The 113,655-nt window shown below is 38.1% G+C and overlaps 3 protein-coding genes and 2 long non-coding RNA genes across 11 annotated transcripts; 3 read left to right on the top strand and 2 right to left on the bottom strand.

Annotated features, from left to right (window-relative positions):
• Window positions 1–730: 730 nt before the first annotated feature.
• LOC125140147 lies at window positions 731–5,489 on the bottom strand. The gene is made up of 2 exons (XR_007139391.1): window positions 5,162–5,489; window positions 731–952 (listed from the first exon to the last, which is right to left on the bottom strand). It is a non-coding gene; the product is annotated as an uncharacterized LOC125140147 (long non-coding RNA).
• A 2,257-nt stretch (window positions 5,490–7,746) lies between these two features.
• Window positions 7,747–20,982, top strand: c24h18orf21 (chromosome 24 C18orf21 homolog). 2 transcript variants are annotated; one of them, XM_027175663.2, is made up of 5 exons: window positions 7,747–7,979; window positions 10,720–10,739; window positions 11,576–11,775; window positions 19,134–19,312; window positions 20,094–20,982. In XM_027175663.2, exons 1-5 carry the CDS (start codon window positions 7,885–7,887, stop codon window positions 20,236–20,238), a joined length of 639 nt encoding a protein of 212 aa, XP_027031464.2. In that variant the 5' UTR covers window positions 7,747–7,884; the 3' UTR covers window positions 20,239–20,982. The 2 variants fall into 2 exon arrangements, with proteins under 2 accessions (XP_027031464.2, XP_027031465.1); XM_027175664.2 differs by having other exon boundaries at window positions 7,855–7,979; window positions 10,724–10,739.
• A 442-nt stretch (window positions 20,983–21,424) lies between these two features.
• On the top strand, window positions 21,425–28,669 carry rp9 (RP9 pre-mRNA splicing factor). The gene is made up of 6 exons (XM_027175655.2): window positions 21,425–21,735; window positions 22,613–22,643; window positions 22,822–22,951; window positions 23,770–23,861; window positions 24,175–24,236; window positions 27,845–28,669. Exons 1-6 carry the CDS (start codon window positions 21,509–21,511, stop codon window positions 28,035–28,037), a joined length of 735 nt encoding a protein of 244 aa, XP_027031456.1. The 5' UTR covers window positions 21,425–21,508; the 3' UTR covers window positions 28,038–28,669.
• A 3,329-nt stretch (window positions 28,670–31,998) lies between these two features.
• elmo1 (engulfment and cell motility 1 (ced-12 homolog, C. elegans)) lies at window positions 31,999–106,694 on the top strand. Of its 6 annotated transcripts, none has more exons than XM_027175618.2 (23): window positions 31,999–32,164; window positions 61,848–61,980; window positions 62,312–62,352; window positions 62,476–62,548; window positions 62,631–62,681; window positions 63,852–64,021; window positions 67,266–67,301; window positions 69,298–69,397; window positions 70,883–71,034; window positions 71,184–71,262; window positions 73,675–73,716; window positions 73,817–73,867; window positions 74,220–74,342; window positions 74,656–74,781; window positions 77,147–77,251; window positions 77,394–77,502; window positions 86,334–86,470; window positions 97,901–98,064; window positions 99,095–99,207; window positions 102,988–103,095; window positions 103,168–103,250; window positions 104,793–104,870; window positions 105,538–106,694. In XM_027175618.2, the coding sequence occupies exons 2-23, from the start codon at window positions 61,903–61,905 to the stop codon at window positions 105,736–105,738; spliced, it is 2,220 nt and encodes a 739-aa protein (XP_027031419.1). In that variant the 5' UTR covers window positions 31,999–32,164; window positions 61,848–61,902; the 3' UTR covers window positions 105,739–106,694. The 6 variants fall into 6 exon arrangements, with proteins under 6 accessions (XP_027031419.1, XP_027031422.1, XP_027031420.1 ...); XM_027175619.2 differs by lacking the exon at window positions 31,999–32,164 and adding an exon at window positions 52,559–52,787; XM_027175621.2 differs by lacking the exons at window positions 31,999–32,164; window positions 67,266–67,301 and adding an exon at window positions 52,558–52,787.
• LOC113661454 lies at window positions 70,322–71,003 on the bottom strand. The gene is made up of 2 exons (XR_003445043.2): window positions 70,862–71,003; window positions 70,322–70,581 (listed from the first exon to the last, which is right to left on the bottom strand). It is a non-coding gene; the product is annotated as an uncharacterized LOC113661454 (long non-coding RNA).
• Window positions 106,695–113,655: the final 6,961 nt, after the last annotated feature.

Below are 113,655 nucleotides of genomic sequence, written 5' to 3'. Positions count from 1 at the left end.
CCGTTGCCAATTTATCCACTCAAAGAAAAGTAATGGAGGGCAACATTCATTTTGACAAATGAAAAGAACATACTGTCATCACCATTGTACTATGGTTGGATATCATTAGGTCATCAGCATCTGTGTTCTTATACTGCTTCTAAAATATCAATTCTTAACTGACATTACTTTCAAAATAGCAGTCATTCATATTATGCTGTATTCAGAAACCAACAAAAGAGCTTAAATACAATTTAAACAACTTTTGGATTTATTGTTGGGTCTAAAGTCCAGTCGAGTGAAACTCTGACAGAAGAGTTGAGCTTTGTTTTGTGAGTTTAAATGATAACCTTTATGCCATAAATCCACTTCTACAGCTTGGTAACTATGAATAGGAAGAGCAGCAACATGCAGACAATGCAATCTTGTGTTTTTCCATCTGTGTTATTCAACCCTAACCTTGAGGAGGATTATGCACCATTATTACAGGAGCAGACAAGCAGTGTGTGTTTGCTCATGCACGCTCACACACACACACAAACACACACACACACACACACACACACACACACACACACACACACACACACACACACACACACACACACACACACACACACACACAAACACAAACACAAATGCAGGTGCAATATTGTTGACCTTGTCTGTTGCTTTGCAGTAATATTTGTCTTGGCTTACACGAGCAAAAAAGTCCAATTTCACTTCTAATGTATTTACTGTCACCCTGCAAAATGTTTATGAATTTTTATTTAGGACTGCACACATTTTTGTACACACTAAACAAACAAAAGTCCTTTGGAGACTGGTGCTGAGGAGGACGTCCTTCTGATGTGCACAGCGCAGCAGTTCCACTGGCTGCAACACAAGACACGAGCGGGAGTGAGAGGCAGCTCCCATGTCCTGTGTTGCAGCCCCTGGCCCAGCCACAGGTCACCTTCAGCGTCCATGCTACCTGAGAGTGTGTGAGAGAGAGAGAGAGAGAGAGAGAGAGAGAGAGAGAGAGAGAGAGAGAGAGAGAGAGAGAGAGAGAGAGAGAGAAACAGAGATGCTATGGACTCCACATTCATCACGCGAACTTAAAATAGCCCTTGTGTTTCACTTTACATCTGAGACAGGCAGCCCCTCTCCCAAAGCCACTCCAGAAGAAAAAAAACATCATGGCCCAAATTGCCTGAAAGTGAGGTTAATGACATTTTAAGTCACCTTCTAGCAAAAAGACAAAAAATCTCTTGAGAGCTTAATGCCTGAGAAATCGGTCAATGTCGGTGCAGAATATTTTCTATTTTTATCTCAGGTATTTAAATCCCAAAAGATTGTGGCAGACGAATGGCTATCTTTTAGAAAATCCGAATGACATCAGAGATGTCCTTGTTTAGTGTTTTCTGATACTCTACAACTGAGCACTTTATCCCTCTGTACAACAATGTGAAGTCTTCCCTACTGTATAATGCATAAGCTGTCTCTTGCACAGTAAGCTGAAAGACATCATCAGTGAGAACTCAAAGCTCCTTGAGTGTAAATGGGTTCAAACTCCTTCCAAGGCTCCAGGACCAAGCACGATGCGACACCAGGCAGCCCAAGGACATCGAGGTGAACAGAAAGAGGAGTCGATGTTGATAACTTGCACGATGACAAAACGGCGAAATCCGGCCTGGGCTCAATCAGATAGCAGGGAAATTAGAGAGCAGTGGATATGGATGTGCTGTTCTGTACAGCTTTGACATTGTCGGACAGAAAGAAGGGGGTACGTTTTCCATCTGATTTTTGCATTTCTTGCCGATTTTTGCAAGTGACAATAAATTGCAAAAGTCAATAACACTATTCCAAACCTTAAACCTCTGACCTCCGTTAAGAGGTTTAAACAATATGGGACCAAGTAGAATTAAAACGAGAAGGAAGAGGAACTTGTATAATAGAAGTCGTATTTCAGCACATTCACATTAGTTTTGTTTAAAAGAAAATTATGAAACCCTTTAATGCACTTATCCTGTTCCTTATCTGAAAAGCTTTTAATTATCAGTTTGACAGCAAAATAGATAAATGAGCTCTCATTGTGCCTTGCTGCTTGGGCTGCAGGCAATTAATGAGACTTGTAATTACAGTATTGATGCAAGGTAATAAGTAGCCGTTAGACAATCAGGATTACGGGAGGTACTGTACGTGACTGGGATTCTGCTTTCAGTAAAAACCTCACTCCTTGACTGACTGATTATAACAAATGCCCATTGTACATACTACAAAGACACAAGAGGAAACAAGGCCAACAGAAGTAGCCACAATGAACACTTCCGTAAGCCTTTCCCACCTTAAAGCTGGAGCAGAACATGTGGGCTGTGATGTGGAGGTCGGTATGAGGCTGCATTGTACTGTGTCCTCTTTGTTCTCCAGACCCACCACAAATAGAGCCATAGCTCTGCCTGCCACCAGAACAATGCTGCACACTGTTCCATTAGCCTACTGGTACCCCACTGTCCACAATCCTCAGCCCAGACAACATCCTTCCTCTATACCAGCAGCGGCCAATCCGCATATTTAGTGCCAGGAGTGGAATCAGACTGTAAGCGTAGGAGCTCTATGCACTTTATGTGCTTTATGCAGAAGGAAAATCTGAGTGCTCAGCATCTGCCATATTTGAGTAACTTTCCTGATTCCTGTTTGATCAGCACTAATCGTATGTAATTTCATAAGAGAAGCTCACTAAGCTGACACAAGCGGATGCACGATAAAATGGAAAATGTCAAGATTGTAAAAAAGAGAGAAAGAAGTGGAAAAAAAAGCTTAAATAAGTTTAAATGAATGATTTAATGATTTAAACTTGGAATTCCTTATGACTTCCAGTCCATATGAAAAGCCTAGCTCTGACTGGGCCTGAGGAATTCAGCTGCATTTTCTTTCCTAAATCTTGAATCAAAAGCATATATTAATCATGAGATATAAAACAAAAAATGGGGAGGTCATATGCCGTAGTGTCTGTAGAGGGTTGTAGTTACACCAACTTCAGTTAAGCGGCATAAATTTTCTTCAGCTATAATTCAAGAAATGACAAATTAATCTGCTCTTTAGAAATACTTCAGTGTACTTTTTTCCTCTCCAAAATCAGGTTTATTCACAACCCTTTATTTCATAATTTCTCTATTTCTCATCCAAGGCTTGCCTATGCGTAACTACCAAAGACACTTGAATGTCATTGTAAGGTGATCTGAGAGGACAAGGATCTGAGTCTGAGAGCACTATTTACACTGAATAAAAAAACAGCTGAATTTCAGTTTGTGTCTTCAGTTCTCTTTGTCAAGAATAAGTTGTAAGATGAACTATATATATACTTCAAGGATTTTTCAAGGGCTATTTGCATAGGATTTTAGCTTTACTATATTAAACCATTAAGGGTTTTACTTATCACAGGGGTTCTCAAATTCACTTCCTGAAAAACCTATAGTGTAGAATTTAAAGCCTTTTCAGATTGCTTACATCATCAGCTAATTATTAGGTACTTAAAGTAGGTTACATGTGTTGAGGGAAGGGAACTCTGACCTATTTCGTCATACACTGAGGAAAATCAAGAGGACTAGATAAAGTCTGCGCTGTTCGTTTCATTCTGTTTCATGAAGTGGCGCACTCCTTGACATTTACATGGATCACAGTGACATGACAGGAGTGATTGGCTCATTTTTTTCAAATTGGTTTAGAATTTCTGTTATATGTTTCTTATCAAGGACAGAAACACTGATTTTGGCTAATGCAAGGTAGGGACTCTAAAGGACTGTCAACACACTGACACTTCAAATCAGAAAAAAATGAATGGAGCTGTGCAGAAAGCATTTTGAACTGAAACCCTGTGGGGAAAAGACACGACAGGGAATCAAAGAAAAGCTCAGTCTGCAAGCCATTAGATAGCAAAGCCCTATTTCACAGCATGCCATTAGAAAAAAAGGAGGTTCCTTAGGGGTTATTTGGATTGTTTCTGGTTCTAGCTGTTTAGAGAGGTTCTATCTGGAACACTTCATGCTGATTTATCTTTTTTAATATACGACTATAGGTGGGTAAAGGATTAAGGAGACTAATATGAGAGAGATTATATATAGGGATTAGTTTTTAAAAATAAAAGTAAGAGAAATAGCCTGTAAATGAGTACTTATCTTGCAACATGCTTCTATTAACACCAAGTTAACAAACAGATAAGTAAAATGTACTAATTAAACTGAATATACACAAAACAAGATATTAAGATATTAAATTTTAATTAATTTTGTAGATGGGGTGAGGTGTGTTCACGGGTATAACTTTTCTATGTATACATCTTTTGACTATATATATATAATTAAATTAATCAGGGGTTTTAAATCAGGGTCATAGACCTCCCAAAGGACTGAGAAGCATATCCAAGGGATCTGCAATTATTATTATTATTATTATTATTATTTTTTTTTTTTTTTATTTATTTTTTTTCCACTGATTAAAGATATACTATGAACAAATGTATTACAGTATGTTAGCTCGGCTTATTCAATAGAATAATTTATAATGTATAGGTTTAATCCAAACCTTTGAAACCTTGAATACAACACCTTTATAAATAAAGTTAACATAAACCTATTGTGTTCTGTGTGTGGAACGTTCAGTAATTGAAAGGTGTATAACTCCAATGACTAGTCAAAATATTACTGTACACATCTAAATAATATAAATGAAAAAAATCTGCACAGAGCACAGTGGAATTTATTTCACACATAATGGGCTAGCTGAATAGTACAGAATGTTTGAGAGTTACTGTCTTAAATCATTTTAAAGGTAGACAATACTTAGTATAAGTATACTATAAGCATAGAGTATAAATACATATACAGTATACAGCATATTTTACATTTCCAGGTGAAAGATACATATTGAAGGTTATATCATCATTGCAGCAAGGAAATGTAGAGTTTAGTACTATATATTAATAATAATAATAATAATAATAATAATAATAATAATAATAATAATAATAATAATAATAATAATAATAATAATAATAATAATAATAATAATAATAATAATAATAATAATAAATCAACATCAGTCGTCACCATCATTATTATCACTATAAGTATTAGAAAACATGACTAGGGTCCAGAATTATTAGCAGTAATCCAGATGTTGGTTTTTAGTGCACTGCATTTACCTGAAGTGAAGTTGGAGTTGCTCCTCTTGAAGCGCGCTCTGTGTTTTCATATCTGTGTGAACCGCAGGATGGTTTTACTAGATCTGATCTGATCTGATCTGAGATGCTGATGCTCTTTCAGCTTCAAGCCTTCCTTAAACAGCACTGATGCTGACCACATACCGTCTCTGCTTCATGATCTGCTCAGGCACGGAAACAACCGCAAATTGCTGCACGCGCCTTTTTCCTCCTTCGTAGAGAGAGAGTGTGCGTGCGTGTGTGTGTGGGCACTGCCGGTCCAAGCCTTTAAATATCCAGTTTCTCTCTCTCTCTCTCTCTCTCTCTCTCTCTCTCTCTCTCTCTCTCTCTCTCTCTCTCTCTCTCTCTCTCTCTCTCTCTCACACACACACACACACACACACACACACACACACACACACACACACACACACACACACACAGAGGAAAAGTCCGTGCGTTTACTCTCTTGCCCGTATGTGAGACATGACATACAGTAGAGAGATATAGGCTGTGTTCTCTGACGATGTTAACCGAAAAGGAAGTTATTTCCAGCCTCACAACCCATGTAATTGCGTACAAAACACAATTCTCCAAGCAATCAATCTTCATTGTCCCTGGGCGCATAAAACTTTAACCTTCACTCCATTTTATTGCGTGGAGTAAAATTCCCCACTCACCTCCCCAGTCCTCATGCTGCATCTGCTACCTGCAATTTCTCATCCAAACAATATAGCTCTAGTCCTCTTGACCTTGGTGTGCCCTGACATCACCAGTGTAGTGGGATACAGCCTACTGCAGCATTACATCACAAGGTCCAACTAGTAACTAGGACTAAGAGGCAATCATGAAGGTCAACGTTTGATAAAATGGATGGGTGATGTAGTCGTTTATCGCTGCAGCTACACAGCTTTACAAAAAAATCATTGCTTAATAATAGCATGGAGCTTTGAGCATGGAACACGGTGTGAGGTGGCAGTCAACTCTACATGGGATACAAATCCATCGATGGCCATGAGAGTAACCGAAGACAGCCAGTCCACATACAGGCATGTTTCTGATGAAAACCCATGTAGAAAGGGGAAGAGAATGCAGAATTAACCTGAGCTCAAAATTGAACCAGGGATCCTGGATGTTTAATAATAATAATAATAATAATAATAATAATAATAATAATAAGAAGAAGAAGAAGAAGAAGAAGAAGAAGAAGAAGAAGAAGAAGAAGAAGAAGAAAAAGAAGAAGAAGAAGAAGAGGAAGAAGAAAAATAAGATGAGGAGGAGGAAGAAGAAGAAGAAGAAGAAGAAGATGATGATGAAGAAGAAGAAGAAGAAGAAGATGAGGAAGAAAAAGATGAGGAAGAAGAAGAAGAAGAAGAAGAAGATGAAGAAGATGATGAAGAAGAAGATGAGGAAGAAAAAGATGAGGAGGAGGAAGAAGAAGATGATGATGATGATGATGATGATGATGAAGAAGAAGAAGAAAAATAAGATGAGGAAGATGAAGAAGATAATGAAGAAGAAGATGAGGAAGAAAAAGATGAGGAGGAAGAAGAAGATGATGAAGAAGAAGAAGAAGAAGAAGAAGAAGAAGAAGAAGAAGAAGAAGAAAAATAAGATGAGGAAGACGAAGAAGATGATGAAGAAGAAGAAGGAGAGGAAGAAAAAGATGAGGAAGAAGAAGATGATGATGATGATGATGATGATGATGATGATGAAGATGATGAAGAAGAAGAAGAAGAAGAAGAAGAAGAAGAAGAACTAACATCCACATATCCATTTTCTGAACTGCTTATCCTACACAGGACCACAGGGAATCTGGAGTCTATCAGGCCTCAAGGTGTCAGTCCATCACAGGGAACAATCACACAATATCCAAACACTGGTCCAGTTAAGGAAAGGCCAATCAGTCTATTTTGGACTTCAGGATGTCCATGTTACTCTGTGCTAATAAACAGGTTTGAGGGAGAAATTCAACCCACAACTTCAAAGGTGAAAAGCAAACGTGATAAACACAGTCTATACATGACGTGAACAAGGCCTTTTGTTTGTTTGTTTTTAAATATAAATATACTGCTATGCCCAAAGAAACACTGGGGAAAAAAAACCCCCAAAATTTTCAAAATTGAATCAAACTAGCAGCCTAATTTGAACCAACACAACTCTGACCATGCAGTTACTAAGCATAAGTGAAGAAGAACGTAAGCTTATATTAATGAACATGCTCTATTCATACCGTGAACTTCATATATATGACTGCTCATTCACAACATGTGGAAAGTAAAAACCTAAACCTTGCACAACTTTTCTATTGGCCAAAAACGACTTAAATAATATGCTTCTTATTCAAATCTGATTATCTGGTCAATCTAAAAATATTCAATTACTTTCTATATACTCCTATCCTTAAAACCTGTGTTTTCGATAGTCACATATAATAAAGCATTGGTCTGGTACACATTTAAAGGGGTTGTGAAAATAACCTTTATTTTATATCTATTTAACAATCTGTCATGTTTGTGTATCCTATATTGTAGCGTACAAAGTGTATGAATGAGCATCGATTTAAATTTAGGATAGACACTTTTATTTTGAAAAATCTTCCGGAAATTGACCCGGAAGTAAAATTTGCTCTCTGTCGGTAGAAAGCTACGATCCTGGTTTTATGCTTTTGTTTCTTGTTTTTTTATTTTGTGATAAAGTGTTTTTTCGCTGTTAGTTTTAAGACGATGGAAAAAGTGGTCCTCAGTAAAACCGAGGTGTTTTTATCCAAAGCGTCGCTTTTTTATAAGGACATTTGTCAAGAACAGGCGCGTTTCCTCATGTGAGTAGCTTTTTATTTGTGTGTCGACATTCAGACCTTTTATGTGTTATTGCAGCGTTTACATTGTTTTTATTGTTGTAATGAGATTATATTTCGTTAGATGTCAGAGTCAGGCTTCATTAGTGTCCATGTGTATATTCACCTGTACGCGTCCCAAATCGACTACTTACACAACACACTGACCGTTTATACTCTTTTTGTGAATATAAAATACGTACTTTTGGAGTGTGTAGCGTTAGTATGCGAGTACATGGACATACTATTACGTTTCGATTTTTCTATTTAATTAATTTGCTTTTATTTGTTTGAAAGTTAGGCATTTTGAACTCCTCGTGCAAGGAAAATAGAAGAACATCCGGGTACCTTTGGGATGCCGAATTTAACTACTATAAAGCGGGTAGAAGTCGAATTGGGACGCAATGAGTGTCATTAGGTAAATTTACCGTTAGGGGGCGACAGAGATCAATCGTCAACTTTAATGTTCTCCATAAATATTTGCGAAAGCACAACGTCATAAACAAGAGAAATATAGTCACGAACAATAAAATGTTACGTGTAAATAGCATTATAAAATTTGTTAACACAAAATTACTGAGCAGTTTTTAGTTGATTAAAAAAAATCCATTCACAACCAGTGAAAATCTGAAACTTAGCATTTTAATGAAGTCTTTAAAAGTGAATTAGGTAAAAAATAAATAAATAAAATAAAATTCTGTCTGTAATGGTTAAGGGAGTGGGTGTTAATGTTTTTAATGACAGGATTTGTGTGATCCATTCAGACTCATAGCAGCCATCCTTTCTCTGATAGACAACTACTGTGCCCTGGTGTGCAGGGTTGCCAGATTTCATTAAAAGCGCCATCACAACTACAATTTAAACCCTCACAATAAGACTTACTGTATCTCAGACGAAACTATTTAATAAAACCCAGGACCATAAAAAAGGGTAACATTTTAAAATTCGGTTTGCCTTGAAATGGTTCACACACATCTCTGATTGATTGATTCAGAGCTAGTTCAACCCTGGCAACCCTACTGGCTAGATTTAAGGAGGTGCTGATTCACACCTCTCATTGAATTAGTCTACTTTATTATGCAGTCTATTAAATATATCGTTCAATACCCAGATGCAATAAATTGAGAGTTGTATCGAATATCTTACACTGTATCATTGCATCCCTAACAACTGACTAATAATTCAGAAATGAAATCAGCTTACTTGGCCATCCCCAGTTACAATACAGTTACAATACCTCTTGGCAGTATAAATCAAGGATTATAAAGGATACCTGATTTTTTTTTACTGTGCTGCACTTGCACCTCACTGTGCAGAGGAAAAGCAGGCAAAGTTTCTCTCTCTGTCAGATGTCCTGAATACAAACTGTTGTCATTTTCATAGTAGACAGGAATTCAACAATAGTTTTTCTAATTGAAAATTTTTAATAGTTTCTAATTATTGTTGCTGCATAATAAGCTTATGGAGCAATCAACACTTTAAACTTTTTTTTTAGATTATTTTAGTGCACCATTCAAAGGATTTCCTGTAATAAACAGTCACTTGGTGAGAGAGAGAGTAGACTTGTTTTTGTTTAGCTTAGTTCATGTGCTTCTTGTCTCATGTGAAATGTCACTGTGTGTCCTGTGACAACGCCATGCATGCTTCGAGTGTTTGTCTCGCTGTGCATATTACATGCGCTATGCGTGTATTCATTTTACTGAGCTGAGTGGCATTGGCTTGACTTGGCTGTACGTGTCTCACTGGACGCACCATTTCACAGGCGTGTGAGACGACAGCTTTGATGAAAGGCTTTACCACAGGTTTTTTTTTTACTCCGTGCCTTTCTAATTTTAACCATTTAGCCAGTTTGTTTCTGTTTATTCATGGCAGCAGTGTCACTGCAACGTGTGCGGAAAACTTGTACGCACAGTTTGTGACCATCGCTGAGCTCGATTCATCTTTTTCCCCTTTTGCTTTTCCTTCATCTCATGTACGTGAAAGTTAGCTGTGAGGCTCGAGCGATCCGGACAAACTTTCTCATCCATAGATTGTATCTGTCGAGAGAGTGCTCATCATTCCAAGTGCTTTGTTGATAACATCTCTTACAGGCTGGACAGTGCACTTATAAGGAGATGTAGGAGAGGAATTTTAATTAGGCTTTTAGTACAGTGTCCTGTGCCTAAAATTCATCTTGAAATAGAGACATACTAAACAGCTTGACAATGTTTTAAGACATCTGCTTTTAAAAGCATCTGTACTGATCTTTAAAAATCAAATAGTGTTTGTGTGTGTGTGTGTGTGTGTGTGTGTGTGTGTGTGTGTGTGTGTATGTGTGTGTATGTGTGTGTATGTGTGTGTATGTGTGTGTATGTGTGTGTATGTGTGTGTATGTGTATGTATGTGTATGTATGTGTATGTATGTGTATGTGTGTGTATGTATGTGTATGTGTGTGTGTGTGTGTGTGTGTGTGTGTGTGTGTTGCTAAACCTGTCTAAAAATCCCAAAACAAATGAATGCTATTGAATGTTTGAGAAGTTTTACACTAAACATCTCCACATTAAAACACACACACATGAATTCATTGGCTACAATTGAGGTCATCTATGTAAAGAAGTGCATGTAAATGTTATTTATGTTGGAGTTATTTATTATCGTCATTCAGTTATTCACCTAAATATAAAGTGCCACAGCCGGACTGCTCAGAAATAACCCCCATCTTTTCCCGTCTTTTCTCTGTTTCAGGCAGAAACAGCAGATGAATGGTGAGTTGTAAACGCAGTGTATTGTAATTCACACCCACATCCGAAATCCATGCTGAATAGTGGCCTCAAAGCGGCTATAAAATATGTAAAGGGTCACGGAGGGTCAATAAAAAATGGCAACCTGTCTAAAATGAATTCTGACAGCGCTCCATACACACTGAGAGAAATCATCATGTTTACAGCATGAACTGTATGTATAAAAGCCATGTCAATTTATCAATAAAAACCAGGGTGAAACTAGAGTAAAAAATCTGCCTTTTTATATGTTAATCATAAAGCATTTTTAATTTAATGTTTCAATTTTTAAATTAATATAATAATATGAACTATATTAACAAAATTTATAACAATTTTTGATGTGTTCACATTGTGTACAAATGTCTGAGTAAATCTAAAACAATGGGCTAATTACAGGAAAATGTACTTATTTTTAATTCAAATTTAGATCTATTTTTGAATTGAGAATATATAAAGACCTGAATGCCGACAGGTTTAACAATCTAACAGTGAACATCTGCCATTCAAAAGAGTTATATTAGTAAAACGGCCAAACCCCTTCATCCAGTATGTGGAAGAAATGTCTGTCTTACAGCACAACATCATCCGTGTATATCAGCCTCGGAGGACATTTTTATGAGCAAGCTCTCAGAAATGAAAGCAGACAAGAGAGAGAATAAAAGCTAATTGAAGATTATTACATTCGATTTAAGCCTAAGTTGTGTTTAACGGTGTTACTTTATTACACCTGAGTGTAATGAGAGGTTCCGTTTGAAAGATTTCTCAGTTCTTAGTTAACATATTGAAACACATGATGACCATTTGCACGTCGTTTTCAGGTCCTGCACTGCCAGACACGACGCTGTGCCCGTTCTGTTTTCAGTGGCGTCGGCCTGGAGAGTACCGCGTGCGATTACAGCCCAAGTGCAGACCTTCGGTGCGGATCAGAAAGCTGCTCAGGAGGGAAAAGGCCCACAAGAGGCTCAGTTCACAGGAAATCAAACTGCTTCAGAGGTTCAGAAGGGCTTCTTCCATTCTGGTAAGTTTTCATGCACAATATATATTAAATATTCAACTTGAATTCCTCCTGTATATGCAGTGGTCTAGATTTTTAGGAATTGTAGGATCAGGAAACTTTTTACTAGTCCTTTTGGGAATTGTGTGGATGTTGTGTTTACTGTCAGTGGATAGCAGAAAGCGGCTGCTCTTCTACCTTGTGGTAATAGAAAAACCGTAGCATATTACAGCGCTTCTTTTTTTAGAGCAGGGAAAGGAAAATTGGCTCTGCACTCGTTACTATGCCACAACGATGTAAGTATGGAAGATCTGCTAGAGTATTTTGGTTTAATCCTCAGTTCCATGCTGCACTTTCAGATATTTATATCTGAATACTTGAACTCTTAAGACTTGGTACAGTTTGCATTTAAATCTATTCTGCAAAAAATCAACAAAAAACCTTTTAGATATTGCTTTATCTGATTAGAGTAAAAGCTCCGATCTCCGTTGCATCCCAAGGTTATTAAGAGAAGTTATATTTCAAAGGGATCCTTCTCTTTCACTAGCACTCATTTGTGTGTTTGCTTACCCATAATCCCTTCTTGTTATTATTTTGCATGGACAGTCTGACTTCCTGATTTACTGAATTACTTGCTAACTGACCTTTTAGTTTAATTCCTGATTAATTTACTGACTTCATGACTGATTTTCTGGTCAACTAGTTAAATTATCAACCGACTTACTGACACGTTCGCTAAACTATTGACTGACTTCTTTACTGACTGACTGTCTGACCTACCGACTGACTGTCTGACCTACCGACTGACTGTCTGACCTACCGACTGACTGTCTGACCTACCGACTGACTGTCTGACCTACCGACTGACTGTCTGACCTACCGACTGACTGTCTGACCTACCGACTGACTGTCTGACCTACCGACTGACTGTCTGACCTACCGACTGACTGTCTGACCTACCGACTGACTGACTGACCTACCGACTGACCTACTGACTGACCTACCGACTGACCTACTGACTGACTGTCTGACCTACCGACTGACTGACTGACCGACTGTCTGACCTACTGACCGACTGTCTGACCTACTGACCGACTGTCTGACCTACTGACCGACTGTCTGACCTACTGACCTACTGTCTGACCTACTGACTGACTGACCTACTGACTGACTGTCTGATCTACTGACTGACTGTCTGATCTACTGACTGTCTGATCTACTGACTGACTCTGACCTACTGACTGACTGACTGTCTGATCTACTGACTGACTGTCTGATCTACTGACTGACTGTCTGATCTACTGACTGACTCTGACCTACTGACTGACTGACTGTCTGATCTACTGACTGACTATCTGATCTACTGACGGACTGTCTGATCTACTGACTGACTCTGACTGACTCTGACCTACTGACTGACTCTGACCTACTGACTGACTCTGACCTACTGACTGACTCTGACCTACTGACTGACTCTGACCTACTGACTGACTGACAAACTTGTTGCCAGCTGAAACATATTAATCACTGCAAAATGATTCAGTCACAAACTCTTGCATTCGTTTATTTAAATCCGAACAGCAGCCTTTTTTTTGGCCAGGCAGTGTATTGTAGTGACTAAGACATGATAGATTTTGTAATCAGAAGAATTAATAATAACTCTTAGTGATGTAGAAGAGCTGCTGCAGAGCTGTGTGATTATACTGAGACACTGGGGTATCTGGGGAAAGTTTAGCTGGAATATTTAGATGCTGCACATAGTCGTGTGTGTGTGTGTGTGTGTGTGTGTGTGTGTGTGTGTGTGTGTGTGTGTGTGTGTGTGTGTGTGTGTGTGTGTGTGTGTGTGTGTGTGTGTGTGTGTGTGTGTGTGTGTGTGTGTGTGTGTGTGTGTGTTAATAGCATGGAAGGAATAGCATGTATGAGGTGCATGTCCTGTACTGGATTACTGTGTGACTTGAATATTGAAGTATGGTATTTTTTAATTTATACCATATAGCTGTTAATTGATTCATTCTGATTGGTCAGGAGGTGTTGATTCATTTTCCATGACAGCGGCTCTGACAGATGTGCCGTGCAGCTGCATGACGAATCACGGGTTTATTGTAACGCACATATATGCTTCCATATTGTTTTTGTAATAGTGTAATTTTTTACACAGAGACCTGAAGGGTGGATAGTCCACATAAACCGGTTCAACAATGTGTTAATTGTGTTGTATACGGTGAAGTTTTCTGTAAGCAGACATTTACTTATTTAGTACTTTCTACCCAAGGGTTAAAACATATAGGTATAGTAATAATATTGATCACTTTATAAACTAGTGAATTATTTTTGCTTCACAACTTAAATTCTGTACATAATCTAAAGGTCACACATGTAATGCTCGATATTAATAGTGTACTCGTGTGACCATATCACATAATATACAGAAAATAATTTGTCATTATTCCCACAAGGCTGACACTGCATATAAATGTGCTTGTGTGCCATTAATCATTAAAGTATATGTCTAAACCTCATTTAGAACACAGGCATGTTGATATGTATTTACAGAGATTGTTTTGCATGAAACGTTTATTATTTGCCTTGTAGATCAATAGGCAATCAAATACTAAAGATATCTTGAATTATTGACTATATTTGGGGCAAAAAACTTTTCACATACCTCTTATAATATCTTGCAAAAGTCACCCCCACCCCCCATGGCTTTTGAAAGATATTATAAGAGGTACGTGAAAAGTTTTTTGCCCCAAATATAGAGTTTTTCACCGTTACCCCATTTGTTTAGTGCTTAAGTCTACTCAAAATAGTTGAAACTGGATAATTGGATGATTATGGTCATGATTTGCCCTTGAAAGGTTGAAGCTGATTTATAGGATGTCTGGGACTGTATTTACTTTCCAGTCTGATTCCAGATCCTGATGTGGGTGACCTGCTGTTTGTTTCTGCCAAAAGGCCGAGGACGACTGGAATGTTTTGCACATGCTCGGACAAAAGGAATCGATCCACAGAGCCATAGAGAGCAGTCAGGTTTCAGTAATGGCTTGGGCACTTGTGTGAGTTTGCCTTTCTGCAGCTGAAACCATAGCACCAAGGTCGAGCGAGGGTATTTTAGGTCCAGGCCTATAATAGATTGATCTACCGGATTGATTTTTAGTGTGGGTTGGTTTGTTTGTGTGGAGTGTGGGGTAGAGCTGGGGGTGTTCAGGAAGTGTGCCAGTGGCTCGGGCTGGAGAGAAACTGGCACCTCGTTTTGAAAAGCTCCTTCATGAAACCATTGCTATTCGATCCAATTCGCAGTTTTCATGCAAACGTTTCCTCACAATTCGCCGTGCTGCTGAGACTTGTCATTGTGCTGGAAGCGGTCCGAAATCCCGCCTGAAGAAATCTGTAACGCTCTGTTCAGGCCAGACTTTGTAATCTGCCCAACGCTAAGCTAAATACAGCTGGTCTCGCTTCACTTCCCTCTCTTCATGTTCACAGCCGCTCACTGAGCTCAAGCAGCTGCTGTTGATTGATTGCATGAGTCTCATTAGAGCTGTCAGGTTTTAACTGGTATATGCGTGCATCCTTTAGAGCGTCTACAAATTCCTCCTGACATATTAACAGCAGTGGCATGAATTTCATCCGTGCAGGTTTAATAGCATTGAGAAAATGTGATCATTCTGGTAATGATGAAAACAAGCTTATGGTATCATGACTGCTTGTCTGATTCGGTCTGTTTGCATTCTGAGTGAAATGTGCAGCAAAATTGTCCTTGAGAGCTGTTTTTATTAGATCATGCCTTCTCTCACTAACCCACTGCAGAGGTTTCTGTTACTATTCTCGCTCGTGCACCTGAGATGCCTCGTCCCCGGTGCTTCTCTGTCACCTGACCTCAAACCAGGTTTTTTTTTTGCTGTTTATTCATTCCGCAAAAGCTTTTATCCAAAGTGACGTAGGATTAATCGGAACTGATTACTCAAGGACTCGACAGTGGTGGCTTGGCCGTGACGGACTCTTGAATAGGAAGTAGGAATGTGCAGATAAGTGTTTACACAATGACCTCAAAAATCAGCATTTATATTCAGAACTGTATTCTCATAACATTAACACTTTATAGCCATAAGTCATCATATAACATCTGTCATCTAACGGGCAAATCTCCAATCTCATTTTTTTTTTATAACAGCAGCTCTTAAAGTAGTTACAGTTGCCACAAGTTTATATCAATGTGCCGTTTCAAATGCTTTTAGGTTTCTATAGCAACATCTTATTAACATGTAAAACAGAAACATAAGACTAATAATTAATTGATTCAAAAATTTTATTTATGAAGGAAAATGCTTATAATATTTCTGACAGTCTTTTTTCCTCTGTAACATGACTGCTATTCATTCATTTCTTTTTTTTTTATTTTCACCATTATGAAATCTTGCCTCATCGTGGATGAATGGAGGGATGGGTGGATGGATGGATAGATAGAGGCATGGATGGATGGATAGATGGATGGATAGATTGAGGGATGGATGGCTGGATATCAATAGATTGAGGGATGGATGGATGGATAGATGGATAAATAGATAGATGCATAAATTGGTTAAAAAAGTATACACATACATATAAACGAATATAAACATTAACATGTGATGCAATAAAATACTGTTTAGTTTAGGTAAACAGCTGAGATATTGCACATGTGCTCCTATGTGATATCTCATCTCCAACACTCATTTTTAAGTTAAGACAAATAAAGGTGTAAATATATTTAAGTACTATATTGTTAGACAGTTAAGTGGTTGTGGACATGTGGTTTTTATTATTTTACCCTTTTCCTGTGACTTGCTGCTGGCTGGAGGTGTTTGTTATGAGCTGGGACATGGTGTATTTGGAGTTGTTTTATTACTTGATTGTTATCGTGATGGTTAAAGTACTCTGAGAGCATTTCTGTCTCTGATATTTATTATAGTTAGAAGCTGAGGTTTGAGGAGCCGTTTATAGCCACATATGGATTCGTGCTCATCTTTTTAGGACTAGTTTCCACTGGTAATGTGCTATTGTTGGCTAATGGGTGCTGACAGGATTGTCTTTGATAGCTCTTAGTTATTTATCCTTGCCTACAAACCATGAATAGTACTATTATTTTAAAAAAAACATTTACTATTCAATGGTATATTCATTATTAAACAGTTCATACTCAATTTAATCCAGTCTAATCTTAAAAACTGGAAACTATAACTTTTTTTTAAACAGTAGCTTTTTGTGTATGTGTGTTACTTCATCCAGTTTCACCAAGGGACAGCAGATTTCTTGGGTTATTTATTTCATATATAAAGTAAATCAGTCAAACAAGGTTATATTATATAGAACGAGTCCCGATGGTAATGTTTAAGTATTCATTAAACATCAGAAGACAAACTGGACACACACACACACACACACACACACACACACACACACACACACACACACACACACACACACAGAGTGTGTTATGGCGATATTAACAGTGAAAATAATGAAATGATGTCAGCTCAGACTTATGATCACTTATAGGCCCACTATGTTCACTTATTGAAGAGCTCGATTATTTTTTCTTTAAAGAATATAATTCTCTGTGTAGCTTTTGGGTTTTTTCCACCAGAACTTTTTTTCCTCTTTATTTTGCTTTAATATGATTCTTTATAATTACAGCCAAATTGTTAAATAAATACATTTTCTTGCATTCAGACTCGATGAGCTTTTCAAACCTTTACACTCAACTAGCCAAAATCATAGCTCAATTTTTTTTGTACTTAGAGCACGCCTCATGCCTGATAAGTGTTTTACATTGTGGAACATTTATATTTATAAGAAATGAGGTTGCAGTATTAACTATTAGACCCTGTATTAGTCAAACTGTCTCCGCCTCGCTCAGGGTGATTGGCTGGAGGTGTGTGTTTGTGTGTGTGTGTGTGTGTGTGTGTGTGTGTGTGTGTGTGTGCGTGCACACAATGTTTAATAGTAATGTGCAGCGGTGTAAACTCTCAGACAATCCTGTATCACTCTTCAGCTCCACCACCTGTTCTCATCAGCAAACATGGCTAACTTTGTGTCGGTGAGTTTAAACTCTTGTAAAACAAAGCTTTGCTCTGCCAGGGATGAAAACTACTGTTGGACACGTAAATGGATATTTGTTCACGCTGCACAGAACAGCTTTCTTTGTCTCTGTAGATGTGAGTGGGTGAGAAAGTGGCAGCCTGTTAAGTCCGGGCTTTGGTGTGTGTTTGGTTTATGAGTTATGTGTGTTAGTAGGACAACCGAACACATCGATTGTTATTGACGTTATATATGAATAATGCTGTCAAGGAAGTAAGCGCTTTGACAAAACACACTTTAGGTGTTTTCTGTAGGTGTTGGAAATATATTGTTGCATCAGTAATGTAACAAATCATGTCACTATAGAAGTTCCCCTGTTCACGTTACTGTATTTCAAACTGTCTCGAGAGAGATTTTTTTTAAATCTACAGGAGTCTGAGCAGAGAGCTATTACAGGAGCTGATGGTGATTTAAACTTTATTTCCCAAATTGTTCAGGAATAAGTGGGATCATTTTTTTTCTTGCCTACTGGTGGGATTTTCAGGGTTTTTTGAGAATAGAATGAACTGAGAGGATTTTATTTTTTGTTATCCGACATGACCGTATATATATCTCTTATATACAAAGCATCCTGTTGTACCTGGAAATGTGGGACTTTTTATATAAAACACAATCACTGTAAACTATTCAGACATATTGTAGCTAGAGTGTTGTCTTTATCTAATTACAGACTGTCAGGAGCCGATGTGATGCTATATTTGTTACCGAACCTTTAAAATTGTAGAAATGTAGTACACAGACTACATCTTTGATTCCACCTGCTAAGTTTTTTTTTTTTTTATAAATATTAGATGTACCCTATGGAATATTTGACGTTGCATGTATTTTATGTAACAAAATGGCATAAGCATCGCATTTAACAACAAATCTAGCTTTGTCCCCCAGCAGGTCATCACACACAGTTTACGGTTGTTTACGCAGGAGGATTTTTTTATGACGCACATGTTGAACCCGACTGTAATGACTCACACAATAATAATCAGCGATTTCAGTGTCGCCGTCACTCCACACATATGATTCATTAGTGCTGATCATCACAACCAGGACTGCACACACACTCCTACGCTTTCCCCCCTTCTCTTCCTCAGCTTCAAACATACAACCACCGAAAAATTTCCTTTCAGCAAAGAATTCATGTTGTTGCAGTTAATCCTGCTGTGTATATATTAATACATGCGCAAGTGTACGTTCTGCTGCACTCCAGTTTTTCACTGTTATCTGATTAAATGATTTGTCTAAGTTATTTTTGTTTTTCTTTCTCCAAGATGGCAACCTGTCACATTTGTAATAAGACGTCCAGGCAAGTTGGGATGAACAGGGAATTTCTGGGGACTTTACCAAAGAACACCCCAGTGAGCATGTCAAAATGTAGGACTCCTCAGTCTGCTAACAAGTCTACACCCAAGCCCAACTTCCATGACAAAACGCCAAGCAGAACGCCGGTGTAAGTTACTTCACATACTGGTTTCTTCTTCTTCTACCGTCTGCTCCGTGTTCAGGGTCGCCACAGATTTGGCATATTAGATTTGGCACAGGGTTTACGCCCGATGCCGTTCCTGACAGAACCATCCCTTTTTATCCAGGCTTAGGACCGAGATCGATTCCTGCCCGGGAATCAAACCACTTCACATGCTAGTTTATTTGAATAAAATAAAAATCGCATCTCCTCTGAACATCCCCTTATTGCCAAGGGAGCAGAAGTGACTATGCTTTCTGAATGGGAGGGGCATACGCTCTATCCCTGTCAATCACAGCGACACCAGCCAATCACGGGCATCTGTGAGCTCATGCAGGCAAAAGAGGACAGATACACACTTTGTTTTAAGTGTGTTACAGCATAAGCAATAGGCTTCACATGCCTCAGAGGAAGCAAGTGGTAACCTTTATTTTTATATATATATATATATATATATATATATATATATATATATATATATATATATATATATATATAATGCTTAATTTATGGTTAGGGTTTTGTTATTATTAACATGGTAACATACACTATTTCACCGTTTTGTTGACAATTGAGATTGAAGGAACGTTCAGGAAACACAAAATATCTGCATAATATAAATCATCCTGTAGGATGTAGAAACTTATGCACTGAACTGTAGGTGCATTCTCTATACTGCCAGCTTCAGTCAAATATGTAAAACACAAAATGCATAATAAGTGCCTTAGGAAGCAGATTTCTAATTTGATTTCTAATTTCTAATCTGCAGGGCTCGTTCATTTGAGGCTTCCAGCTCCTCAAAGTCAGGCAGTGGGAAAAAATCTGCTTTCTCACGTCTTAAGAAACTTCTGATGCTCGAGGACAGCCAGAAGAGTAAGAAAGGCGGCCTGAAAGACTTCCTCACGTCTCTTTAAGAACCCTGTGGGCCACAGAATCCAGAAACCCCACACCACCACTGCAAAGCCTGATTTCATTTAGAACAACAGGCTTAAGAGGAGCTGATGTTTGGCTGTGCTCACTTTAGTTCACACTATAGCGACACCTTCTGGATGACTCAGTGATGCCTGGTTTACAAATGTGAAGTTCTTGTATCTTCCCTGTCTTCCATCACAGTCCCGGTCCTGATGGACGAGGACTAGAAGAGAACCGGCTGCCTTTTTATCAGTACAGTTTTTTTCCAGGCTGTAAATGCTACATCTACAATAAATAAATGTTATTCATTCCTGTCACTGTTGTGGTGACAGGTGTGTGTTTCACCCATTTTTTTGTTTGGTTATTTCGTCTCAGAGAATCGAAAGATTAATCAGAAAGAGAAAGTGCGGATTGTCATGCTTTTATATATATTATATTATATTATATTATGTTATATTATATTATTATATGAGAGAGCGAGACATTTTGGAGTTTACACAATTCTCTTAAGTAGATCACTTTTTTCATCTTCTTTCTTTTGTAACAACACTGTTTTTGTACACTTGAGGTTCACATACTGGTCAGTTGTAATGTAGTATTTGAGGGCTGTTAGTGGCTTCACACTAAAGGTTTACAATTGTTGGACTGACCAAATACGTGTTGCTGTAGCCACTTTAAGATACAATGACAAATTAATGCAACGTGTATGCAAACCACTTATTTTCAATAAATCACCTGTTAAACAATTCTCTTCTCTTCTTTTCTCTTCTATCGTGATAATGTTCTATTCCATACAATTTGAGATAGATAGATAGATAGATAGATAGATAGATAGATAGATAGATAGATAGATAGATAGATAGATATGTAAAATCTACTGGAATTTTCTGTTGTATTTATTCTATTATATCCTGGTAATGTTATTTTATTCATGGCAAAAATATCCTAATTGTATAAACCTTGGGGTTGTCTTCCAATACAATTCTATTTTATAATAAAACTCATTCTATATTATTTTATCCAAATAAAATTCTATTGTATACTATTGTGCACTAAAAATACAGTCAATTGACTCTCTCTCTCACACACACGCACACAAATACACACACACTATACACTACACTATATAATATATAACCCTAAACAAATCACAGTCTTGTTGTACTCTTATTGTACTTGGACTTTTATTGTGACAAACAGGTCATCCGGAAGTCGATGAACAGCCGTTCAGTTACAGTTGCCCTGCTTCAGCTAACATAATGTGACTCTTTTATGAAGTATTTTGTAAAGGATTATATATTTAAAATAAAAGCTGTAGTACAACACTGTGTGCAGTGCACAAATATAATCATGTCAGATAGAAAGCGACGGAAAGAAGAGAAAGAAGAAAGACGAAGCACAAAGAGGCTAAAAAACTCAGAAGGCGATGAAGAGAAATACAACAAACACTCCGCAAAACTCAGTGAAGACGTGCAGAAACTTAAACATGTGGAGATTTTGTAAGTGTAGTGCACTTACATACTGTATAGAGGTGATAGATAGATAGATAGAGAGACAGGCAGGCAGGCAGGCAGAGGGATAGATAGATAGACATGTAGACAGATAGATAAATAGATAGACAAAAATAAATAGGCAGAGGGACAGATAGACAAAAATAAATAGGCAGAGGGACAGACAGACAAACATAGATAGATAGATAGATAGATAGATAGATAGATAGATAGACAGGCAGGCAGAGGGATAGATAGATAGATAGATAGATAGATAGATAGATAGATAGATAGATAGATAGATAAAGGGACATATAGAAAGATAGATATGTAGACAGATAGATAAATAGATAGACAAATAAATAGGCAGAGAGACAGACAAAGATAGATAGATAGATAGATAGATAGATAGATAGATAGATAGATAGATAGATAGATAGATAGATAGACAGAGGGATAGATAGATAGATAGATAGATAAAGGGAAAGATAGATAGATAGACATGTAGACAGATAGATAAATAGATAGACAAAAATAAATAGGCAGAGGGACAGACAAACATAGATAGATAGATAGATAGATAGATAGATAGATAGATAGATAGATAGACAAACATAGACAGGCAGACAGAGGGATAGATAGATAGATAGATAGATAGATAGATAGATAGATAGATAGATAGATAGATAGATAGAGGAACAGACCAATAGACAGACAGATAGATAGATTACATACCTCTGAAAAACATTTAGTTAATAGAATCTGTTTTAAATTAGTGTGCAGGTTTAAACAGCCATATTATTTATTACCTGAAGAACAGCTAGCTCTGATTATTTAATTGTTTTTAACAAAGTAATGTAAAGGTCTTGTATTTCTTACTTTTCAGCTATGAGAAACCTCCCCCAGGACTTATAAAGGTTTGCAGAAATTAGAATTTAAGAATTTTTTTATTAATACTTTTTTTAAATAATTATTTTTAAAAATGAATTAAATTAATTTTATTAATGACGTTCATCGAACGATGATATGTGTTTAAGGTAACATATGACTTTGTGTATAATTTGGGAAGTGAAGGTTTTTGTATCTTCTATTTAGGAGGAAGAAGTAAAACCAGAGGACTGTATTCCTGATGCCCCTGGGAATGAGAACGCCAGGGACTTTCTGGCTCATGCACCCACTAGAGGCTTGTGGATGCCACTGGGCAGGGAGGTGAAAGTCATGCAGTGTGAGTTATCTCTCCTCCTTTGTTTAATAAAGTTTGCTAATCCATATTCCCTATGAACAGGGAATTTTGGGTAATCTGGGAGCATGTTGTTAAGTAACACCCCAGAACGAGAGAGTTCAATGAGTGCAGACACAAACTAACAAAGTCACTGTTCCAGTGGAAGTAAGAGCTGTGCTGCGGTTTGTGTAGAAATGCAAGGATACATGTGGCAGGTTTTCATTTCTGAAGGATGTAAATGTCAAAGATGTTTCTCACATCCACATTTCATGCTAAATAGTTTAGTGTGTTTAGTAATATATTTCAACAAAAATATTTAGGATTATGTATATCTAAAACTGCATTATTATTTCTGGATTTAACACTAAAATTAATAATAATAATAATAATAATAATAATAATATGCAAAAACTGTAAAAAAAATAATAATAATAATAAAATAATAATAATAACAAAAATTAACAAACATCTATTTGTATTTTTTTTATAATTAAATTATATTTATTTTTTAAGTACTTAAAGGATGTCACAATATCTCACTAAATTATTCTGAAATAATTCAGAATAAATAGCCCTAACTGAGATACTAATTAGAACTCTTTTTTTTTTTTTTTGTCCTTTTCTGACTCCTTCAGGCCAGTTGGTGTCACTTTTGTCTTGTAGCTCTGTCCAGGTTTTTTCATTCCTATAACATTAAGGATGGCGTAGATGTCTGAATTGCTCTTACTTATCATATAACGTACTCATATTGTGAATTAGACAGAAGCGTGCATTAGACATTCACCCAGAATCCAGATAGAGGTGTCCTGTGTGTATTTCAGGCTGGAGATGCAAGCGTTACGGCCACAGGACCGGGGACAAAGAATGTCCCTTCTTCATCAAAGGCAATCAGAAGCTGGAGCAGTTCAGAGTGGTGAGTTTATCAGAGGCATGACTTATCACTAGACGGTCTAATAATTACATATCATACCAATCAGCAGCTCATGCTGAAGGATGTGTTTAGGAGCAGAGGTCTGAGTTAATGTTAATGATGCTATTGCAAGAAAACACGATCTCTGATAGGTCCACATTTGAGCTTGCTAATTCTTTTAACCTGGTTTGACTTGTATATAAAAAAAAAATCTTGGCAGATTATTTCGATAAAATATCGTTGAAACACACGACCCAGTTGTTTTATATAGCACATATTATATAACTGTACAAAACTATCGATCATTTGCTTGCAGGCACACGAAGACCCGATGTATGACATCATAAGGGAAAACAAGCGCAACGAGAAGGAGACGAGGTACATTTTCCTGCACTGGCCACAAATTTGAGTACTTGAGAGCTATTGAGTACTTGAGCTATGGCAATGTGTCTTCATCTAGACCTACAGTTGTAATGTGACTCTCAGATGCATCACATAACAGAGATTTTATTCTCCTGAAGGTATTTCAGCCTGTAATAATGTTTATGAGGAATGCCAGTTAAAGTTAAGATAATATTCAATTATTTATCAGAAAAAGGAATCATTCCTGAGCAATAGATTTTAATGATACTGGCCACAATGCTCATCAGGAAATGTGCACAATGAGGAAAGACCCGAACCCCATTTTTTTCTGAATCGTGGTTAAATGAATCACAGAGAGAGAGAGACGGATAAATGTTGAGGCTAAATTTGATTGAGGTCTGGGCTTTGACTGCCTAGCATTGTTGTCCCTGCCGGAAGCTGGATTTCCGCTCCAGTCTTATATATTTTTCAGACTGCAGCAGATTTTCTTCTGTGATTGACCTACAGTACATTGAGTCCCACCGAGCTTGACATCAGCCCCTGGCTCGTGTCCCAGTCCTTGGTGAGAAAAAGCAACCCGATGCTCCCACCACCATGCTTCACTGTGGGGATGTTGTTCACATGGTGATGAGCAGTTTTGGGTTTCTGCCAAATGTACAGCCGTGTGAAAATTTGTCCGTCGACGGTTTATTTTTTCTTCTTCACACTACTTTTCCATAAAGCTTTGTGGCGTTTATGTCCTATGGTTGTTCTTTGAAGAACTTCTCTAACAAACTCTGTGTCTCTCTGGGAGCAGGTTTATTTATAAATACAATCCCATGGTACTTTAATTTCAGTGGAAACTAGGTTGTCACTGACTGAGAGAAAAAACCCCACAGCTGATTAAAGCAGCACTACATGCAAATGAGTCCTACATGTCCTTATTTCATGTCTTTTCGCTTTCAACACATAAAACAGTGCAAACGGCTCACTGGCTGCTTGTTAGTCTTTTGTGTTTTGTCAGTCTGGAGTGACTAGTGGCATCATTGACATTTAACTTTAGAAGGTCACGCAGCGTAATTACGATTGTGATACGTTTTTTAGCACCGTGTCCAGAGAATAAATCATGCGGTATAACGCCCAGCTTAAGCGTGACAGAAGTATAAAAGGGATTCAGTGAGTTGTGTACACTTAAATGTCCCCAAGTGGGAAATGTCTCTTGGTCTCTGTAACTAGTGATCAGTAAACAATGTAAACATACAAACATTAAATTACACATGAAATCATGTACACAATCCAGACACACAGAGAAAAACAGAGAGAGAGAGAGAGAGAGAGATGAATAATTACAGTTATCTCTTTCCATGTCACTCTATGCTGATTTCCTAACAGTACATCACTCAAATCTCTTACATGTCACACACATCACATGCCACAGATAAATGATTGACAAGTCCTGTTTGTCTCATTACACAGTGCCATAACCTCTTAAATCCAACTCATAAAAAACTCATAAAACCCTCATTTATTTCTTGCAAATCTGGCTGAGGTTGGCCCAAATTAATCTTTTAAACCATTTAGCTGACATTGAGCAAGTCTTATTTTGTAACCGATGGAAAATCCGTATTTTGTGAGAAGGATCAGCTCTTATTTTTTCTGACCGATGAGAAGTTCTGAAATTGTGTGTGAGGATGTGAGAAGGATCACCGTTAAAAAAAAGACAATGCATGAGTTTAATGAGAAGTGCTCTATTAATTGGAAGAGCCATCATTTATTATGGTTCATACTTTAATGTTGTACTGCGCGCAGATTAATCAGGTGTTTTTATTACAGAAACTAGCAATGGGGTAAAAAGAAAATATTTCCAAGTTTCCAAGACATTTTCACAATATATCTAAGCATGGGGGGGGGGGGGAGCGAGAGGGAGAGAGAGGGGGGAGAAAGAGAGAGAGAGAAAGCGAAAGAGGGAGAGAGAGAGAAAGCAGGAGAGAGAATGAGTAGCAATGAAATGGTTGCACTTAAATATCCTGAGAAAAACTTTTTTACATTTTGACTGACTTTTACATTTATATCATCTACTAAGATACATTTTTGACACCAAAATGAAGGAAAAGGAGACAAACCGTCCAGTTCAGAAACGTCTATCTCTCAGTGGCACTGAACAGCAACGGGGTCGGAACTTTAATATAAATGTTGCTAATATATATAAATGTGTTAATATAATGGTTAAGGCCCTGGGTTGTTGATAGGAGGATTAAGGTTAAAGCTCCAGCACTGCCAAGCTGCCTCTGTTGGGCCCTTGAGCAAGGCCCTTAACCCTGACTGCAGTGTTTCGATCAGTGTAAATATCACCATGTACATGATGACGAGTGCTTTGCGATGTCACGATATGTCCTGTTTTTGTGTTTGTTTGTATTTGTTTTATTCTTCCATCAATGGTACAAGAATGCATTTCCCGGTGTGTACAGCCCAAAAATATGACGATTCCATTTTATTTTCTTTTTAATACAAACAAACCTTATTATTCTTATCACTTATGTAATTGTTCAGCTCACTGTAATTATCATTATGTACGCGATGGTTCCTGTTCCCACGGGAGCAATTAAACAGTCCGTAAAAAGAGCGCCGATAAGTTGTGAACAGGAATATCGTGACTGGGTGGAAAGGTTCTTTTGATGCTTTATCATGCGACGTAGGATTGTCATTGTGCGCATATCAAATCGATCAAAAAGGATCCGGGGATAAAACAAACGATCGAGGCCTGTCCTGATGTAAATGTACATGACAGCATGTGTGTGTGTTTTCAAATAATCCTATTCACAGCGATTATGTAACTGCATAGTAATTATCATGAAGTATGTGATGACATTGTTTTTTTTTTTTTTTACAAAGGGAGTAATTACACTCTGCTGGGGGAGAAACCAAGTGTACACCATGGTGTCAGTAAGCGTCTAAATACTGGTACATAGAACTTTCTGAAGAATAAAGAATTATTACTGTGCTGTCTTTCAGGATTGGCAGTTGGTTGTAGTAACTTTTTTTGAAAAGAAAAAAATTATATATATATGAAACATTATTCTCTCCTCTGTCTTGTTGAAATGTTTCAGTTCAGCACAAAAAAGGTTTGGCTCATTTTATTGAGGTTTGCAGCCATGTGTCAGAAAACAAAGCATGGATTATTAAAAGCCAGTGTTGAAAAACAGTTTCAGCTTGGGGACTGATGCAAGAGCCTGAGCAGCAGGAGAAAAAAAATCAATAGAGAAAAGAGACAGGGGGTCGTCGCTGTGCGGTTCCTAGGGATACAGGCGTCTAGGAGATAATGTGGAAATTCTCCGAAAAAGCCTGAGAAGAAGTGAATTGACTTTCAGGACTGGCTGGAAAAGTTATAATGCCATGCAGTGTAGGAGAGCTACTATATACCAGGACAGATTTAGTTAGTTCACAGAAATGTTTGAGCACGACTCGGTATACCGAGCCTCAAAGTGTGATGTATGTAAGTGTTTCTTTTTTTGTTTGTTTGTTTGTTTTTTAACCCAAGCTTGAACATTATCACACATATTCTTAGTAGAAAATCGAAATCCTTATGACTTCCTCATTTCCAATGCACTAGCTGACATTGATTCTGTGCCATTTGCTCACCACAGGATCGAGCAGCTGAGGAAGCTACTACAGGATACAACATCCGATTCTGACTCCGGCTCCTCCTCGGACCCCTCGACCTCTCGCCACGGCCATAAGAATAAGAAGAAAAAAAAGGAAAAGAAGAAGAAGAAGAAGAAGAAACAAAAGAAGAATAAGAAGCACAAGTCAAAGAGTAGTAGTGACAGCTCCGACTGAAAGGAGAGAGTCGTTATTGGTGGCTTTGCTGCGATATGACCGGGGCAGCTGTAGAGACCTTTAAACCACTGAGCTCTGCTTTCTCTATACCCCCCGCCACCATCCCCTTCAAACCACGGACTCTTGCTCTTCCTCCCACCCTGCTGGTTCTGCTTAATAATACATGCAGGTATTTTATTTCCCCCTGTCATCAGAAACGGTTTGCTCACATGAAGTCTCTATCAGTTCTGTCTCTTATTAGACCGCTGTCACGTTTGTGCCTCAGGCCTCGGATGGTCCGTGCATGGAGATGATGTAATGTCAGCTCTGAATGGGTGTGGTGTAGAACATTGCTTGCTGATGTAATATATTTATTGCTTCTTTCTCTCTTAATGTGCTAAGTTGAGTGTTGAGTTTTATTTGGAAATGATGCCTCCTTTTTTTTTTGACAGTGAAGTAAATAATTCAGAACATTTGTGCCCAAAATGTGAGATATTTCTGTAAATACATGGATGAAGAGAAAAAGATCTTGTTCAATCCATTTTCAGTGTTTTATTTGATTTTTTTTTTACTCTGCCTCTAAACTAAAATAATACTATAATCACACTGTAATATATGGAGCAAATCATCACAAAATACAAGATTCAATTCAATTTTATTTGTATAGCGCTTCTTGTCATTGACATTGTCTCAAAGCAGCTTTACAGAGCTTAAGAAGCATAATACAAAAAGTGTAAAAAAATACAAAGATTAATAAATAAAGATGTTCTGTTATAGAGAAATACTCAAATATAGTATTTACCATCATTTTTATACAACTAGAATGACCAATTCATTAAATCCTTTATTTATTTATTTTTGCATACTCCAGTTTATCAGGAAGCTGGGGTTAAAACAGGGTCAGCTCTGATTAAGGGTCATGTTCAAGAGTCTAACAGTGTGAGTTTAGAGGAGTTTGAATTCCCTTCTGAGAAGTAATCAACAATCTTAACCATTGCTCTAGGATAAAGGACTCTCAGATTCTAATGTTGTAGCGTGTCCATGAAACTAATCAGTTCCTGTTATCACTTACTTGTCACTGTCTTTCTTCCTCTTAGGTTCCATCAATTTTTCATTCCCTTTAAACTAAAATTTACCTAAGCATTACTTCTGAATATTACAAAAGTACTGCCACTCGAGACTCCTTCCCAAAATCTCATACGCTAACCATACAGTACGCTAACCGTACATACGAAAGCATACGCTAACCATACAGTATCAGTTTAGTTTTGTGATTATATGGAATGCCCCTGTGAATGAATATTATCAAAGCCTTTATTTATTTTATTACCGAATTATTTCTTTGCATATCCCAACTTTGAAGGTTAGGATCAGAGCACAGATCAGCCATGATACATTGCCCCTGGAGCTCAAGGGCCTAGGGATGCACTTATTTCCAGGGATTTCAGAACAGAGTAGCAGATATTGTGTCATTGGGGGGTCGTGGCCTATTTGATAATCTAACCCTAACCATAACCGTAGTTTTTGGTTGTTTCTTTGTTTTCTAAAATAAGTCTTCCTGTATGACTGTTTTGTCCTTCGTAGTATGCTGCTTTTTTAAAAGAGGGCGTTTTTCCAAGACCTCCGGAAACACACCCACTTTACACTTTTACCAGAGCTGTTATTGTGTCGCATTTTGTGTTATCCATGCAGAAGCAAAGACACTTTAAGCTACATTAACTATACTGTTAACAAAAAAGCCCTCTGAAAAAGCCTCTGAAAGGATGCTTATACAGATTTATTGTTTGTGGTGATAGCACATACAACACCGATCCAGTACATTGATTTCTAGGTTGATAAATGGTACAGTATGTAACTTCTTCAAGGGAGAAGAAAAAGAAAATGTTACGTCCTTAATCACAAGACTAAGAAAACATGAATATTTTTAGGCGAGTTTATAGTGCATTTTATATAATATTTCAAATGAATACGTGACTTCATTAGGAACTGTTTTAATATGCGTGACCTGGACAACAAAAAAAAGCAGCAGTCACTAAATTTGATGAGATTCCTATTAACTGTAGCCTTGGGATAGATTTTATTTGCATCTCGAATAATTTGTGAAATCGCTGACCTCAGGAAAGTAAGTGTGTGTGTGTGTGTGTGTGTGTGTGTGTGTGTGTGTGTGTGTGTGTGTGTGTGTGTGTGTGTGTGTGTGTGTGTGTGTGTGTGTGTGCAAGCTACGGGCCTCCCTTGCCACCCCTCTTTTCCATGGTAACTCTATCTGGCTATGTGGCCTAAGGCATTAGATAAAAAGCAGCATTAGGACTGTGTCAGTGTGTGTGCAGCTTTTATCTCAGTAGAGACATCAGTATCACAGAACAACCTTCATAATGTTCCTTAGCCACAGCACAACCGCATTCTCTTCACTAAATCATCATCTGGATTTGAAACGGATTTTAACTTTTTTCTTTTTAAATCCCAGCAGCACAAATAAAGCTGCGTATATAAAAGAGTCTACTGGTTAAACCATGTGTGTTGCCACCCGTGGAACCAAAAAAGTGTCTGAGCAAGCAGAAAATCTGCAAATATAGGCACTTCTATTTAGAAAGTAACAGCATAGAGCTCATTTCAGAGCAAAATGTGTTTTCCACTGATACAAAACTGGAAGGAAGGAAGAAATTATGATTTATATTTTTATTTTAGGGTAAATGTTTCCAAATGTGTATGGCCAATGCACCATTACTTTTAATTTCAGGATGTTTACCTTATTACATATTCTGTAATAGGATTTAAAAAAAAGACACATTATGACTGGGAAATCAGGCCATTTAGAGTCTGGTTCAAGTGTTCTGCTAGATGTCAAGTATATTAAATTAACAAAAGCAATTCTTTAATGAAATTTAAGGCACTGGGATTGAATTGTGAAATTTGCCCATTCAAATCCAGATTTAAAATAGGGATCTTGTTTCCAGATGTTTGGCTGTTGAAAAATGTTTGCTTTTCCAGAATGCTTGGAAGCATTATAAATTATACAAGATTTAATTTGAGTTATCGGAAGCTCTGCCACCTCACAGCTCCAGTATTCCTGTTTTAAACTTGAGCTTAGTTTACTGTGTATGTGGAGTTGACTACAGTAAGTGTGTATGTAGGTGCTGCTCACTGTACTGGACTGCTACTACTGGTATATTATTACCTTGTGCCCAATGCTCCTGGGATCTACCTTGAAAGTGGCAGGATAAAGCGGCTATAGAGGATGAATGAAAGAATGAATGAAAAATTAAATTGAAATCAACTTTAGATTTACAATTATAAAATGACTTTAAATGCAGATTTACAACTTTCAGATCCAAATCGGCGACACACACACACTTTCCAAATATGAAAACTTCCATGTAAAAGTGAATCATTTTTTTACACCCTACAGATTGTTTTAAATAAAATTAAAAATTAAAATAAAAAAAATTGCAAACCGAGTTTGTAAATCGTACATACAGATGAAAACGAAATTAAGTGCAAATTTACAAACATTTACGATTTATACAAAAAACATACAACTGCAAAATAATAATAATAATAATAATAATAATAATAATAATAATAATAATAATAATCAGCTTTAGAAAATTTACATATGCATTTATATACAAAGGCTATATGTTTTGCTTAACAATATTATTCATGTGTTTTTGTTTTATAATGACAGATATTTTAGTATGGCTACATTTCATAAATTTGTCTTGTATTTAAAAAGAAAATAGCAAAAAAAAAAAAGATGCTGAATTTATGTCTAGATGCGTAACACTGTCACGTTTATCGTTCAGGATGAATGAAAGAAGTGGATTACGTCCAAAGCCGCATACTACCGTACTTCACAGTGTGCTACACCACAGGCAGCTTATTGTTCTTGCATACTTTTCTATATAGTGCTGTAGTAGGGAGCGGCTTGTTGGCCCCGCCCTACTCTTTTATCTGTGCTTTGATTGGTCGATGTGGCACGCGAAGCTGAACCAATCAGCACGCGGAGGAGGAAGGAGGAAGTGAAAGCATCAGCGCTATCTATGTGGAGGAGAGACAGAGAGAAAGACAGGGAGAGCGCGCAGACACTACAGCTACAAAACTCTCCGCAGCAGTACCGCGGCGGAGCTGGGCTCTACTCGCCGCTTCTGGTGAGTCACAATCGCGTTAACACACGAGGTTTGGATATAAACAGCAGGTCCGGAGCTCGTGCGTGTTTTAGTTAAGCGCTTTGAGTCAAGCGCGCGCTCAGTGAATCTCCTTCTCGTGACCCGCGGCTCGCGCTGTCGCTCGTGTCGTTAAGGAGTCGCACCGGAGCAGGAATCAGTTAACGACTCGACACTAAACTTGATCTTAGTTTCTAGTTCATTTAGTAAATATAACCCGCATTTCACATGCTGTTTTTGTGAGAATGTGATTTTTGTTTATGTTATGATCGGAGGCTGAAACATTAAGGAGTTTGGAGTAAGGAATTGTTCATTTAAGTTGTATTTGTGCTGAATCGATTCAATTGAATCAAGTTTTTTACAGTTTAGTGCTAATAAATGATGTGTTCAACATTTTATTTAAATTTGAATCGGCTTGTAGAAATTGATCTTAATCCAGCTTTGACAAAGTTTAGAGCTAATCAAAGATTTGATCCAAATTGTAGTTTAATTTGAGTCGTTCTGCATGAATTAATGTTAATTTCTCTTAAAGTTGAGTTAATCAGTGATTTATTCATCAAAGTTTTATTTCAAGTCGCGTTTTGTTTACTGTGTAACTTTAAACCAGGTTTAAGAGATCAGTAATCCTTAAATCCTTCATCTGGGATTACATCTGATTGTCATGAATAATTTTCATCTTTTGAGCAAAAAACAAATATAAAAACTTTCCAATGAGGAACATTTAACAGATCTTATCATTGGTTGCACACAACATGTAATGGGTCAAACTGGACATGGTCGGTTGCATATACTTTTGTTTATTATATGCAAATTATTAGTATAATTATATAATATAATTATTATATCAATTTATTAAATACATTTATTATAAGGGCATGTACAAATATACTTGTGTTGAATTGGACAACTCAAAATGATTCAATAGACTCAAACTGCTAGTGTGATTATGATAAATGTGTTTGATTTAACGCTTTTCAGAAAACAGGAAATTGTACAAGCTAAAGTTTGCACTGGAATGAGATTTACATTTACAGCATTTGGCAGACACCCTTATCCAGAGCGACATACGGAAGTGCTTAAGTCTCTATCATTGGATACATTAATGCTGGTTCTCTAGGTTACAGACGGAAGCATTGTTCAAGTTATTTATTTATTTATTTTTAGAAGGAAGTGCTAGTTGAACTGTTTCATGAAGAAGTAGGTCTTCAACCGTCGTTTGAAAATAGCCAGTGATTCAGCTGTCCGGACCCCAAGGGGAAGTTCATTCCACCAACTCGGTGCCAGAACAGAAAAGAGTCTTGTTTGTATACTTGCCTTTTACCCTGAGAGATGGTGGCACCAGTCAAGCAATGCTGGTAGCTCTGAGGGTGCGGCGTGCAGTGCGAGGAGTGATGAGGGCTTTGAGTAAAGCGGGAGGTGGTCTGTTTTTGGTTTTGTAAGCAAGCATCAGTGTTTTGAATCTGATGCGTGCAGCTACCAGAAGCCAGTGGAGGGATCTAGATCAGTTCTTGATCTAGATTTAGATCATCCAGCCTCTAGAAAGTTTATGAGGCAAAAATATTATAATAGTTTTCTAATACATAATATACATGTTTGGTTAAAGCTGTCATCACTAGTTCCAAACCATCTAAAACGGTAATCGTAATACTTCAGAAGAGTTTTTTTTTGTTTTTGTTTTGCAATAATGGAATCTTTAACTGTACGGCATTACAGTTGAATTCTTAAATCTGATTGGGCAGAAAGCATTAATGAATTGTCTGTAATAGCAGGTCTGAGAGTATTTTCAGCTGAAAACAAATCACAGTTGTTACATATCATTTCTAAAGTAACTTATGGCTGATAATCCATACAATCTACACATAAGAATAAACAGTATCATCTGCATTATGGTGAATATTTCTGTAAAGAGAAGTTTGAGTAAGGAATCTCATCCAGTGTCAGCACTTCAGCACATTTTTTTGTCATAGGAAAGTCTTTGTACAGAGGCCTTCCAGTGTCAGATGCTTTCTGGTTTCTTAGTTACATGACAAGCTGGACGTTTTGCTTCATAACTTCCAGCAGAGATGAATGTTGAGGGTGGTGAGGGAATGACTGTTTATAGCTGCCCAACATTGTGTGTAACTATAAATGGATGAAAAGTATGGTTTGTTGTGCCATCCAGCCACATTACATCACCCGAATATGAACCCCAAAAACCCAAATGTTTTAGTGGATCATTTGGCATTTATCAGCTATCAAAAATGCTACATTCTTGGCATGCTTTATTTTTAAGGGGTTTGTCAGAAGACTGTCTTTTCACAGTGACAGCGGATTCCAGTCATCCTGAATTAGTTGAGTCACTTGTGTGGCTGACAGTCATTCAGACACCAACGCCTTTACTTTACTAGCTCTTCTGATTTTCTGTTGACTGTCAGAGGGAGAGATCATGCTCTAGTGTGTATCCAGCAACCCAGAAACACACACCGTACACTTTGGCTGCTAATTAAACCAGTGCAAAGTCATGCATAGTCATTAGGTTAATAACAGTTGATGCTGACATTTACATGTGGATAGTATGTAGGGCCTAACTGCTTATTTGAAGATCGTATCTGTTATTATGAAAGCAGTTGGGTGCAGCGCAGAGTGTGCTAAGAGCTAGGTTGGGCTCCATTCACTCTGTTGTTTGTATAGTCGCTCGATGTTTTCAATAAGCTCTGAGAGAGTCTTTGACATCCTGGCTTGGGAAAAGCAGTTGCTGAAGATGAATGAATTAATGAAATATAGTGGTATGAAAGTGTGACAGGATGGGTATTGCAGAGTATCGTGCACTAGATTCTTGGTGCATTCCTGGTTGTGGCTATCTTATGTGGTTTTCACACTGGGCAGGTTTGTTGTAGTTTGAATCTGAGTGATTGTTTCCTGGACTGGATTTTATACTCTGTGCATTGGAAATGAATGATCATGAACTAAAACACATGCACAGTTTACAATAGGAATACAACGCGGCACAGTTCCACTGCAACCGAACTCATCCCACCTTATAGAGAGAGTCTCGGGTTTGGCACCTTGCTGCACGACTTCGGTCCATGTGACCTGCAAACCGTGCTGCTTTTCAGACTGCCAGTATGGCAACCCGTTTATGCCCCTTGATCACTTGCATCCCATTCTGACCTTGATAGATTTGCTCTCTTTAACACTGAGATTTTAACGTTTTAAGATTGCAGATTAAAACCAGAGCCATACAATTGAATTTACCCCACATAGCTAGAAATTCTCTCACACATTTCCTTTTCTCACTCTCTCTCTCTTTTTTTTTCACTTTCATTTTATACAGCAGTGTCTGATCATGTCTTCCTAGCACCCTACCCCCATCTAAATCATACCAACTCACTTCACAGAGTTGTTACTTTGCAAATTGTTCCCCTGCTGATAGATTCCTCGTTGTCATTGTCTGTAGTTAATTCTTTTTGCACAGAACTTGAAGCGGTTTGCCCACCACGCTTTCAGGGACCAGCAGGTATCCTCAGACAGCAGGTACATCACCATTCCTCCTCCTCCTCGTCCTCTGACTATGTCCGTAGTTTCACAGGCACCGATTAATTTGCTGTTTCAGTTGAGATGAGATTTGCCTTGCATGTAATTACCACCTCTAGATTAATTACAGAAGAAGACAGGTGCAAATAGAGGTGTCAGTGTCACGGTGTTGCAAATGATGTACAAAAGAGGAGGAGCTTTACATAAGCACATTTAGTTCTAGCTTTTATTATGCTCATCAGTGAATGACAAATAAACTGAACTTCTTAGTCAGGGGAGTGAAAAACCTGTGCTCTCCAAAAAGCATTTGCATTTCTAGTAAAGCTCCAGGACACCAGGAATAAATCCTTAATTGCTTTCCAAACATATTTATGGTGGTTTTGTAGGTCATTTTGTTTGCCTACAAAAAAACAACAACAAAAAAACGAATTTCCATTTTAAAAACCTGAGACGATACATTAAGCAAAAGCAACAAAAGAAGGTTTGCCATGAGTTTCTCAGAACCTGATTTGAAAACAGTCAAGATTGGCTGAGCTACATGCCAGAGTTGGAGCGGAAGAGTGTTAGTGAGATCTGGATGTGTTTAAATGCCCTTTAGAAAATTGCGGGCGGGTGATACGGCAGAAAAAGATCCCATCAAGATCCTTGAAACCCTCTTCATAATCCACAATGTCTGGCATATGGTTCTATATTATTTTGCTGAGATGGTGCTGACATTAAGTGCCATCAAGAGCCATAATAGATTCAGAGCATGTTGTTCAGTCTTCATTTTCTTTCAGTTTATTCGTTACATTTGAATAACGCAAGTGGTGTAAAATTGCTTTTAACATCCAGTCAGTTACTTCTGATTTAGCGTGAGTAACAGCAAGGTCGTAATGACAACAGTGATGCTAATGATATCGATATTATAGCATCATATTGCCAAACTCTACAGAGGATAACAACGCAGGCAGATATGAAAGTTACATTTGGGTGAAAAAGTTCATCTTCAGTAAGCATGTTAATTTTGTTAAGGTCTTATGGTGAGAATATGTCCTGCATGGAACACTAGTCTGCAGGCACAAACACACACACGTTATTCACACACTCATTCATATCCAGGGACAAGTGAGAATCAGCAGTTCACCCTCTGGCATGTTTTTGGGGAGTGGGAGAACATGAGAGAAGCACCAGGGACCCTGAAGCTGTGCAGCGACAATGCTGTAAATATTTTATCTTGTACTGTTTTTTCTTTCTTAAACAGGTTTGTTTCCTTTTGTGTCCTGGGGAAATGGAAATATTTGCACTTGTCTGTAGGGTTGAACATTCCTGATTCGTCTAGCTTGCGTTATTGTGTTTAGTTTAGCAGCATGTGGGCATCTCAGACAGAGATGTCAATCATACATGCTCTTTATTTTTGTGTTGATGTCTTCTTGTGATCAAATTTACTGATCTATCTGGTGAATTTAGTCATTGCTTGAGTGGAGTTATTCCATTTATGTTTGTTCTTTCATTAAAATGTTTGTTGATGTTTTTAAGATCGTGTCCTTTGACACTAAATTCCTTGGAACGATAAGCTTATATCTTTGATTCTCAGGAATCTCTGGCCTTGCTGCTTCTGGCATCGACTTCTCAGACAGGCAGGAAACGCTGTGCAGATGTTCACTTGCTACATCTGCTTGCTCTGTGTCCTTCCAGCTGTGCTTGCCTGGATTGCCTATGGGGTTCCTGTAAAAGTTTCGGTCTCAGATAGTTGGCATACGCGACGGCTCGTGGCCTAGCGTGCAGGAAATAATCAGGCCGTATCCCTGCGGTGACCTACTCTCTCTTGCCTCGTCTGTGCCACCTCTCCAGCTCTTATCATTACCCGAGTATGCGAGTATCTGTTACGCCACTAATGAACTGGCCTAACACAGAGCTGCATAAATCCTGCTGGGATCCTGATGGCACGCCATGGATCGTGTGGATTTAAAGTGCAGCACTCGTGGCTCAGGTCTCGAACTGTTTTTTTCAAGACTTTCTCTAATGTTGAGATTTACTGGGTAGGTGCCAGGACCTAGCAGGTGCGTTAAATTTATTGTGCTAGGCGGCACTATTTCACCGGGGTTCTGTCTAAAGTGGGAGGAGTGTGACGAACAGCATGGGACCTTGCCTCGAATGAGCCTGTGCTGATATCGAGTGAATGAGCGTGTGCCAGTGAGAGAGAAAAACTCTTTTCCCTCTTGTAATGCAGGGCATGTCAAACCAAAACTTATCAAGGTGAAGAGAACATTCGGATGACTGCGGCACTGAAGTGGAAGCGAAAGGTTTTAGCCACGTTCAAAGCACCGCACATTAATTCCTTTGAAAGTCTTGGCTTGGCCTGCTTTGACTTCGCAGAAAGTTATAGCAGTCACAAATTTCTTTCTTTTTCAGCTGCATACTGATATCACACTGCTGACCTCAGCTTGTTTGCGTTAAAGGTCTGAATTTGTCTGCATTTTTTTTTCTGCAGATGAACCACACGCTATTAGATACCTTCTAAAATGTTTGTTTTGGTGCGTGTCTACTTCTGCATTGCTCTCTTTGAGCGGAAAGGCATGAAAATTGTTAGTTTTTTTGTTTTCACACGAGACACCACCAAGCTTATTTTTGTGCACATCAGCGTAGTATCTGTTACAGTATGAAGCGTGCCGATTGTATTACACTGCCACGGAGTTCTTCATTCACACACTGACCTTGACTTTCCCTGCAGAACACAGATAAAACTGAATGTTAAATGCTGAAATGCGGCTCTCCGACATGTACGCTTCATTGACTCTTGCGGGGAAAATGACCCATTTATGACGAGATAAAAATGCACTAGAGCTGCTGCCGCCAATCTCAGTGTAGACAGCAGATCTTTTTTTTAATCCCCTTGATGCACAATCGTATATCTTAGCAAAGGCAGCACAGTATTAAAGCAGACAAGCTGTCTGAGTGGTTGTGTAATTTTAGTCATTTGTTTGAATGTCACAAATCCTTTAAGAGTCTTTTTTAACCCATTCATACACTTTTATTTACTCCATCTGCCTCATTTGTTATTAAATGATAAGACCATGGCAGCACAGCAGTAATGAAATTGTGTGTCACACACCTAAAGAACAACGTAACACATCGTGATGTGCAGAACGTCTCCCTCGGCAAATACCTACAGGGGATAAGGGCGTCTGCCAAATGCTGTAAATGTAATGTAAATGGGATGGATTTGTAACATCGGAAAGTTGGGATTAGTAGTGAGCTGAGCTGCATTAGAGATGAAACTGTAGAGATCTAATTAGAGACCTCGCTAAAACATTTTCAATTCGGAAATTCACAAGGCTTTTTAGTGACCTCGATCTATGCTTTCTTGCGGACAGAAGGCCGAAATACTGTGGAAATTCCGTGGATGCTTTTCGGAGATAATTAGGGTGTTTTCTATCTGTTTATTTAGGTCTAAGTCTAATATATAATCTCTTCCTGATACTGTGGCCTTCCTAGAACAGTTCTAACCTTATAATTGTCTGCATACTATTTAATGAGTTTTCAGGAGGTTTTTTTTTCTTGCCACTGTCGCCTCTAGCTTGCTGCAAGCAGATTAAGCCCAAATGGTCTTAATGGGGGTTTTCTGAGGTATCCTCCACAGTGTGAATGGAGTGTTCACACCTTCCGAAACAAACAGCACCCAGGTTTCAGTTTAAACGGGCTAATTAAAGCTCATGCCATGCTGTTTTCACACCCAGTTCATTTGCTCAAGTCCTTGTCAGAGATTTTGTGTGACACTTGTGAATCTTTTCCATGTCGTTTCATTTGGCTTCAGACTGAAGTGATTTCCAAGTGAATCTTATGGTTAGTACAGCTGGTGTTCCCTGATTGGTCTGAAATTTTGCACAATGGTGAAAGCATAGTTTTTATTACCACAGATCGCTACTGAAATTCAGTTGTGCCAATTGTACCCGGCTTGTATACTGCATGCACCACAATATCTATGGCTAATAATAAAGCATTTAAAACAGGCTGCCATTACAGTTTCTCAGTAACGTAATCTGTTCCTGATTTAAGGACTTATAGACTTTGGGAGAGAAAGACATGTCTGCTGAGGGAATGTCATCGCTGCTATAAAGTAAGTGATGACAGGTACACATCATTAAATGTAACTAGGAATGGATCAGTCATTTACAATGGATGACTAAAAAGTGTGAATATAAATTCATGGAAAAAACAAATCGTTTGCAAAAGGAAACATCTTGCAATATGCTGCTTTAGTATAATATTCAACATCCTGTTTTGTATTTAAGACTACACCAACTGCATTATTGACCAAATGCATTATTAATCACATTTTTTTTTGAGTGGTCATAAGGATGCGAGCATTTAATCCTGTAATGGATACCACAGTCCATAAAAAGTCCATCTGAAAAGAGAAACATTAGTTTTCCAAGTGGTGACTGATGCTGAGGGATGTTATGATGGAAGTTATTACCCCTGTTTAAAATGAATTACAAATAATAACGATTCATAAGCATTCATCAACAATTCAGCAATAAATCACAATTCATCTGATGGAGAAGGTTGACTTTGTTAATGCGACTCAGTTTGACAGCGTTTGACTCATTAACTCGACTGGTTCAAACTCATAACTGGTTGTTCTGAGAATCTGGCTGTGGCAAGTGGTCCAAGTCCTCTGAGTGACTTGTTTTTCTTCCCATCATAAATAACAAAGGTGAACATGCCAATGCAGCTGTGTTTTAAAAAAAATAATGCTGTGGCATGAATCTTTCCTCATTTTGTCAGAAACTCTCCTGAGCCTCCTAACACTGCCGCTGATGCACTGCTGCTTTCTAACAAGCGCTGTGTGAGCCTCCCTGTGCCTCTGACAGCACTGAAACCTCATGAGCAGTGTGTACATCTGCAGGCAGTCCTTTTCTCTCTGTGAGGCCTGAAATCACAGAGACGAATTGCTGCGCAGTTTAACAGACTGTGAATCTGTTTTTCTTTTGTACATATGCGAGTTGCTCTCATGCCACTCTTCTGTTTAAGACATGCTTGACGTGGCGTACCGCTTTTGTCGGGATACGTGTCAGGTGGCTTTCTGCTCCTCTGCTGTGCTTTAGTTATGCTCTGTTTGATCTGATTATCACTGTCTATGTTTCTCTCGCACCAGACGAGGCATCTGTCTACAGTACGCTCCATCACCAGTTTACCCTCTAACTGCATTAACTGCAAATAAAAAAAAATAAAAAAATGAAGCAGTATTGTTCAATGATTTTAAACAAACCTAAGTAAGAACACGTCTGTGTCATCGTAAATACAAGTGTGAAAGTTTGCTCCCTTTCAGAACAAAGATTTTATACCAATCGGACATTTAATCCCTCATAGATATTTCCTCATTATTTCAACGGACAGTATTTTAAGATGATAATAAAAGTTCACGTTTAGCTTTTCCCTGACTGAATAGGATCTAAATATTGATGACAGTCCAGCCTAATGAAATGGCTGCAAATAAGATGCATCAATTTGAAGTGGGCCTGATTTTGTTTTTACGTAATATCACTCGAATATCAGCACGCATTCCGAACAGATGACAGATGAAACATGTGTTGTGAACTTGATGTGGGGAATAAACACATACTTCTCTGTTCAGTCATCTAAACATTTGGATTTTTCACTAGCTATCCTCACTTCTAAGCAATCCCGAGAAGGTAAATGAAACGCAGCAAACATTTTTTATTAAAAAATTAATTATTTATTAGTATACACAATATGTACAGCATGTGATTGGCCAAAACAAAGGATCTGCTTCAAATGGCTGCTGAACTTTTAAGTCTCAACAGTTTATTCTATTGCATTGATTGGTACTGCTGCAGTATTTATTTATTTATTTATTTATTTATTTATTTATTTATAGTGCTCATTTCGATCCTCTAAAAATACTTAGCTGGGTCTGTATCTGTTGCACTGACTACCAGTTTGTGACCCTTGTTGTAAGCCCAACCTTGGACTTTATTGAAATGGCTTTGGAGACATCTTCATTTAAACCTTTTAGAATTTTGTGCTTTTTAAACTACTTTTATGTTATAGTTTCTTTTCTCTTCATGTCCACGTGGGTTACCTCCAGATTCTCAGCTGCTTTTTGTCAGCTTGGATCAATTCAGTCTAAAATTATCCATAGATATCACATCTTAGATCTATCTAGGAAGAAAAAACATTCTCAAAATATACACATCTCTGGAAGTGATTGTAGTACGATGGCAAACACATTTAAGGGTGTAATCTCATCACTTGGTGAAATGTGGAACGAATTATTTTTAAAACTGACTTTATTTATTTGTTATTTACAGTCAATAGTAATTGACTTGTTTTGGGTTTTCACTTATTTAGTGCTATCCGTGCTGCCTTGTAAATCATTACACACATACACTCCTCCATCCTCTATGTGTAGAGGAAATATCTGAGAACAGACTCGGGCAACTTCCTGTTATAGCATTGTGCTCACATTCATTTCCTGCTTTAACATGCACAATTGAATCAGTTATTGCTCTTAACTTGTGCATTTATTCTGCCTTTCAGAGTAACATTCATATAATATAAATCAGGTGATCAAAGATTGCAAGCTTCCTTTTAAAGCTGGAGTGGTTTTCTTTCTGTCTTGTTTTCCTTCCTTATACTTGCAAAAAAAAAGTGCAAGCCACAATTAAGACATGAAAGGGCAGACAATAATACAGTGGTAGGTCAATATGCCTCTGTTCCTAGCTGAAAATAGACTTACAGCAGTCACATCAAAGCCTATGCTCCAAAAGAAGGGCAGCCTTCAGAGTTGTAAGATTTAACCACCATAAAGAAAAATAAATAGAGGGCCTCAATGAATGGGTAGGGCTGAGGACAAGGAAAAGTGTGTGTGTGTGTGTGTGTGTGTGTGTGTGTGTGTGTGTGTGTGTGTGTGTGGGCACATAATAACAGCAGCCTGGTCTTGTGGGTGGGGTTTAAGGGCGTTCCCGCTGGTAGTTCTTGCTTTGGTGGCGATGACTCGTCTGTCTGTCCGGTCAGAGTGTTAAGCCCTGGACCTCTGGGATTCAAGGCTACGAGTGTGTATTAGAAACAGTGAGAGGGTGAAGGAGGGGTAAAGGACAGCTGGGTGGCTTTGAGTGAGTGGGGGGTGTTAAATCACAGTGTCGTCTTTGTTTCCCTCCCTGTGCCAGTCACACAGTGACTCGTTTTAAGACTGCAGCCAGTGAGAGTGTGTGTGAGAGTGTGTGTGAGAGTGTGTGTGAGAGTGTGTGTGAGAGTGTGTGTGAGAGTGTGTGTGAGAGTGTGTGTGAGAGTGTGTGTGAGAGTGTGTGTGAGAGTGTGTGGGTTCAGTCTCTGTGTGTGGGGGGGTTCAGTCTCTGTGCATGGGGGTCAGCCTATGTGGGGGGGGGAGTGTGTGTGTGGGGGGGGTGTCAGTCTCTATGTGTGTGGGGGGTCAGTGTGTGGGGGGGGGAGGTCAGTGTATGTGGGGGGGGTTAGTGTGGGGGTCAGGTTTTGGGGGTGGTCAGTTCGTGTGTGGGGGTCAGTCTGTGTGTGTGTGTGGGCAGTCTGTCTGTGTATCTGTGTAGACTGTGCATATCTGTAACAGACTGTGCATCGCAGCTGTGTTCACAGTTCATCAGGATGAATGTTAACTTGTTAATGTTGTCTAAGGAATTTAGAACATACCTTTTTTAAGACATTCTGTACCTTGCTGTCCCTGTCTGTGCTGAACCATTTTTCTTGAAGTAGGACATATAAAAATAGCAATAAATCAATCATGGAACTTTCAATCTAGGCTAGCAAAACCCGTCGGGATTTTCTCTGATGTGCTGCTCTGATTAGCAGGAATGCTAACCTTGCCATTTAAAAAGGGTAAAACTGGATTTTTTTATGTTCATGTAGCTTCTTCAGACACAATATTGTATCATTTGACTTAACATTATGCAGTCAGTAGAATTTGCTTTGAATGTTTTTTTTTCTTATAGTTCATTTTTTTAGTAGAATCTAAATCTAGAACCTTTTAGAACCTTGACATGCTCACAATGGTCTAGCAGCACAATGACATTAGAGATCATCATGGTTTTTAAAAGCATGAATATAGGAATGATTATAGATGAAGTATTTAATTTGTAGATGTATCTCAGTTCTTGCAGAAAAACTTTAGATGTTTCCTTAAAAATGTGATATTTTTATTGACACTCACTTTTTATATTTTATGTAAGCATTATTTCATTTTTATTATAATGGCCCACTTGTTTTTCTTTGAGTTTTTATGGCTGTTCATTACACTAACAGAAGGATTGAGATATTCTCATGTATTCTGTTTTGTTTAATGGTTTTACGATGTTAGGCAGATGTCCATATCACTTTTTTGCGTCAGTATTGTGTTGATAAAAGGTAATGGAAATGCATTAGGACTAGTGTTTTTCATGATGGATGAAAATAATATGTTTTGAAAGCACCAAGAGGTCAAGCCAGGAATAAAATCATAATGTAGGCTGTGAAATAAATAAAAAATAATCAATACGAATCATGGTTAGAGAAAGCACAATATTGCTTCCTTTCAGATGGCCATACTGCAACCTTAAGCATCAACCCATTTCGCTACTGATCCTGTAACTTAACAGCTAAGAGAGACCATCAACACATGACTTACAAAAGACTTCTTTCTAATAACTCCTCACCATTTGAATTTGTGCAAAACTAGATCATTGTGAATAAAATGTAATGAACTGCAGTATAATAAGTAAGTAATATAACACTACGATGTGGTGTGTTGCGAGGTCCTGACACTCTATTAAATAAATGTATCTCCATATAGACACTTATTATTTTTATCATTAAATGCTATATAATGGGAAAGAAAACACATAAGAATGATATTTTTTTGCTTAATTAGATGCCTGTTAGTATAGAAACAATAAATTGAACATCCTATGCTAATGGATTTGGTGGGGATCCCACCATCACCATCAGGTCTGTTAGGTTCTTGTTAGTGATTTATAAGCCAGAAACATTGACCATAAAACTTTGACCTTGCTGTGATCTTGACCTGTTCAAAATTGGATCAATTCCATAAATGTAGAACTCTAATAGTAATAAGAATGTGTTGTGTTTAGTGATTATTTCTATATAATTCCTACAAATCTTCTTGAGATGTCGCTCTAAACACAGACAATCAGGCGACATCTTCTGATCAGTCAGATTTGAGAACTCCAGATCCATATACCTTACTAAAAGCTACATGTGGTTACAGGTGTTCGGATGTTCTTATCGTGTGACCTACTCGATCGCGCATCTTTTTACTTCACAGGTAATTCTGTGATCTTTCAAGCAAGATTCGATACTGATTTATATCAAACATTACATATATATATATATTTTTACTTGAAATAAAAATCATAGAGGTGTCATTTATGACCGAATTCATTTTGACTTAATTGCAAAGGTAATGTTGGGATTTAGTCTCAATTTCATTAGCCGACAATTTGAATAACTGCATTTGAGAGCATAAAGGAAGCACATGGCATGTATCAGGCATATGGTCCAGTCTCTATTTTTGTAGTTCACTTTACAGAAAGGTGAGACGTGACCTTAATTTACAAGCTGTCTGAGAATCTTCCCTAGTACACAGAGTGTAGCCACTGGACACGATAACAGATCCTTCAGCATAGAGGCACAGTGTTGTAGTGTGAAAGTGGTCAGGCCTGGGAACCCGCTAGCTAAGTGACAGCCTTCATTAATCTTTAAATTGTGTGATTTATTACGAGCAGTATGTTGGTCCACATAACAGTGGTGTGTTTGTTTTCTAGATTCTCCCTGAATAGCTCGGTCTGTCTATAAGACTGACCGCAGCTGGAACTGTGACGAGGCTGATCAGAGCCGAGCACTCCTCGTGTTGTGGACTAGCCTCACCTCACATAGGAATACGCAGAATGGTAGTTTTGCAAACATTTTGGCATGCTGCATTACACAAATATGAATTTGCCTCTGCTTAACGGAATAGAGGAAAAGAGTTCAGCTGTAGGGGGAATAAGCTTAACGGAACATAACGCCTTGTAGTTATGGCAATGTTTGTGTTTGCTTGTTCCTTTTCTGCAGTGGGGAAGTAATATCCTTGTGGTTTTATCAGTAATGAGGGAGGAAGAGTGTTTAGCTTCGGCACTTTGTTTATGTAATTCTGTTGCTTTCTGCTTGCTACAGTATGCAGGCGTTTCCCCAGAACCCTGTACATGCACCACTAATTTTTATGAATGAAGGTCAAAGTTGAGCTACACTGACTATTAAACTTTAAATTATACATTTATTCAGTTCATTATGGCATTTTGTTTAAAAGGTTTAAAAGTTATTCACATAAAGGTCTTCACTGGGGGATGAATTACAATGACTCAATGATTTTTGATGTGGAGGATGTTTTCTCTATAACATGCAAGTGAATTTAATGTCAAAGTTGGCAAACAAAAAGTGAAGCCAGTTCTCAGCAACACTTTTAATCATCGAAGCCCTGTATTTTCCAAGTTATGTTAACCAGAAAGCTTTGAGTTAATTTCCAGCTTGGGAAGGCTGATCATGAAGTGAAGCAGTAGCTCATCACCAGCTTGCCTTCAGCTTAAGTATAGGGTACAAGGCAGAAAGTGCTTGGTCCCCTTAATTGCTGCTTGCAACTCTATTTTAACATGGTTTATGTTTGTCTCTTATAGCTAATCATCAGCCAGGATAATATGCTGTGACCATGAAGTATCCAGGCTCTGTTTTTAGGTGCTGATAGTAAAGATCAGATCGGTGTGGAGAGCCGCCGAAGAAATAAACATTTATATGTAGATGTTTTTATGCATAGTTGATGAGAGTAATAAAGGGTAAATATACTATAAGACAGGACTGCTGTTGGTCCACTGCAGGGTTATTAAACTAAAATATGTCTTCCATTTATATAAAATGTCTTTTTAAAGATGTCTGGGTAAGTGGCTACCATGACTGAATGTTTTCAACAGTTATCTTTTAATGCATAACCATTAAGCCATTAGTGATCATTTCCATGCTATAAATGAGATGCATCAATTCACAGTAGTTATTTTTGTTTTATGAAAGGCACATCACACTATTCAGTTAGTGCCCTGAACTCTTAACAGATGAGACGACGGACTTCTTTTGTCTTTTAAATATTCCTTTTTCTTCCCTGTATTTTTTTTTTTTTGTCTTTTTTTCTTCTCTGTACAAGCTCTGTCAACACGTTACCAACCAGAAAAGAGAAATGTATATACATTTTTTCTGAGAATTTGCACCAGAAACTGTGCTGGTTTAAAGTTAGCAAATTGAAGTAATTGAGTAACAGTATTCTTCCATTTGGTGTTTCACTCTGCTAGTGTATGTTACAATATAATACCGCAGTCCGGGGGGGCCCTCAGAATACATGAGCACTTATGACCATGTAAGATATTTACATGCATTGAATGTTCTCTAAAGTCTCAATGTCTGTTCTTCTGGACATGACCTTGTAAAACTATAGGTGTAATTTCTGTAATTAATGTTATTCCTTGTTTCAGACTGACCATTTACTTTGCAATTTCTGATGACACACAGTGTTTTTGTGGAATTGAATTTTTGTTGAATTTTCTTTATTACATTTTGACAATCACTGTTTTAAAGTACTGTTTGACTAAAGAGCGTGGGCATGCCCTATTTTTACCTTTAGGGAAATGTGTTGTTCCACTTCCTTTATTCTCTGTGCCTTTTCACAAACAAAGCCAAACCGTAGATCTTTTATGTTCCACTATTGCTTTTCCACTGGATCAACAGAAATGTGTGTATAAAAGTCTTGCATCTTGCAAACTATGCTGCTGTACCATTGCTAGGGAGCCAAGAGCGAAAGAAATGAACAAGGTGGCTTAATGTTGCCTCACTGTGATTCCCCATGTCCAATTCAGTCATCTCTTTGTGCTCCTGATGTTTAGACCGAAGATTCTCCCTTTATTTTGCTTTGCCGATGTCTGGGATTTTAATAAGGAACTGGTGTTCTGCGGTTAAACTGATTTTTCTGATATCCTGGTTACCTAATAAACAGTTTATTTCCAGTGTAAGGTGTGTTTCATAACCCACATATCCAGGCCACTTGGTGCTTTTTATAACCCTGAATATTTTTGAAAAAAAAGCTGTTTAGGATTTTTTTTTTTTTCCTTTTTTTTATTATTATTATTATTATTATTTCACCATACCCAAAACTGCCCACTCCATCCCACTCTGTACAGAGTAGTGCTGAGTGCAGCAGTGCCTTCACATTGTGCATTCATAGCTGTTTCAATATTATAGTGCTTTTGCTTTCAGAGCTGCTGAATAAAGGTTTTCTCTTTCTCTGGAGATCTTTACCTCTCCCTCCTCCACTTCTATCTGGCTTTTTATAGGAGGACAATGGGTATGGAGGGGAGGTTCTTCTTTGTCCACCTATTTTCCAGGGTTGAGGACAAATGGCTCATGCTGGCAGAGGTCAGCTCTGTTTTTGTTCTTATCACACAGCTGTGGTCGGAAAACATTCACATAACGAATTTATCAATCTCCACCATGTTCTTGACCGTGTGCCATGTTGTGTCAAATAAATTGCTGCTGCTTTCGTCTGACTTTATTCTTGGAGAATGATAAACCCTCTGAGACTCAAGACATATGAGAGTTTAGCCTCTGCTGTCCTTGCAGGGCTCTGCTGATGGAGAGTGTTATAAAAAATATCCAGACCATGCTGGTGGGACCATTAGCATCCAAGCTCACATTCCTGACACAGTGCTGTTGTTCAGCTGTGAATGACTCCAGTCCAGGGCGTAAGTCCTCAGCTATGTCAATTGTCCATTTCAGTAAGCCAAGAGTCATGTTGGTCTTATGGGGATGTAGAGGAAATCTCTAGAATTTCTCTTCTCCCAACTCTTCCTCTGTTATAAACACAATTAAGTGGAAAAGACCACTGTTATCTGCCAAAGATTGATTCAAGAGCACAGTGAAGCTTTATTTATTTATAGTGAGAGAGTTCGCTATGGTAATTCAGTCAGGTTCCTCCTATTGTATCTTTTTTTTTTCACCTTAACAACATTGGCATAGTGAAGTGAAAGGTGTTCTCTGTTTAGATCTTGAAATGCACTTCCTAAAACAATAAATTCCTAGAGATCATCTGATCTGTCTGTAGTGAGTGTGTGTTGGGCTCAGTTAGGAGGTACACGATTAGCCTGTTGCCTGCTGAGAACCTGAGCCTGGTAGCAGAAGGTTACACAACGAGAGGTCATATTTACGCAGGATGAAGCTTTAGCCCTGCTGACCCTTTAGGTTGCTTTGCCTTTGATCTTAACGGATCCCTGACACGCCTTGCCATCGTTTGAGAATGAGGACCAGCCATGACCGATTGATGATTGCTGCCCAGCTTGTGGGAGAATTTGCATTAAAATGAAAAGCTAAGGTTGGTGGTAGTCATATTGGTGTAAAAGGAAATAACTCTCCAAGTAAGGAGTTGGTAATAACCTATTTACACATCACCAATTGTTTCAGCACTGTGGCAAACCTGTTATAATAGATGCAAGTATCAGAACTAAGACTTCTACCAGCGGCTAGAGAGTCTGATATGTTTTGTCAGAAATGTAGTAAAGACCTGTGTACTTTCACAGAAAACGTTTATTTGATTGGCAGTTAAAACGGCCAAACACAGACTTTTCCCCCTCTTAGCTCATCAGCACATCTTGTTTACTAACCACTAACAGCTTCCAAAAAAACCCCTCTAAAGACAGTATTCTGGAAATGTTTCAGTTCCGTCCAGTCACTATATGTAACCTTATTGTGACATGGAAGTGTGATTGTATCCTTCATTATTCTGAAGCTTGTGGCCAGGAAACTGTGGCTCAGACGCTCCACGGGCCATGGAGTGCCTGAGGATGAGACTAATTGGCACACTACTTAGTTCCGTATTATGCGGCTTAATTATGGGATGTAGCCGAACAAACGAGGCTATGCACCATTTTCATGTGGCTGTATACATTTAAATGATGTCTTTGGAATTTAAATGGTCTGTTATTTTTTCCAAAAATTGGCTGCATTTACACTTGGCATTAAATGCAACCTGCATCTGGATGTTGTCCACATACGCATTGAAAAGACAAGTGTAAACACGTTTATGATCGGAATGCAACGTGTCCAGATCTAAGAATAACAGAAACTCACTCCAACCGTCGTGTCTGCATTCACCGGTCGGCGTCACACAAAACCCTGCCCACTTCACCCAAGTGTAAACGCCGACATTGAGAGTTTGTTGGGAAATATTGCCTATAGACACTCGGCTTGTTTTGTACTATAAAAACTAAGCCATGTGCCGCCTGGACTTTATTTATTTATTTATTTTTCTGAGTCTGATTTTTCTAAGAAGTCACTTTATTGACTGCGACCGGAATATCATAGGAGCTAAACTGCAGCTTTGTGTTCTGCTGCTATTTCTGCTCTCCTCTCTTCCTCATCTGGGATAATATTACACTAAGGCACTGTGCTACTAAGAACACTACAAGATTTCATTTAAAGGCTGCAGATTGTTTTTTTTTCTTTCTACTTTAAGGCTGATAAAGCATGGCGAGTTAAGAGCATACTGCAGCAACATTACATAAGACTGCTGTTTTAGAGGATTTTATGTAGATTATAGGGGATAAATGGATGACATTGGTCAGATGTTTAGGCTTTCTATCATCCTTTCCTAGAGACTTGCATATTAAGTGGTAAAGCTTAGAGAAAGATAGTAGGCCTGGAGTTCAACCCTTCAGTAAAAAATGCTAATATAGATTATTTGATATCTTAGGGTTAATGTAGAATTTTTTTTGCCACTGCATGTTTTCTTCGGAGTCGAACTTGCAGCAGTAATGGTTCAGAATGCCCCATGCTGTGTGTGAATCATTCACACCTTTACTGCGGTCTTGTTGTTCAATCCAGAGCTGCTGGGGAGTTTTTAGCAAGGCAGTGAGGGGGAAGGTCAGATTTTTAAATTTAGCTGCGCTTTTTTTTCTGGAAAAAACAAAATGCCGTTGTTTACTGCATTGCACACATCTGTCTGACCTCTAATTCCTCACATTGCTCACTCGAGGCATGCCTCTGCCACGTTTCAGAACATTTCTGACAACCAAAAGTCTTCCAAACATATTTGGATTGAGAACATGTTTTTTTAATGATTACTTAATAATTAATGGCATCAGCCAGACACTGAAAACGTAACGGTAAACATCTCGATGAGACAGCATTGAAATTGCCCTGAATACTAAAACACTACAGAAGAAGATTAGGTGTTTTGTGAAGCATAATTTTTGATCAGCCATTGATGTTCAGAACAATAAGCTGTTTCAAACCTCAGATGTTCCACCCACAACCCAACACGCTGATGTTTACTGTGCGCTCAGTAGCTGCATGCTTAAGAATTCTGATCAACTGTTCAAACTTCTACGCAGACAAAAGTTTATACTTTTACGAGTCTTTAGTATTATTTCATGGGGCTAGCTCTACTACTGTAGTTTCTGGTGGTAGGAGCTACACATCATTTTGATTGCTCTACTCAGCTCATGTCCCTGGGTGTGATGTCATACAGCAGATTTGGCATAAATGTAGACAGTGCTGTACTTCAAAGCCACCTATAAATATATATATAACACATGACTTCATTTAAAGAAGACTTTCATAGTAAATTTAAGCCAAGTTCTAACCCCATGAGGCCTACAGTAATCTCAAAGCATTCTGTAAGGATCTTGTGAGTATCACATGTGGCCCTGAGATCTAACAAGATTAGAACTGCCCAGATACTGGAATCAACTGATCATTTGTTATCTTTAACACAACATGTTCAGTCCTAACATGATCTTCAGACTGAAGAGGTTCAGCAATGTCATTTTTAATGCCTCTTCTACTAGGGGGTGAATTAGAATGGTCTGTATGTCTGCCCATGTGTTTTGTTTTTGCCCAAGGATTTTTCACTGTAACCAGGAGATGACATGAAGTTTGGAATGGAGCCAAACAGATCCCAGCAAAGTCAATTATCTAAAGTAATGTTTTCAATAGATTTCTTCCTGTTTCTTCCTGATCCTTGTTCAGTAACTCAAGACCCACCAGAACTAACTTCATTTTGGTAATAAGCATATTTGAGGCACAGAATTCAGTAACAAGATGGACTAACAGATGAGGCATTAAGATGTTTACTTCTATTTATTACTACTTGTTACACATTGTTGTCACTGATCTTTATAGATACAGGGGAAAAAAAGTCTTCACTATGAAACCAGTGTCTGTTTTCAGCTAAGCTCTGGTGGTTTGAATCAGTGATGGCTGTAGCTAATGCTCTTGACTCCTACCTCTTTCCCATCGTTCTTGAGCGAGGCAGAGAGCAGCTAATACTGTTGCCTCAGTAATAACAAGAGCATTCAGTCAGGATTCAGAAGATGTCAGAAATTAAAGAAGCTAGCATGCTGTAATCAGCAGCTCTTGTTCAAGGTCTTCTCTTTGCCCTCGTTCTAATTAGCACACTGTACCCGATGTTTGTGATATTCTGGGACGCGACACTTTTAGTTCTGATATTCAGCTGAGCCATTCTGAGCTATTCCCCTGTCATAAGGCCTTGTAGTTACCACCAGTTAGGAAGCGATTATGTTCTGATAAACTAGTCACAGAGCTAATTTTCTTGTAATGAACCTGCAAGAAAAACCAAGCTGTTTCAAATTTTTGTTTGTTTATTTCCTCCCTCTTGATACTGACAGTTATTTTTCAGTTACATTTGCATCGAGTGGCTTGTGCCCGAGTCAGTTTCCTCTCAGTCGCATCAGTTACGTCTTAACTTGAATTTTGGCGCTTTGTTGTTCAAGGTTGCCGTCGGGCCGCTTCCTCTTCCTCTGAAGAACGCCTACTTCCTCCTTCTGTTCATTTCTTTCTTTTTTACTTTTCTTGCTCGCCTTAGCCACATAGAAAGAAAGTTTTATGCTTGGAAGCTGTTTGCTGTCTGGCTGCAGTAGCTTGTGCTGCCTTGGTGTTGATGTATATCTGAGCAGAATCTGCAATTCTGTGTTTCCTGGCACTAATCGGCTTAAAGAAGAAGGAGCGAGCAGCCTGGCGCGAAGGTTTCCGGGTGAGTTTTTCTTTATCTCACAGCAGAGGTTTCAGGGCTTTAGGGTGTTGCCTCCGGCAGATTAGGCACTTCTTATGTCCTTCATATCCTGCTGTACTTCGCCTGACCTGACCCTACCTCCACTGCATCACACTGGACTTTCTTTTCTTTTTTCTTTTTACGTTTTTTTTTTTTTTTCAAACCCAGTCTAGCACGTCCACATTTATTCTTCTATTCAGCAGTTTATTTCCGTAACAAGCATCTGTTCTTTTCTTAGTATTATATTTTTTGCTTTGAAGCCCCCACCTTTCTTTTTAAATACCAAGCATCCGCTCTTTATTTATAGTATTTGAGCGACTTCATAAAAATTACATTTAAATAAATCACATTTTGTACACTTGAGCGCATCTAACAATTCTGCACACACATCTGTGCATCTGAATCAGTCCAGCATGGATTATTTTTAAATTTATGCTAACATAAGCATGAATAGTTCTGCACGATAGATTGATTAAAGATTAAAGCTGCAGTAGCTGTGTGGAGATTTGAATTGTAGTAGTCTGAAATCTAAAATGCTGAGATGCAGAGCCTTGGTGGAGTCATCTGACAGGATATCCTGGTTACTACATCGAGCTAGAGCATGTTGTTGAAACAACGATGCCTTTCGAGGCCCAACTGCAAGAGCCTTCTGTTCTTCTCCCTTAACTGTTTATTTATCTTTTGATGAATAGATTTAGTTGATTAGTTTTAACAGTTAATGAATACTTAACATGTTTTTTTTCTTTTTATGCATCCGCACAGCCACTACAGGCTATTTAAATCCTTCTTTTCCTCTTGTTTCTCTTCTATGTTGTGCAAATAAGTTGTAGAGTGGCTAAGACTATCATACGGCTATGACTGGCTTCTCAATGTCCTATGATCTGGCTTCTCAATCTAGTTCTCAATCTGTAGTTAATTGTTTTTTTTTAATAATCTCATTTGTAAAAAGGGATGAATTCCTAAAAAAAAAGTCTCTATAAATATAAATAAACTATATTTACAATTAAATTGATTAATATACCTTTTTTCCCCCACGGTGTAACACTACATGTGTTTGATCAAAGTTTATTGAGGTCACATTGAGGATGGTAGTCAAAAAAAGTTTTGACAAGACAGCATCTTTCTGTTCGTATGAATCATCGGCGTACCTCAGCGGTTTGAAGTTACGTCGAGCAGTCTCAATAAATTCTTTTGCTTAATCGGGTTTTAATTTTAATATCTTTTTCAGTCATATTATTAAGGAATATTAGAAAACATTTGTGAACACATCACCTTAGTATTTTTGTAATAAGACAATTATATATGCTTATCAAATCTTGTCTTTTTTTCATAGTCTCCAGAGCTTAACATGTTATAGTTCTTCTTTTTCCACCTTGACCATGTGTTCTGCTGCTTTGGATCATTTGGCCTGTCATGCACAGCTTTTGTTTTGGTTTGGTTTGGTTTGTTTGCAGAATGAGCAAAATGCAGGAAGGCTCCTCCTTTAACCTTGAGAACTTGGACTCACAGACTAAACCGACTAATCAAGACAATAGCATATCGAATGTGTTTTCTCGGATGTGTGTTGCAGGTGTGTGAGAGTGAAATGAGAGGAGGATTGAGTAGTAATGAGCCAGTGGCTATATCCTGAGCTTTTGTTTCCCAAGCTGAGATAAAGGTCCCTGGTCTTTTGTAGCAGTGCTCACCATGTTCTCAGTGCACAGCCGGTCTCTTTGTGGTGGTGTCAAATGCATCGCCTAAAGGGGCTTTGAAATCCATATAGGATGTGAGCGATGGCTAACCAACCCCCTTTCCTGTCTTCACACAGAAAGACATAAATGCTACTCATTAAGCCAAGTATGAACATGCTCATATTCTGAAATAACTTTTAATGAACAATGTTTATTTATGTCTGTCGTGTGTCATCTTTATATAATTCTAAGATTCCTTCCATCGGATTTAGAGCGCTGTAAAATTTACCAGCATGCGTCAATTATTTCTTAAAATCTCCTGTGGAAATGCTAGCTCTATGGAAGTGCTTTAGTGTGTCTAAACTGCCAACACGGTGTGTCCTCAATTCTCCCTGGGGAGAAGGATCGCATGTACTGCCTGCCTGAATTACTGAGCTGAAACTTCACCATAAAATCCTTTCAGCTCGCTGAAGAAATTAAATCCCTGTCCCTGACATCAACCAACTTGCTTTCCATCCTTTCCGGTAAAAACAGTTGCTTCCATCCTTTCCGGTAAAGAGTTATTTTAACACTTTGTGAGGTGATAAAGCTGGATGAGGAATTTAATACATTGGTCTCGTTTTCTGAGCCACTGTTGTGCACATTTAGCTTGGCACCAGTGTAACTCAAACTCTCATACAGTTTTAGGTGTGTCAGCACCGGGGAAATCCTAAACTATAAATTGAAATGATAACCAGTAGCCCAGATGTAATTTGATGCATATATTCTTGAGATCAAAAGGGTCAGTAAGTCTTTAGATTAGATTTACATTTACAGCATTTAGCAGACACCCTTATCCAGAGTGACTTACAACTGAGCAACTGAGGGTTAAGGGCCTTGCTTAGGGGCCCAGCAGTGGCAGCTTGATTTAGTTCAGTGATAAGTAGCTGACTGATGTCCAAAAACTAAACTTCAGTTCTAGCAATAGTTTGTGTATTTTATGGCAATAAACAATGCAAACGTAACACCTATTTTGTAGATGGACCCAATAAAATAAGTAAATTTGTACAGAATTATTATGTTTATTTATATAAGCTGAATTTTAAGTGAATGTTTTAAATAGCTACTAAAACTGGTATTGCAATAAAACAACACTCTACTAATTAATTCTGTAACAGTATCACACTCGCAGTCTTTGAATACCTGCGGCCGAATCAGGTCTGTGTCGATATTTACACAATAACCGCCCTTTTGCATATGTAAGATAAGACATTATCTTATTACCTTTATTCGTCCCACAATGGGGAAATTTCCCTGTTACAGCAGCAAAGAGAAAGAAATGCAAATATATATATATTTTTTAAAAAAAAGACAATATAATATACAGTATATACATAACACAATGTATAAATACAAAGAAGAAAAAAAAGAGACCACGAGCAAGTAGTTACGCTAACAGACATATTGCACGGTTTTAAAAATTTGTGTTATTGCACGTGTTGTTTAAAATACTTTGTTATTATTGCAGTTAAACAGTAATCCATTGTGTAATTCTGGTGACTGGTTCACTGGGAGCAGCTTTGATAGTAAAGTCAAATAACAGCAGAGAGATGTGATACTGATATAGAGCACATTCTCATCATGGTTGGAAATAAATATGATTAGATTGTTCACAACATAAAATACTAAACTTCTAAATAAATATAAATACAGATAAGAATAGGGGGTGCACCTTCTCTTCTTTTTTTTATTTTTATTTATTTATTTATTTATTTATTTATTTATTTATTTATTTATTTATTTATTTATTTTTAATAAATAAAGTTTGGCAAGTTTTCCATGTACAAGCAGTCAGAAATAAAGCTCACGGGACACTGAACATGAATTTATGCATTCTACTATGTTTAATCATTCATGTCTAAGCTATTTTCACATTTTAGTATTTTCTTGGCTCTGAGCTGCTTGAGCCTTGAGTTCGTGTCTAGTAATGGGAATGGTAGTGATGCCAGGAAAATGTTTCTTATGGTTATTGATGTACAAAAGCAGACTTTCATAGCTATTGAGCATTGCAGTAAGCAGTCTGCTCACCTTTTGGTGAGAATGCTTGCTCTGAGAGCACAGTGATTAAAGTACAGTACATCTTGTGCCTGCCTGCATATCAGAGTGGCTCTGTCTACAGGTATTTCTGCAATATGACATGCCCTGCATCCAGAACATTCTTTTCTTTGCTGTTTGAGTTATGGTACAACAGGAATAGTAAAACTGAGACTCGAGTATTTAGACCGAAAGTGAAAACACTTTCAGCAACTGATTAGTAAGGGTCATGGTGGTTTAAATTAGAGTACTAGCTTGTTTTTAAATTAAGAAATAGAATCAACTAAATTTGTTAGAATATTCATCTTGCACAAATATTTAATTGAGATATGCAGAGATGGAGAGATGCAGCTGAGGTTGAGGAACTGACAGAGACAGAATTCACTGTCCAGTGGTAATATTTCTGAGTTAGTTTTCCATCATTTCCTGTTTTGGGTAACATGGTTAACATAATTTTAGGGTTGATGTTTAAAAAAAAATCAGAGAGAGAGAGACACACACAGACAGGGAGACACAGACGGGGAGACACAGACGGGGAGACACAGACAGGGAGACACAGACAGGGAGACACAGACAGGGAGACACAGACAGGGAGACACAGACAGGGAGACACAGACAGGGAGACACAGAAAGAGATGGACAGACAGAGACGGACCGAGGGAGAGAGACAGGCAGAGACAGACAGAGAGAGAGAGAGAGAGAGAGAGACAGGGAGGCACAGAGAGAGAGATCTCAACCATTTGGGGTTTAAATTGAAATACAGATACGATTATTTGAAGAGTTTAAGGTTGTGAGTTCAAACCCCAGGTTCTCCAATCTGCCACACCTGGGTCCCTGAGCAATGCCCTTAACACTTAATGGCGCTCTGGATTAGGGCGTCTGACCATACGGTATGGTTTTTTAACAATTTCTGTAATGAACTAGCTGAAAGTCGATGTGTAATAGATTTAATTTAGTAGGATGGCTATTTTTAGCACATTTTTAAGTATAAAAATTGTTAGTTGTTGTTAAGTAAACCAGGTCCATACACACATCAGGTTACTTTTAGGTTAATTAACTAAGAAATGCCTGTCAGCCATTTTCTACCTTATGTAGCTTACAAATAGATGTGCTGATTAACTGAAGAGTTAATCAGGCTGTGAACACTGTACATTGCATATATCTAACTCATGATTATTTTGTGTAAACTCCTTATTTAATAAAAGAATATATATAAAAGGGATTATTGTTGTTTTTGTGTTTGTTTTTATAGAAAAAACATTTTGGAATGTCTGTTAATACTGCAAATATGAGACATTGCTGCATTCACTTACTCTATTTTTTTTTTAAAAAAAGCTTGCTGTAAATCTGTTACCTCAGACAGGGCCGTGTGGTCGCTTACCACATCCTTGTATTTTCCTTAGCCATATTAGCAACCCATGTGGTAAACACAAATTTTCCTAGAATGGAGAAGTGACCTCAGGCTTGTTTAGTTTCTTGGCAAAAAAAAGGACCCAGTGCTATAGCCAGTTCTACCTTAGGAAATACACTGTATGAGAGAGAATGTGTTAAAGACTACAAATAATTGAGATACAGGGTCCAACCTGTCCATGATTCTTGTCGGGATTTAGCTATGAGCATTTAGCTATGAGAAATGTGATAAGCTCTAACATTAGAAGAGTCTCTCACACTTTTTACAGCATCAGTACACACCAGTCAGCTCAGGAAAAACAGAACGGATGTGTTTTTTGAAGCCTTTCTCCCCAAACCCTTTACAACATTACACCATGATCACATGAAGCTTTGTTAGCTTGCAGCTTGCTTAATCTCCTGCTGTCACTACACACACACACACACACACACACACACACACACACACACACCTCTACCCTCTCTATACAACAGCTTAAGAGCTTTGCCCAATGTCTGTTTGGGGAGACTCAGACATTCTAGTTCACTGACTCAGCGTCCAGAGAAGGACAATCAATAAACCACAGGGTTTCGTGAGCTCATTCTCCTGATGGTGGACCACAAACAAACGCATCCCTGCTTCTCTTAATGACAAATCCTAGACCTTCATCATGAACCAGTGTTTCTGTTTTGCTCCCAACACCAAAGAAAACAGCATGCAGTGTTTGGTTTGTCACTTTACTGGCACCTTTAACGATTCTTCATAGAACCCTACTTTTTTCCTTATCAGAGGTTTTTTTTACCTTATTGGGAAGCTTTAAAGCCCTTAACTCCAACTTTAACCTTATTAGGGAGCTTTAGAGCGCTTATCTCTAAACTCTAAAACCATAGAGAAATGCATCTAGCATCCTAATTGATTCTTTGGGTTGTTTCTCTACAGAAACCATATGTAGCATCCTTCAAAAAAGGCTCTGTGAGTAGATCTTCTTTAATAAGCTAAAACGTCTCAAAGGCTTCCTGTAAGAAAGAAACACTTAAAAGGTTCGATGTAGAACCCTTCTGTAGAGGACAAACATTAACACAAAAGCTATTAATGAAGCCAAGAACAGCCAATCATCAAAAGTCTTGATAAAGAACCCATTGTTTACATGATTCTATCTAGGATCCTAAGGGGTTAATTTGTTTGCTCCCCTGTTACCTTTAAATGATCTGGTGTAGAAACCTTGAGTCATACCCACAAAACAGAGCTGAAATCAATATGACTCCTAAACAGAAATAAGTGCTAAAGCTTCCCATAATGCACCTTCGACATTGCAGCTTGTCTACTACTTTAGGCACAAACCAATGGCCTTGGAATACTTTATGCAGAGATGATATTCAGCTGGCTTCCAAAAACAATCTGAATCACATCGCAAACAGGCATCGTGCATAAGCTTGTCATGTGGCAGCTGGACAAATTTTGCAGATGTACATGCTACATGACAAAGCCTGTGATTGGAGCATTCATACCCGATGGCGATACAAAATTGCAGAGAATACCCGAGCTTGTAAAGCTTTCAGAGTTGTTTTTGTCTTCACAGCCTTCACAGATGTCGTTTCTGTATCAAGTATGCTAAGCGCTTATGCTGTGTTTGTGGTACGTTGTAAGCGGTAGTTTGCAAATTGCAATGGTTTCATTTTTGCCACATTTAATCTGTGAAGCAGAAATAAACGGATGCCTCCTCAAAATGAGTTTTACATTCACAGGGCTGAGTGGGTACTATTTTTTTCCTACTGTAGGGAACTTCAAACATTCGTGCAACTGTTATTACAGCAACAACAAGCTAACCAGTGGAAAATAGCATATAGCGTTAGCAACAAGCTAGCTAGCCAACGTTAGTGATGACTTTAATGTTGATGAGGATTTCCTTCTCAAAACATGGTCACTGTTCTAGTTTTAACAAAATAATGTGTTTAATCAAGACAGTGGACACAGTTGACATGGCCGTGTTGAATTGATGTCACTCTGTTAACAAAATAAGGAACTAGACCTTGAGAAGCATTCCAGGGAATTTTTTTGGGGTTTTTACTAGTTGTTCAAGGGGAATTACACGTTGTAACTTTGTCATAAACACAGTATTACCTCTTCCTTCTCTTATAAAGCAGTATTTTTTGGTCCTTATTGAATTGCTACATCTACTTATATTTGTTTAAGATTTTATGATAACTTTTTTTACTAGATCTTTAAATGTGCTTAATCTGTAAATAATATTACAATATACTATTGCAGTTATACTATTTGAAGCGTAGGATTTAGCATCAGATTAGCAAGTCTTGTAAATAAATTATATATAAAACTATTATAGGACCTAATAATTTGTACCAAACTGATTTTTCAAGAATTACAACAGAGTAAATGTTTTAGTGTCTTAATGAAGTAAATAGTGATTCAAGCACAATGCAGTGTAAGTAAAGAATATACAGCATTGTGTTGTTCATCAAGTATAACCCCAGCATTATATCATGGCATGATTCCTTATGGTAACTAATCTTATACCATGACACAAGCACATAACACAAGCATGCCACTGAAATTTACCACCTCATTTATTCCAGACTGTGCCCTAGAGCTTTGTACATGTGTGTGAAGAAGGTCAAGGCCCTCCAAGGAGGCTAATGTTATTCTGATCCTACATTCATATAGATCACACACAGAGGCAAGGCGTGAGGGAGAGAAAGGCTCATCTGATGCTGTCCAGGGGGGGAAACTGGAGGGTTTGGAGTAGAGAAGAGTTGAGGCGAGTGGTGTTGTGCCGATGGCTATGTGCTTTAAATCACAGTAAGCACTAGATCTGTTCTTCTAGCCACTGGGAGCAAAACAGCCAACATGAGCTTTGTTTATCTACACACTTTCACAAAGAAACAGTTACCCAGATTACCCAGAAATCCTCCTTGGAATGATGGATGCAACTAATGATGCAACAGCAACCCTGGCAACTGGCCCTCTGAAATGTCTGTGGAGATTATTATGGGATGAGTCATGGTTGGCATATTTGAATAGACCGCATTGATGCCTACTACACTGACTGTAAGCCGCCTTGTTTTGACAACAAAAATACATTGTTAAAGGGGTGATTTAAAAATGTAAACAGGTTCACACTCATGGAAAAGAGAAGACTGGGTAGAATAATTAACACACTATGTCTGTCAATCAGATTTCTTATTTACTGCATAAGTGCATCTGTTAAATGGCATGACATTATGCAATGATGTGCACTTGTGTGCGGAAATTAGAATAGGCAAAAAATGGATGCCAGGCTGAGTTGGTCTGACCTACTGTAGAGAACTTTAAACAGTACAGCTGCAACAGTAGCCAGTAACATTAGCAACAAGCTAGCCAGCTAACATTAGTGATTACACAAATGTTGATGATTTCCTTTTCCAAAAAGCATTTAGCATGGTCAGCATTCTAGATGTTTATACATTTAAACAACATAATGTGGTTAACTAAGATGGTGACCTCAGTGGGTGTGGCTGTGGTTTTTGTTTTTTGTTTTTTTTTATGTCACTCTGTAAACCGAGAAGAAACTAGCAGTTTTGTGAATTTTTTAAGTTGTAGCATTACTTCTTTCTCCTTTTACTCAGCAGGATTTCTTTTGTCCTGATTGAATGGTTAGATCTGATTGTATTTGTTTTGAATTTAATAATAACTGAGCACTGATTTGCATCATGTAAAGATGTACGCTTGCATATAGAAACTGCTGTAGAGTTTTCACGTGTATGAAAAGTTCACTGAAGACGGGTAGACGCATTAACGTCTGCATATGCTATTTATGTACACGCCAGCTTGGTTTTGCTCTCTGAACAAATATGTACTTCACAAACTTAAGGTCTCTCTCTCTCTCTCTCTTTCTCTCTCTCTCGCTCACAGGTGTGAATGAGCGCTAGGCAGCTGTAAGAGGCATTTAACGCCTGATATTGCAGCCATGCCGCCCCCTGCGGATATCCTGAAAGTGGCCATCGAGTGGCCAGGGGCCTTCCCCAAACTTATGGAAATAGACCAGGTCAGTGTGTGCAAAAAAAAAGTTTGAGTGCTTCACAGTAACTGAACACATCAAGGTCACTGCGTAAGCCATGGGCACATAGTCAGAGCTAAATAAAATGTCTAGTGAAGTACTTGATTAATGATTAATGGCGTCACTCATTAAAAATATGCAGGGTAATAATTTAGTTTTCATTCTTTGTCTGGAAAAAAGGCTGGGTGCATCCCTGGTTCTGATCATCTTCTTTCTATTGTCTTTGTTTTAGTTAAATGAAATGTGTAGCTTTAGTAAGCAGCTCTTTGTTATTCAAATGTAATGTGTTTTTACATTTTCTGCTTCTGTTTTTCCACAGAAAAAGCCTCTCTCTGCAATCATTAAAGAAGTCTGTGATGGGTAAGAGATTATTCTTTATTAACTTCTGCTTTTGGTGGATTGAATTACATTTGTTCTGTGACAGTTCATATCTGCAAATCAGTCAACTGCATTCAGCTGTACTTCACATCTTCCTTGTTCTAGGTGGCAGCTGCCAAACCCCGAAATCTACGCCTTACAAAACGCAGACTCCACTAATTTCTACATCACTGAAAAGGTGTCATGCTAGCTACAATTACTGAACAAATATGTGCAATTGTTTTGAAAATGCTCAAGCTTTCATCTTCTCTGATCCACAGAACCGCAACAACATAAAAAATGGCTCCATCCTACGCCTGACCACGTCACCTGTGAGTAACTGATAAGCAGTTTCTGAGTTTTGGGTTGTTATTGTTATTTTATTAGGTGGGGATTCATGAGGACACAATCAGCCTAGGAGACCTGTCTCTATCCCCAGCATGTGGTGGATGGGTTGGACTGCTCAAGCTTGAAGCATCAGTTCAAGAGATTCTTGCATGACGGTTTGAGCTAGAATCAGGGCCCATCTGCAGCTGTTGTCCCTCAGTTGCTTTACTCGCAGAGTGTTGAAAGCTCTGAGGAGTGTGTACTCGCCACGCATTTACAGGGGTAGCAACTACTTCTTAGAGGTGCCCATGGAAGAGGGGGGGGGGGGGATCAATCAAAAGAAACACCTAATGTTCTCAGCGAGTGTGCGTCTTATGTGTCCTGTGTTGGTTCTGTGTTCCATTTGGATATCAGACAACATAGTGCACATGATGCACTCTAGCCAGCAGTGCAGAATGTCAATATGCAGTATTTGGTTTGGGAAATGACCTTGAATTCTCCTTGAGTGTACTTTAACCATAATATTAGCCCAGGCAGGTTGTTACAGTCAGTTTGTTGGTGTTTGGTTTATTTTTGGTCTAGATACGTTTGGGATATCATGACTGAAAATGTGAAGTAGCATTAATGAGAATGAAACAGCTGTGTTAAACAAGAACTGAGAATTCTTACAATATGTAATTCAAAAGCCTTTGGATGGTTTAACTTCAAAATATTTATAATCACACTATCCAGTGTTGCCCACATGAAGTTGGTTTCCATTTTGTGTCTGGCTCTGGCTCCGCTCTAGGTTTCTTCCTCATATTGTATTCCCTAGTATTTCCTTGCTACTGTAAAAAATTATATTAAACCTGAAGTTATATTTTTGTAAAGCTGCTTTGTGTTAAAAGTGCTACACAAATAAAATTTAATTGAAATTGTATTTTAGCTTTGTATGTCAGCTTGGTATACCATTTTATATTGTCCAGTGTCTGCTATCACTCCTGTAAATGTGCTGTATTTTTACCCTTGATAATCTTAGTCTATAATCTGTTTCTGAATCCTGCATTTCTATAGTTTGTCCTGTATTACTACTTTGCTGAGTAGGTATAAATATATTGTATAAATGTGTGTGTGTGTGTGTGTGTGTGTGTGTAACACGTGCATGTATGTGTCTGCTCTGTTGGCATCACTCCCAGGCCCAGATGGCACAGCAGCTGCACGAGCGCATCCAAAGCGGCAGTCTGGATATGAAACTGGATGCTCTGAAGGACTTGGCTAACTCATCCCGAGACATTACCTTCGCCCAGGAGTTCATCAACCTGGATGGTATCTCGCAGCTCACCCAGATGGTAGAGAGTGGCACAGAGTAAGTGAACCTTCCCCTAAACTCGCTATTCTTGCCTTTTCTTTTTATTTTCAGCTGTGCCCACGCAGCAGAACTGAAGCTTTTGAGTCACACTGCAAGGCCCACTGACTTGTACTGTTATTTTATGAACGAATATAGCTTTGGAATCGTTGACTACGGAGCGGCAAAGGCTGCGTGAAAAAAGGATTTAAGGTCTTGAGACCACAAGTGAGTTTACAATAGAGAGGAAGCATTGAGGACATATTCTGAAGCACGTTCTGCTATTTCAGTTTTCTTTGTTTTCTTAGTAGGAATGTGTGTGCGTTCGAGTGTTTCTGCAGTTGTCTGGTTTCGCCTAGTGGGCTGTCCTAATTCAAGTGTGGCTAGACGGTCTCTGAGGCGGAACTTTGCAGTCCTCGTCTGACAGAGGGCCCATGGGGCACCTGCAGTAATCTGACTGCAACATCACCTGCATTGATGAAACATCAAGCGGGATTTTAAGTTCGAATGAGACGAGTTGTGGAACGAAGAAGTGAAAAGGAGAAAGAGCAGGAACAATTGAAAGCAAAAAGGAAGGGAATGAAGAATAAGATCTAACAGTCACATATAAAATGATTATATTTAAATGCTGAAAGGCAAGAAAGGAATTTTCAGTGTTATTTTAAGCCCATTATGTCTCTTTATTTATTTGTTTGTTTATTTATTTGTTTGTTTGTTTACTTTTCCTTGCAAGATAGGAATGCTTAAAACAGATAAATAAATAAATGTATCCTGATCATGTTCTCCATATTTTTCATAATATTCACAATGGCTGAATCCCAGATTAGTGCTACCCTGTGAATTGAGCATGTTTATATTAAATCCATGAAAAAATGTTTTAATCTCTGTATCTGAGCAACTCATCAACATGGTTCTACGCTATCTAGTGAGCATATAGAGTAGACGTCAAAATAGAGTAGCAGTCCCTCTGGAAATGATTGACACTATAACTGACCTCCAGTTGTCCAGGTATATAATGAATTCTACCCTATGCAGTGAGCATGTACAGTGAATAGCAAGCAATCAGGGGTTCGGCCTGGAACTTATCAGAGACTCAAAAGGCGACGTTTGAAATGCTATTGCATGTACAGCACACTCGACCTTTGTGTAGACTTTGTACACTCCTTTTTAGAGAGCATAAAAGAATAGGAAGCCATTTGAGATTCGAGAAATCTAAAATGAGTTGAAATGGCAGGTGTTCGTGGGCGTAGCAGAGGAAATGTTGACGTTTATGATCAGATTTTAGTTTCTTTGCTCAATACTTAATTTTGTACGACAGCCCATATGTGTAAAATCCTGGTATTCAATATTCAAATGCATTTTTAAAGCTTTTATATTATAAACATTCAGCGGGGTGTTTGCAGTGTATTAACAGCCCTTTCTGAGATGTCTGTGGTACTGACACAGGGTGAGATTGTGTGATGATGCATATCTCGACTGATGCACTACAGTGTCTTCATAAAGCTCTTGTGTCTCTGAACGGTTCTAAATGTTAATGATTGTCCTCCGCCAGGCCCGGCTGTATCTCGTTCAGGCGGGTCAGCCTCAGGACAGCATAGAGCCACTCAGCGTGGCCTCTGTGGGGGCGGTATATCACGCTTTTGTTTTCTCTTACACGCTCTCCTAATTATTCCTCCCCCCATCAAGCAGTAAAGAGCAGGAGAGCAGGATGAATGTTTTTTTTTTCACTCTTCAGTCGGGTCTTCCAGGCAGATAGTTTTCTAATTTGATGCTGCTGTGGAGATGGAGAAATGTTTACCTAAGGCAGCTTGTTTATGAGCTCTAATTCAGAGTGTTGGGTGAGGAGATTTTCTTTTAGTTCTTCATCAAGAGCTTTGCTCCTTTCCATATAGGGAGTGGGACGATTCGTCTGTTTTACCCCTCTGTTTTAACCTCATTTGCTTTCCCTTCCGAAACTATTTCCAAACCACTGTGAATTGGTTTCTATGGGCACGTCATACATAAAGCAGCTCTGTGTCAACATCTCCTGCCCTCAGAGAGTCTCTGTGTGGGTTTCTGTGAAGTCCTTTCATACCAAAAGGCACCACGATGCACTCGCACATGTACTGTATGTTCATTCATTGGCCAGGACTCAACATTCCTGCCACAGATTCCTGCTCTGCACTGACCATGCTGTAATTATTCTTGAGGCTGAGACGTGACTGCGCTCCTGAGGGCACAGAAACCGTGCTGGTGACATCATAAAGCATGCATGTGTGTGAAAGCCTGAGCAAGTAGGAAGTCTCCCTCTAGTGGTTCTCAGCTTTTATTAAACCAGTGCAAGGCAGTGGGCTAACAATTGTGCTGCCATATGTACAATGTGCTTCTGCTTGAAAGAACGGCATGTCACACAGTCACTCACAATCGGTTTTATACGACTAACAGAAAGGCATGTTTTCATTTTAAATTATTACATTATTACATGTGTATACTAGGGGTGTAACAAAGCACCACTCTCTGTATCTGTTTGGTACTCAATAGCTTAGTCTCAGAATTTAAAGATGTAAAGCAGTTGTGGCATAAACCTGAACATTTATTTGAGCTCATCCTTCATTTTCACGTTCAGCTAACTGCTCATTTTTTATTTATTTATTTATTTTTGTTAGTTTTTTTTTTTTTTTAGGATTCCAGACCCGATGCATATTTATAGTCTCAGCCACATGCAATATGAACCATTCTCACACACACACACACACACACACACACACACACACACACACAAACAGACAAACACGCATAATAATCAGTTACATCCCTAGTGTATACTGATGTAAATAAATTAATCATTATTTGTTAATATAATAATAATAATAATAATAATAATAATAATTTTTAATAATTAAATAAATTCTTATAATATTATTATTTTAGCTTTTTTTTTTTGTACTGATATGTACATGCCTCCTTTTTTCCCCCTTCATTATCATGACACTTAGTTTTGCTGGAACATATGCATTGTATTGTGACTTGATGAGATTGTGATGAGCAGTGATCTGCTTTTTCAATTGCTCAGCTTTGCATGCTTAGAAGATCCATGTCTTTTATCTTCAACTTTTCAAATTTGATGTAAAAGTTGCAACAATTCTCTTTTTTTTCATGTTGTTTAAAAAAAAAAATTTGCACTGTTTAATTTCACATTTTATCAGATGGAGCCCTGTAGATCAGACCATTTTGTTTTTGTTCATTTTGCTGTCTCCCTGATGTCAAAGTTTTTAAATCTTTGCAGACGGTATCAGAAACTACAGAAGATGATGAAGCCCTGGTAAGCCCCCCAACCCCGAGCTGGATAACAAAAACTCTCTCTAACCTCTAATCCGGGGGTGTCCAGTCTTTTCCAGAAAGGGCCGTTCAGGGTGCAGGTTTTCATTCCAACCAAGCAGAAGCCACACCTCATAATAATTTGAATGGTGGACTCAGGTTTGTCTCTTGCTTGACTGGAATGAAAACTTTTATCCACACCGGTGCTTTGCAGATAAAATTGGACACCCCTGCTCTAATCCTACACATGATCTGCATGATCTGGCTGAAACTGATGGGGAAAATCACGGCACCCTCATCAGCCGCAAGCAGTCTTTAATGTGTTTCATGGTTTTGATTACTTTTTCCACCATATAAATCAATCAGCACCTTTTCTGTTTGCATGTGGTATTGGGCAACTTAGGCTTTTTAAAATGTAGCTACTAACGATATTTCTTTCACCTGGCACATGTAGCAGTGAACTAGTTGTTTTTAACGTTAAGTTTTGGATCATTTTGCACAAAATTCTAACTTTTTACTTTTAGATGTTGTGTACAGTATGTGATGTCAATTTTATTCTGTTTGATTGTGTTGAAATTCTCCACATCTTAAAATCACCACAGTATTCGTTTTGTAAAGAACACAAGACAGGTTGTGCTGATCTAGAAACATAATCACAAGTTATCACCTCAATGTTGATTATTTTTCTATATAATCACAAAATAATTGACATTTAGTCATTTGCAAATTATTAGTTTTTACTTTATTAATGACCACTCATCAACCTCTCTTTTTTCCTCTTAAAGTTGATCAGACTAAATAAATAATATTGCTAAAGAATACATTTTTATGTATTTAAATTAAATTAATAATCTATCAATTGTGTTGATAAAACAAAATCACATAAAACTCGGGGGTGACCCGTTTTAGTTTCTGTTGGTTACAGTCATTAACTTTTATATAAATCCTACAACATTCAATCAATAGTTTTTGAGATTGCACTAACGTGAATCACTGGATGGAGTGACACCTAGTGGCAGAGGCAGAAAATCTGGTAAAGAAGCGCTGAAACTGGAGACTCCTTCTGTAAATTTAGCTTTAATTAAATACAGGAAATAAAAGACTCCCAACGTATTAAATACTGTGCTTGTCATTTCTTTAGTTTTAAGCATTGATAGTAGAAATTGTTTACTTTGCGCATTGTTATTCATAGTCAAAATTAAAGCCCTTAAAATTTTCCAGCCATGTTGTATTGGTTTAACATTATGGCTGCTGCTCAATTCCAGGTGCAAATGCTTACTTACATCTAACTTACCACTATTTCATATTAATGTCTCACTTAACAAAATGACTAATTCCAGATTAACCTGTCTCTATCAACCAGCCTGTCAATCTCTAACCATGTACAGGCTTAGTTTTAATCACTATTTGTGTTATTTGTTTGTTTGTTTGTTTGTTTTTGTAGTGTAGTTTTATGTTATATGTTGACTTTCTTGATTCCTTTGCACGTTAAGATGTGACAATGGAGATATGACACAAAATACACAATGTATTATAACGTAATAATATATATATGTATATTTTAAGTTTAAGGCCATTCAGAGTTCCTTGTTTTTGTTTACATTTAAGTACAGAATATTACTTGTTCTGTCAATTTTCAGAGCTTTTTTTTTTTTTTTTTTTTTAAGATGAACTATGCCCTTCCCCATCAGACTAATAATTTAATGCAGTTGCACGAGATTGTGCTGTACAGTCATGTTGCTGAAACGCTGTTGCCTCGCCTCTGCTGACTGTTTCTGCTCTATGGTGTTGTAGAGTAGTTAGAGGCTTTGCTGTCTTTGCCTCCTATTATGCCTCACAGCTCTCTGTGGCTTCTGTCTGTTTATGGCATTTGGCTAATACCTCCTGCAAATTCCCCTTCCCAATTAAGGCTGAGGCTTATTTGTGCTCTAGATCAGATCAAATCAGATCAGATCAGTAAGTAGACATGAACCTAGTGGCTGTAATCTTGTTTCTTGCAGCTTTGGAGAGATTCTTTCTTACACGCTGACGGCCTTCGTGGAACTCATGGACCACGGCATCATCTCGTGGGATACGTTCTCGGTGGCCTTCATTAAGAAGGTGTGTTCACTAGGCGGTGGGGGATGATTGATCTTATGCAGGTGTTACATTGTATGATTTTAAAACTCATATTAACCCTCAGAATTGAGCTAGATTTTGACAGCTATTGCAAATTTACTTACAGTGCTTTAGTCAACAAATTACAAGTAGCATGTCCAGGTTTTTTTCCAAAGAGGTGGAGCAACCTCATTATAATGCAATTGTGTGACCAGGGAAATGAGGACATGGGAGACAGGTGAGGCAGAACTCACAAAGGGGTTTAAATGTTAAAAAAAGTCTGCAGTTCAGCTTTGTTTCTCAAAATCACACATGCGCACACACACAGACCAGGCAAGTGCACAGTCCCTAACTCTCTCTCTCTCTCCTTATTTTCTTACCACTGCTCAAGTTCAGCCTCAATTCACAAACCAGAATTTAGCCATGCCCCCGTTTCCTCATTAATATTCATTACTACAAAAAGTGTCAAATATGCTCATATAATTTCTTTATGCTCATAAACTTAGTTTGATTTAAACCAACATGATCTGTTATGATTCACTGAGTCAGCATGATGTCTGCATTCTTGAACATTTTGGAAACTGTTAAAAATGCAGCTATTCATTTATATGGGAAAAGTCCGAAATGCACAAAATTATGCTGGGTGTCTGTAAAAGCTCACTGGTGTTGAATTGCTGATTCAAAGTACAATCATAAGGAGGCCATGAGTCATGCAAACAGACATTTTGAGTCAGGCTTCAGTCATTCATGCTGATTTGATGAAGATGATGATGATGAGGAGGAGGAGGAGAAACTAATTATCAGTTAAAATCCAGAAATGCTCAATCCAGATCTCAGAATCTTTAAAAAAAAAAACTAACAGTCTCACCTTGGAGCACACTTGGAACAAAACGTTCTCCAGCCACAAACACAATACAGTATAATATATTCGAATTTAGCTCTTTTTTTATTTAATTAATCTCCACCCACAAGCACATACAAATACAAACCACCAGCATGTCAATATGTTTTCTAACAAGTGCCAAAATTACAATCAGTGCTAGTGTGGCAAGGCTTATTTGAAGAGTGATGCCATGCTGTGCCACCCCCCCTCCAGCATGTGTGTCTGGACAGTATTTCTTCATCATCCATCCCTGACGGGCAGGAACAGGAAACATTATTGTGTGGCTCTGACAGATCCACCAAGGCTGAAAGGAAAAAATATTGGAAACCGTATGAGCACCATGTTGTGGCATTAGATTCACTGTGCATCTAAATCCTAGGATTCATCTGTAAACACCAAGCTATTCCAACATGAATCAGATTTCTAAAATAATACTGTGGCTTTACATGGCTGCTTCCTTGTGTGTGTGTGTGTGTGTGTGTGTGTGTGTGTGTGTGTGTGTGTGTGTGTGTGTGTGTGTGTGTGTGTGAGAGAGAGAGAGAGAGAGAGAGAGAGAGAGAGAGACTCATGACCAAGAATTTAACTGTTTTTTGTTTCCCCTGCAGATTGCATGTTTTGTGTGCAAGTCATCCACAGACTCTGCCGTGCTGCAGAGATCTCTAGCCATCCTGGAGTCTATGGTGCTTAACAGTCAGGATTTGTACCAGAAGGTGGCGCAGGAGATCACTATCGGCCAGCTCATGCCTCATCTTCAAGGGTATGCACAGCAGCTGTCCTACAGAGACCCAGAACTTGTTGGTCCTGCATCAGATATTACGCATCATCATTTAACAATAACACAATTGACAAAGACTGAGTGTTCTGTGCTTCTGTGCCCCTGGGCATTGTGTTTCTCTGTGTGTTCAGGACGGATCAGGACATTCAGACTTACACTATCGCAGTGATTAATGCTCTCTTCCTGAAAGCCCCCGAGGACAAGAGACAGGTACAAACAAAAGCATGCTACTCATATTTTTTCATGATGTCCTTTCTCCTGGTAAATCAGTATGATGAACAAAACTTCTGTGGAGAAATTATTTTTATCTGGCTATCAGTTTTATTTTGAACACATAATGAGTTTTTGTGTTGTACATTAGAAACCACTTGTGGTGCCATTACTTTTTGGTATTACACCCATGACCGCAGAACATGTAATTGAATGTAGGGATGTACCGATACCACTTTTTCTCCTCCTACTCGATTCCGATACCAGAGTCAATTTGTTTAGTTATTAAGATGTATTTGTTTCTGGCAAAGAAATACAAAAATGCCCATTACTGTATGAAAAATGAAAACACAAGAAACCTTAAAGTATTAATACAGTAGGAAACAGTACTTTTAGTGGTACAACAATCTAAACCATACTGCAATTCATTTTCTACCGCTTATCCGAACTACCTCGGGTCACGGGGAGCCTGTGCCTCAGGCTCAGGCGTCATCGGGCATCAAGGCAGGATACACCCTGGACGAAGTGCCAACCCATCGCAGGGCACACACACACTCATTCGCTCACACACTACGGACAATTTTCCAGAGATGCCAATCAACCTACCATGCATGTCTTTGGACCGGGGGAGGAAACCGGAGTACCCGGAGGAAACCCCCGAAGCACAGGGAGAACATGCAAACTCCACACACACGAGGCGGGAACCCCCAACCCTGGAGGTGTGAGGCAAACGTGCTAACCACTAAGCCACCGTGCCCCCCATATACTGCAATTATTAAATTTTTTTCTGAAGAAAAGGCAATATTTTAAAGTGAATCTTATATTAGAACTCTTGAAACACAATGCAAAATGTATTAAACAGTAAACCTTGCACTCAAATGAGCGACATGTTTAACGCGCTGAGGTAAATGGAAAGGGTGCCTGCTAAACTTGCCTGTCTGTCGCAGGCGGTTGTGCAACATATTACCCATAAAATTATTATATTTATGTTCATTCATGTAATTTAATATATAATTGTATTTTTCTTATAAGTTCAAGCAACAGTTAGTTAATTGACATTAACAAACAAATAAAAAGTGGGCGTGACCTGTCCCACACACATACAATGGTTCCGACGCCCATGGATTTCAGGAAGCAGGAGCGTGGTCAATGCTGTAGGTAAAACGCTGAATGGAGTTTAATCTATTAGGGCATTTCTCAAGCGGAATGGATTCGACTGGTGGCGCTCTGAAAAGTGCGATACCAATGACCACGGGTATCGGATTTGGATCGGTCACGCACCACCGATACCCGATCCACTCAAAATGTTTGGATTGGATCGGTACATCCCTAATTGAATGTTGTAAAAGTGCCAGGTTTTCTGTCCTTCTGTCTGTATATACTAATCTTTACCTGCTTTTTTGTGAAGCTTACAGTTGTATTGCGGGCCCGAGAAATCTTATAAATAAATAATCGCATTAACATTCTGTTTTCCTATTTAAGTTTAGACAAAAATTTTATCAAGAGTAACTCCTCCTAGGGCTTTCGAGCCACATGCACCAAATTCGGATATGTCCTAGACCCTGGTCTGAAGTTTGTTGCTGTTACTTTTCTATGTTATCCGAGTACCGGTACTTCCGGTACCGGGTCACAAAATCCCTTTTTTCCCCCCATAGACTCCCATTGTAACTCCCATAAACTTGGGAGGTTTATAACTCGGCTAGCTTTCGAACTATCTACACCAAACTCGGCCAGCTCCTTTAGGGTGATACTCTGAACAAAGTTTTAAATTGGTGCACCAACTGGCCTTTCTGTTGTGCCGTAGCCCCGCCCACAATATATGCAAAATCAAAAAACTTTTTACAACATGGACATGTGACATCAAAACACTCAGAACAATGAGGGGAACTTCCTCGTGGATTCTGATCACAACGCGATGTCCTGTGATGTCACATGAACTGAACCTTATTACACTGTGAAATCAGGGAAATACTATCATTTTTGCATTTCCCTAGCACTAATTACTTCACTAGACATTATAATAAACAGCGTTATTGAACCATGACATTTGTAACATATATATACAGTATATATATGACATTTATCGAACCCTTAAATACCCTATATTGAACCCTTAAAGCATTATTTATATATTTAAATTTTTACTCCAGGATGGGCTTATCCTTTAATTATATAGTTCTATGTTTGGCTCAAAAATACTCACCGTGTGATCAACTGCTTTCATCATTGTATCCCTCATCATATGGCTCTACATACAGTACATGTATTGATTGAATCCATTTTACAGAATGCAGGTTGTACTGACATAGCTGGCTCCCTCCTTTCTGCTTTCTGCAATACTAACAGAATTGCCTTCTTTTCTCACTTTGTTACTCTTATTTCCTTTTTTCCGTGCTGCATTTGTAACGGTAGTATGATCCGAGCATTGTCAACATCCTTGATTGTCCCCTAACCGTAAGTGCATTTAGACTGAGATTTAAAATGCGTTTCTCCAATCCTACTGTTTTATTTAGCATCTTAACTGTAATTTCTGTGTCCGTGTGTTTGTTTGCAGGAGATGGCTCACATCCTGGCACAGAAGGAGTTGCGCAAAATTATCCTTTCTGTGAGTGCCTTCTTTGTACCTTTGGCTCTCTTTTTTTTTCTTCTCTCTTACAAACACACACACACACTTTGAAGCAACTTCAGGTCAGCATAAATAATAGAGGGCTCACTAGCAGAACACATATTAACTGATGCTTGAGTGAGAGTCGCTGTTAGAGCTTCTGTTGTAAATAGATCTTTTTAAGGTCTCCCTCATTTCCTGTAACAGGTTTTAATCTTAACACATAATAGCAGAGGCCTGGTTTCAGGTAGGAAGATAATTGAATTACTGTTACACTCTCTCTCTCCACAACTGTCCACATTAAAGCTGGTTAAAAGTTTATCTTTATGCTCTCTCCTTATTTCTCTCCCAGAGTGTAATCAGGAGCCCCAAGCCCATTAATGATGAGATGGCTCACCAGCTTTATATGCTGCAAGTGCTGACCTTTAACCTTTTGGAGGATCGCATGATGACCAAGATGGATCCTCAGGACCAGGTGAATCTCTTCTCTTGATAATGTGAGATAATGAGTAGATCTTATTTGGCAGTTTTTTTTGTAAGTAAAAATAATCTGATAACTCAAGTAAAAATCAGATCACGGCAGTAAATTGAATCCAGATGTTTTTATGTACAGTATATATATCTCAGAAGAAAGCTTTGACATGTTGCGTCTGACATGTTAGTAATTAGTGTGATAGAGAAGCATGCTTACTGTTTACATGACCATATGAAAACATATGATGATTATATTGTTAGCGTGCATGTAAAGACTTGTAATCCTCTCTCTTCATGTCTTGTCTTACACACAGTCTCAGCGAGACATCATCTTTGAGCTGCGTCGGACCGCTTTTGACGTAGAGTGCGATTCCAACAGCGGCAGTATTGAAAAGCGCAAGTCCATGTACACCAGAGACTATAAGAAGCTAGGCTTCATCGTAAGTGTATTTCATCCTACACCGATATCTCTTCACATCCATTTCAGATTTAATGCTCACAATGGATGGGATTTATATGTTAAGCCTTTGAGTTAGTTATAGTATCTATTGAGTCAAAATTTGGGTCAAAACTTTAACTTCTTAACATCTTCTAGCATCTGAGATAAGCAGCATTATTAGGCCTGGTGCTATAACTGCATATTTTCTACTTAGAGGAATTTTTTGGTCTTTTCTGTACGTATCACAATTTCCTCATTATGAGTTTGGCATATTTTCATAAAGATAGAGTGCGAACAAGAGAAGGTGAGTAGATAATGGAGATAGAGAGTTTGTGAGGTCTGAGTAAGTGAGAAAAAAACATATTACTAGGGAAGATATAGCTTTCATTTTCTGTGGTTTGTTAAATACCCCACACTCTGCTGTGTGCTGTCCACTGCAGACAAATCCGACACATACCCAGGAACAGAATACTCAGAAATTGTGGGTATGATGACAGATCAGAACCTCTCGCTTGTTCTCCTCATGTGGCAGGGAGTCATACAGGGGTTGATTGGATCAGCAGTGTTAACGAGCCATATGTTCCCATATGTTGTGGCTCTTGGAAGATCCATTTCATGCAGATGACTGTGAAAGTAGCCAGGAGTTTGCCTGTCAAAATTTGACACAGAATTTGAACAATTTGAATTTTCATACATATATTTTTTTAATACATGTATTTTCTTATTCAGTATTTTAAGTTTAAAAATCCACTTTTTGCATGTTTTATATACCATGCTCTCATTTTTCTAAAGTATGCATTTCACCAGCTTTGAAGTAGGAAGTGTACTCTGAATAAATGAATTTATTATTTTCTTTGCCTGAATCTCAAACATTGTTATGTTAGGTATTATGTTAATGCTGAAACACTTTACACACATTACATTATGTAGTGAGCTTATACATTATACAGTAGGATTTGGCTAAGCTATCGTAGACATAAAATGAAAATTTTCTAAACATTCAGCAGGTAAATAAATGAAAACAGTGGTCACTTTCCATGATTTAGCAAATGCATACACATAGTCTACTGTAGCACTGCTGCTATTGTTTTTGCTCTGCTATTTACACTCACTCTCTCTCTCTCTCTCTCTCTCTCTCTCTCTCTCTCTCAAAACACGACTTCTCTTATGACATTTTGCTACCAACTCTTCCAACTCTTTTAATATTTCTTTTCAGCTGTATTGATGCTCAAGTCTGTGTGAGTGTGAGATCTTTCCTTTATCTTTAATCAGCTGGTGTGTTGACTCATCTCTTTTGTTGAGGTCCTGCAATTTATCTAAGCTTCACCACTTTCATAGAGATAAAGAACAAAGCCTGCAAAAGTTCACATCACAAGAACTGCATTTTTAATTTAATGGAAATGTATTCCAGTAACCGTGATCATGTAACCTGCCTGGTGAGAACAACGGAATCACAAATACTGCCCAGTTAGCACAGTCACTGTTCTGTCTAGAACGTTTTTAGAAAACAACCCTGGCCAGTATTTCAAATTCCAAACACATAACACAGAAATTAAATCCATTATGCAAATTGTTGATCATGTTGCTCCACCTTTAAGAAAAGCCATTTGCTGTGGAAGGGATGGGTTTATTAAAGGTGCATTACTGAAAATCTGTGCCTTTGTTTCCAACATGGAAATTTCCATCTCCAAACATCATTTGTTCCTACAAACAACTTTAGGATTTTGTAACTCACTAATAAGGGAAACACAGGGAGGGTTTTTTGTTCAAAAGTCCCAGAAACACTTTGTGTATTGAGGCTACTGTGATTTCTTAAGAACCTCAAGGTCTCAATTTCTCCTTAAGTCTTGTATTTGATTTCTCCAAGTTGTTTTTAGTTGCATTTTTATTGATTTATCATGATCTTGGTTTTAAAATTCTTTAGGATGTAATGTTATTATAATATATAATATGACGTGATGTTATTTTGTTGAATCTAATTTAGGTAGAAACAGCCGAACCATTCCCTTTCCAGCCGAGCCATTTCACATTCTCTATTAATATCAGATTGGATTTGACACACAATGAGAGGAAAAATTAATGTCTTATCTTCCGGGGGCTTAGGGAGCCTTTTTGCGTATCAGTAATATGTGCAATTCATAGAATTATAGTCCTTTGTAATGGGCTGAAGGGAATTTGAACAATGAAAGTAATATGTAAGTCGACAAAATTGCAGTAAAGTCATGCACATAGTATTATTATGTCTGAGAGCAGTGTATAAGTGTTAAACGTGACTTAAATAGTTTAGTGATGGGGAAAATAAGAGTGTGTTCCTAATTTTGTGTGTGTGTGTGTGTGTGTGTGTGTGTGTGTGTTTGTGTCTTTAGAATCATGTGAACCCAGCAGTGGATTTCACACAGATTCCTCCGGGGATGTTGGCTCTGGATAATATGCTGTATTTTGCTAAACAACACCAGGATTCCTACATAAGGGTAAAAACATGAGTCTCTTGTTTTTTCTTGTTTTTTTTTTTTTTAATACTTTCATTCATTCATTCATTCATTCATTCATTCATTCATTCATTCATTCATTTATTTATTTATTTATTTATTTATTTATAATTTATTTTTGTAGATTGTCCTGGAGAACAGCAGCCGTGAAGACAAACATGAATGTCCTTTTGGCCGCAGCAGTATCGAGCTTACCAAAATGCTGTGTGAGATCCTCAAAGTAGGAGAACTGCGTAAGTGTGTGATCTTTCTCTTTCACATCACGTCTGATACTTTCTCATGTCTGGGTTTGGACTGTAGAAATGTGTATTTTAAACAAAATCCAAAACAAAGGATAATTTGCTTTTATTAATGTTTCCATTAATCATTGTCTAAGCAGTGTTTGGACTTTTTTTTACACACACATTTTGTTTTTTAGGGTTTAGGCTGGTTATTGGCCAGATTATATGATCTAGTCTAATGTGATTTAGTTCAGACTATATGCTTTAGTTTAGATTATATGACGAGTTGTCAATCAGGTCACACGTTTAATGAGGAGAGGAGAAATAAATACAAACACGGATAAAATGAAAAGGTTGGAGAAGTGAAGTGTGTTTATTATAAAGAGCTACATGTTTATTTAGGAAGCCAAAGGAGAATTGTATATTTTCTGAGCCCTTTCTGCATTTTTAATAGTACATTTACGGCCCTTATCCAGAGTGACTTACAACTGAGCAATTGAGACTTAAGGGCCTTATGCTGTAGTTTGGTGTTGCATTTAAATAAAAAATAAAAAAAAAGCATTATTTTTCTTGAGGTCTTCCGCATTGATTTTGACTCGCAGTGACAATCTCCGAACACTCACTGGACTGTGTGATTTCCTTTTCCTTGTAGATAAATACAAAAAACAAAGCACAAGCAGAATAAATTCTTTGATAATTTTTATTTATGGCACAGTGAGAGATAGAATAACACTTCTTAAGGCTTCTGTCCCTGACAAAAGCATTTTATCATGTGAACCTTTATTTAGTAAGGCAGGTAAGCGGGGAGGAGGTAGTAACATCTCCGGGTTCTTGGAAAGAACCATGGTTGTTATTTTTAAAGCAGCACTTGTGTGTTTGTAAAAAAAATCTCAGCACTAAACTCCAGACGGTGATCTCGCTACCAGGTGAGGGCTTGGACGTGGTTCTGCGTAACACTACAGTATTTCACCAAAAATAAATCATTTTAATCAAACAGCAGAGGACGCTGAGCTGAATTCTCCATTAATGTGTAATATGTTTCTTTTTAAAGCTTAGTTATACTGTTCAGATAAGTCTCATCTTACTTATGCGCAAATTATTTATGAATGTTTAAAGATAAAGTTAAAGATGGATTATTTAAAGAATATTTAAACATTTTTAGAAGAGGAACAGCATGTGCTCCTACTGTGATCCTGGTGAGTTTAGCTGATGTTTGATAATTAGGTAATATTCAAAATTATTTTATTGACTTGACCAAAACATGATGGGGCTGCTAGTGAAGACAATTTCATCCACACCAAACCAAATGACCATAAATCACAAGTGCATACTTGTAGCCAAAAATTGAGTCATTGGTGTCCCAAACTATATTGAGACCAGTGCCCCAATATCATGTACTTGTGTACATGATATTCTAATTCACAAACTGGGGAGCTAGTGAGCTATTTGAGACACATCCAAAGTTTATATTACAGCCACAGATTCTTCTGTCTCTAATATAATCTTCATTAACTTCGGTTTGAAAATCATTATTATAAAATCATTATAAAATCATAACACATCCAGCTTTTTGGTCTCTTTTTAAGATTATATGCTTTCTATGTTCAATATAACTGACCTGGGGATAAAATAGTATTGGAAAGTTCTATTTGTTTTCTAGTTCAAAAGACAAGAACTCTTCTATACAGTTATGGCATTTTGCTTGTGTGTATGTTTTGATCATGTAATGGCATGTGGGATTCTGCTGGGCAGAGACTCCTGTGAGCATATGCATCATTTATGAGCTGTCCTGGTGTCCCCACCTCACCTCATCTCATCTCTGAGAGCCTTTTCACCCTGAAAGATTTATAGTCCTCCGGGTTTCTTGAGCGAACGCCTTAATGGAATCCAGAGTGGTCTGCACCACACTATGACTTTTTACTCCTTGGTTTAAAAAGCAGATGTAATATTAATCAAGAATTTTGAAAATGAATAATAATGGAATACGTCTGCTTATTGATTCATGGTGTTGCCAGCACTTTTTATTTATTTATTTTTTACATCGGAAAGGGTACTAAAAAGTTTTCTTCTGTTGTTGGGGATGTGGCTTATGAGTGAGAAATGAGGTCAGACTTTGGAGGCACGTTTGAGCCTTTCCTCTCCCTGCTGGTAGCGAGCATGTTCAGACAGTATTAGGAAGACTAATGTCAACAACTGTTATCGTCACCTAACTTCTTTAGGATGAGGGTCCTGAGAATATTTCCCACTGAGACATCGCACACTTTTCAGATTGCCATCATGCCTGGACAAGACTGTGAAAATGCCTCTGGGGCCAAGCTTCCAGGCAGGAAGTCGAGCAAGAGCACAGCTCCATCATCTTTAATTGTTGTCCACATGTCAAGCAAGACGATGTAGTGAGGATGTTTCTTGACACTTTCCTCCCTAAGGCCTTGTTAAGTACAGAGGTATATTTGGTTCAGAGTCTATATTCCTGCATCCTCAGGATGTTTCCACTGAACCACACTTTTCATTAATATATTGTCAAACTGTACTGTTTACACTTAGCCATGACTTCTCCACTTTTGTTGTGCTCAATAATAAGAGCATCCACACCTTCAGCTGCTGGAGTAGAGTGGAGACGGTTCAGGCTGATTTATCTCTCTGCTGCAATGCATTTAAACATAGCTGCATCACAACATCAGGAACAGACTCCGGGCCAGATCTCCAAGGTGCTCAAAATTTTAAATATGATTTAAAATTTTAAGAAAGTTGCCAACTATATTAGCAACTTACACATAGACTTGTGCATAAACTCTGTGCATAAGCTAATTAAAATGCATAAAATATTGAACTGATGAAACTGTCTGTACGGAGACATTTATTCAACATTTAAACATGGAAGGATGAATCATCCTCAGGATAGCCTGATTGATTTACTTGTTTCATGAACTTTCCACAATATTAGTCATAAGAAAACATTTTCCTTTTCCTTTTACAAAACGAGTTCGTATCTCATACGTAAGCACTTCTGCATCAGAACTGTGTTAAGGTCTGTGCACGACTCTGGCAAATGTTCTCAGAGTCACACACAGAAGTGCAAATAAACCGTTGTGTGTACTCAGGAGATTTAAGTCAGGTTGGTCAAAAAGAAGACACTGAATCCGGTAGTCCGGCTTACAGGAAGGTGAAGTGATGTAGCATAATAACATAAAGAGGTAAATTAACTAAATAGAAATTAGGACCACTAAGTCGTGAATCAGCTTTTATGCATTCATGTGCATAATTGAATTTAACTACTTAGCTGTTTAATTTTACAAATGCACATGCTGAAATAATTTGTCATTTACATGATTTAAACATAAATGCACAGTGTTTCCTACAGGTGTGAAGAACATCTAGCGGGTGTACCAGCTGTGAAGGAGTTTTGTTTTTTTTCTTACCTTTAGCTTTGTATTGTAAACCTACTAGATTGCATGCAAATAATTATTAGAGCAGAAGAAGCTTTGCCACATCTGTCAGGTTTTTCTTTTCTTACTGGTTTCTTCTACTATGAGACAACACACCAGCAATACATATACTTGGGTGGTTTACAAGTAATTTGATGCTCTTGGGTCAAGTAGATAGGATAGGTGTGATGGGAAAGAGCTGCATGAACAGATTGGCCTCTCCAAGCTCTCCCCAGCTGGATAAAAAATTGCCCCTGAAAAGAAAATGACCCTCACATTTGGCCGTGCATTTATCAACCTGTCTTGTAGCGCTATATTATAAGATGCCCCTTGCATGTTGTGTTAAGGCCATTGTTCATGCTGCAATCCAAGGCTAATGGATAAAAATAAAGAACATAACCCTCTTGGCCTCCAATTTACTAAAGGTTTCTGTATGTAAAAAGGCATGCAATGGATATTTTCATATATCAACAGGCAATTTGGTGAAAATAGGTTACAATAGTAGCTAGAATGTTGATTTCCTAAACCTGCATGGTTGAAATGAATAGAGATTGTGTGTGTAAATGGATAAAAGCAACAAAAACCGTTTACTTTCTATTTGAATAGTAATCATATTTAGACAATTAGTTATGTAGTTGTGGTTTAAATCATCTGAAAGTTACTTGGAGATCTTTCATTGTGGCTATCATTGAAATGGGGAAAACATGCATACCCACGTATTGTTCCCTACAATGTGACATATTCCTAGTCAGGGCCTAGGAATTGTAGGCTCCAAGTGCGACACTTGAACAGTATTTGATGGACACTGGATTAACTGTTGACTAGTTTAAGGATGTAGCTCAGACGACTGACAGGCACAGGTGATTTTTCTTTTCTGGCATGTCAGTGGATGACTGACAGACCTGTAGAGTTTTTCATTAAGTTCAGGACAGCATCTATCACTACACATTTATCATTCCATCTCATCCCTTGTCTTCAAGGTGACTTGCAGACTTAGTCTAGAGTATTCCCTCCTTGCTTTTGTGAAGCGAAATAGTTTGCTGTATTACTATAAATGTAGTTATTATGCATCATGTCTGTGTGAAAACACAGATGGGGATTATCTGATGATAGAGTTCATAAGACATTTACTTAGCTCCTCGTTTTTAAAAATGTGAAGGGGCCGTGACGAGCATGTGGAAGCTTGTACTCGGATGGTCAGACAGTTCTGACGGTTAAGACCAATTATTCAAGGCTGTATGCTACTCTATAGTAGGCTTTTTCAATCATACCCTGACAGTTTTATATGAGGTTTTGTTCAGATGCTTAAAAAGTGCATGGTTGGTTTTTTTGTCGTTGTTTTTTTTGAAGTTATATTTTGAATTCACCAAAAAAACATGCTTCATTTTTCTAAATAACAATCAAATCAACATTTAACAGTTTCATATATATATATATATATATGTGCGTGTGTGTGTATGTATGTATGTATGTATGTATGTGTGTGTATATGTGTATATATATATATATATATATGTATGTATGTATGTATATATATATATATATATATATATATATATATATATATATTGTGTGTGTGTGTGTGTGTATATATATACTGTATGCCTACTGAGCATGCATTTGCCGGATATGTTCTTCTTATGACGTTGACAGTAACGTTAGCAGTTATCCTAAGTAATCTGTTGCCTAGGCACTTGTTCAAGAAATAAAAAGGCATATTGGACATACGTTCTACCAGAAACAAATTGATGACTGTATTTTGCACAAAATGAGTGTTAATGAGTTGCTAATTTGGTAACATGACCGCTATTTTAATAATAGTTACGTATGTAGTAGGGTTTTGCCGTTACACATTGGGTTTAAATGTTAAGCTCTGGTGCCCTACAAAAACATGATCCATTTGAAAGCTCTGAACATTTTTCAATAAAATTTTTGTAGACAATTATAAGAGGCTTATTATTTTGACATCCTATATAAACATATGTAGGTGTTAATGAGCTCAGATGCTTCAGATTAGACTGAATATTTAAGTGTGGACTGGACCTGAACTGAATTCTGCTCAACCTCCACAAACAATACCAGCCTGATTTTTTTATTTTTTTATTTTTATTTTTATTTTTTTTTTTCTTCAGAACATGCTGATGTTTAAGGTTGTTTATAATGGAAAATGTTCTCCCCATATTGTGACCTTATATGGTTCTGTCAGTGTTCAGCATCGTATGGTTCTGTCAGTGTTCAGCATCGTATGGTTCTGTCAGTGTTCAGCATCGTATGGTTCTGTCAGTGTTCAGCATTGTATGGTTCGGTCAGTGTTCAGCATTGTATGGTTCGGTCAGTGTTCAGCATTGTATGGTTCGGTCAGTGTTCAGCATTGTATGGTTCGGTCAGTGTTCAGCATTGTATGGTTCAGTCAGTGTTCAGCATTGTATGGTTCAGTCAGTGTTCAGCATTGTATGGTTCTGTCAGTGTTCAGATTGAACAGCAGATAAAACTTTATAAAACTAAAGTCACAATATGTTATAGTGATGTGAGGAGAGATCTTCCAATTCTTCAGTTCTGCTGTTGAGTCATTTATCCATTATAAGCTTCCTCTCTTCCCTTCAGAAATTCTTTTGAAATTTCACACCATTACTGCTATAGCATGACGTAACCAACAGGTCATACATTGCTCAAAAAACCCCTCTGGATTACCTCTTTTTTTTGCTTTTAGAAATCGGACAGTTGAAATGTTATCTTGAATGGTATCAAAAATATGTTTCTGACACTCAGCATTTAGCAAAGCTTGCAAGGAGACATCCGAAGAATCACAAATGTGTCAAGTGTTTTTTTTTTTCTGTAGCTTTTCAGTCTGTCATGGATGGAGTGTCCCTGATACGGTATTCAGTGGGTTTATGATGGTTTATGTTGGGTCAGAAGGGTTACTGAGCTGCCAGATTAATGTCACACTTTGCTTGATGAAATGTGAAGAAGATAGTAATAGTTTTGGTCTCTTTGAGCTGAGGGGTTTCACTTATTTACATTGGGGTTTTGCCTTCCACTTCATAGAGTCTAAGTGTATTGTATTTCCTGACAGCCACTACTAACATCACCAGCTTGATTTGTCACCAGTATGTGCTGATGTTCGAGGCCATGTCTGATTTATAGGCATCCTTATTTATTTGTTTCCATTGGGAAATGATGTTATGATGAAATATTGGGGGTTTTAAATTGTAGAACTTCTCTTCAGGGAGACGTTGCCCCAGATAAAGGCATTATAACAACACTAGATCATTCAGCATCGATAATAGCATCTGGAACAAATCCAGATGATTTTTGCATTTTTCAGTTTCCCAGTTTATATATTTAAATCTGATTCATTTTGTTGATTCCATGCTGTGCTTTCTGTTTTCTGTTTACCACAGTAGTAAAAAGTCTTGTCTGGCCAGTGTTGTCTCATGAACAATGTTTCTGTTTTTTGCCAGAATTCTGTGTAAATTCAAATACAGAATTCAAAGACAGTTGTACAATAGAATTTCAGAAGATCAGCAGCTTTAGAAATGCACAGCCATGACATCTTGGATCACTTGGATCACATTGTTCCCCATTTGTATGTTTGATATGAACAGTAACTGAAGCCCATATCTGCATGACTGTATGCAATGTGTTGCTGCCACCTGATAGGATATTTGCATGAATGTTTGGGTGTATAGGTGTTCCTATTAAATTGGCAGGTGAGTGTATTGACCGTTATAAAGCAGGTTACTATTAGAAAAAAAGGAGTAACGCACTTTTGGTAGTGCTGTTATTACACAATCAATTATTCTTTTTTGTGTGGAGCCCAGCATTCTCCTTGCCGTATCTCAAGATACTCTTGAATTTGTCTTTTGGAAGTAGAAACTCCTAGATGGAATCAGCTGCTCTGATTATACTTTTTTTTAAAAAGCTAGAAGGCTTGTTTATAAGGCTGCTTTCTAGCACACTGATGGCACTACTGCATGCTGTTGGCTGGAGCAGCCACATCTCTTCGAATAAGAGATTCTAGTCACCCTAAAGGCATCATTCATTATGCCGTGAAGTTTCAATTTCTGCAGGGCCAATGCAATTACCTGTCTTCTCTGAGATGCCAATGCCTGCTGAGGAGCCTCCAGGGCCACTCTTCAAATGGGACATCGGATTCAAGTTGGTATCATGCCGTGGCATACCAGCAGTGGTCTAGGTTCTGTATTAAACACTAGTGCATTCTCTGCAGGGGCTCTGACCCATCACAGACTCCATTTATCTTTCACCTTCAATAATACTGCTTATGACCACACACACACAATAACTGTGTCTCTGGCTTTTATCACTTTGGCACAAAAGTCTCCCCTCTCCCTCTTCATTTTTAATTTCAAAAGAAGATTTATTCTGTGGTCCAGCTATTCAAGCTCTTCTCTGTAGGAAAAGATGGAAGAAAGAATACTTGTGTTTGTTTTAACTAATTTATATAAGATAAGTAAACATCTCATGCTAATAGGTTGCTGTAGGTCCCTATTATGCTGAGTCAGACTACAAAATGTGAGATCCTTACCCATACAAGGCAAAGCTGGGTTTTGAATAAAGAGTGATCACTGCTGGAATGGAATTGCCTGGAATACTCTTTGCCAATCAGAGTGGCATTATAGCTAGGCATGTGCATTGTCAACGAGTGTGTAGGTGTCGTGAAAGCTGAGCACTAAATCCTCTGGTTTGATCTAGTTTCAGGATGTTTCAGTAAGCTTGCTGCATCTGCTTCCTCTCCAGTCTCAGCTGTGGTGTGGGAAATCATGCATTTCTAAATTCAGCTTAACTGGTCACCTTGTACAGTTTTTCCTCTGTTCTGGTCCTGGTGTGCTACTGCCATGTACATTGTGGTCCTCTTAAATCACCTGACAGCTTTCTGAAATTTGATTCCAGTTAGAGGAGCGAAGACACTAAAACATATGTAGGTGGTACTAGAGGAAAATCGGTTGGGATGCCACAGGACCCAACAGAGATGTTGAAGGGGAATGCAGGCAGATGTTGACAGTTCAGATTGTGTGGGACTGGTCAGACCATATGCAGAAGGGAATGGGATTGATTTGGATTAGTCAGACAGTCTGCAGGCATACATGGGATTGGTTGGGATTGCTCAGACTGTATGCAGAAGTGAAAGGGATTGGTCATTGTCTGCAGGAGTGGATGGAATTGGTTGGGATTGGTCAGACCATGAAGGAATTAATGGGATTGGTCACTGTCGACTAGAGTGAATGGGATTGGTCCATCTGTCTGTGGGACTGCTCAAGAGTGTTCACAGGCATAGGTGAGATTAGGCAAGATTGTTTGAATAATTATGACCATTGCTTATTGGCCTATTAAAGTTTTGTTGTTTTTTTTTCCGTCCCATTTTACTTTACAATTAACACTCATTTACTTTCTCCACAGCCAGTGAGAATTGCCATGACTTTCACCCCATGTTCTTCACTCATGACCGCTCTTTTGAGGAGTTCTTCTGCATCTGCATCCAGCTGCTTAACAAAACCTGGAAGGAGATGAGAGCCACATCAGAAGACTTTAACAAGGTAAGGACAGCATTGTGAATAAAGATCTCTCTGGCTGCATAGACAAAGGGCATAATTTCTATTCTCACATTCTGGCTCTCTATCACTAATCCAATTATTTTTGAGTGATTGAATATTCATGTGGCATTAGTAAGTTGTAACTTGTAATTAGCTGGGGATTTCATTTAGGTCGGTGTGGAGCAGAGCCCAGCCTCTCCCTGGAAGTGTGCATGTATGCTACAATGTTATTTGTGTAATTATAGTAATCACTGTGCAAACTTGTCCCTGCAATTGCAAAGCAGTAATATCCATAGTGTTCCAAGCTTTAATATCAGAGCTTAGTGCATATGAATAGGCTTGAAAAGTACTTCTCTGGATCACATCTCTCTGTGATCTATCTTCTTTTGGGTTAAACTGTAGCTTAGGAACTTTCAGCCTTGGTGTTATTTCCCCACTGTGGGGTTTTGTTAAAAAATAAATTTGATTCTGATAGACATGACTCATGACAAGGTTCCTGAATAATACGACAGTGCTGACATGACAGTGTTTCTAAAGGGGTAGAGGAATAACTTAGTCTTGGATCACAGCAGCTCATGTAGGCAAAATCATTAGCCTGAAGTACGCGGTATAGAATTTTTACACTCCGTCACAAAGGGGGTTGTTGGACCTGCACTCATTAAGAAACACGGCTTGAAGGTGACACTCTAATTGTGAATCAATGCTAATTCAGCAGCCGGTCCCTCTGTTCAACTAGCAGCAAGAAAAAAAAATGCTGGCTTTCTATATTTTGGCGTTCATTAAAATCTGCAGCTCCATTGCAGTGATCTGGCAAAAATGAGGGAGGATTTTAACTGTTTTTTTCTAAAGAGAAACATAGCATAAGTTGTATAAGCATATGTTAAAAACAAAATGCATATTTGTAAGATTACTTATCACCTCACATCAGAACTTAAACACTGATATTTTTCCTGCAGGTATTTGATTACATGCTGAATTGATGACGTTTACATCACTTTTGCTGTGGCACATAGGTCTCTTGCATTCAGTATGTGATGAAATCACACCCTAGCAAGGTTTTTTATATCTGTAGACAGAGTGACTGTTTTTAACATCACATTTGTTAAACTGACCCCTTAACCGTGAAAACCACAGGACGTCAAGACAAGGCAAGATCAAAAAGTCATTAAAAATACTTCTGCATAGTTTCAGGAAAATATATTTATGGCTTATTTAAATATGAGGTGCCAAAGTATATTCAAGACAGAAAAGGAAATTATATTTTAGCCACATTTCAGCCACAGTGACATCCAATGGGTTTTTCCCTTTAATCAAAATGAAACTCCAACATATCATTATGAACTTGAGCAGAGATATACAAAATACACCGGACTGTTTGAGGTTGGCATTGCTGCATGAAAAGGGTGCACAGTCATAACCACACAGCTTCATCACTCATGTGTTGAATACAAAGATGAGCCATATCTCAGTGTGTCAAGAAATGTTTTATTAATGACTCCCCTTTCACGATTGCTCTGTAATTAAACTTGCTTTCGGTGTCATTTCTTCTGAGGATGATGTGGGAGAATGATGCCAGGTCAAACGTGATGCTGTCCCACTGCACAATTTATTTATGAGTGCAGATGTGGGGTTGTGGTTAGACTAGAGTTTGGGCTGTATTTCTCCCCCTATGTCTCCTGTTTTATTCTAGAGTGCAGCTGATGATAATTGCATTGAGGTCACCTGGGATGTTTTCTCACTAAAATTGCTTTTGTTAACTGATGAGAAGGAAAAATGACGCAAAAAGAAAGGGATGCATCAATCCCACCTTTTATTTTTTGCATTGGCAAATACACTATATGGCCAAAGGTATATGGACACTTGAGCGTAATGCCTATATGGACTGCTGGACATATCTTCAAAGCCATGTTTCAAAATCTAGTGGAAAGCCCTCACAGCAGAGTAGAGGATGATATTATTATTATTATTATATTATTATTATTATTATTATTATTATTATTATTATTATTATTATTATTATTATTATTGCAAAGGCAGACTAACACTATATTAATGACCATTTCAGAAAGGGATGTTTAAAAGACACATTTGGTTGTGTTGGTCAGGTGTCCATTTGGCCATATAGTGTACTTGATACTTATCCAGTACTTTGTCATGACCCAGCTGACTCATTGCAAGCTTTTTTATCCAGAAGCTTTAAGGTGTGATGGTGGTATGCTGTGGGGCAGTCCTGGGTTTATTGTGTAGTGTTCACTTAATTGATGGGTCAGGTCATCACATAAACATCACATATGCTCATTGTGTAAAAAAGATGCTAATAGTTTAATCTTTACTAATTAATCATTTATAATTATCACAGAGTGAACAAACCATTCATTGCAATTGTTTGACAATAAAGCCTCATAATTTAACCCTGAAATAAAATGAACTAAAATGCGTTTACATTATTAAATGTAATACTGTCCATTTCAGATTGTTATTGCATGACCTCCATTTTGTGTCGAGAACTGACTGGCTGGTCAGACGTACCTTAAAATGATGATCATGAGATGTGTTTATGGATGGCTGCACACGCCCAATCTGATGAACCCTTACATGCATGCACATCTTGTATTTATATGCACACCATACACCTTCTGTTACCCCTCCCCCAGACTATCTCTCTCGCTCCATGGGTTTGCCTGTCACATTGAGTAAAGTGTGTGTGTGTGTGTGTGTGTGTGTGTGTGTGTGTGTGTGTGTGTGTGTGTGTGTGTGTGTGTGTGTGTGTGTGTGTGTGTGTGTGTGTGTGTTGCTGAAGAAAGAGAAGCCAGACTGATGCTCCTGGGGCAAAAATCTGACGGGCAACATTCTGCCTGTTTCCATAGCAACCGTATTCTAATTACTCTTACTCCAGCTCCTCTAGGATGAGATGGAATGCCTATTGTGTGTGAAAAGGAGCTGGGGCAGTAGACACAGGAGACAGAGTGTTTGCTCACGTACAGTTCCCTTTTTCCTCCTCCCTCCTTTCAGTGACGTAAGCATCTACGGCACCTGAGTGGAATCTGCCGCCTGGGTGCATCAGAGCATAGTAGTGATGTAGCAGCACTGTTTAAGCTAGCAGCTTTGCTTTTATTCCCCCTCCCACTGGGAAAGCCATGTGACTCCTCGCCTGGACAGCCATTGGTCCAATCCATGCCACGTCTGTCCAATTGGGTTGAAAGGCTGGGACAGACATAAACGAAGCTGCTGGGTGATGCTCTCGCTCTTTAGAGAGCTGATGCTTTGGAGAGGAACGAACAGGTTTCTGCATGCGCATGTCTCCAGCTAACTCAGAGGTTCCATCAGCAGCACGCCCACCCAGTGCCATCCAACAGGCACATCAGAGATCATCCAAAGTGCTTGCTTCTCTGTTCGACTGCTTGCGAGCTGTGCCAGCGTGGAACCGGCTCCCAAATATGGAGGTGACGCCGACATGTGAGTATAACGCTCACTCAAGCCGATTACAGATACAGCACTCACGGTTGACTCACGGCTATTAGACGTGACTGCTGGAGAACAAGACTGAAAGAGAATAATGGGAATAAGAGGGCTCAGGGTCGGAAGCATGTACGTATCATCTCCTGGACATGGACAGATGGGACAGGCTGAGGCTGTGGCTCTTGTACAGGTCGGCTGCAGGCTTTGTAAAAGGTTGCCAGAGTAATCGGGTTAGAGGCAGATTTCAGCTTGTGATTAAATATCCCTCAATCTAGAGCGTCTCTCTGATCCGTACCCTCTCACCCTTACCATGCTGACATTATGAATGAACTCATTACTTGTGCCTGTGTGCCTCCTATTCGCAAACATTCCACTCACAGGGAATTCATCTATCTGCTTTTTATTTTAAGAGTAAGAGTTGTTGTAACCTGCATCTATTATACATTAGTATTTTCAGGTTTTAAGATGATAACACTATTGTTATTGTTGATATTTTTCTTTGGTGTAGTTTCAGCTTAGAAATAGCTCTTGATATAGATTTTAATCCTCTTTTGTATTTACTCGATGTTTTGGCTGAGCTGCACATTCAGTCTGTTTCAGTGTTCAGACAATTGGCTTCTGTGTATAATCTGAAAAGAAAAACCGAACAGCATTTCTAAAGACTGGTTGTCAGCACATGGATTTGGTACATGATTTCTTGCAGCGGATTTTGTCTGTCACCTTCTGAATGTGATTGATTGTGATGCAGAGTTTATCAAAGACAGAAATTAGTGCAATCATGAAATTCTATGTCTGTAGTCATACTGCAGGCCTGAGAAAGCAGGTTTTGCACAATTTCTGCATTTCTAAATGGCTTTCATTTTACATTTTTCTTTTTCCCTCCTTTTTCTCCTCCCTTCCTTTCCCTCCTTCCTTTCCTCCCTTCCTTCCTACAGTACCTTCCTTTCCTTACTGTATTTTGTTCCCTTCCTTTCTTTTATTTCTTCCCTTCCTTTCCTTAATTTTTTCCATTTCTTCCCTCCATTCCTTCTTTTTATTCCCTTTCTTTCCTTTCTAAATCTCTTGTTTTTTTTAATTTTGTCTCTGTCCTTGCTTCCTCCCTTCATACCTTCCTTTCTTCCTTCCTTTCTTTTTATTTACTACCCTCCTCGCTAGGCTATTTATACACTTGTGTTTTCTTCACTGTGATGAGGTTTGTGAAGTTGCATTTCCATCCGTGTGTGTGTGTGTGTGTGTGTGTGTGTGTGTGTGTGTGTGTGTGTGTGTGTGTGTGTGTGTGTGTGTGTGTGTGTGTGTGTGTGTGTGTGTGTGTGTGTGTGACACGATCAGTGCTGTAGCTCCAGCATCATAACAGACCTCAAGCCAATGAAACAGCCTTGGCCATAGATATAAAGCTTCTATATTTATTCAAAAGGCATGTGTGGCCTCGGCTTTTTTTCTTTGGCTATATGAGCATAAGTGATGTTGAATTACTCATCTCTGGGACAGAAATGCATTTTAAAGTTCAGTGCTGAGGCTTTCAGGTGCCATTGCATAAATCCATATTTGTGTGTGACAATGCTGGATCAATTTGCATTACTAAACCCTCAGCAGCTTTTCCTAAAAAGCCTAGATAAATTCATAAGCAGGGTTGTCAGAACAAAACAACCACGGCAATGCAAAAAAGAAAAACAATCATGCTTTTTTTTTACTTCCTTCATCTGTAATGTGTGCATGCTTTTGTATGCGACAAATGCAATATTTCATACCCATGTATCAAATATAAAGGTGCTCGGTCACCTGGGGAATTGGGGGTTTTGGTACTACTGAACGGCCTTCCTAATATTGCAGTGTATTGTGAAATAATGACCATCCTATTATATTAAACTTTTGACTACTTAACAAAAATTAAAAAAAATAATTCCAGATTTGAACATTCCTTTGCAGTTAAAGGTGTGTGTGTGAGAGAGAGAGAGAGAGCGAGAGAGAGACACAGCCAGAGAGAGAGAGAGAGAGAGAGAGACACACACACACACAGCCAGAGAGAGAGACACACACACAGCCAGAGAGAGAGAGACACACACACAGCCAGAGAGAGAGAGACACACACACAGCCAGAGAGAGAGAGACACACACAGCCAGAGAGAGAGAGACACACACACAGCCAGAGAGAGAGACACACACACAGCCAGAGAGAGAGATACACACACACACAGCCAGAGAGAGAGATACACACACACACAGCCAGAGAGAGAGAGAGAGACACACACACAGCCAGAGAGAGAGAGAGACACACACACAGCCAGAGAGAGAGATACACACACACACAGCCAGAGAGAGAGAGATACACACACACAGCCGGAGAGAGAGAGATACACACACACAGCCAGAGAGAGAGAGATATACACAGCCAGAGAGAGACACACAGCCAGAGAGTGAGAGAGAGAGTTCCAAAGAGAGTATCTTGACCAGACACAGTAGCTGTATCACATCGTCCCTATTAATAATCTGGCTCAATGGGAAGTCTGTAGGATTTCACATTCTTCCCCAATGCACGTTGGTGGTAGTAGTAATTTTTACAAAAAACAGTGATCTGGAGAAAGAAAAAAACAATATAGTAAAAGACCATCATACCTTGGGTATCAGTTAAGAGCAGGGGAGCTGTGCATGATAGAGCCCTAGCTCCCAGTCCTTCCATGGTCTTCATAAATCATCCTAGCACATAATGTAAAGCATGGTTACCCTATTTATTGTACTATGTAGCCAAATGTGCACTTTTTGCTGTTAGTTTGTGAAGTTGTAGTAAGAGTTTTGGAGGTCATAGATGTGCAGGGAAGCCTGCTGAGCAGGCAAATGTGTTTTCTGCTTCACCTGCTCCCCTCACTACTAATAGCCTGCCACTACACAGTGCACACACAGCAGGCTTTTCAACCCACCTATGGAGACTTTTAGAACATACATGCTCAAGTGTTTCAAATCCACATAAATTATACAGGTTCTGTTGAATTCTTGAATCCCACTGTTTCTAGGTTGGGTGTTTTTTTTGTTTGTTTGTTTGTTTTTTGTTTTTACTTGTTTGTTTGTTTTGTTTTGTTTTAATAACAGCAACTCTGAGAGTAGTAGACTTTAGAGTTTAATGAGCACACAAATATAAATTATTGTTTATATAGTAACAGCTAATGATGGTGTTGGTGCTGAAAAATGTATAAGCACAGATTTTGTGAAGCTTTTATGGAAGTAGCCAAGACATTAGGAGTTTAACAATGAGAAAGTCTTTCTGGGGTCTTGGTAACAAGAAAACAGAGGCCGGTGAGGGAACAACTCTTTATAGCTTTTAATAATAACATGGGCTAGCTTGCTTAGCAAACATTCTGTCAATAAATGTGACACATCCTGTAATTAATAAAAATAATTTAATTGGTGATGTGCTGTATTATAAAAGGAATAAAGACTGTTCTATTCCTCTAGGGAACATGCTGTTATAGAAAAATTATCAACTTCTGAGAGCATCATACCACCACATTGTTTTTGTTCAGGAGTGTTTCAACGGTAAGGACCTGTCAAATGTGGCAGTTCCCTGCATCTGATCAATCATTAAGAGCTTTTCTTAAAGTAGTTCACGCTTGATAGTCTCCCACCACCTCACCAACACCCCCCCCCCACACACACACACACACACACACACACAAATAATCACGTCTGATTGTGCCTCACAATAGTGCATCGTGCTTTGATGTGGAGTGTTATTAAGCAGCACAATCGAATCTAGGATAATAATAATGCAATTACCATGTCAATAGTAAAATGGATAATGTTCCCGTTTCCCCCCGGTTGTCCTACAGTATTCTCAGATTTGCACCAGGTGAATACTTTTCTGAATGAAAAGGAAAGGAAAAATAGGATGCATTCATGATTCATGTATTGCCAGCTCGCTTGGCAAACGTGTCACACCACTGACTGGATTGATTCTTTTGTGTGTTTATAGACATGTACCCTGTGAATGTTTGACTCGACTGGATTGAATGTTAGGCTGAGGTCAATGTCACGGTCCAGTAGAAAGCAAGCAAGCTGAAGCACTGTTGATGACTAGATGTGCAGATTTCAGTTTCAATCAAGTGCACAGCAGTCATTGTAATCATTCCCTTGTTGTGGTAATAAATAGTAAATCATCATTCGATTTAGGCTTTGACTATATTGCATAGAGAGAATTTATTTTGTATGGGAAAATTGTTTTGTTTCTCACCAAAGGCAGGAGACCCTTGGCTGTAAATATGATGGATAACCAGGCAAAGCTGTAAATAAAAATAGAGACAGGAGTGATGAATCTCACAAGCCTTGATTACCAACAAATGAGCATTCTGCTGTCAGGGAAAATCTGACTGGATTACAGAAGCTAGAAAAAGCAAAAGGTCTGCCTATATACATGCAACAGTGCCTGTGGAAATGTGACTTTAAGGCAATATATGGGAATGTGTACATGCCTTTGATTACATATATGAAAGTCTTTAAATAGGAAGAAAGACCTGAAAATTACTGATAAGTTCTGTTTATAGATGTTTATAATTTTTACAATACATGGTGCTGTGTGTTATCTGTTAACCTAATCAAGCTAGCTTACATGGGTTTACCTGGCTGTGTTACTGAGATCTAACTTGTAGTACTCATAATCTTCACTACTAAGTAACCCAAGTAAAACTTACTAACATTACCCAGTTAGCAATCATGAGCTAACAGGGTTTCTGAGAGTAGGTTTTTTTTTTTCAGTTGTATTCATAAATATGAATAAAGCTTAAAATGAAAAATAACTTGAAGCTATAAATGTTTGTCAGGCTTGACATTTAAAAGCATCTGTGGATAAAAAAAATGGACTAAAAGCATCCTTAAAGCCCACCAGCCTTTAAAATAATCTTGGCTTTTTTGTGTTTTATGTACCATGAATTCCACATATATATATTTTTTTTTTTCGTCTGGGTTTGTGTAGGAGCATGACTCACTAAGTTTTTAATCGCACATAGTGAATATAATGGTGTCTGCAGTTTCAAATGAATAAAAATAGCATTGCAGAATATACTATTGCAAATTGTATTCTTGAACTATATTGCTATGTAATGAACCTGTATTGGTACATCTTTATTTAGAAATATTAGCTAAACTAGCTAGTTACATGAACACGTTGCACTAATGTCTGTGGTAAGAGCTGTATGATTGTAGAAGGCTGTTAATGTCTGGATATGTATTGTGTAAACCAGTAGCCTAGGTTGCTAACAAGTGTAATTAGCCAGGTGGGATGATCGTTTCATGCAATACATTTTCAATAGGCATAAACAAATTAATTATTTGGTTGCTACAAGTCTGCTATTAGATTAATCTGGACACTGTTGGGTTTCTGTGTGTAGAGTATTGTGACAGTATTTAGCTAAAATAAACAATTATACACAATATGACTAGTACATTTATAAAACAGACAGCAAACCAAACAAAAGTTTCTTTTCTTTATATAGAAAAACACAGTATTCAGCTGGCACAGTACAATAATAACATTCAAATCTAGAAGGATAGGCGAAAAAAGGAATAGAAATAAAAATCTTCAAATGCTTAAAGCCCAGAGTGTCTATTTTCATGAGTGAAGTAACCTTTATCCATAAAAATGCAGATTTATTTTGCCATTTAAATCATTTTTGTTTCTCTTATAAGACTGAACATTTATCTGGCAGTTTGTTTTGTGCTTGACTTCTTTATATTGAAGCTTTTAATAGCATGATATAATTCCTTGGTTTGAGTTTCCGTTTAAGTTTTTGTTGGTAGTCTTTCAATATCACAAATGTGTCATAGATGTATAAATATAAAAATATAAATCTGTGTCTCTTAGAAAGTGATAGTGTTTGTTTAAGATTTGGGAATGGCATTGTGATACTGAACACATTCAGTGACGCCGTTATGTTGGAACAAGTGGACTGTAAAAATATCAAGAAATGATTTCATGAATTAAGGAAACCATTAAAGGAAATGAATTAAAGTGTTTGTCTCTAGCAGCACATTTTCTTTGCACAAGTGACGATGCATCCTCTCCTCCCCCTTCATGTTGCTCTGCATTATCTGGGAGTTGAGGCACTGTGGTTGAACGTGTTTCCTTCATATCAATACTGGACGTAGTCGAGAAAGAGCAGAAAAGGGCGGTCAGTAGATGAACACTGCAGTAGTCTTAGCGAAGCAAAAATTGTTAGTACTCACCCGATAAATAAAGAAAGAAGCAAAAAGAAAAATAGTTTTTTTTTAATACATAAATACCACCACCCACCCTTTCACCAATAACAGCCCTGTCCTCCTCCACCTCTCTGTCTCTCCACAGGAAATCACACTTCCATTTCTAAGGAAACCTACTGCTAGATCCAATGTTTTTTTTTTACAGGCTTTGAAGAAAACAAATTTAAAGAAATACACTTTTTTTTATTAACCAGTCCTCATCCACCGTAGTGGTAGATATGTGTTAGTACTATGGACAATAATTGACACCTTTTCCATTACTGTGAAGAAAAATTTACTAAAACTATTCTTGTGTTTTTTTCTAATTCATTTCTTTCGAACACCGGTTGCAAGTCATTATCAAAATCCATTTTGGTTAATTTCTATATATCCATACACACAAATACAAAATCCCTCTCCTTAAAAAGGTTCCAGTCCTCTAAAGAAATAATTATAGCTTTTATGAAGAATTTTCTAATGTCTTATAAGATAAGATAAACTTTATTGATCCCACAGTGGGGAAATTCACTTATTTTATGAAATTGTTTCTCCAATACAATATTTATTGATGTCTCAGCAAGTGCCCTTAGACTTTCATTACAGTGTACATATGTAGTGAAATGCTTTGTACGGCTCTCTTAAAAAAAAGCCAATATTAGTGAATATAAAATTAAAATCAGAAATATTATAATCCGTGAAAGACAATCTAGTGTAATCAAACATGTAGTGTGGTGCAGTGATGTGCATGAGTATGGACATAAAGGGAACAGTATATGGACATATACAAATGTTAAAATGCAGATTTGTGTGTGTAGTAATAACACATACTCTGCAGATGGGGTAGAATGCTAATATGTTGAACAGCACTGTATTCCTTTAACCCTTTAAAACGGCATTTGAGAAACTTTCATCAATCTTAAAGTGTACTGTTGGAGGATTATCTCCATTTAACTGTTACTCAGCCTCTTTCAAAGCACAGTGACAGATCAGGGCAGTGCTTTGAGAGGAAACTCTTACACTACGCTCGTTTTATCACTAATTAAAAACTCATCTAATCCCAGTGCTGTTTAAGCTTCAGTACGTGGAAACAGCAGCTGGACTCGAATCCAGAGCAGCTGTTCAGCGAGTCGGGACACTGTGTTCCTGGTCCAGTCTCTCTTTGCTCTGCACTATAATTGATCAAAATGTACCAGTAACAGTCTGAAAGTAAAGGCCAGACATTATGTATGCTGAGTCAGTGCTGTGATTGCTGTGATAGATAGGCCAGTATTGTATGTGATAATAGTAGCACTAATATTAAAGGACTATAATAACAGTAATAATAGTTGCTAATCTTTTTCTGTTGTTCTTTAGAGAATTGTGTAAGCGATATTAACAAGAGTAAACAGAACTAGCTTGCACTTCACTTTTATGCATTCAAAGCATTTCATTTGATTTTATTTCATATTGAGACGAGGTGGCTCTACAATCATTGGAGTGATTATTCTGTTCGAACTCGTGTTGACGTTGTCAGGAAAGAAATTGTAGCACCAGTCGCTACTCAATTTATCTTTACTTGAAATGAATACAGACATAGCCTCTGATGTTGTAGTCTATTTATCTTAATGGTTGTGGTGATCACCACTTCTACTTAATCACTGCACTAGGAATGTCTAATTAATCATTAATCACTGAAAAGCACAAAGTGTCTATCTGAGACAATGTCTGGGATTAATCTGTGCGTGCGCGTGTGTGTGTGTGTGTGTGTTATAGGTGATGCAGGTGGTGAGGGAACAGATCACTCGTGCTCTGACGAACAAGCCTAACTCTCTGGATCAATTTAAGACCCGCCTGCAAAACCTGAGCTACACTGAAATCCTCAAGATCAGACAGTCAGAGAGAATGAACCAGGAGGACTTCCAGTCTCGGCCCATTCTGTGAGTCACACACGCATACGTGCACACATTTACATGGTCTACTCTCACATATATGGAGGAAATTGCAGATTCATATGAAATATAAAAATGAACAAAGAAGTATGTATCTATTTTTTATTTTTTTAAATTAGAAATTTTGTTTTATTTGGTCTTGTCTGGTACATCATAGCTTGCAAGCACACATTAAAAGGACATTTCCACACAAATGGCACATTGTGTTGTGGGGCAGTGTAGATCTCATTAGACTAAGAGGACGCTCAATTAAAGATTTTTTGTAGCTGACGGCACATCATTTGTGCTGCAGTGTTCGGTTTCAGAGAACATGCCGTCAGGACTTCACGCACCATTTAAACTCTTACAGTTCTGCTCTTTACATTTTTTTGCTCTATAAATTGTGCTCTTTAAAACTTTTCAGTTCTATTTGAGCAACTTTTTTTTTTTTTTTTTTACCGTTAGCCTTTTTAAATTCTATACACTTGCTGGTGCCTTTATGTTTTTGCTCCACCTTGTAGGTGTAGTCTATAGCTCAAGCTTGTGTTAATCATTCCCTAACTATAGATCAGTTTCATTTCACAGCAGCATATTTCAGCAGACTGTCTCAACCTTGCTAACAGAAACACTTTTGTCATCAAATTTTCCTTTTGACTTATGAAACAACTAATTTCGACAGGTCCTCAATTTGACAGGTCTTTTACAATTTGAAAGCAGATAAAAGAGTGATGCTACTGGAGAGTCAGCGAGCTTCTTCTATTCTTCAGTGCAAACACACTACCACTCTCCTCTCCAAGCCATGCATAATTTAGTTTAATAGCTGCTTTATGCATGCCAGGCAGAATGCACACCTCCTTCAGGGGAACATGAAGAGAATGAATGAGTGTGCTTTATGCAGCTCTCACCTTTAGATCTGCATATTGAAAGATTTCTTTTAGAAAAGCAGATGGCAACATTTGGCTGTCTGTTGCCTTTTTTGATATACACTACTGTTTGTTGAATGCGCATGTGTGTGTGTGTGTGTGTTCGCTCTTTACAGGGAGCTGAGGGAGAAGATCCAGCCTGAAATCATGGAGTTGATCAAACAGCAGCGTCTTAACCGCTTGTGTGAAGGCACCTGCTTCAGGAAGATCAGCAGCCGCAGGAGGCAGGGTAAAGCTCTAACACACACTTGCGCACGTGCTTTGATGTATGCGCTACATGTACATATTATCAGGTGGTAATTTTCCACATGAGTCTTTCCCTGCCATTGACCAGAAGTACAGGAATTGATTGCAGTAATGCAGGAATTGGTTAACTCAATTTAACACAATGGAATAGCTTAATTTAATTCTTCTGCTTCTAAAGGAGGTCTAGCTGACCACCAAGCCTCCGACTGATTATAGAGTTAACGGGAAATCCACTGGCCAATTACAGAGGAGGCTGAAATATTCTTCTTAACTTAACAAGGTCCTCTCACCTAACCTTCGCTCAGGACACGAAAGGTGTACAGTGGGATTCTGACCCAATATCTGTAGGCTTTTCATGATCAGTGTTGTAAAATCCTTATGATTCGTATGTATGTTTGTATGTTTGTTTGTTTGTTTAGTTATATATTCTTTGTGCAGGAACAATTGTAATTAATTTAAGCTTAATCATCCGTTTAAATTGATGAAAATGATTTATTTTAACGATGTCTGGGTTGAGAGGCGTGACTCATTTTAAGATGACCACCTTTGAGTGAGGGTTGTCGTGTATTTGTCTTGGAAAAAGTTCTGGAAGTTGCTGGAAATAATTTCTTAAGAAGACCGATAAACCTAAAAAACTGGCTCTGTTGTCAATAAACGGTTGCTGTTAGTGCAGAGGTGAATTGTTGCAGATGTCAGAGTAAGCAAAAAGAGAATAAACGATAACAGCTAGCTCCTGTTTTATTAGAAGTGTTGTAGCTTTTACAGTGTTGAGAGGAGAGCAGTTAATACTGGCTTTCACATACTGTAGGCTTGCACACGATCGGGGCTGTCTGCTCAGACAGAGGGTGGCTTTATCGGTAGGCCTGGATAATTTAACACTTTTCACACTACATGAATAGATCACTGTGAGAGTAGACACCTTGTTTCTGTCCTCTTGTTCTCCATTTCACACTTTCCTACATGTTGTCTGTCAGCTTTAGCCCTTTTAATTAATTCTGATCTTTACTCTGACCTTCACTCTGATTGGAATGAGATTTTAGAAGAAAGCCATATTTTACTTCATCCACTTTTAAATAGAACAGCTACATTTGCTCACTGTTATGTGGCGGAGAAGGATCATTCCTCCCTGCAAATTCAGATAAATCTTAGGATAATCCTCAGGATTTTTTACCTCCTCAGGTGATGTTAGTGTAAATAATGCCATGTGTCTTACACAATAAACCATAAAAGTCTTACATTTCTGTTCAAGTTGCTGGACTTATTCAGATATCAGAAATTTTGTGTAATCTGTAATGAATGTGATCGATTTACAAAGGATAAGATTTTTCTGTATAAATGAAGGTGGAGGTTTTTGCACTATTTAGTTATTGTTTTCGTACATTTTGTATCTTCTGAATTTTTCATATAATAACTGCCTGTATACAGACTCGTGTCTGCTCAGGCTGAAATCAATTACACTACATTTCTATAATGTGCATGGAGTCTGAGCTAGGAAAGCAAAGGTGCTGTAAAATTTATTACAGTTATATTCATGACACTTGGATGAAGTTGTTGAATTTAATAAACAATTTGTTTAAGGGAATTTTAATATGTTCTCTATAAATTAAAAGTAACTGCATTGGAATGGGGCCCATAATAAATTTTCTACATGTTCATATAAGAAGTATAAACATCAGATGTTATTATAATACTTTATTTAAGACCTCCAAAACCTCCAATATATCATCTTACATGTTTTGACCTAAACCTTTCATAAATCCATTTATAAAAATCTTTCTGAAATGCTTTTCCATGTATCTAAACAGCTCTGTGTAGTTACCAGTTTATTCTAAAAGAAAATCTATTGCCTCTAGAGGCGGCAACTACAAAGGATCTTTCATTAGTCATGTGAAGTTTTTATTCACAGAGAAATTGACTATTTTTACAGGTACTTTTAGTAGATAAAAGATGGCATAATCTTTTCTGTCATTCCAGACATTTCCTCTGTGAATTTTATTTATCAGACCAATTTGGACATAATGAAATGATGAGAGAGATCCTTATGATAATTACTTTGCCCCAGATCCCTATATTATATTATACTTGCCCTGTCTGACTAGGTCTCACTTTTAAAATCTGGAACATTAGCACTGGATTTCAGACTTTGTTTCTGTAAATTTGATTGGAACTGTTTGTGTTTCCTTGTTGACTTGATCAGAGTAATTTCATGGCATGTGCACCCACACATTACTTTATTTTCACTGTCTGTTCTTTCCTCATGTCTTTGTGTGTAATGGATGTTGAATAGAAGATCATATACAAAAATTGCTTTTACTTGCATAGGAGTGCTATTATACCTAAATGTCTGGTTACTCTTAAGCTTTTCCATGCCACTGCTGCCTCATTAGCGATCCCAGTTAGCATATAAATTTTCTATAAAGCTCCTTTATGATTGTGATATGGGTAAAAGCACCATACAAATTAAATTGAATTTTAAGACTTTGCGCTGTGCACAAAATGTCTCTCCACCCGTCTATGCATACAGAAGTCTCCTTTTCTCATTCTGACTTCTCCTGTTCATTTTTTGTCCTTAAAATCCCTCTGCCAACATTTTTACTTGAAGAGCTCCACTCGAACCTCATCTGCCCATCAAATATTCATCAAGCTGCTCTTAAATGTAAATGACTTTGCTCGCTCTCACTTTGTCTTTCTGTTCTCTCTCAGTTAGCAAAGAAATCTCTTAAATTGCAGCCAGGGTCCCTACATAGGAAGCCTCAGCTGTAAAGCCTTGTTTTATTTGTTTACACCTCGAAAATGATCAGCACACTTGATTTCTTCTGACATCTTGTATGCACGCACAGATGGTTGACAGTTCTGCCGTCTGGCTCCGCACAGCCACTCAGTTTGTGTCTATAGATAAGCTTAAGTCGGGTGGGTATGTTTGTTAGGCAGGCAATGTTAGAGAAAGAGAGTAATGAGCAGTCTGTTTGTATTCAATCCTGTCCTCGTCTCATGCCATGTGAGAGCCTGAGCGGGCTGCAAAGTGCCACTGTGCACAATTCTGCACAGCACGGCAAATCCCAGACTCTCCACTCTTTGCCACATTGCCAGGATGCTATTCTCAGCAATTAGGCTTTGGAAAGAGGCACCAGAACAAGTGCCAGCCGTCAGCCTATGTGTAAGCAGCACTGACAATTTGTGCCAGCCTTCTGTCCGGTGCAGGAAGTGCCAGCCAGGGGTTGGAGCGCCTTCATGCAAGTTTAGTCAGTCAGCAGGCCAATAGCACCTCCTGAAGTCTTGTGTGTACATGGACATGTACTATAGCTTAAACCTAATGTTTTTTATTGTTAATTAAATTTTTTAATGAGCTAGATAACTATGGTAATATGGTACTTTTATGGTAAAACATTTGTGATGATATCGTGGGAAACCCATCTGCCTCAGTAATGCTGACTACACAGTCACAATTTCAGTGTCAATAATTGTTTATTTCTTTGTAAATATCATAGAATTATAAAAAGTATGTCTGAAATTATAATCATTTACAATTACAAACACTATTTAAACCTAAAAATTGAGCTCATTTGTTCAGTGTTAATGAACTTTAGAAACCATATTTTTATAACAGCTGTTTTTCTAATTTGTCAGAAAAACGATCCTATTTATTTTTACAAATTTTCTATTGCTTTTAAGTTGGGGGATTAAAAACTACACATTAAGGGCAGCTGTTTGTCTATGATTCATTAAAATGATCTCTCTCTCTCTCTTTCTCTCTCTCTCTCAGATAAGTTCTGGTATTGTCGATTGTCACCCAATCATAAAGTACTCCACTATGGGGATCTGGAGGAGAGTCCTCAGGGAGAGGTGCCTCATGATTCTCTACAGGACAAATGTAAGTACAGCTGAAGATTGCTCCTGGAGCAGACTGGATCCATAGCTCACTGCTCCTCTTCCTTCTCGATAGTGCCCGTGGCCGATATTAAAGCTGTTGTCACCGGTAAGGACTGCCCACATATGAAGGAGAAGGGAGCCCTGAAGCAGAACAAGGTGTGTGTGTGTGTGTGTGTGTACGTGTGTGTGTGTGTACGTGTGTGTGTGTGTACGTGTGTACGTGTGTGTGTGTACGTGTGTGCTGAAGGAGACTTGGTCACTGGGTTGTTTAGTGGTTGTGGTTACTGTGCAACATTTATGACTTTGCTCTTAACAAACATTTGTTGGGGTATCAACAACTCGCAGCTTCAGGGTCCTTGGTTTGACCCCAGAGCTTTGGTTCTCTCCCAGATTGCTAGACTGGCTTAACTGTATTACAGTTAACTGGGTGTGTATCATTGTATAGACATATGTGTGCATGATAATAGTCTCATCTCATGGCTAGAGTCTCTCGAGGATGGACTTCAGATCCACCACGACTCTGACCAGGACAAACTGGTTACTGTAGACCCTGAGACTCCAAATCCGCCTTGCTTTCTAATATTAGACCTCGCAAACGGTGTTATTTTGCTTTAAAATGGAGAGAACTCTGTGTACTCAGGTGAATTTAGCTGCCTCAGGCTCCTCAAACCCCCCACCCCCCAGTCCTGCATGCTGACTCATAAAAGACAAATTTAGCATGAAAAACAAAGCCGCATTGTGCCACACTGTCAACTATGTTTATGGTTTTTATCACTGAGAATGCAGCAGGATGAATGGCTGAGGGGCACAAAGAGCACCATGGTGCACTACTGCCTCTTCTCAGTAAAACATAACCCAAACCCATCTCAGATAGTATCGCTCATTCTGAGCAATAAAATAGTCCAGTCTGTGGCAGGTCTTATACACAGTAAGACTGCATCCTAGGGAATTTGTAAGGAATAACATTTAACATACAATGCTGTTATTTAAATAAAATGTATGACATATGGGGTGCAATGTGGTACAACACGCAAGCTGTGTGTAATGTGAGAAGCGTTACTGAAACTGTCCAAAATCTGAGCAGACACGTTAATAGAATATTTATATTTACTTTCAGAAAGATAATACTGATGTTTTCATTTTCATGAGTTGTCATTCATTCATTCATTCATTCATTCATTTTCAGGAACCTCTTAGCCGCTAACGTTTGCTACCCATTTTAGTCATTTTCCTACCATTAATATCGGATCATACACTTTTAAGCCATTTAACATCTAGACTCTATGAGAAACAGCAAACACAGAAAATCAATTCATATTCCATCTCATGCAGTCTCAAATCCTGCAACTGCTGAACCCATTGAATATTTGTGACATAAATTGTTTGACATGAGAACAGTTTTGTGTTCTGTAATATTTGCCTGGTGATAGCAGGTTTCCCTGACAGCGATCCCGAAAAACATTTGTCTTGTGCAATCTGTCAGGAGCTTAGGAGAATCTCGCTACAGTAAAGCACTGAAACACTCCCTGTGCTTGCTGCTCACTTGTTCCCAGCAGAAGTTGAGGCATGCACACTCGCACTGTGACAGGATAAGCCATCTGCTGTAGTATATGAGGAGGAGACGTGTAAACGGCTCAGAAACATCAACTGATGCTTTTCTTTTTCTTTTTTTCTGATTTTTTTTCTTCTCATTCTTAGGAATTGTTGGAGCTGGCCTTTTCTATCCTCTATGAGTCTGATGAGTATTTAAACTTCATTGCGCCTGACAGGCATGAGGTAATCAGTGTCACAGGGTGAAAATAAATCACTGTTTTATCTCCTGTTCTTTTTAAAAGCTTCACGGATTCAATAACAATGTCGATGCGTAAAGCTTAGTGTTTTATAATAGCAGATATAAAGATAAATTCATTACAATTCAAATTCAATTCTAATCATTTACCAGTTTCTATTATATATGATTATGTCCTTATATTGATCAAACCTGCACATGTGCACACTAAACATAAAGTGCAAAAGTTTGCATCCCTCATGGTTTTTAAATAGAGAAATGGACAATTGAATGCCTTTTTTATCATTTGTCTGCCAAAAATAGAATTCCATAATGACAGGCTACAACACACAGCAGTCTTGTCTAAAAAAAGACAGTCATAAAGTACATCTGGCAAAGTAATAACACGGGTGTGTAGTGTGGCCTATATGGGGCTGATTATGACTAAGTGACTCCAAAAGCTACTTAAATGATTATAAAGGCAACTGGTAGACATGATTTTATTAGAGATTATTTATACTCAGTCAAAGTCTTAAAGGGATTTTTTTCACCATTCTTGTTACAAGAAAGATTAGTAAAAACAACACACAAAATGTCTAGTTGCTAAAAGAATTGTAATTTTGTAACTATTGCTTTTTATTTTGGCTTAATTTCTAATGTGTGTTTGTGTTGCAGTACTGCGTGTGGACAGATGGGCTCAACGCTCTTTTGGGGAAGGAGATGACCAGTGAATTCACTCGCTCTGACTTAGACACACTTCTGAACATGGAGATGAAGCTCCGCCTCTTGGACCTGGAGAACATCCAGATCCCTGAGGCCCCGCCTCCTATCCCGAAAGAACCCAGTAATTATGACTTTGTCTATGACTGCAACTAAATCCCTCCACTGGACCAAGTTATTTTTTTTACATGCAGACTGGAAGAAAAAAACTTTTAGGAAACAAACAATGGATCAATTTTTATTTCTTCCTTTTGCTTAATTCTCTCTTTTTTTATTATTATTGCATAAATTCCCCGTGAGTTTATTAAACTCCCAGCTTGCTTTTTTCGGGTGTATGAACACGTCCCATATGGTTGGATCCTCAGGTTCAGAACCAACACCTCATAAAAATTACAGCTAAGTTTGTAGTAACCACACACACGCACACACCTTGAACCTGGTTTTTCTCTGGCTAACACTCTGTCACAATTCTTGTCCTTTACGTTTTTATTTCCATCCATCTTGTTTGAGGTGAGTGCCCCGGTGCTGAGTGTGTGCAGAGCCTGGGGACTTTGGCTTTTAGCACTTCCTGCAGCAGACATCTGACTCACACAGGCGGCAGCTAACAGCACAGAAAATACAGTGTAAGTGACAATAGCTAAGAGCCAGAGTCCATCGCCATCAGCGCACCCTGCTACATAAACGATAGACTGTTATCTCCTGTCTCATATTAGCCCTGATCTGAGTCTGTCCTTCCCTCAGTGGTGTAGCCAGCCTGTGGGACTGTAACCTGAAAATACAAATACAAAATCCAACGCTTGCTTCTAATTTATACCCACCAGACTTGTGGTAGACTGCTGTAACATTCCAAAGCAATATATTGAGCTTCTGTTTTTGTAACATGGTGTAAACTTTAGTGATATTTGTGCTGCCAAGTAGTCAGTATTCTGTTTGATTTGTGTCAGTTAAGAGATTTTTTTTTTTTTGGAACATTTTTGATCACTGTTAATTTAAGCTGAATGATATAAATCATCTCACTGTTTTATCCTCATGAATTATTTTTTAATCCCTTCAAATGTTGTGTTTTAGAGCCCTACACCATGCTGTTTACATTAAAGATCAATTCCAATTCAGCTTTCTGATTGCATTTCTTTTCCATAACACTTGAAGTTTTTATGCAGCTCTATCGAAACAACAAGCTGCCATGTGTAATTGCAATTTCTAACACTTTAGCTTTGCATTAGTCACCTTGTTCAAGTTCAGCAGTCGGTTGTTATTAGCTGGGATCGAACCCCTAACACTCTTTACAGATGACTCCACTGTACTTCTGTTAACAATAGGACATATTACTAGTGTTTGGAAAGTAAGATCATTCAAGAAAGTATACTTGCAAGTAAAAGTTTGCATCCCCCTCATGGTTTCTGATAAGGGTAGAACATAATGCCATCTGTATCTGTTTAGTGCTTCATAGATTCTTATCTGTATTCAGATTTAAACCAGAAGTGAGTGTGACCTAAGCCCACAGGATGTGTGAGGGTGCGCGTGTGTGAGTGGCACCTGTGTGAGGGTGCACGTGTGTGCGAGTGTGTACATGTCACTGAACTGTGCAGCGACTAACGCTGTTCATCGCGTTAATCATGTGATCTGTGTGGAATCTCCATTTTACAGTGTATGTGAAAAACCAAAATTCGTGATATCCACTATGTTTTCTGATCGAAAACTGGCTACAATTTAGCATTAATCTTGCTGCAGGTGTCGATCAGCAATTATCTTCTCTAAAAGATCATTTTTTATTTTCAATTTCTTTCATTCCTATTTGCTCCATTTCATGTTTTATTAATGTTATTATTTATTTTATGTTATTAATTCTTAAAAAGGTCAGCTTTGTTGTTAACTATGTTAAGTCTGATTTAAGGCATGAAAAGTACAACCCAGATCAAAAGTTCAGTGGAAACAGGAACACAGACATCACCTATAGTATCTTCAGACAGAAACCTGACATTTCACAGAAGTGGAGAAGGACAAGAAAAATATCAGAAAACTCGTATCAGAACGAGCACAATTCAGTAACAGAAAAGCATGAACATAAAAACATCCCCAGTGTGTCTAGATTCATAATCGCAAAGACAACCTGGATGAGACATGAAAAGGTGATTAGTACTGTTTTTTATATCCCTACTGGACATAATTGTTAAAAAAAAATTGCTAAGAATTTTTTTGTTAGTGCTAAGGTACAAGTGTGATTCTGACATGTAAAGCATATCTCTATTCTGGGTTTTTTTTTTTTTTGGTAATTACCTGAACAGAAGAAAGAATGACATTTTGCTAAATAACCAAACCTTTTCATTTGGTTAATTAAATTCAATTTGGTTTGAAATCAAAACATAATGAATTCTTTGTACAACAGCAAGAAGAGAATCATTACTAAATATGAATTTTATCTTCCGCTAAAGAAAATGTCACTGATTCTGTTCACAGTGAAACAGGAACACAGCACTGAGGAACTGACTAAATTATTTGATTAATCAAAAACTGATTGTTTTGCAGTTCCTTAATAATAATAATAATAATAATAATAATAATAATAATAATAATAATAATAATAATAGTATAATGACCTTGCTTGAAGGAAAACCATGGAGAAAGATGGCTGCTAACCACTTCCCTGCATCATGAGCATGGATATTGTAGATTTCCCCAGTGCTTTTGAAGCCTAGCTTTTGCTGCAGCCTCCTTGATCTTTTTTAGCTGTCAGTCTTACCGAGAATATTTTACCTTACAAATGTCAAAAATAACATTCTGTGCTGGCATAAAAAATTGCCTCTAGTCCTATGTTCCCATTTCCTGTGAGAAAGAAAGTGCTTTTTCCTCTCACATTTTCCTGCATTAAAGGATCGCTTCACTATATTAAACTTCATACCAATTTGTTGTTTCGTATTCATTATAATCCCAAAGAAATCAATTATAACTTCCGGTATCTTTGGTGCTGTGCAATTTAACTATTCGTCTGAAATTTCACATGCCACACATCGATGGAATAACGTAATTACAAGTCATGCTTTCTAAAAGGTTCTTTTAGTACTGTACACTGCAGTATTAATGGTGCATGGGGTGAAAATACTGAATCCTTGACTACAGAATTAAATGTGTTTTTTTTTGCACTTCCCAAAAACAATTTATTGGGTGTTTAAGGGTTAAGGGTTTATACATCATCTTTAACTCCATCAGTACTACAAACTCCATCATGTGTCTGTTGTATGCTCCAAATATTTTCTGTCCTAATAATATAATGAACAGTCTATGTATATCACACATACAGTTGTTCTGTTTATTAAACTCTGTGCTATACTGTACACCCACTACCTAAACGTGAACAATACTAATTATATATTATTATTATTATTATTATTATTATTATTATTATTATTATATTAATTAATACAATTATTTTCTAGAACACTTTCCAGTATTTGAAATATAAGTTACGGGACTTTTACTGCAGGAGGTTTGGCAGTTTGTCACCTTTTGATCAGTAATCAGTGATCTGTGAGCTGAACAATTATTATTTCTGTGCAAAAGTTGCCTATAGAAACTACCATCTAAAAAAAGAAAGAAAACAAGCCCTTGCCATTCCTAAAGCACAGCATGCATCTGATATTTTTATGAGTCCATAATTCCATGTGATGGAGCTAGAATTAAAGTCTTTATGATCATTTATTGACTGTTTTTTTTTCCTCGCAGCTTAAATAGAATCATGAGGCTTATCCCAAATGAACACATTTTTGACCTTGTCTTTTGCTTTACTTTTTTAAATCATTTGAAAGACAAGTTTGTCCCTCTATAGGTAAAACCTTTTAGCCATGTTAAAATCTAAGAGTCTTAAAAATAGAAATACACTGCAAATTAAATATATCAGGTAAAACCTTTTCACTGGCAAATCAGAATGAAGCTAGCCAGGCAGCTCAGAGCGTGACTTTTAAAAGGCTCAGTCTCATATAAAATGTCTTTCTTGCTCTCAGAAGACATTTCAAGCTGTTAGTAAAGTGAGAGTTATAGCATAGCAGGGCACAGGTTTAGACATGCCCTTACAAAGAAAGAGCATCAATTACAGACTCCGTAGCCAGTACACAATACATCCTTCATCAATTATTACAGGAATATTCCAGTTTGTTCAATTTAATAATTATCTACTCCAACAGATTTGTGATCCCAATTTTGAAATACCATTAAAATGGAAGTGAAAGGACAAATGTTGCAATGTCAAGACGTTTATATATATAACACATTTTGGAGAGGGCCTTCATGAATACCTCAAAGATGAAATGGAAAATGAATCTCCACTTCTGTATGAATTTATCCTTGGGGATGATGTTTTGCATTTCTGCAGCAGATTGAATAAGTAGGCAGAAAATTATATTCACAACCCAGATTTTTAGGAAAGCCTGTACAGATGCTCATCAATCAAACATGTGGAAGTAACAAAAAATCATGATGATGCACAAGCTTCAGTTAACGTTGACGTCATTCATCAGTGACTGACTGGGATTTTAACGGGGATTTTCACTAACACCAGGCAGTCACTATTGAGTTTGGCACACACCGAATGGTAAAAAAAAAAAAAAAAACATCCAGCGAGTGAAAGCTCTGTAGGAGAAATTATATATCTACAATTTTATCCATTGTGCTGCTGTCGTGATGGGATAAGTTACATTTACAGGTTTATATTAAAATGGCTACTGTGTGTACATAAGACAGATTACATCCATTCATTTGTGTCTCAGTCTAAACCCTATCGTTATACTGTAGCTGTTATTGTTGACAATTTGCCTTAGAAACTATGTAAATATATTTTACATTTACATTTGACAGATGCCCTTATCCAAATTGGTACACATTTATCTAATTTAAACAACTGAGCAGTTAAGGATTAAGGCCCTTATTATATCATGGGGGGAAAATAATCTATATATTTTAAATGTGATTCACATCAAATAGAGACTACACTGAAAAAAACCCTAATTGAATAACAGAAGCTTGTAGACATATTTGTTTAGTTGTTTGAATAATGCTGTTTTTTTTTGGGGGGGGGGGTTAAAGGGAATTTTATTATGTACTTTCTGATTTTCTCCTTTACTTTCTCTTTGAATTTCATTTGCAAAAATCAGTCATGTTGAACCAGATAACATTACTGAGAAAACAGGCCACATGCCAAAAAGTGTTTTTCTTTTCAGTAGTAAATGCCAGGTGAAGGTTGAACTCTGTGTTTAGATCTAGTGAACATCAGAGACCAATTATTTATCACAGCTGTAGACAGATTTAGTGAGGGAAAGCCTGGAATAAATAATTCACAGTACGTCAGTCCCCCTGAGTCTCTTTTCCAGCTTGCCTCGGAGTGAAGTTATGATGCTAACTCTGAGTACTGTGAAGCTCAACACATTGGGGAGCAGCTGCTCCTCTCTGCCAGCCAGCCAGACATGCTAATCTGATCTGATTACAGATGGCAGTGATTGGATGGCTTGTACCCAAGCTTCATGTCAACAGCCAGCCTTCACTCTGTGTTTTTATTTCTGAACAGCACAGTAAGAGATAAATGACGAAATGCCTTTCATCATAAATACATGATCCTCCCAGCATTGAGCCATCTATTAGCATGACTTGTGCAGGTCAACAAGCATCTGTCTCTTTGTTGTTCAAAAAACCCAGCAGTCTTCCCCATGGAGATTGAGGACAGTTGGACAAAAGTAACAAGTGAGTTTTTGAAAGCAAAATCATTTCACAAGGGTGTTCGATAGTTGTTTAAATGTCTGTCAGGAGGATCTGTAGTTTTGTCACAATGGTTTTTAAGTGAAAATACCCAAACACTTCACACCCTGAAAAGAGATAATGAGTAGTTCCAGAGAGACATGAAAAGTGGGGAAATAAATACAGTTATGTGATGTTAACTGAGTGATATGCAGTTCTCGTCTACAGTTTTTCTAAGCTCGAACACATTTATAGGTTTTATTTCAGAACAACAAACTAAAAACGTTCTCCATTCACTTTTAAGGCAGTAAATCAATTCAAGAAGAGAGCACCAGCCAAAACATGACTAATAGTAGATGGGGGAGGGGCAAAGCTTCCAGGGATTGTCACATAACATCAGAGAATTTACGCTACACTGTCATTCCAGATTCAAACGATGATTGGCACATTTGTTGTTTTTAATGGAAAGGAAGAAAAAATATTTTGAGCGATAACTCATACCAGTATGCACTCCAGTGCAATAAAAGAAGTAATAAGCCCTTTCTCCAGCTAAAGAAGAAGCAATCTTTATTCATCCCATATACATTACAGTACAATGAAATTCTTTTCTGTGCAAATCCCAGCTTGAGAAGTTGGGGTTAGAGCACAGGGTCCGCCATGATGCTGTGTCCCTGGAGCAGAGGGGGTTAAGGACCTTGCTCATGAGCTCAGCAGTGGCAGCTTGACCGTGCTGGTGCTCTAACCCAGACCTTCCGGTCCACGACCATTTGATTCGCTACAGCCACAATGTTCATATCAATGAATGACATTTTCTTCAATGACCATTTCTTCAGTTTTCCCACTTGCATGGATCATTAAAGTGTTTTTGAAGGATGTTTTATCTACTTCAGCTCCACTTTTTCTTTTAATGTGTGCATTGCTCCCACTCATGATGATGCATTAAATAAATAAATGTGTTGACTCATTTAACAATATAATTCATAATATATATAACTTTATGTGTAAATAAAGTTTACAATATAATACTTTCTGTGATTAGTGAGTGTGCAGATGGCAGATCAGGGGTTTTGTTTGTGTGTGTGTGTGTGTGTGTGTGTGTGTGTGTGTGTGTGTGTGTGTGTGTGTGTGTGTGTGTGTGTGTGTGTGTGTGTGTGTGTGGTGTGTGTGTGTGTGTGTGTGTGTGTGGTGTGGTGTGGTGTGTGGTGTGTGGTGTGTGTGTGTCTTGCCTAAGAGTAAAATTAACAGGGCAAAATGATTTCATTATGTAAGATCCAGCTCAGACTGACTGAAACGTCATCTTAATCATGAACGGTAGATAACAGATGACACTTGAATTCTCTACAGCAACAATTAATTTCTTTCTTTTCGAAGCATATTGCGACTATATTGAATAAACCAATTTCTAAACAAAAAACTCAGTTCCACCTTACAGGCTCTATGTTGACTCCAGTCTTGGATTTTTTTTTAATATGCCTTGTACTTTAGATTTCTTTGTGCATGATCTTGTTTCAGCAACTAACACATCTCAGTCAGATTACAGGTCAGACCACCATCTGTGCTCAAAATCTGTTCTCAGATCTTTGTACCAGAGAATGCTTTATCTATAGTAGATTGTGTTCTCTGGTGTCTGATTTGATTTGTCACACAGACATGCCTTTACTTGTCAGAGGATATGCTTCATCTGTTAAACTACCTGTCATGATGGTGGAAACGGCAGAGGCACAGCTCTCATTGTATGTGTCTTGGCAACGCAGTAAATTTCATCTTAAAGTGAAATGCGAGTGGACATAAGGGTCAGTGTTACTTTTGGAAGCAAGTAGACAGAAAACTAGGGTGCCAAAACATTTGGAGGTAAGTGGAGACGAGCATGTGACGTCATCCAAATACTCTTGAGGAAGTTCCCCACATTGGGCTGAGTGTTTTGATATGTCACATGTCCATGTTGTGCTAATTATTTTTTTTTCATGTGACGTCATCAGAATACCCGTAAGGAAGTTCACTTCATTGTTCTGAGTGTTTTGATATGTCACATTTGACATGTCCATGTTGTAAAAATTTTTTGATGTTGCATATTTTGGGGCTGTGGGACAACCGAAAGGCCAGTCGATACACCAATTTAAAACTTTGTTCAGAGTATCACCCTAAAGGAGCTGGCTGAGTTTGGTGTAGATAGTTTGAAAGCTTGATGAGTTATAAACCTCCAAAGTTTATAATGGGATTCTATGGGAAAAAAGGCCAATTTGAGACCCGGTACCGGAAGTACCGGTATTCAGATCGCTTAGAAAAGTAACAGCAACAAACTTCAGACCAGGGTCTACAACATATCCGAATTTGGTTCATGTGGCTCGAAAG

Source organism: Tachysurus fulvidraco, chromosome 24, assembly GCF_022655615.1.
Source record: "Tachysurus fulvidraco isolate hzauxx_2018 chromosome 24, HZAU_PFXX_2.0, whole genome shotgun sequence".
Lineage (NCBI taxonomy): Eukaryota > Metazoa > Chordata > Actinopteri > Siluriformes > Bagridae > Tachysurus > Tachysurus fulvidraco.
Note: the sequence above shows the minus strand (reverse complement) of the source record. Positions and strands in the feature narration are given on the sequence as shown.

Excerpts from the sequence above, each read along its gene's own strand:
- c24h18orf21 (XM_027175663.2), top strand. The coding sequence starts at position 7,885 with ATGGAAAAAGTGGTCCTCAGTAAAACCGAGGTGTTTTTATCCAAAGCG. Across the intron at positions 11,776-19,133 it reads GAAGGGCTTCTTCCATTCTG|ATGGCAACCTGTCACATTTG; the intron begins GTAAGTTTTCAT and ends TCTTTCTCCAAG. Across the intron at positions 19,313-20,093 it reads ACGCCAAGCAGAACGCCGGT|GGCTCGTTCATTTGAGGCTT; the intron begins GTAAGTTACTTC and ends TCTAATCTGCAG.
- rp9 (XM_027175655.2), top strand. The coding sequence starts at position 21,509 with ATGAAGTATTTTGTAAAGGATTATATATTTAAAATAAAAGCTGTAGTA. Across the intron at positions 21,736-22,612 it reads CTTAAACATGTGGAGATTTT|CTATGAGAAACCTCCCCCAG; the intron begins GTAAGTGTAGTG and ends CTTACTTTTCAG. Across the intron at positions 24,237-27,844 it reads CGCAACGAGAAGGAGACGAG|GATCGAGCAGCTGAGGAAGC; the intron begins GTACATTTTCCT and ends TGCTCACCACAG.
- elmo1 (XM_027175618.2), top strand. The coding sequence starts at position 61,903 with ATGCCGCCCCCTGCGGATATCCTGAAAGTGGCCATCGAGTGGCCAGGG. Across the intron at positions 61,981-62,311 it reads AACTTATGGAAATAGACCAG|AAAAAGCCTCTCTCTGCAAT; the intron begins GTCAGTGTGTGC and ends GTTTTTCCACAG. Across the intron at positions 64,022-67,265 it reads ATGGTAGAGAGTGGCACAGA|ACGGTATCAGAAACTACAGA; the intron begins GTAAGTGAACCT and ends AAATCTTTGCAG.